Genomic DNA, 143245 nt, shown 5'->3' on the forward strand with positions numbered 1-143245 from the left:
CATTAATCGTCGATTTGCTCGAGTGGGTGCCAATAATGTCTCCATTTGTCCCTGCCGTGTGCTAATGTAGCCCAATGGAGTCTGTTCATTCTAGGAACACAAAGAGCCTCAAATCGGATCATTCAGGATCTGACCATCTGGTAGGTGGGCGGCCACATGGTCTTTTGACGTCCCTTGGAATCCAGTCAGTAATGGCTCTAGTCCAGCGGTCGTCTCCAAATCTCATTACATGTCCAGCATATCTGATTTTTGATGTCTTGGCAAACGAGACAGTACCCCTGATTCTTGACTGTCGACGGAGGTCGGAACTCCCGATTCTTTCTCTCATTTGAGTGAAACGTGATACTCCAAGCATAGCTCTTTCAATTCCTCTTTGGGAGACCCGAATAGCATTCTCATCCTCTTTGCGTAGGGCCCAGGTCTCTGAGGCGTATGTTAATGCAGGAAGAACAGTGGAATCAAAGAGATGTGCCTGGAGCCTGAGGTTCTTTGTCCTCTTAACTATTTCTTCAATGCTCTTGAAGGTGATCCAAGCCGCTCTCTTCCTCCTGTGCAACTCAGGTGCTAGGTCATTCATCATGTTGACTTCTCGACCTAGGTACACATAACTGTTGCATTCGGAGATGGTCCTTCCATTGATAGCGAATGGAGGGTCAGGAACAAGGCTGTTTCTCATAAACATTGTCTTCGTAAGATTCAGCTATAGTCCAACTTTTCCACACTCACGGCCGAAGTTGGCCAGCATTTGTGCCACTTGGCTAATGTTTGGTGCTATTAGAACAATGCCATCAGCAAAACGGAGGTGGTGTAGTTGCCAGCCTTCTAACTTAACTCCCATTCCTTCCCATTCCAGTCGTCGCATGATGTTCTCGAGGGTGGCACTAAAGAGTTTCGGTGAAATGGTATCACCCTGCCGAACCCCTCTCTTGACATCAATGATTGCTTCTTTGTAGAATGGTGAGATCCTGGTAGTGAATCTGTAATACAGCTCACAGAGGATCTTGATGTATTGAGTTTGAATGCCCTGATTGGCTAGGGCTTCGATGACTGCTTCCATCTCAACAGTATCAAAAGCCTTCTTTAAATCAATGAACGTTAGACAGAGCGGCATCTTGAACTCCCGAGAAACCTCAAAGAGCTTGGTTATCATGTAGATATGGTCAATGGTGCTGAATCCTTTGAGGAACCTGGCTTGCTTGCATGGTTGTCCTTCATCTAGTGTTCTGCCAATCCTATTCAGAATGACTCGAGTGAACAGCTTGTAGATGACAGACAACAGGCAGATTGGGCGATAGTTGCCAATGTCATGAATGTCTCCCTTCTTGTACAGTAGTACAGTCCTGCTGGTTTTCCATTGGGACGGAACCTTGCATTCAGACAGGTACCGTGTGAAGAGCAGAGCCAGTGTATTGATGAGTACTGACAACAGGTTCTTCAGGTGTTCAGGTCTGACCTTGTCTGGGCCGGGTGCTGTTTGTTTCTTTTTTTTTTCTGTAGGAGTACTGCTATTTATTCAGCCACTGATTAGCTGATTGAATTGTGCATGAACTCCACCTTACTTTTTTTTTCCATTTTTTATAATTTTATTTATTGAATCACCGTGAGAGCAGTTACAAAGCTTTTGGGTCTAAGTCTCAGTCATACAAAGAAACACCTGTACCTTCACCAGTGCCCGTTCTCCACCACCAAAAATCCCAGTATACCCCCATCCCACACCCTCACCCTGCCTGTGGGGCAGATGATTTCCACATTACTGTCTCTCTACTTTGATCACATTCACTATTTCGACACCAGGCCCACCATTATTTGAGATTTTACCCCAACACTCAGATCTGCTGAAAAGGCAACAATAGACAATTTGTGTTCTATTGCTGGTTATGAATAACATATGATGTCGTGTGGCTGCAGTAGGGCCATGTGGTTTTGAAATTCCGAAATTTTAACACTTAAATCTGGAGGGATTTCTGCCAAAAGCCACTGGGTTTAGAGATCTGCTCCTGAGTCTCTGGGATCATGGCCGTTGAGCAGCTTGATGAGGAGCCAGAGAGGCCATTCGTGGGCGATGACTTGGGGTCTCGTTGGGGTGGGGAGGACAGGCCCGGCTCCCCCGCCACCCCCATCCCGTGAGGCCCAACAAGTTTCGTCACTGCGGGCCCAAGCCTGACTGTCTAGTGGCCTCTGGAGGATGACAGCCACCAAGTGGCCAAGAGGGAGCAGGCAGAGGGACAGCACCCATTCCCCCCTGGGGTGGCCCGGCGACAGTAACCTACTGTGGGGTCCGGACACATTTCTACCAAAAGCCGCTGGGTTTCGAGATTTGTTTCTGAGTCTCTGGGATCAAGGCCATTAAGCAGCTTGATCAGGAGCCAGAGAGGCCGTTCGTGGGCGATGACTTGGGGTCTCGTTGGGGTGGGGAGGACAGGCCAGGCTCCCCCGCCCCCCCATCCCGTGAGGCCCAACAAGTTTCGTCACTGTGGGCCCAAGCCTGACTGTCCAATGGCCTCTGGAGGATGACAGCCACCAAGTCACCAAGAGGGAGCAGGCAGAGGGACAACACCCTTTCCTCCCTGGGGTGGCCCGGCGACAGTAACCTACTGTGGAGTCCGGATGCATTTATGACAAAAGCCACTGGGTTTTGAGATATTTTTCTGAGTCTCTGGGATCATGGCCATTAAGCAGCTTGATCAGGAGCCAGAGAGGCCATTCGTGGGCGATGACTTGGGGTCTCGTTGGGGTGGGGAGGACAAGCCTGGCTCCACCCCCATCATGTGAGGCCCTGTGTGTCTCATCACTGGGGGCCCAAATGTGACTATCCAGTGGCCTCAGACAGATGGCGGTCACTGGGATGCCAGGGGGAACAGGCCAAGGCACGAAATCTATTCCCACCTGGGTTGGCCCAGCACCGGTAGCCTACTGCAGCAACCAGATGCATTTCTACCTAAAGCCACTGGGTTCTGAGATTGGTTTCTGAGTCTCTGGGATCATGTCCATTAAGCAGTTCAATCAGGAACCAAAAAGGCCTTGCCTCCAATTATATAGCTGAGCCGGAGGTGGTTTGTGGGTGTGTTTCCCACATACCTAACTTTTGGCCGTTTACTTTCTTGGTAAACTTTGCCCCAAGTTTTTGGGGTCTGGCCAAAGGCACAGCAGCAATTTTGGGGTATCTGGAAGTCTGCAGGCGCCATGAGGCTGCTGATGCACTTGCCTCACAGGTACAGATTGACCTGCTGGCAGCACCATATCTCCACTGCTGTTTGTTTCTTTACTGACGAAATGGCGTGTTGGATTTCAGAAGGGAGAACATTGGAACGACATATCCATCCTGTGGAATTTGGTATGTGGGCAGGTAGACATGGCTATCGAAGAGATCTGAGTAGAAGTCCTGGATAATCTTCTCCATTGCCATTCTGGAAGATGTGATAGATCCATCAGGACATTGGAGGGCAGTCATCTTGGTCTTGTAGTTGGCGAAGGACAGGCAGGTGTTACAATGCTTTTCCTGGCTTCTGACGCATCTACCGGCATTTCTGCTCTTTTCTCTTTGAGGTCTTCCTTGATTGCATCTCTGCACTGCTTTGCGAGCTTGGACATTTGGTTGTGGTTGCCTGAGGCATACGCCAAACCACATTGGCAAATAAGCTCAAAAGTTTTCAAAGACAGGCATTTTTTTGTGACTTTCTCTCTCTTGGCATTCCTCACACAATCATGGAGGTGCTGAACCAGTTGATCGTGTTCCTCTTTAATGTTGTCAACAATGGAATCTTCACATGTTGCAGCAATGGTGCCAAAGAGCTCCCAGTTGGTGGTAGTTCTGGGAGTTCTCTTCTTAAACTTTGCAGCCCTTTCTCCCTGCTCTGTGAAGTAGAATTTTGCATGAAGGAGATGGTGGTCTGATCCCATTTGGAATTTTGAGACAACAGTGACATCGGTCAGGCAAAATTGTCGATTGAATATGATGTGTTCTATTTCGTTGTGGAACCATCCACCGGGAGACTTCCATGTCCAACGTCTAGATTCGACCTTCTGGAACTGTGAGTTACCATGGATGGTCTCGGTCGACATGATGAACCCAGACAGTCTCTCACCCTGTTCATTCCATTCTAGGCCATGGGTCCTGATATGGAGTTCTTCAGCTGATCTTCTGGGTCCTATCTTGGCATTAAAATCACCAACAATGGTCTTTTAGAAGGTGTGGTCTTTATAGAACTTCTCCAGTTCCATGTAGAACTTCTCAATTTCTCCATCATAATTGGATGTTGGTGTGTAGACAACGAAGATAGAAACTGCCAGCAGTGAGCCACATCTATTCAAGTGTAATCGTCCGATTCGGGTTGTTAGGCATTCAAATGAATCAATACAAAAGGCCAAGTTCGTGTTGACAAGGACACCAATGCCTCTGACGCCCCTTTTATCGCATGTTCTGAGGAACAATTCTCCAGTGTCAAAAACGGCGTGATGTGATTGATGCCTTCTTTTGTCAGTCAGACCAATAATGTTGTACTTGATCTATCGCGCTTGTACCATCAGGTCCTCAATGGATTCATCCGATGCTAGCGTACGTGCATTGAAAGTACAGACAATCATTTTTGTCTTTCTTCGGTTTGGCAGCCTATTTCGGCTTGAGATTTTATCAGCCTCTCCTTCCTCATCCTTCTCAATGCTGCCATATTGGTGACGCCTTCAGGGTCAGGGGAATGAGACCCATTGTAATTACTGGTTTTGGCATATCGAATACACAACGTATAGCTTGCCAGGCTCTGCCGTGTGGGCAGAATACTCTCGGTAGCTTGTCAGGCTCTCCGAGATGAATAGAGGCTTTTGGGGCAGCCTCTAATCACCCTTGTAGGTGTTCCCATGGTTCACACCATATTTGAACCCTATCAAATATGGTAGGGCAGTTCTGGAAGATGGATATTAAGTGTCTTATAATGTGTCACGCGGCCGCCAATCGGCCACGCGGTCTGGAAAGTGTCCTGGAGCATGGCGGTGGCTGGGTAGTGGAGGTAGTGGAGGTAGTGAAGGTCTGCCGGTGAGGTATTTATCTGGTACTGGTAGGGGTAGGGTGGATCTTCTGTGTGCAATCTGGCCGTTGGTGGAAGCAGATAGGGCAGGGTAGGGTGAGGCTCCTGATTTTAATCCCTTCGTCACCTGTGGTTGGTGGGAGCAAGCAGAGAATCTCTGTCCCTGGGTCTGTTGAGCCTGGAGTCTAAGGTCTCAGAGTTCTGCTTATCTTGTCTGTGGGACTTCAGTCATGCGTGAGTCTCGGCCTGAGCGCCCAGAAAGCGTCCTCTTCTCCAGAATCCTCTCAAATTGTCTGTCCCACTGCAAACTTCCCAATCTAGCCACATGACCACAAGCTTCCCAAACTCACCTCCTGCTCTACTTATCTGTTAATTCCATATTGTGTTATTTGAATGGTGGCCTTGTATACTGACTCTTTTCATGCCCCTGTATTATCCCTAGACTTAAATTATAAGTGCCTGAATATAAGCATGACAGTGTTTATATCTGCTATAAAACACAGCAGGGATTCTTTGTGCCTTTCTTAGACATACGAATGTTTCTATGTTTTTAACAGACATATTTACTGATAACATCTTGAAAGAATAGAATGGGATCATATTTTTCATTCCTATCCACAGCAATCATTTTCTAAATCCCATTCTGAGGACTATAAAAACCCACCCCAACCCTGTCTTCTCAAGAAACCACAAGGATCCAGGAGCAATGTTTGTAAACTCCGTAAATATGTCTGGGTTCTTGCCCCTTCTCCAACAATATAAACTTTGAATGAATCACTGGAAACTGTCTGGAAACTCAGGTCACAATGTGGAGTCCCGTGGCTCTCGTTTGTACAGGCTATTTGTCTTGATTAACATCAATCTACTCTAGGTATAGTGTCAGATCTTTCATCCTATTAAATCAGGAGTGATGCTCAATGGAATTTTCCTAACACTGGGAGAAAGACTTTCAAAGGACTGTTTATCCTGCTATTCTTCTTGGCTATTCTGGAGCTCACATCCTGAGGATCTCTGCCTAACTCTTTCCATAGGGAAGCCCAGGCCTTCTTCATCCCAGAATTAAACCCTCTGGATTCCTTATCCAAGAGTAGATGAAGCATTCTCCACTTTAGTTCTAAAGATTCCACTGGCAAAAGAGGTCCTTGTTTCCTGCATAATAGTAAATATTTCTTTCACTCCAAGGTGAGGGCCTCCCTTCTTGGACAAAAATCAAAGTTATCACAGCAGGTGACAATAGAAAGATTGAGTGGCAAAAAGAAATGGGGAGAGAGACCTGCATCAGAAATTATCATTTCCATGACAGTTCATGCCTTCTGTCTCTAAGTGCTTTCCTTGGGTAACTTCATTTATTCTAATGACTTAAAAGTAAACTCATTCCTAGCTAATAAACTGCAAATACTGATGTCTCCAACTGACTATTTTTAGTGGGGGTGGGGAGAGGGGGGTGAGGGCCACACCCAACCCAAAGTGCTCAGAACTTTCTCCTGGCTCTGTGCGCAGGAGTCACTTTTGGCAGGGCTCAATGGACCATATAAGGTACCAGAAATGGAACCCAGGTGGGTCGCATGCAGAGCAAGCACCCTAGCCATTATACTATCACTCCAGCCTTTCCATCTACCTATTCCACCCCTGAATTTCAAAAAGATAATGTCTGTAAGGGATTGGAAAGATAATTCAGTGGGTAGGGCACTTGACTCGCATGCAGCCAACCTGGGTTCAATTTCTGACACCCCACAGGGTCCCCTGAGCCTCACCAGGAGTAATCTTGAGCACAGAGTCAGGAGTAAGCCCTGAGTGCCACCGGTGTGCCCCCCAAACAAATCAACAAGAAGTTCTATACCAGAGCTGGAATGATAGCACAACGGGTAGGGCATTTGCCTTGCACGCGGCTGACGTGGGTTTGATTCCCAGCATCCCATATGGTTCCATGAGCACCTCCAGGAGTGATTACTGAGTGCAGAGCCAGAAGTAACCCCTGAGCATCACCGGATGTGACCCAAAAAGCAAAAAAAAAAAAAAAGTTCTATACCTATTTCCTATTTTCCCTAAATCTGTCTTTTCCCAGGCTTTCAGTCACTATCAATTCTTATTAGTTCCCTTGGATGAATCTGCACTGGAAGCCACCCTTCCAACTCTAAGCCCATTCAACCAATTACCATCATCACATCCTGGTGATTTCTTCCCTGCAAATAAAGTTCAAGCCAGAGTTTCTCTCCATCCTCACAAGTCAGTGCTTGTGTCCCAACCAAATCCAGAGGCTGAACTTCCACCATAATTTCCAGTGTGATAGTATAATCAGTACAGCCTGGGGGTAGGGGTGGGGCGGTGGGCAATTAGGTTAGGAGGGAGGAATGTTATGAATGGAATTAATATCCTTATAAAAGAGACCACAGAGAACTCTCAGGCTGCTTTGGTTACTGGAGGACACAGCACAGAAGCACAAAAGGCAGCTTTTTTTGTGAATAAAGCAGCAGGCTTTCATCAGATACCAAGAGTTCTGGTATCTCAATCTTGGACTCCAGGCTCCCAAACATGAGAAATAAGTGTGTTTTTATGAATGTGTGTTTATACAGTTTGTGTTGTTTTTGTTGTTGTAGTCTGACTAAATTAAGTCAAGTTGCTACCACTTTTTTGCTCTATTCCCTAATCTTTCTCCAGGATCCCGTCTCGCTTTTCAACCTTTTACCCATAAATCTCATGGGGTGAGGGGGGAGTTGTGTGCTCAGGGATCAGCTGTGCTCAGAGCTTACTCCTGGTTTTGTGCTCAGAGATCCCTCCTGTTAGGACATAAATATATCATGTTAGGGGCTACTAGATGACTGACCCAGGTTTCTTATCTCACTGTTCTGTTTACCCAGTAAGTCTTGTTTTTGTTAAGTATAAATTGAGTTACATAACTTCCCTGCTATCATAATATGGACCTTCCATCCAAAATCAGACCAAAACCAAAATTGCTAATAAAAGTACTTTATCTAGAAGACAGTCTCAGAAAAGACTAGAATAAAGATTGAAAAGTATAAGGCAGGGAAGAAATCTAATCAAGAGTACATTACCAAGAAAATGAGCACATTGCCAACAGAAAGCTTATCTCTTAACTGAGAAAACGATTAAAATAGAGCTAGAGAGCTAGTACAGAGGCTTGGATACTTAACTGCATATAGCTGCTACTGAAACAATGGTGTGAATCCCATCACGACACCTCACTGGGTGTCACACCTCTCAGCACAGCCAGTTGTGAGTGAAATAAATGATACATATATATATATATACATATACACACATATATATTGCACATATATGTACATAGATACATATGTATATGAATAAGAGACTGGCAAAGAAAACAGAAAGTAGGGGTATTAATTTATCAATCAATTGTCATTAGTCTTTTGCTCTAAATTTTCTGGCATGTGAGGGTAGATGAAATCCCTGTCACTTCGCTCTTGTCCCACAAGGGAGCAAAACCGATTCTGAATGCCAGAGAGTTACACATGCTGGTACTTGAAAGATAAGATGACAAGTAAAGAGAGAGTACTTGTGAGGGAAGATGGCAGGATGCCAAGAGCATCTATACCTACTCCAGTATTCTCTAGCAGCTTCCCATTGGGTTTTGAGTGGAATATAACCTCCCACTCAACTTCCTGGGCTCTGTCTGACCTGGTTTTCACTCACCTGCTCTCATCAAGCAGACCCTCTTCCCAGCTTGGTCTCCCAGGCAGGGTTAACTTTGGTCTGTTGTTTTGCCTGACGGAATAAAATGCTTGAATCTATGAATCAACTATTGCTTGGAGCTGGAGCTGTCAACCTCCTCCAAATATATTACCTTGTCCTCTCTCTCTTTTTTTCATATTCTTTTGTTGGGGTCCACCAAGAAAAACTTGATCCCATATGTTTCTTATTGCTTCCAACATGACTCGTGCAGATGCTACATAGAATCTGGTTGCCATGGAGTTTTTCACAGGCCAGGCCTGGGATTAGTAAATATGAAGGAAAATGTGAAGTGGGCAGTGAAATAACTGTGATTCCAGCCGCACCCCCCCCCCCCCCACCTCCAATCGAAACAAGGTCAGCAAGTCACGGAAAATGCAACTGTGTGCCTGCTGTCTCACACAGAAATGTTGCTAGCATTTTATTTCAGCTCTCCTGATCCTGGGGGTGTTGTCTTTCCCGTATAGAGAAACGTTTTTGATATTTCAATTTGTTTCAGTCAACAAGCAAAGATACTGCTTGAACCACATCCGTGATCTAATACACAGAACCAAGAACCTCTATCTAGTGGACTCATATCAACAAATGTGGCCAGATCCACATTACGTTCATTTCACCCTGGTTCAGCACTCTTAGCATGCATTTGTTTTAATTATTCCGTTTCCATCAATCACTGTAACACTGTCATCACTGTCATCCCTTTGTTCTTCGATTTACTCGAGTGGTTGCCAGTAAGGTCTCTATTCCTCCCAGTCCTGAGATTTTAGCAGCCTCTCCTTTCTCGTCCTTCCCAATGATTAGAGGCTCTTCCAGGGTCAGGGGAATGAGACCTGTTATCATTACTATTTTTGGCATATCGAATACACCATGGGGAGCTTGTCAGACTCTGCCCATTCGGGCGGGATACTCTCAGCAGCTTGCTGGGCTCTCCGAAATATATATATATATATATATATATATATATATATATTTCTCTCTATGACTTGTTGCCTACTGTCTGAATCCTATCAAATATGGTGTGGTAATTATGGAAAATGGGAAGGAAGTGTCTTATGATGTGTTGCATGGCCGCAAAGTGGCCACACATTCTGGAAAAGCAGCCTGGATTGTGGCAGCGGCTGGGTAGTGGAGGTCAGCTGCAGGAGCTGGGTTCCTTGGGGCAGGGAGGGCTCTCACCCTCCCCCCTCTGGGGCACCCCGAGTGAAAACAGCCTGGCGCGGAGTCCCGTGGCATGATTATGGGAGCCTCATTTTATGCTCCCTTCAGGGAGAAGCAGCCTCACACATGAATGAAGTCCCATGGAACCCAGATAATGCAGAACTTTGTGACCTTAGACTCTGGGCTCAATGGGACCCAGGAGCAGAGATCCTCTGCCTGCTTCCCCCAGTATCCAGCAACCCAGGGGTCATACCCATAAGCCACTCTCTGCTGGCCAGATAATCTTCTCATCAGCCACCCTCCAGATTCCATCAATAAAACTGGCAAACTTTTGCAGTGCTTTGGGTAGGCTCTGCACCTCATGGCAGGTCACATTGGAACCCATCAAGGTAGATTGTTTGGAGAACAACAGTCTCTGTGGGGACATGTTAGGGGGACATAGCAGTTTCTCGAGAAGGGGAGCTAACTTCAGATCAAGAAGAAACTGATGTTTCCCAAAAATACTAAGAAGAACTTTTTATAATTCAAAGAAACCTTAAAGGGTAATTACAACAAACAAACAAGGATGACTGTTACCAATGGAGTGTAAGAAATGTTGCACAAGAAAAAAATAACCATATGTTTCTGCCTCAACTTTTAATATTTTTATAGTCATTGCAATGAAAATACTGGGAATGGACTGTCCAAAAGTAAAATTTTGCTAAATGGAGAGATGTTAAAATATTAAACAGAGAAGGAAATATGTGAGAAAAAGGTTAAACATTAAAAAAAAGGTCAAACATTCACCTTCCACAGTAAGAAGTAAAAAACAATGATGCCTAAAGGAAAAAATAAAGTAGTAATACAAGCTTATCAAACAGAAATATGAAACATATAGCAAGAGAATCAGTTTGAATGTTTGAATGAGCAAATAAATATAAAGAATCCATCAGTCTGGAAGCTACCTTTGAAAAACAATAATAAACTCAGGGCTGGAAAGATAGTACAGCAGGTATGGCACTTTCCTTATATGCAGCTGCTCCGAGTTCAATCCCTGGCTCCTGGGACTGAATATTTGCACTCAGCGATCACTCATGGTGGGTTCAGGGGATATGTGAGAAAATAGTTAACCATTCACCTTGCACCATAGGAAGTGAAAAATAACTTCTGCTGGAAAAGCTAAACCTTTAGCTTTTTTGTTGTTTTGTTTTGTTTTGTTTTGGGGACATATCTGGCACTGCTAAGGCTCTGTGTTCAGGAATCACCTTGTCAGGCCTTGAGGGACCAGTGCTGAGTCAAGGTCAGCAGTGCTCAAGGCAAGCACCTCACCCACTGTCCTATCTTTCCAGCACACTTTAGCTTTGTTGGAAAATACCTGAGATATCACAACTCTTCTCCTTTCATAGTTTGTCTCTCTTCTAACATGAGTTCAGGACCACTAGCAACAGAGTAACACTAGGGTGGGGTCAGGACACTGAGTGACCTGGAATCCCCCTGAGCACAGTTAGCAATAGTAGTGGTGTCCAGATGTCACCAAGCTGGAGAGACAATTCATGAGCTGAGTATAGTATACTGCAAGGCATGCAAAGTATGCAGATTAGGCATTCAATACCTACCATATATGGTCCCCTGATCACAGAGCCAGGAACAACCCCTGAGAACTTCTGCATGTGGCCTAAAAAACAAAAACAGCCAACAACCAACCAACCAAAGAGAAACCACCAAACCAAATTGCAAATCCACTGCAGATGGGTATGGTAGTAGCCAATGCACCAAATTTCCTCCATTTTTCCTTCTAATCAGACAAGGTCAGGATATCAGGCTTAATGGATGGGCCAGAACCTTTTAGATTTTCTAAGAATATACATTCATCTGTGAACCGGAGTAACATTTAGACAGAATTCATTGAATTTTATTAGAGCTCTGTAATAACTTAACTGGACAGCATTTGGAGATCAGGCTTTCTAATGAAAAGGATGAATCTCACCAGTGCTTGGGCAGGTATCCAAGCAGTATAAGAAAGTAAAGCATGCATTTTTCCAGTTCCCACCCAAAGAAAAGCCCCTAAATGCTTTCCTAAACGAGGAAATAAATATATATATTTAAATAAACAATAAATAAGTAAATATTTTTGCCTTTTTGGGTCATACGCTGTGATGCACAGGGGTTACTCTTGGCTCTGCACTGAGGAATTACTCCTGGTGGTGTTCAGGGGACTATATGGGATGCTGGGGATTGAAACTCATGCAACATCCAACCTGCTGCACTATTACTCTGGTCCCAGATCTACTTTATTATATTTTAATAAATAGATCTATTTATTTCCTTGCCTAGGAAAACATTCAAGACTCTATGTATCAATAGATGACTGGATACAAAAAGATGTATATAGTCACAACAGAATACTACTCAGATGAATTTTTTTAAATTAAAAAAGATGAAATTTCACCATCTGCAACAACATTGATGGACCCAGAGGGCATTAAGCTTAAATAAGTCAAAGAAAAACATTGCATCATTTCACTCATATGTAGCATATAGGCCCACCCAACAAAGGAGTGACCTGAAGTTCTCAAATTATAAAAAGTGAACTTGAAAAAATAAAACTGAGCTGTCATTTTCCAGCGTAAGTGCCAGGATCCTAAGTGTAAGTGCTCTTCTAGCAAACAGCAGAGACTGGGGGAGCCGGATCCAAATCTAGGGCTGCCATGTACAGGTGGAGAGCAGCAGGTGAGTACAGCCATGCCTCTCTGCCTCAATTTCCTCATCTACAGTAAAGGAGTCCAGTATCAGCGTTCCCTCCAAAGATTACAGATCAGCAGAACACCCAGAACACAGTAATGCAGTAATAGAGAAGAGCAGCAAGCACTGCACACAGAACAACAGAGTATTGGGGAACTGGAGTATTCTCCAGTTCAGAACTGTTCAGAAGTGAGAGTTGGTTTTGTTTCGTTTTACTAAAGCCCTGGCGCCCTCTAGTGGGTAGGCTGAGCAGTCAACTCTGAGTCGCTTACCGCCTGTATTCTCACTTGGGAAATCAGACTGATTGCTTCCCTTCCTATGTTTTGGATACCATGTGTCTTCTTTCTTCATCTTTAATAGAACAAGTTTTTCCCTATCTCCTCTCATGTAAAGTCACATCCTCTTTATCACTGTAAGCAAAATTGCAAGTTCCACATTACCCCAGAAAGAAGAACAAATATATTCTTGACACTGCAATTTAGTCTCAGTGAGAAGAATATTTCCAATTTCTGAAGTGGTATAAATCACATCTTAAAAGGTATGATTTATACCAGAGATACTGATAAGCATTTTGGACACTGAAATTTAAGAAACAATTCAAATGGTTAACACTGTTTACTCTTGTCTAAAGGAACCTAGAAGAATCCTTAACATTTACTTCCATTGACCTTTTTAAAACACGCTGGGAAAGAACTCGAACTAGAGTAGTATGATAAGCATGTGGAGAGGCTGGTGGTGGAAAACCAGAGTTATGGGGTCCCCTGCTCTAATTGGAGCAAGGTAAGACAGTGCAAGGGCATATGAGTAAAGAACTGGGGAGAAGAACTATGGGCCAGGTTTCAAATGGTGATATCTAATGTCTGTAGAATCAGCTTACCAAGTGTGTTTTTATGTAACTTCTCAGATTATACCAAGGCCAAAGACAGTGCCTGAATTCAGGATTCTGCAATATGACCCCTCCCCCTCCCACCAAAACTCTTAACCATCACCATTTTAAGTGGACAATTAATTATATGAAGAAGTGAAGCTTTGAAATAAGCCATAGAAAGAAGGACAAATACCAGATGATCTCATTCATTCGTGGTATAGAAAGAGAAAAAAATAGGAAATAGCATCAAGTGATGATAAATCCTCGGCCTTGAATAACAAATCTGAGACCAAACAGCCTGGAAGTGGTTTGGGAGAGCAAGAGGCGGACCACAAGTGACACAAAAACCAGGATGGAGGGTCTTGAGCAAAGGTAGTAGTGAAGGTGTGGTGATTTTTTTTCATCAAAACCACCATAACCATGATACCTAAACTATAAGAAAATTTCAATGTGTATTTAAAAGTGGTGATTGGGGCTAGAGCGATAGTACAGCAGTAAGGCTCTTTCCTTGCACGGGGCAAACCCGGGTTCCCTTCCCCGCATACCACATACAGCCTCCTGGGCCCTCCTAGGAGTGATTCCCGAGCGCTGCAGAGCCAAGGAGCAAGCCCTGAGCACCAGTGGGGATGGCTCCAAAACTAATTAAAAAGTGTATAAACCGGAGGGTAGGGGGTGGTGGTGAGGGGATACAATTGTGTGTGCGTGAACGTCCATATATGATTCAGCGTGTGGGCATGAGAAAAAGGCCATGGTCTTTGCTTTGAAGAAAAAGAGAAGTGGGCGGGATATTGAACCATTTTAGAACCCCAGGAAGGGAGAATTTCAAAGAGAACGAGAGCATGGGGTTAGAATTTTGTGACTAAGAAGAGACAAGAGATCGCAGACCCCAAGCATCTGCAGCCATATCGGTACCCATACAAGGGTGACCGCACTGTTCCCTGCGGAAAGTTTCGAGAGGCCCAGGGGGGTGGGGGAGTGGGGGGGGGAGGGGGACTCTGCGCTCCCATGCCTCTTCCCTCCTTCCACCACCCCAAGCCCAGCGGGCACGCCAAGTTCAGCACCTCGGAAAGCGCCCCCATCTCCTCCCGCACGCTTGTACGCATGCTCCCTGGGCGCCCCCCGCCGCCGCGGGCGGCTCTGCGGGTTCGAGTGTGAGTCGGTGAGCTGGGCGAGCTGGGAGACGGCTCGGGAGGCAGTGGCCGCAGCAACGCCCCGAGCCTCGAGACAATCGGCGGGGTGGACAGAAACCTCATCCCGCCGCCGCCGAGGAGTCCGCCAAGAGGTATTTGAAAGAGAAGGAGTTGGGGGGCCAGGGGGGGAGACTGGAAGGCAGGGGACGGGGGACTCCCCCTGCGTTCCGGGGCGGCAGAGTGGGTCGCGCGCCGGTGCCAAAGTGACAGTGGGAAGCCGCATTGGAGAGACGGGCAGCTCCAATGAGTCATTAGAGTGGGAACCCCACGGGGCGGGGGGGGGGGGGGGACTCCGCGCAGGGTGGGACCACCTTTGAGAGCCCACTCACCTCTCGTCCCTCTCGTTTCTCTCCAACTCCCCTTGCAGAGCAGACGCGGAGCTTGGCCCCCGCGAGAAGCGCGCTTGCCACCTTGTCCCCAGGCTCCGTCCTGGGCAGCCACCTCGACACCTGTCTCGCAGCGCCCCGCGTCCTGGCCTCCTTCGGGCGAGCTGGACCCCTCGCAGTTGTGTCCCCGGGACCATGACCTAGAGGAGCCCGTGCGTGCGGGTGGCCGCTGCTTACACGAAACGCCACCATGAATACTAGGGCGGCGGATGGGGACGAACTCGCGGAAGTCTGGAGTCTGATCCCGGAGTTTCTGGACCAGGCGGCCAACGCCAGCGGCAACGCGTCGCTGGCGCTCCGGGACGTCTGGTGGCAGCTGGGGTTGGAGCTGCCGGACGGCGCGGCGCCGGGGCATCCCCCCGGAGTGGGGCACGCGGTGAGCGCGGACACCGAGGCCCGGGTGCGCGTGCTCATCAGCGTGGTGTACTGGGTGGTGTGCGCCTTGGGCCTGGCCGGCAACCTGCTGGTGCTCTACCTGATGAAGAGCAAGCAGGGCTGGCGCAAATCCGCCATCAACCTCTTCGTCACCAACCTGGCGCTGACCGACTTCCAGTTCGTGCTCACCTTGCCCTTCTGGGCCGTGGAGAACGCCCTGGACTTCAAATGGCCCTTCGGCAAGGCCATGTGTAAGATCGTCTCGGTCGTGACGTCCATGAACATGTACGCCAGCGTCTTCTTCCTCACCTCCATGAGCGTGGCGCGCTACCACTCGGTGGCCTCGGCCGTGAAGAGCCACCGGACCCGGGGGTCCCGCCTGGGCGGCTGCTGCGGCCGGTGGCGCCTGGGGAGCGGGCGCCGCTGCTCGGCCAAGGCGCTGTGCGCGCTCATCTGGGCCTCGGCCGCGCTCGCCTCGCTGCCCAACGCCGTCTTCTCCAGCACCGTCAGAGTGATGGGTGAGGAGCTGTGCCTGGTGCGCTTCCCGGACCAGTGGCTGGGCGGCGACCGGCAGTTCTGGCTGGGCCTTTACCACCTGCAGAAGGTGGTGCTGGGCTTCGTGCTGCCGCTGCTCGTCATCAGCCTGTGCTACTTGCTGCTCCTGCGCTTCCTCTCCGACCGCCGGGTGGTGGGGACCGAGGGCGGGGCGGCCGCGGCGGCTGCGGCGGCGGGGGGCGGCCCGGCCGGAGCCAACGCCCGGCGGCGATCCAAGGTCACCAAATCCGTGACCATCGTGGTCCTGTCCTTCTTCCTGTGCTGGCTGCCCAACCAGGCGCTCACCACCTGGAGCATCCTCATCAAGTTCAACGCGGTGCCCTTCAGCCGCGAGTACTTCGTGTGCCAGGTCTACGCCTTCCCGGTGAGCGTGTGCCTGGCGCACTCCAACAGCTGCCTCAACCCGGTCCTCTACTGCCTCGTGCGCCGCGAGTTCCGCAAAGCGCTCAAGAACTTGCTGTGGCGCCTGGCGTCGCCTTCGCTCACCAGCATGCGCCCCTTCACCGCCACCACCAAGCCCGAGCCCGAGGACCCGGGGCTGCAGGCCCTGGCGCCACTGCACGCCGCCCCCGAACCCGAACTGCTCTACTACCCGCCGGGGGTGGTGGTCTACAGCGGCGGCCGCTACGACCTGTTGCCTAGTAGCTCCGCGGACTGACTGGCTCCGTCCCGGGGCCCGGGGGACAGGGAGTGAGTGAGGGGAGGCTGGGGGTCAGGGGGAAGCCGGATGGAGAGGTAGGTGGAACGGGGGGCGGGGGGGGGGGAGTGCTGAGAGACAGGGAAGAGCAGCCTGGGGACCGTCTCCCCAGAGAGGCTGCGAAACCCAGGAAACTGGCAAAGGGTCTGAACTCCTGCCTGCTCTGCCCCCGCGTGCTCCCAGCCCGTCCCTTCGCCCCGTTCACCTGTTTTCCTTTCAACGCATCTAGGAGCCGCCCCTAGTAACGGAAAAAGGCATTGAGGATGCCCAGGAAGTTGGGGTCGAGCCTTTCAGCGTTCAGATGATCGCATTGATCCTAGAGACTTTTAAGCGGCTTCCAGGTGCCTCCAGCCAGGAGAGTGTCCAAACTTTCCCTCTGAGCCCTGGTGGGCCAGCTTGCCCGCACCAAGGTCTGTCTGGCTTCCCGCGTGAGTTCTCCGGAAAGGAGAGTCAGGCGCAAGGAACGCTTTTTGGTGGTGGTGGTGGTTGGGGGGTGCGATGTCGAGGATAAGGAAACAGATTCGGTCTGTCCCTAGGAGAAATGCCCCGTGAGAGGGGCGGGTCCCCTTGGGCCCTCGTGCTCAGGACTGTCCGTCCCTCGCTGGTGGGTAGGCGGCAAGCGCAAAGCAAGACCGGGAAACCGCCTCCTAGTTCAGATGTCACCGGGGTCCACCCTGATCTCTGTGCCTGAGAGCTAATGGCTGGGGAGTGGCTTCTCATCTCAGCGTGTGTTTTTCAGGGTAGACAGACCACCTCAGGCTGCTCTCCTAAAGGAAAAGGGGGTGATGATTCCTTGGTATCCAAGCAGACAGGGGAAGTGAGAAAGCCCCGCTCCTCAACTCCCCGCCCCCAATCCCACCCCCCCACTCCTAGTAGGAAGTAATGACACCAGGGGCAGCGACCAGGGAAGCAACATGAAAGGGTTTGAGTGCACTTGCTACCTCGAGCCGGGACTTCCCTGCAGATTCTGCCCAGCCTGGACCCTGGGAACCAGGGTGCTGATTTGAGTGGGATCTTGACTGGGATTCTGAAACACGAGGAGCAGGGCGGACGTTTTGTGGGCTTCCAGAGAAGACACAGAAATGCTGTGGGAACATGCAGAAGGTTCCTGGAACCCAGATTCTTGCTAGCTGGTGTCTGGTCTTTTCAAAGGGAGTGTGGAGGGAGACTTGAATTAAAGTTAAAGCTTCCTAAAGGCTCTGTTTGGGGGTGGGAGTAGAAAAATTTCAGGTGTGGTGGTCTCGATTGCACAAGGAGGTTTAGGGAGAGCAGGTAGGAATTAAGAGATGAATTGTTCCTGGATGCCTAAATGCCCATAGAATTGTCTCTGGAGGGCAATACATTTCTCAGGACAACTCTGTCCTGATCTCATGGTTTGGTTCTTTTGTTGTTGTTGTTGGGGTGGGGGGTGGGCAATGGGGGGGGGGTGGAGTTCAGAGAACTGTGATTAAACATTCATCTGGTAGCTTTGACAGAGATGCTGCCAATGTCTTTGGCAACATAGTTTGAAGTCAAGAAATAGTAACTGGGAGCCAGAGTGGTTTGGTGCTTGCCATGCATGCCTCCCATTCGGGTTTGATCTCTGGTACCCCATATGGTCCCCCAAGTCCCACCAGGAATGATAACAAAGTACAGAACCAGTAGTAAACCCTGAGCACCGTTGGGTATGGCCCCAAAATGGGGGAAAAAACAGCACAGTAAATGGTGTGGTAATTTTATTTATTTGTTTGTTTGCCTGTGAGCTACACTCAGATGTACTCAAGGTTGACTCCTTACTCTGTGCCCAGAGATCACCTGGCAGACTGAGTTACTGTGTGGGGTGCCAGGGATCGAGCCCAGGTTGATCATGTGCAAGGCAAGTGCCCTGTCCTCTATCCTATTGCTCAGACTCCTGGTGTGATAATTTTAATAAAATAAATGGTCATTCCAAAAGACATGTCTGCTTAAATAGCTCCTTAAACTGTATGTCAGTATGTTATAGTTGTGTTGGAAACATCCCTTAGTGTATGAGACTTAAAGCCCAAAGAGTGAGTGTATGAGATTTAAGGTTCAAAACATGACAGTGCAGTTGCTAAACTCTAATACCTTGCTGCAGATACAAAGCCTGCGTGACTCTACACTACACAGTCTTCAGAAGTGAGCTATTTTTAGAAAACAGGATAATGCTTTTTTTTTAAAAAAAAAAAAAGGACTGAATTAAGTATTTCTTTGTCCTCTAAGGAGAAAATATTAATATATCAATCAAATAGCAATTGGGCTTATGAAGACTGAAACTGAGCCCTTCTGAGTTCCAAAATAGAGAAGAAATGAAAAGGTAAATGCCCAGAAAGAGCAAATTCTAGCATGTCAGGGATCCATACATAATGCTTTTCATTAGACTCTTGGTGAGGAATTCTCTTTATTACAGCAACTTGCCATTTCAATTTTGACAATAAAATTATGTGTGGGTAATTCATGATTCTTAGAAAAGTATATTGAAGGGTGTATTTCTGTAGTGCATGCAAGAAAAACAGAAGGGGCTGGGGCAGGATTCATGGAAAATCTGCCAAGAGAATCACCTTGGCCCTATCCAATTCTGAGGACTTCTCAGTCATGGTGTGACAAAAGTCTACCACAAAGAGAAAATAGTCAATTTCGAAGCCAACATAATTGAAATCAGATATAGCACTGTAGCACTGTCCTCCCATTGTTCATCGATTTGCTCGAGCAGGCCCAGTAACATCTCCATCATGAGACTCGTTACTGTGTTTGGCATATTGAATATGTCATGGGTAGCTTGCCAGGCTTTGCCATGCAGGCGAGATAATCTCAGTAGCTTGCCGGGATCTCCAAAAGGGGTGGAAGAATCGAACCCGGCTCAGTCAGGCCGGCTGCACCCAAGGCAAATGCCCTACCACTGTGCTATCACTCCAGCCTATATATATATATATATATATACATATACATATATATGTATATATATTTATCTTTTGAGTGCCTGTTTTTGTAACAAGTAACAAGTCTTGTGGTGATACTGAGACTTCATACACAAATTATTTTCCTGACTTCCAAGCACCCAATATAAAAAACCATGGAACTATAAACTGCATATCACAGAAGGGTTAAAAGGAAATGCTATGGAAAGAGAGGGGTTAGAAAACTTGGTTCTGCTAGGGGTTCAGAGTCTCCCGGCCAGAACATTTGAGGTATAATCTAGAAATACAAGTACAACTTTGGCAAAAAAGACTATTAAGACAAGGAATGGGGATTTCAGATAGCTGAGCTGAGAAATGCAGGAATCAAAGACTCAGAAGTTGCAATGTTAGGTGTCTGGTGGGGAAGCAGGAAGCAAAGAAATGCAGCATCCCTTTTTCCTACAAGATTTCCCAAGATTGGTATTAATATGCAAAGATCCAAGTACATGGCTTATTCATTCATTTGGGACTGGGACATTTTCATCCGAGAGAAAATATAGCATTGATATACCATGAATGAGTAGCTGCATGTTCAAAAGTGGTTAAAGACTTTTAAATTGAATTCTGTCAATTCACCCCAACCTCAGTTAAGTTGGTCTGAGTCTTTAAATATTTGAGAAGGTGAAAGGAAGAAGGAAAGAGAAAGAGAATGTCTGATCTTGTCTCTTACTCATCCTTGTTTCCTATCCAGTGTTCCCGTGGAAGGAGTGTCATTCACAGTAAAGACTATGCCCCCTGCTTGGCCATAGATGACAACTCCTGAATTTGAGGGGGGAGGTCCACGTAAGAGGGCGCTCAGCTGCAGGTCACTGTCCCAGGACTCCCACACATTCTTTACAAAATCTTCACTAACCAAACCCACCCTCAGAAAAATAATCTGAAAATGAACACTGAACTCAGGCAATAATTTCACTTCCATTTATTTAGGTTTTATGGGACAGCCCTGGCAGAGCTCCAGGGCTGCTACTGACTCTGTGCTCAGGGGACCATGTGATGCTGGGGGTTGAATGTAGGCTTCCTACACACATTAAGCTTCTCTCCAAGTCCTAATTGCACTCCTTAATCTTGCCAAGGTTGAGGATAGGTAGGCAAAGCCAGAGAGCTCTTTCCTCCCCTTATTAAGGCCCCCCTGAGTCAGTCATGACTCTGCCTCTTAAACATGAATGGTGTGAGCATGAAGAGAGAGGAAGACTGAGGGGAGATGAAGGCGTGTCAAATGTGACTCTCCCTAAGAACGAGATCACTTCATTTGAATGTGAAGATACCAATACAATAAAAGGAAGGGAAGCAGAAAATGTGAAGCGCCCATGTGCAAAGGAAGAAAGCAACCCTCAGAGGATGACAACAGAAACAATGGTACCCACAGAGATCACAGCAGAAGGCCCCACAGGGTGTGGGAAGACCCCAGGAAGTGGTAGGAAGCACAAGAGTCTGTGGCCTGGAGCTGAGGAATAAAGCTGTATGGTCAGCGGTTGATAGGCATGAGGAGTGGGCAGAAAGGAGTGAGCACTTTGGTTTAGGTCTTATGCCTCCCCCCCCCCCCGCCCCGCCCTCACCCAACACACATAGATCCAGCCAGGGGTGTTGCTCACAGCCTTGTCAGTATGAAACTGGGAACAGCAAAGAGATGCTTCTTAGAATCAGAGAGGCTGCCCAGCGAATTGCAGCAGAGAGCTGGTTGTCAGAGCAGTAACTAGCGGGAAAAGCATGGGTGTAAGTAATGCAGGGCAAAGGAGAAGGATGGTGGGAGGAGAAGGAGAAGGAGAGGGAAGGAGAAGGAAGGAGAAAGGGAGGATGTGGGCAGGAGAGGGGAGCCGAGGAAGCTCTTAGGCTGTGCTCCTAGCCAGCTTCTCTTAGTCCTTCCTTGACGTGGTGGCCAGTGCCTTGGCCCAGATTGATCTTTAGGAGTCTTTGTTTTATCTCCCCACTCTCAGCTGTATCTCTCTCCACCAGGTCCAGCCGTCATAAGGCTACCCACACCTTCTAGATTTTGTACCAGTACCCAACTGCAGAAGAAAATGGCCCCAGGTCTATTTCTAAGGGCTTTGGGCATCCTTTCTTGAGTCTGGATTCCAGAGGAGGGGACCACACTGCTGATCCTCCCCTCCAGCTAGCTGGGGGTGGGGGTGGAGAGGAAAGGGAGAAGGTGATGATGACAGATATGGTGGACAGAGGTCGGATGGGCAGGAGAAGCTCTGGAGGGGCCAAGAGTGGAAAGGGAACTGGAGCAGGAATAGGCTGTGGACTAGGGGTTTCCATTCATGGTTTGGCTCTGCAAATGTTGCGTATTAGTCTGCACCCCTCATACCCCCACAGGTGTGTGAAGGGGACCCAAATACTGCAGAAAACCCTACCTGAACAGGTTTCCTCTTCCCAGCAGTGCTACCCCAAGATGCTGATACTCAGGGACTTGTCCACACTACCCTCCAGAAGGTGAAGACACCAAAAGTCACTCTGTCACAGCAGGGCGCATAGCTGTACACCAAGGAAGAACTGAGGCAGGATCTCGGTATGAGGAGTGGGAGCTGAGCATGTGGAAGGTACTATAAGAAATGTCATTTTGAAGCGTAAGTGCCAGGCTCCTTGCTAAGTGCCCTTCTAGCAAACAGCAGAGACTGGGGGAGCAGAATCCAAATCTAGAGCTGCCATATACAGGCAGGGAGCATCAGGTGAGTACTACCATGCCTCTCTGTCTGAATTTCCTCATCTACAGTGAAGGAGTCAGTATCAGCATTCCCTCCCAAGATTTCAGATCAGCAGAGCAGCCCAGAACATAGTAATACAGTAACAGAGAAGAGCAGCAAGCATTGCACATGCACCGGGTATTATTAATGGAGCAATCCCAAGTAAGTCATGAATAAGAATGGCATGGGAGAGTTGAGTGGTTTCAGAATGAATGACAAAACAAAGGTTAAAGAGTAGCACAGGGGCTGGAGCGATAGCATAGTGGGGAGTGGCCTTGCATGCGACCAACCCAGGTTCGATTCCCAGCATCCCATATGGTACCCCCAAGCACTGTCAGGAGTAATTCCTGAGTGCAGAACCAGGAGTAACCTCTGAGCATCGCTGGGCATGACCCAAAAAACTGTCACTGTCACTGTCACCCCAGTGTTCATCGATTTGCTCAAGCAGGCCCAGTAACATTGTGAGACTTGTTACTGTGTTTGGCATATGGAATATGTCACAGGTAGCTTTCCAGACTTTGCCGTGTGGGTGAGATACACTCGGTAACTTGCCAGGCTCTCTGAGAGGAGCAGAGAAATTGAACTTGGGTCGGCCATGTTGGCTGCGTGCAAGGCAAGCGCCCTACCCGCTGTGCTATTGCTCCAGCCATACCCCACCCCCCAAAAAAGCAGCCCAGTTCCCAAGCTGGCTGTCCATTAAACCTTAAAACAGTGCCTTCCCTGCCCAGCCTGATGAAAACCTGGACATGAGTAGCAGTGGAAGAGGCATGACCAGAAAAAACGTTTCTTATTGTGGAGGAGATGAGAGAAGAAATGGGAAGCCAGTTTTTTGAAAGATTTTCACATGGAACAAAGATGCATAAGAGAGCAACCATTTTACTGTGTTCAAGAAATTAGCTAGCTTATTTATTTTGTTTTTGGTTTTGATTTTAGACCACACCCAATGCTGCTCAGGGGTTACTCATGGTTCTGCACTCAGGAATTACTCCTGCTAATACTCAGAGGACCATATGGGATGCCAGGGATCAAACCTACCAACTGTACTATTTGTCCAGTCAAAATGAGCTGATTTAAAGGGATAAATTCTCTAATATGAGATGTTCAAGCAGACTTGTCAGGAATATCTAAATTTATACGAGTTAAATACGAGTAAGTTAAGTATGAAGTAAATACGGGAAGTTAATATCACAAAGGAAACTCTAACTTCTTAGTGTTGGTATAGTTCATGAGAAATATAACTCCTGCTAGCTCAACTCGAGATGGACAGTGATCGGAAAAGTGAATAGGAATGGAAGATCTGAAGACAGTACAGGAGGTAAGACACTGGTCTTTTATACAACTCCAGTTCACTCTCTGGTACGGCATCTGGTCTCCCAAGCATTACCAGAGGTCACTTTTGGGCAACAGCCAGAAATAGCCTCTGCGCACCATCACTACTCATCCTCCTAATACTTCCCGCCAGCCCCAAAGAAAAGCAAAGACTAGGGCCTGGATAGAGCTCAAAGGGCTGGAATTTGGGGCTGGAGCAATAGCCAGCGGGTAGGGCGTTTCCCCTGTGCATCACTAGGTATAACCCTCTCTCAAAAAAGGGGGGCTGTCTGGGTCTATTCTTGGATACCAATGGTCCCCTGAGAACTATCTGGGGTGACCCCCACCAACACTGAGCCAGAAGCAGTCCCTGAGCATCCTCATATATAGCCAAAACTGTACCTTCCACTCTCCAACGCCCCCACCCCTCCCCGATAAGTGCAAGCATCTTGTGTAGCTGTAGTATGCTTCTCGAGATTTTGGGAGTTTTTATTGGTTGTTTGGTTGGTTGGTTTGGAGACTAAAACCAGTAATTCTTAGGGGCTACTCCTGGCTCTGCACTCAGAATTACTCCTGGTGACGCTCAGGGGACCATATAGGATGCCAGGGATTGAACTTGGATCAGATGCATGCAAGGCAAGCGCCCTACCTGATGTACTACCACTCCAGTCCTACTTCTGAAGTTTCACCATTGCTTGAATTACCCCCTGAAGAATAGTCCTGTCTTCTTGTGGCCCTGCACTGAGATAGGCGAGTCCTGTCACCTGCAGCTATGAATGGGAGCAGTGCCCACCTCCTAAAACAGGTGAATCCTGATACATGGTGGTTGTTGTGCAGGAGGCCCGCTGAAAGCTAGAGCTTAGTAAGAAGATTATCGCTGAAGACACAGAATGGGTCCCCCGGCCAGCCATCCAAACAGGGCAGAGCTAAAGAGGAAACAGACTTCTAGCCACGGGCTCCCCTGTGGCTGAGTTTTGGAGCAAAGTCTTTTTATTGATTCAATCCACATATCTAACAAAGAACACGACAAAGCAGCAGCCGATCAGCGCCACGGCAGAAGCTGTGATCACCACAACGCTGACGCTCCCGGCTATGTTGACCAGAAAGCCCAGGCCACCTCCAACCAGGATCTGGGCCAGCTGCACCATGCAGGTAAGGGCAGCGCAGTCCAGACCCTGCCCTCTGCCACTGTTAGTGTCCGAGTCAGCTCCTTGGGCCTGCCGCTTCTGCAAAGGAAATAGAGGAACCGTGTTTGCTTTGCACCCAACTTCCCTTCAGGGACGAGGTGAAACAACTTTTCCTGAAAAGAGTCTTGGTTGCAGTTAGTCAACTCTGCTTTTTGGGTGACAAAGCAGTGATAGTATCTAAATGAACTGATGTTCTGCTATGACTTTGTGGACAGTAGTATTTGAATTTTATGTAATTTTCACTTGTCACAAGATATTATCCTTCTATTGATTTTTTCTTAATCATTAAAAAAATTAGAAGAAATTTTTAATTCACAGGCTGCACATGTCCTATTTGGCTAGTAGGATCTAGTTTGCCAGACCCTGATATAAGGTCACCAAGAAATTCCACCTTCTTGCTTGTGGCGGTCATTCCTTCCTTCTCCAAAATCTGAAATTCCACCACTGATATCCCCATGGGTTCAAAGATTAGTATACAAAAAATAATTATCCTTAAGAAGTCACTGAATACAATGTAGAATAAATTTTATACATAGGACTACAGAAATAGTACAGTAGGAAGAGTGCTTGCCTTGTACACAGCCTACCCAGATTTGATCCCTGCTATCCCACCTGGTCCCGAGAGCCTACCGGGAGTGATCCCTGAGTACAGAGCCAAGAGTAAACCTGAACACTGCTGCATATGACTCAAAACACAAAAAAGCAAAAGGAACTCAATAAATATTCCTCTACTTTCTTAACATTAAGTTAAAATTTCAAACATTTTTAGAAAAAAAAATTTAAAGCATCCCATATGCACAAATGCCACATAACAGAGGAATTCAACCTTTCAAAATATGTATGTTTTTTGTTTCTTTGTTTGTTTTTTGCTTTTTGGGTCACACCCAGTGATGCACAGGGGTTACTCCTGGCTCATGCACTCAGGAATTACTCCTAGAGGTGCTCGGGGAATCATATAGAATGCTGGGAATCGACACTGGGTCAGCTGCATGAAAGGCAAACACCCTACCTGTTGTGCTATCACTCCAGCTTGGTTGTTATTTTTAATGTATTAAAAAGCCATATTTGGTTTGAATTGCTTGCTCTTTTAAAAAAATTTGGAGGGAGGGACACACCAACAGTGCTAGGGTACTCTTGACTCTGTGCCCAGGAATCACTCCTGACAGTGCTCAGGAGCCATATGTGATGCTGGGGATTGAACAAGATCGGATACATGCAAGATAAGTGCCCTACTCACTATACTATCTCTTCAGCCCCTTGGCATTCATGAAATGTCTTTTATATCAATGTTTCTCAAACTTCTTTTGACTACAGATTCCTTCTGATACTGTTTCCAGTCTCTCCACCATCCTACAAGTTGGCCACAGTCTTGTGCTAAGGTCACCCATCTACAAAAGTTTTACTGTGTCCTGTTTGGAATATCCTGGTGCCCACAGAGGTGTATAGGGCCCTGTTTGAGAACAGCTCCTTTATGGTACAGGATTTGTACAGGCTCCTTTCACACATTATTTCATTCTCCCACCTCTCTTAGGTTTAATAAGATTATCATTACCCCCATCTTGGCCTTAACAGTACAGGAAACCATCTTAAAAAAATTTGGTTGAGTCTTTGCCAAGCGGTGGGTAGGCACTGTGCTAAGCACATTACTTGCATTACCTCATTTCACTTCTCAGCAACTCATCAGGTGGGTATAATATTCCCACTTCACTGATTAGAAAACTAGAACTGAGAGTTTTAATAGTTCCATAAAAAGAGCTTCACTGGAAAGCGCACATTTTTGTTTTGCATAGAAACCAAAAACAAGCAAACTGGTCCGGGGAGTTGGAGAAACAATATAGGGGTAAGGTGCATGTCTTGCACGCAGCCATCCTGGTTCCATTCCTTGGCATCACAGAATCTCCCAGTATAACTGGTTGCAGTCCCGGAGTCCCACCACACTATCTCAGTATGCTGAGAAATCCCCAGCACTACAGGACCTGCAGAACATCACATCCTTGGGCTCTTGCATTAAACTACAGGGAAGACCCTACAACCTCCTGAGCACCGCTTGGGAAGTCCAAGAAACAGAACAACAACAACAACAAAAGACTTGATATAGTGGTTATATTAAGTGGCCCAGAGAGATGGTACAACACGTAAACTGCTTGCCTTGTACATGCCCATCCCAGGTTCCATCTCCAATATCCCAAATGGTCCCCCAAACACTACCATGAGTGATTCCTGAGTGCGGAACCAGGATAACTCCTGAGCAATCGTTGGGTGTAATCTCCAAACAGAAAAAACACAGAGTGGTTATATATAGGAGACTAGGGAAGAAAAGAAAAGTGTGGAGAGTGAGCTCGGTGGGGAGTCCCCTTCAATACACACTCTGTGAAGCATTGGGACTACTGAACCAATGAGTTGATTACATCTGTAAACTGGTTTATGTGATAGATTGGTAACATCCTCAACACCATGCTGCTGTAAAGTGGAGGAGGCGGGATTAGCATTAAGGTTGCTCTGAGTCCCAAACTGATGAGCTTTTGCCTAGAACCACCTAAATCTCTCCAGAGACAGTTCTCTGATAGCTTTCTCTTCAACTGCAAGCCCCATCATAAATGGAAACATTTGTGATAATATTGCTAAGGAACGCAGAGAGCTGCAGGTCTGGATGGATAGGTAATGACAACTGCGCCCTGCTGCGTGTGCCAGATTAAATGACATGCATGAAGGCCAGTTCATGGACATGTGTGCAGTATTTTTAACAATTTTGTGTTGGGACGGAATAGGCTGTAAACTATCTCCTCAGTATTTACACCATGTTCCATTTAAAGAGATGTAAGCCTCTTTCCACTGGGCAAATGTGCAAATTCTGAAAAGAAGAGGTGACCATTTTATTTTATTTTTGTTTGGGGGCCATATATGACAGTGCTCAGGTTTTACTCCTGAATCTGTGCTCAGGGATCACTCTTGGAAGACTTGGGGGGACCAGATGGGTGCTGGCCAGTAGCATGCAAAGCAAGTGTTCTACCTGCTGCACTATAACTCTGGGCCCCAGTGCTACCATTTTAGAGCAGAAATTCCTAGACTGGTACTCTTCGTTAGCTCAGGGCCTGTTTCTATATGTAGCCTGAGCTCCACAGCAGAAAGCTGGTAAGAATGATACCCTGTGACAAGATTCCTTCCTACACAGACCAAATTACTGAAACCTGGACTTCTCAAGCCACTGTTGTTTAGGAGTTTCCTATTCTTGGTCAATAATTCCCCCCCAATTCCCCCAGGCACCTCTGCAGCAGTTGGAGGGTGGGTGTTGCAGGTGTGTTTCAGGCAGATATCTGAAGCCCTGGGTTCCCCCTTTTTTTTTCTTTTATTCTTGGTGCGTCTGTGTTGGGGGCAGGGATGACACCCTGAAGTGCTCAGGGATTACCCACCATATGCTGTGCTGGGGATTGAACCAGAGCTGCCCGTGCAAGAGTCCTAACCTCTGTACGACACCTCCAGCCCTAAATTCCCTTTTCCTTGTCTCTTTCTCTTTTTTTTTTTTGAGGGGGGGAGGGAAGGGGAAGCAGACCCTGTTGTGCCCAGGGCTAATTTTGGATCTGCACTCAGGGGTCACTCCTGGAGAGCTCAGGTGCAGGGAATTAAATACAAGGCAAGTGTCCTCCCTGCTCTCCTGTTGCTTCCGCCCCAGGTTCCCTTTTCTTTGACTCAGCACAGTGGGCTGATATCTCACAGATCTGTGTCTCCTTCTCTAAGCTAAACCATGGGAGCAAACAGAACTGTCCCCCGGCTCTCCTCTCCAGTCTGAGAACCGGGCTTCAGTGAGGAGGAAGAAGGGCTGGGAAGGGCCCATCACTGGCCAGACTGTGGTTCCATATGGCTGAGCATCTTAGCATCGATTTTTAAGAATCCTTCCCTTTTTTTTTTTTTTTTGCTTTTTTGGTTTGGGTCACACCCAGCAATGCACAAGGTTCACTCCTGGCTCTGCACTCAGGAATTACTCCTGGTGGTGCTCAGGGGACCACATGGGATGCTGGGAATTGAACCCGGGTCAGCCACATGCAAGGAAAACTCCCTACCTGCTGTGTTATCACTACAGCCCCAAGAATCCTTCACTTTCATCTCTGCCTTCTACTTTTCCCAGTCTTCCAGTGAGTTGACCCCTCACCCAGGGCAGAAGTTCAAAACACACCTGTTCCTCCTTCTCCTCCCGGTGGTACTCAGCGATGAGGTTGTAGGGCACGGTGTACAGTGTGCTGGACATCACTCCAAACGAGGCACACAGAGCCAGAGTGGGGTAGACACTGGGGAACAGCCCGATGAATCCTGTCCCCAGGCCAAAGAGTAAATACCCCATGAAGTAAAGACCCTTTAATCCCACGTAGGAGACCAGAGCTTTCTGGAAGTCTAAGGGGGAAAAGAAAAGGAGCGATTATAGCTGCCAGTGCCATACAGGGTTTAATAATTCCAGACCATCCTTTCTTGTGTGGATTCTCTTCTTTTAGGAGCCTTTTGATACTACAGCAGGAACAAAAGAGGCTCCTTATCTGGGCTTGAAAAGAGCTGGCATTTGGGAAACAGTTTGAAATCCTTTGCACAAAGGAGAGCTGTAAATTGCCTGGCTAAGTTAATTTTCTTCTCCTGGGGGAGAGACCAGGCATACACTAGTAGGATGCCAAAAAAAAGTGGTAGCAAAGTGCAGCAAGGCTGTGGGATCTGGAATCTTGTGGCCCCAAGACAGAGGGGAAAAATGGTTTTTCTGAATCCCAGGGTCAGCCAGAAGTAGCCTGTCTCTGTTTCTGTCTGTCAAATGGGAAGACAACCCTGAGTCTGCTGATTTATATTGACCCCAGGGTTCAAAGTCAAATGGAAGGAAGAAAAAACAACCAGATTCTATAGGATGACCTAAGTCATTCCCTTTCTCTCCATCCCACCCCCACACCCCTGACCTAGTGCTGCCTGCACAGCTGAGAAGCTGGCAAAGGGCACAGTGCAAGGATGGGTGACATTGCCCCAGACTTTTCATCCTGTCCCTGGCTGGGAAGGGGATCACACTGCCTTCAGCACCTCTCATTGCTGACTCCTTCCTGCACTCACCACAGACAAATTCCTTACTTTCCTCCACTGACATAAGCCAAGAAGCCCCTTCTTTGGGGTTGCTGACAGAATGGAATAAAATCAAATGTGATATGTGTGTGGTTCTTTATAGGAGGATAGGTTTTCCTGACCTCCTTCTTGTCACCAGGAATTTGGTATGTCAAAGTCTGAGTTTGAACTGACCCGTTAAAAGAAACCCTGGGTGTTGGGAGGATCCTCCCAGGATGGGAGAAGCATGCTAAAAGTAGACTATAGACCAAACATGATTGCCACTCAATGCCTCTTTTGCAAACCACAACACCCAAAAAGAGAGAGAGTACAAAGGGGAATGCCCTGCCACAGAGGCAGGGTGGGATGGGGAGTTGGGGGGGTGGGAGGGATACTGGGATCCGTGGTGGTGGGAAATGGGCACTGGTGGAGGGATGGGTATTTGATAATTGTATAATTGAAACCCAAGCACAAAATTTGTAAGTCTACAACTATACCTCATGGCGCCTCACTAATAAAAATAGAAAGAAAGAAAGAAAGAAAGAAAGAAAGAAAGAAAGAAAGAAAGAAAGAAAGGAAGGAAGGAAGGAAGGAAGAAAGAAAGAAAGAAAGAAAGAAAGAAAGAAAGAAAGAAAGAAAGAAAGAAACCCTGGGAAGGGTGAGACTTACATGAGTAAAGGGAAGACGATACGGAGTTGATGCACAAACCCCAGCACCCCACCTCGACCCCTCTTTGGTAGATGAGAAACTCTGTGGAGTTGTGCGCACTATAGGGATTTCCATGGTACACGATCTGAAAGAAAGATTTGGGGGTGTTAATGCAGTATGGCAGGAACCCCTTTTTTTCTTTTTGGGTTACAACCAGCGATGCACAGGGGTTACTGCTGGCTCATGCACTCAGGTATTACTCCTGGTAATTACTCAGGGGCCCATATGGGATGCTGGGAATCGAACCCGGGTCCGCCGCATGCAAGACAAACGTCCTACCCGCTTTGCTATTGCTCCAGCCCCAGAACCCCTTCTTATGGCCTTTGCTTCTCCATCCCAGGGGAAGTAGCCTGTCTCTGTCTTTGTCTCTCCAATGGGAAGTAGCCTGTCTCTGCCCAAGGGACTCATGCTAGGTACAGAGCTTCTTCTCCCATGTCCAAATGATCTTGACTCAGTGACTTCTTGCCAACTGCATCAAGTCTAACCAACATCTCCCTGGGTTAGTAACATTCCTCCTTCAACTTCCTGTTCTACCCACCTGACTTAGGCAACCCTGTCACCTGTTTTCAGGCACAGCCTAGAAGGGTTTCACTCATCTCCACATATGCCATTCCAATTTCTGCTCAGAATGTTTTCTCCCTCTTCTCTCTCTCCAACTCCTATTCACCTTTCAAAGCCAAAATCACCCTGTACTTCCAATACGAAGCTTGCCGCAAACACTACAGCTCACATCGGTATTTTTCCTTTAGTTGTTGGATTTGATCAAGTACTGCTCCCATAGTTGTCAAGGGTATAGTAAGTTACCTTGGGAACCAGTGTGTAATAGCTAATTTGAAGGTACTCTTTCCACAGTGTCCATTCGACCCCCACAGGGTTGACCAGGGGACTGATATGTAAATCAATAAGCCTATGTGTGGACACGTTTGTTACCTGGCCCATGAAATCTGTGAAGAAGAGCATGTTGGACAGGAAGGCAGTCCATCCAATGAGGTGGCTGATGCAAAGATAGCGGTAGTGGGGAGGCATGCTCATCAGTGCCCTCAGCAGGGACTTCATGGTCATTGTCCTTGAAGTCTGGAATCAAACATGAAGCAGGTATCACCTTTGGTCCAGACAGCTAACTTTAAAAGCCAGGGCATGCAACTCATGTAGATCTGCCTGTTGACCCTCACAGTGGGTCACCCTCATGATTTTGTTAATTATACGTCTATACTTAACTGTTTATTTATTCATTGAATCATTGTGATACAGTTACAAAGCTTTCATATTTGAGTTTCAGTCATACAATGATCAAACACCCATCCCTCCACCAGTGCACATTCTCCACCACCAATGTCCTCAGTATATCCCCCCTCTTTCAATCCTCCCCCTGCCTCCATGGCAGACAATTTCCCCCATTCTGTCTCTCTCTCTCCCCCCCCCCCGCCCTTTTGGGCATTATGGTTTGCAATATAGGCGTATACTTAACTGTTTCTGGCCTAGAATGATACTATGATACCGGAAGGGGAAAAACCAAAAAAACAGTGTATACTTTGGGTCAAAAGTAAAGCACAACCCATGTTTGCTTTTGGATTTTTTTTGCGAGTGGGTGGGGGGGAGTGCGGGAGGTGGGAGACTCCCAAGTGGTGCCAAGGGAAACTATGATTCACTCCCAGCATACATTGGCCACCCTGCTCAGTGTTAGGGCCTGAAGGTAAGGTACCACTAGAGCCCTGTGGTACTGGGGCCACCATTCCTGTGATATGGGAGACCTCCACAGCCACATCCCAGGACTAAAACCAGGATATTCCTGTACTATTTCATCAGCCCCAAGATAACCTATCTTGAAATAAAAATACCAACTCATAAATAAAGCTCACAGTTCTAAGCCAGCCCATGAGTGATTACAATTCTTAGATTTGGGGGACTTGCTTTTATTTTCAAGCTACTGGGACACTGCTGGGGATTACTCCTGGCTGAAAGAGTAGCTCTTAGTAGTGCTCCAATGACCATGGCATGCCAGGAATCAAACACAATTCCCACATGCACAGCACATATGATGCTGCCATGCAACTCAAACACAACTCATGCATGCACAAACACAATTCATACATGCATAGTGTGTATGGTGGCCCTTTGAACCATCTCCTTGGCCCAAAGTTTATATCTTTAACTCTGAAAGTGCAGGTGGTTGAATTCCAAGCTTACTCTTAGATCTTCATCCTTGGTGTTAGCCCTATGGTTATGTTATATTGCATGGCAAAGAGATTTCTTTTTCTTTTTGGGTCACACCTGGCAATGCACAAGGGTTACTCCTGCCTCTGCACTCAGGAATTACTCCTGGTGGTGCTCAGGGGACCATATGGGATGCTGGGAATTGAACCCGGGTCGGCTGCGTGCAAGGCAAACACTCTACCCACTGTACTATCACTCCAGCCCCAGACAAAGAGATTTTGAAGATATATAAAAGGTGACTAATCAATCTATTTTTAGTTAATCAAAAGAGAAATTTCATAGATGATCCTAACCAAATGGTACAAACTTTTAAGAAATGAGAGTTTCTACTAGCAGGGAGCAGAGAGGAAGACAAAATGCTTCAAATTGTAGGGTTTCTAGCTTTGAAAGTGGGGTGAGGAGAGGGGTACATGTGGAAATGAATGGAGAATAGCCCCCAGGACACGAAAGAGATTCCTGGTCAACAGCCAGCAGGAAATTTAAGTTCTCTATTCCAGAAACTACCAGAATAGATTTAGAAGCCAATTCTTCTCCAGTTGATTCTCAGACAAGACTCCAGTTATTCATTCATCTTGATTTTAACATATGAGAGCCTTAGCAGAGCCCACACAGACTTCCAATGTATTGGACTGTGAGATAATAAGTAGCGATACATTTGTGGGTAATATATTGGGTTGCAATAGAAAACTGCTACATACGGTCAATCATCTCTCTCCTCTTGGGCAGATGCCTCCTCTCAATTTATTTCTCTGTGTCTGCCATTAATGAATACATATAAATGAGCCCATGTCCAATTAGACATTTTTGTGGCAGGAAATTGTATTTATTCATTGTTTATTTGTCATATAAATTGATAATTTTCATTCATCAATATTGTAGTATTTAACCTATTGACCATGAGTGATCTTATTTTCTATACTAACTTTCTAATATTAACCAGTATTATAGACATTTCCTTGGAATATATATATATACACACACACACATACACACATACATATATATGTATATGTATGTATTTAGGTATGTATGTGTATGTGTGTGTTGATATATATATATATATATCCAAACTTTTTAACTCTTTAGTTTAGACTTAAATTATGTTAAAACTAGAAACAATTTTTAAAACTTTGATACAACTGTTTTGAGAATAATTTTTAAATAAAACAGTATTTCACATCATGTCATATAAGAGAAGAAAGAATTCTTGGAATAATAAGCAGTAGGTTGCACTTACTATAAATATGAACCTATGAAACTATGATCTTCAATGTGGAGGGGTAATATAGTGGTATTTAACCTACTGACCATGACTGAACTTGTTTTCTATACTTAATTAGTCTTACAAATACAGACATTTTCTTGGAATTAATAAAAAACATTCTTTTGTGTGAAAACAGCCACTATCAAAGTAGTGACCATAATGGAAACTTAATGCAAACTAATGACTTTTTCCTGGATCACAGAAAGAAGCAATTAAAGGTTAACTGTTAAAACACTTGCTCATAAAACAATGTGCCTTTCATGCCTAAGACTATGTGATTTTTCTTCACTTTACTTCTCTTCTTTTCCAAAGCAAAATTTTAAAATATAGATCTGGTCAGTGAATATTTAGCCTCATTCCAAATATTGATCTATGCATTAGCCTCCTATATCATTTTCTTCCAACTTTCATTAATCTAAATTTCCCTTCATGTTCCAAATAAACGTGAGGTTTCAAATTGTGTTTAGTATTTCTGTAAAAGTTGGAGTTACTGCTATTATTCAAACTTGTTATGGGTATTTTAACTCAGAATAAAAAATCAACCAGTATCTTCTTCCTGACTCATCAGAATCCTTGATAAGGCCTTTTCAGTGGTGCTGAGTACCTGACAGTTGTTTTATTGAATGGGATGTGCACCTTGGTCAACTGGAGTTTAGATGTCCAAGGATTTATAAACAAACAAACAAATAAAGGCTACAAACCATAGGTTGAAAGAGAAATCTTATTAGAGCACCCCGGAGCCTCTGTGTGAAAGGGATCAATGGAGGCAGAGAGGGAGTGGAGGTAGATTTTATGGAATCTGGTTGAACCTTGATAATTCAGGTGTATTGTCATGCAAACAACCCCATTTATCTAGCTGCACAGTCTGGAGAGTAAGGACTGAAACAAACAGCAAACACCAGGGCCCTCACTCAGAATAGAGGATCCCAGGGCATAAAAGGAAGCTTTCTGAATTCACAATTGGAAGCTAATAAGAATTAGGTTCTTGCTTCTGCGCCTCCGAAGAAATAGTGACCAAAATACAAAGACAGTCTACAGAATGGGAAAGGATATTCGCCGAATACACATCTGACAAGGGGTTGATATCCAGGATATACAAAATACTGGTTAAACTCCACAAGAAGAAAACATCCAAACCCATCCAAAAATGGGGCAATGAAATGAACAGAAACTTTCTCAAAGAAGAAATCCGAATGGCAAAAAAGCACATGAGAAAATGCTCTACATCATTAATCATCAGGGAGATGCAGATCAAAACCACAATGAGATACCATCTCACACCTCAGAGACTGGCCCACATTCAAAAGAACAAAAGCAACCGATGCTGGCGTGGATGTGGCGAGAAAGGGACACTCAGATAGGAAAGGGCAGCTCAGATAGAGAAGGGAACACCAAATAAAGGGTGTTTGGAGGATCCTCCCAGGAGGGGAGATGCATGTTGAAAGTAGACCATGGACTGAACATGATTGCCATTCAATGCCTCTTTTGCAGACCACAACACCCAAAAGGAGGGAGAGAACACAGGGGATTGTCCTGACACAGAGGCAGGGGGGGATGGGGGGATGGGGTTGGGGGGGATATTATCCATGGTGGTGGAAAATGGGCACTGGTGGAGGGATGGGTATCTGATCATTGTATAATCAAACCCAAGCACAAAAAAATTGTGGATCTACAATTGTACCTCATGGTGTTTCACTAATAAAAAAAGAAAAATAAAAAAAAAAGAAAAAAAATTATCTAAAAATACTACTGGCAAATAATTATTTGAAAGGGTACTTTAATAACCAAATATGAAAATAATCCAGATATACTTTAAAAGAAAATGTATGTGTCATACATAATCAGATAAATAAAACTCTTAGTTCTATGCAAAAAAAAAAAAAGAATTAGGTTCTTATTCTTATATAAGTACCAGGAGGTTCACTCCATGGCTTGGAAGCCAGCCGCACATGCTAGGGGAAAAGGCAGCTCATATAGAGTAGGGAACATCAAGTAAAGGGTGTTGGGAGGATCCTCCCAGGATGGGAGATGCATGCTGAAAGTAGACTATAGACTGAACATGATTGCCACTCAGTGCCTCTTTTGCAAACCACAGCACTCAAAAGGAGAGAGAGAACAAAAGGGAACACCCTGCCACAGAGGCAGGGTGGGATGGAGGGGATGGAGGGGTGGGAGGGATACTGGGATCAGTGGTGGTAGAGAATGGGCACTGGTGGAGGGATGGGTACTCGATCATTGTATAACTGAACCCCAAGCACAAAAACTTGTAAGTCCACAACTGTACCTCATGGTGTTTAAAATTAAAAATAAATTTTAAAAAAATTATATGTAGTCACATTACAAATAAATCTTTGTAATTATACAAAACATTATTTTCAAATAAAAAAAGAATTAGGTTCTTGATTTTGATCTAAGATATGCTACTTAGTTTTTGTTCTTACATCATTTTTTTTCCTAAGCCAAATAACAAAAATCAACTAGAGCCAGGGGCTTTTAAAAATTCATTAGCAGTTAAGAGAACGTATCTACAGTGGTGTTGACATTTATGGTCTTGGTATATGAAGTTGTCTCACCTTACCACTACTTATATTTATGTAAAGGTCTTAAAAGTATTGTTAATATGGTCTATCTTCATTGACCATCCAATAACACTGGAAAACAGACAATCCAAGCCAACAAGAGAGGTCATTCTTGCGGGAGATAGGAGATGAGATTCTTGAGAGAGGTTGAAAGTTCTATTAGACCAGAGGTTAAGTCTCTATCCAATTTGTTCTTAGAGCACTCAAAATTCTGATGGGCTAATCATAACAGCAGCTAAACCTACTGGGTGAAAGGAAAATACTCCACCTAACTTTGCCTGGGTGATCTTCTATAACCTGCACAAAGACCTCATTGGTAAGTAAAATTACTTCCTCATCGTACAGAAACATCAATATAAAAAGCCATACATTCCAAAGGTGGTGACAGTAGGATTAGAACATCCTTGTTCTTAATTTTTAGATCATCTACAAATTCCTGAGAGATGTTCATTAAATGAACTGCATAGGTTAACCAGCTAGGCTGGGGTGGAAATGTCTAGACCAAAGGTCATCTAATGCCCAGGGTCTGGCCCTGGCATGTGATGGAACAGACAGTATACTTGCTGGCTATCTGTGATTCATCTACCTGTATTATATGGCCTATGCATGATGTAATAAATATCCAAATACTCCTTGGGAGAAAAATAAAAAAGCCTCTACCCCTGTTAGAAGAATGCCAAGGTCTTCCACAACTTTTTTTGCAGTGAAGAATTCCTTTGTACTCTCTTTTTGAAGTGTTGCATTCAAACTCAACTTGAGGAAGATAGATCTATCAGAGTTTTCCAAAAGAAAACTCTGTTGAGGATTCAGTCAGACTTAACAAAATTCTTCTTATCAAATAAGCAAACAAAACAAAGAATGATGTAAAGAAGAAAGTCAAGAACATTTTCAGGGGAAAAAAATTGCATCTTTACCTGGTCATCAGGATTTTTATTTTTCCCTTCTTGTGTCACCAGCTCTGAATTTGCGTAACCATTTTTAGCCTTTTCAATTGACCCATACTCAAACACTCTTTCTGAAGACAATGGAGGATCCTGGGCAGCTTGCTCTTCAGGAACATCCTTTGCCACATCTGTAAGTGGGGCCTCAGGGATACTGCACAGATGAATAAGTAAACACAGAGTGAGCATCAAGGCGGAGAAGAAGAACATGACTTGGAACTCTGTGCCCAACACTCTTCCCAGTTCCAGATGGGACCAGTCAATGGCACCCAAAAGGTAACCCAGGGCACCTCCAAAGCCTGGAAAGGAAGAAAGAACTGTATTAGCATATGAAGCAAACCATTTTCCCTTTCTCACAGAACCACCCTCCCACCCCTCAGTCAGCAACCTGAGGATAGCAGAGGCAAACTGGTTTGGTTGGGGAGGAAATATAGCCAGGGTCAATCTACTGGAAGCAGCAATGCAGGTTCAGATTTAATGGGATGGATCATGTGCTGTGATTTGGATTTCCTCACTCATAATATGATAGCAATCTGCTAGTAGAGTTGCAAATGGAAAATAAAATAGTACTAGACACTCAGTTAAGTGCTTGGTAAATACTGCCACTCTCAGGAGTAGTGTGCAAAGAAACCTTTGGAAACTAAATCGTCTATACCAGTATTCCTCAACATTTTCATACCTGTGGACGGACTAGCATACTGGTTCTGCATACTGATCCATTAACCCGCAGTCACAAACAAGGTGGTAGACCAGTGATTTTCAACCTCCAAACTTACATAATGGCAGCCATCCATGGTCTATGGATGAACTGGGGTCCAAAGCACACCACTCTACACTGTTTAAGATGAAAAATTCATGACCTTAAAAGCTCTCAAAGAGAAACAATTTCTGATTCAAATACAATATCATTATTTCTATTATCACTTACCTAGTAATAAGTTTCTTAGGGCAAAGCAAGTGAAATTTGTCTTTTTTCCATTAGGAAATGATCAAGAGACTTATTACAATTGATAACCAAAGGAAAAATAAGAGCAAAAGCTCACACATGAATTTTTCAAAATTTAACTATCGTTTTACAGGACCCTGACCTGGAATCTTTCTGGTGACTATTGGTTGTGTGTGTGTGTGTGTGTGTGTGTGTGTGTGTGTGCATGCGTCCAGACACAGCAGTGCTCAGAGGTTACTCTTGGCTCTGCACTCAGGAATTCCTCCTGGTGCTGTTTGGGGAACCATATGAAATGCCAGGAAACCAAGTTGGACTTGTACAAGGCAAGTACCCTACATGCTGTGCTATTGCTCCAGCCTGTGGTGTTTATTTATTGTTTCTGCTTAAAGACGTGGTGGCTTGAGGAACACTAATAAAAGTTTTCTCTCTGTTAATCCACCCTAGTGGTCCAATATTTGAAATCTTGCTATTGGTGACTTATTCTTGTGGATTATAGTCTTAACATAGTGCACCTGGTAGGGGCAAGTCTTTCTGCTTCTCACCAACAGGTGAGTTCTCCTTGGATGTTCCTCTGGGTGGCAGAATCCAGTGTTCTTCTGAGAATGGCAGCTGAAAGGACTTGGGGTCTTATATGTCCCAAAGGAACAGTTGGATGTAGCTGAATGCCATATCTAAACATGACTTGAATGAAGTATGTGTCACTGGGGAAATGATTCTAACAGACACCAACTTAAAACTGGATGGAAATGTTTCAGCTTCATCTCTCCACACTTTCAGACACAAGGGCCAGCAAAGGGCTGTCAGAATTCACTAAAGTCTCTTCTTTTGGCTTTTTCCGTAGAAGTCAAGGATTTTTCATCAAAGGTCTTCTCCTACACATGGCCTGGTGATCTTCCATGCTAAGAAAGCTAATACCAATTCTCACACTTACATCTAGGCCTCCTTTCTCTGCATCAGCAGCATAAGCCTCACTGTGGCTCCAATCCCCAGACTGTGCGACAAACCACATTAGATAAGGAGTCTTTGCAAGGAAAGGCCATCCAGGGGTCCAGCTGACCCTTCCCAGAGTCAAGCTTGCACTCAACCTCAGCCAGAGCCAGAGTAGGAGGAACAAATAGCTGTGCAGACAGATGTTATATTTCACAGCTAATGATACTATTTGAATAATGGTTCACTCTGGAAGAAGCCCAAGTATATAGAAATATGTACTTTTTCCCCTTTAGGTCATTACTGGGGCAGTTTCAGGACAAAGGAATGTAAAGTGGCTCCATCTGAATCAGACTCTACACCCGTCACATGCTTGTATTTGCCTCTGTGCTGGCCAGTCTCCACTCAGAGTCATGCACTCAAATGGAGAGATCATCATGAACTGCTAGTTGCTACCTCAGAGTAAAGATCCCCCATATTCCTTTGGGGGACTCCTGTGACAGAGTCATGTTGGATCTTTTCTATTTTATGAAAAAGTAACCCCCAAACAACTAACGTGCACAGAGAGAGAGTTAACTTAAATATCAACTACTAGATAAATACGTATGTATGTGTGTGTGGTGAGGGGGTGGTGTGTAAAAATTAGAAATCAATTACAGTGATTTCTATAGTAATCAATAGAAATTCATTGATTGCTTGACTGCCACTCCAAATTAATAGAAATTCATAGATCACTTACTCTTACCAAAAATTCTGCTCGGTGCAGTAATGAATAAGACAGATATAAACTGCCTTCTCAGAGGTTAACCAATAAAGGGCCATTAATAAAAATGACACAGATGATTTGGTTGTGGGAATGACTTTTTTCTTTAGATTTACAAGGCACCTGTTCTCTTAAATGATGGTGTGATCACATATGTAAAATTGTCTATAGTGTAGCTTGACACCACCACTCCACCTTAACTTCTACCCAGCCCCCTTTCCATTTCAAATGAGTCATGATGCTACCTTGCTTTCAGAGAGAGCTTGACATTTCTTGATCACTCTGGACATCACTGAGTGCAGAAAGGAGTTTAAGTGATATACATGATACCCTTTCAAGTAACAGTGCTGCAAACCACAGTGCCTAAAAATGGGGAAAGAGAGAGAGAGAGAGAGAGAGAGAGAAAGAGAGAGAGATTTTGCTATAGAGACAGGCTAGGGGGCTGGAGGTGGGTAGATTTAGGGGAAACTGGGGACATTGGTGGCAGGAAATACACACTGGTGAAGGGACAGGTGTTGGAACGCTTGTATGACTGAAACTCAATCATGGTAACTTTATAACTGTAATTCAGTTGAAAAAAAGCGAAAAAATAAAACATACTGCATAAAATCCTACTACTGAAGTTGCTAAGTTAAATACATATATTATATATACATAATATATATGTATATTTAACTTTGGCAGAGATTGCTGTTATCTTTCTAAGAAATTATACCAATTCAAAACTTCATAGTTAATAAAATACTTGTTTTTATTCCTCTTCCATGACCCCCCAAAAATGCATTTCCATGATTCTGATTTTCAAAAGCCCTTCAGCTCCAAAACCATAGAACTAGGTGGAACAGAAAATGTGATTCTCGAGCAGGCCAGACTAGACAGAGCTTTACACATATTTTGCAAATCCCTCAGGCACCAGAGACTCTGTTTCTTGCTACTTGGGCCTAACTGGCCTTGGAGGGTGGACGGTTGGGAGCAGGACCTCCTTTAAATGGGTTGAGGGATGAACCCCAAAGGCAGAAGAACCAATGCCTTATTTCCTGGTTAGATCCTGAAGGAGAGAAGCAAGGCCTTGAGGAAAGGGATCTAGAGAGATAAGGGGCTCTGTTGGGTGATAGGCATGGATGGACTCATCCAATCCTCACAACACCCTTTAAAAAAGACATTGTAACTGAATCACATGATTAGTAGTGATTATAGTCTAGAGAGTTACCTTAAACACTGAATTAGTAGAGATGATAACTACTGACAGGAAGAAGACAGGCTTAAGTTCCTGTCAGCTCCAGTCACAACATCTTCATCAATGTATCAACACATAATCTTACTTTCTGTGAACTTATGTCTAAAGATGTCTTATTTAATGTAAATTATTAATCCATGACCATTGAACCTACGTCCAGCAGCATTACTACTTATGTCTGAACAAAGCTCATTGAACATGCATATTCTCTCCACAAGGCACATGACTATGTTCTTGAACTTATGAACCCAAGACAGCACTTCATAACACTACATTTGAGGCCATTTACACAGTGGTGCTGCCAGAACAAAAAAAAAATTGGCACCAAATATATCACAACATTCTCATTCTCATGTTTATAGCATGAGATTCAAAACAAGAAAGCAGAGTTTCATCTTGATGAGTTTCAGCTGGGAAGGAGAGCACAGAGCTGCTCCCTTATGCTCTGCCCTGGTCTGCAAATGATCACAAATGAGCTGCCAGGACTGACTTTGCTGTTGTATATAAATTTGAGTGAGTGGCTGAATCTGCAAGAACAGAATCTCTACGTAATGGGGACCCAATGTATTTCTTTATCAAGTAAAGTAACAAGGAAACTAAAACAGGGTTTGCAGCTCACACACTTCCCCATGCCCTGCTATGGCAGAAGGAAGAACAGACTGGTCTGGGAAGAGCTGAGGAGACTCAAGGTGCTCAAGGACTAGTGTTTAGAATAAGAGAGAATTCAACTATGAGTGGTGAGAAAATGGACATCCTGGAAAGTATGAATGTGAATAGATGACACTAAAACCCTCCCTGCCCCTCAAACTCTGACCCTCTAAGCCTCTAGAATTTAGATATGATTGTTGGGGAACGAAGTGAAAGAATATTCCCAACTAAGACCAAATTTCCACCAATCTGCAGCAATAGGGCACAGGCCAGAAGGAATTAATTTAAGTTTGAGGTTTGGGATTCCCACATAAACAGTTTAGACATACAGATGCATGCAATGCTCTCCATTTCTGAGCACTTATGTTGCAAGTTAGGCAATTTACCGTAAAGTCAAATTCCTCTCCATTATTGAACAAATAAAATTCAGGAAACTAGGAGAGTATGCTGGCCAGAGAAGGCAAATGCAGAGGCAGCAGTTTGTGTTCGTGGCTGATAGCTGTTGATGTCCGCTAATATGCCTATGACAATAATGTTTTCTAGAAAAGCACTCACCTTAATTATTGTGTCATTTTCCCCAAAGCCAGTTTTTTGGCTTCAGCACTTGACTGGCTAATGGTATCCAATAGCTGATGAGACTCTGGAAGCATCATATTTTCTGATCTGACAATTATCTGACTCTTGTTTCTGTTCTTGCTTATAGATTTGAAATTATATGAAAGTCACATCATTTATTATTTGGTCTGATTTGGGGGCCATATTTGACTTTCTGCAGTTGTTGGAGTCAACAATATTTTTGCACCAAATTGGGACAGGTAAACTTGTGAGAATTTAGCAAAATGCCCTAACTCTTCCTAAGAGTGCTCCAGAAGCATGGAGCACCAAAAGAAGATGGAAGAAATCTGGGGTTAGAAGTCTTGAACCATGTGGGGCAACTAAGACTCCCAGAGATGCTACAGGACCAGTACTGAGCCAGACTCGGTCATTTCTGCTCAGGAGCCATGGATGGCATCTTGCCTGAAGGAACTCACCCTCAGATGGACCACCCATGGGACCACCCTTGGTCAAAGAAAAAAGAGCCAGTCTGGCCCAATGCACCTCCTCTACATCCCAGATGAACAGTTTTGAGAGGTGCTTTGTTAGGCTCTGTAAGGCACCAAGATGTTCCTAGAATAGAGACTCCCTTTCTGTGATGCTGCTGGTCTTGCTCCATTCTATTCCCCCATTTCCTCACTCTCACCCTCTGGAAGTTTCAATAAACTGTCTACAGATACACTCTGCTCTGGGAAATAGCTCCTTCTGTTTCTTTTGGGAGGTCCACCCAGTGATACTCAGAAGTTACTCCTGGATCTGCAGTCAGAAGTTACTTTAGGTAGTGCTTGGGAGATCATATAGGAAGCTGGGAAATCAAATCCAGATTCGCTGTGTGCAAGGCAAACATCTTACCCACTGTACTGTCACTTCAGTCCCTGAGAAATAGTTCTAAGAAGAACCAGACAAAAACACAAACTATGTCTTCAGTTATCTGGTTAACTGATTGGTCTGTTGGCTGAGAGATTGCTTGGGTTTTGTCTCTAGTCTACCACAGCTCAGCAGTGTGACTTTGGGTCAGTCACATGACCATCAGCAACTCAGCTTCCTCAATAGTAAAATGAGAGTCTTTGAATACAACATTTGTCCCACCAGTATTTCTTGAACAACTCCAGAAATTGTTCATGATATGAAAGAACAATGAACAGCAAATATAATGTTCCCACCTTCAAATATTTCATATGCTTATTACAAAGGAAAATAATAAATAATAAACAAGTGAATAAATAAGACATAGCCAGGTAATGAAAATAACGTCACTGAGGCGGGACCAGGTGAGTAGAGATTATAACAAAGCAAGGAAGAAAACCAAGCTGATGGGTATGAAGGGAGAGGACGGAGCCAAGAAAAATCTCTTCCACTGCCTCTTTCTCAAACGTGTCTCTGAGATCCTCTGTGAGGTATATGAATCACACTTGAATGGAAAACATGGCATTTTAAAGGCATTCTCTAATTTGCTCTAAGTCATTCAGGGCACTCTCGAAAATGAAACCCTGTCTCCTCAGTTTCTGCTCTGGCCACATCCTTTCCAAGCTGCCTGGATGAAGGGATGTGAAAGGTCACCCCAAGAATAAAATTTAATGGGACCAACCAGAGGAGAGAAAACCACTCATATAACCACATGCAGGAAGAAGATTTTAACTCTACTTTAAAAGGTTAACCAGTTAGGGCCAGAGAGATAGTAGTATAGTACTACCTTGCTCGTGGCCTACTTGGGTTTCCCCACATCCCATATGGTCCCCCAAGCACCAAGAGTAGTGATTCTGAGTGTAGAGTCAGCAATCAACCCTGAGCATTACAGGGTGTGGCCCAAAAACCAAAAAAAAAAATTTATTTAATTAAAAAAATTTAAAAATAAAGGATTAAGCAGACTCAAACAAGAAATGTGGCTACTTTCAGTTTTTGTTTTTTTTAAAGGTTTGGTCAAAGAACCCATGTCTAAACTTCAGTTTAAGACTCTGTTCTTGGGGCTGGAGCAATAGGACAGCGGGTAGGGTGTTTGTCTTGCATGTGGCCAACCCGGGTTCGATTCCCAGAATCCCATATGGTCCCCAGAGCACCGCCGGGAGTGATTCCTGAGTGCAAAGCCAGGAGTAACCTCTGAGCATCGCCGGGGGTGACCCAAAAAAATAAAAATAAAAAAAGACTCTGTTCTTGTTCTTAATTATTTCAAATCAGAGTTTGGCTATGTTTTTATTTTTATGCATACTTTGAAGTATTAAGAAAATAATTAGAAGAAAGGTTAAAAGAAGATGAGTTTAACAAGATACCCATTGTTTCCAAGAAGCACAAGGGTCAAATTCCTGCCGGACTCACCACAAATGAAACTTTTGCAAGCTTGGTGAGGGGAGAGGAAGTCACATAAATGTGAAGGTTTGTTGTTTCGTTCTTTGAAATGGCTTTTTGCCCTGGGCCTGTGACCATTTGACAAGACACTAGCAAGTAGCCATGGAATAAAAATTCAAAATCCTGTGAGAAAACAAAAGTCCAGTCCTAGAGAAGGGCCTCAGCAGTTAAGAGGAAGAAAGATTGGAACTGGGGTCCTTTTCATGTCTCTCTCAGGTCTTCTAGAGCAGGTCAGAGCCTATAACTAAGGAGAACAGGACCCGATTCACTGAAACAAAAACATACTCAACTAGAAGCATTTTGACAGATAGGAGAAACTCTCTATGTACCTCCATATGCACAAGACGAGAGGACAGGTATGGGGCCAGCGAAGCTATCCTGGTCACACATACATCGATGATGGACCACAGAAGGTTCCCTTTAAAAATGAGACGGGGCTGGGGAGATATACCGAAGCATTAGAGCACATCCCTGGCATGTGGGAAGCCCAGGACTGATCCCTGGCATCACTGGTAGCAACTCCCAGCAATAAGTCAGGAGGAGCATCTGAGTATCTCTGGGCTTAGTCTCCAAACTAAAATAAATCACTATAAGAGGCAGAAGCTGGAGGGCTGTAATGTTCCTCTGAATCTGGCAAAATCTTTCCTCTAGAAAAAAAATGTTAAAAATATAACTGGAAAATATTTGGGCAATAAACAGCTTGGCATTTATTGGCAAAGCATTTGAGATTGTGTAGCGCTGACCTACGGCTCTAAATAAATAAAAAGGATTTCAATTTACTCAGATGATTGAATTCCTTAGTTGAATGTTATCTTGTCATTGGTGAAAATAAAAAGGGGCCCTGGCACTCAACCTGTCTTTATCATAAAAATGCTTGCTTTGGGCAGAATGCTGCCATCATCTCTTTGTCAAGACTGTGTGAATTTGGGAGACCCCATCTGGGTACAAAAACAGGCAGAGTTGAACCAGAGAAGATAGCACAGTCGGTAGGATGGTTGCCTTAAACTCAGTCAACTCAGGTTCTCTATGGTCCCCCGAGCCCATCAGAAGTGATCCCTGAATGCAGAACTAGGAGGAAGCCCTGAGCACTGATAGGTGTGGCTGTGAAAGTGAACAAGAATACCAAGAGCAGAGTGATAGTGCACCACTTGGTATTTTTCATTCTGTCCTTCAATATGCTCTTCAATGCACAGGGGAGAATGCTATGGCGGGGTCAAGTAGTCACTTTTTTCTCAGCAGAATTCAACTAGTCACAACCTTGAGAGGAGGAAGGGAGAGAGTATAAGAAAGATAAGAATAACTTTTAGAATAGCACTGGTGATCCTCACAGTTATTTGACATGTTAAATCCATGTCCATGTGTATACATGAAAGGCACATGCATTTATCTCTATGCAGGTCTGCTAACATCTGCAAAGCAATATAGACTGTACTTTACATATGCTCTGAAAAATGTTTACAAATAATGTAGCCCATCTGCCACTAGGCAGGGACTTTAATTGAAGACTTAAATAAAGTGAGATTTCACTGTACTTTTTCTTAAAAGAAAGACACTTTACAATACTTTTTTTCTGATCAGGGAAAGAACTAATGGGGTCATCTGCATGTCCCCAGTTGGCCCTCAGTGAGGGCCACAGACAGTTGAGGTTCAGTATTAAACGCTGGTCATGAGACAAAGTAAGGTAAATCTGTCAACATATTTATCTGAGTGATGCAATTTCCCATGGTTTATTCAGTAAAATTGCGTGACACACTAGCAGGGTTATGAAATCAAACATCTATTTACACAGCTAATATTTTGTTATCAGCAAAGCAGTGAGTTAGAAAGCATTGAGAATTTTCAGGTCAATTTTCAAAGCAGGTGGGTTACAAATCTTGTGAAATAGATTATAATACAGTGAATTTAATGCAGAGGAAGAGTGTGAATGGTGCTATTTTCAGAACAGGTAAAATTGTGTATGGGAGTATGACTCTATAAATACAATCACCACTAAATTATTAATAACAGTTGGGCTTTGGAAGTTTATAAAAATACTATCATGTGTTGACCTTAGAAAAGTTTCTAAAATGTATAGTTCAAGCTTCTCATAATCAAGGCAAGTAAAACAGAAATTGTTTGCCCAAGACTAATACCATCATAACCTGAAAATGGATGGTCTTATTGCCCAAAGTACATTAGAACAATAAGTGTTTTTGGTGTATTGAGTTCCAAAGTCAAAAGTCTCCCCTCACTTTTTTATAATAAATTTCATAAATTATTATGATAAAGCAGAAGGCTTTATGAAATGCAAGTTATGAGAAGGCAGTTTGAATCTCTGTTCTGGGACCTTTAGCTAGAGAAAGAGTGATCATGGCTGGAGCAATAGCACAGCGGGTAGGGCGTTTGCCTTGCATGTGGCTGACCTGGGTTCAATTCCCAGAATCCCTGATGGTCCCCCAAGCACCGCCAAGAATAATTCCACAGTGCAGAGCCAGGAATAAACCCTGTGCATCGCTGGGTGTAATCCAAAAAGCAAAAAAAAAAAAAAAAGTTTTTTAAAAGAAAGAAAGAATGAAAGAGTGATCAGAGGTCAGACACCGGGGTTCCTAAAAGAAGAAGCCATGTTCTCATCAGGGTATCCACATTTCCCCAGCGTTCACCATTCAAATATTTGCTTAAACGACAAATACTGGCACATGGCTTTCCTAAATACAGTTGGTTCTGAAGATACAAAGAACTAGAAATCTTTATTCTCATGAGAACTACTTGACTCTGGATGAGACAAAGTGTCAAAATATAAGTACATTGGGCCATGAAGACAGTCACAGAAGACAGACTCCACAGAATTCTTCCCAACGGAGATGAAAATTTTTGAGGACTGCAATTTATCTTCCATATGATCTAGTAATCTCTACTCCTTGGAATAAGCCCCCAGATTCCAAAAGCACAAGCTGCTCATTGCAGCACTATTCACAATAGCCAAGATCTGGAAACAACTGAAGTGCCCAAGAACAAACAACTGGATAAAGCAATTATGATACATATACACAATGGAGTAATAAGTCATGAAATTTGCTGCTATTGGATGAATCTGGAAAGTATCATGCTGGGTGAATTTAGCCAGAGGGAGAGGGATAGACACAGAATGATCTCTCTCATATGTGCGATATAGAGAGACTTCATAAGGGAATAACAAAGTCCTAGAGGTAAATAAAAGAAAGAGCAAAACTGTTTTTCAATCGGAAGCTTGCCTTTGGATTGGAGGTGGGGGCGGATGGATAATTAGGGAAGGGAACACTGGGACAATCAGGGAGGAGAAAGTGCCTTCTCTAGAGGCTGACTGGGGAACAGGAGGGACACTGGGGATATTGGTGGAGGGAAGTGGACACTGGCAAAGGGATTGGTGTTGAAACATTGTATGGCTGAAAATTAATAGTGAATACTGAATGATGCAGACTTCAAAATCTCTTAAAAGAATATATGTTGTGCTCCATATTCTTAATATAAATAAATGCAGCAACAAGAGGACATTCTCAGAGGTGTTTGCTATGTCAATTATCTTGACTTTGTTGATGGTATAATGGGTGATTGCATATGTCCCAAATAATTAAGTTTTCTTAATGAATCTATAAAAAGTAAGTTAAATCAAAATTACCTATCATTCAAATTCATTTTGCCCAAGTTTAATTTATTAGTTTACATATAAACTACTAGTGATAAAACAATAAGCCGTTTGTCAGTGTTCAAAATAAAAATGACTTCTAAAATCTTTATAAATTTTATATTTTTTACAAAATTATGCTTTATTTGCAATTGATATGCCTTAGATATAATTATATATGTCAAAAATAATCAAATTTCAATGGAAAAGCTAATGAGAACACCATCAAATTTATAATATTTTTAATTATGAAACAATACAAAATTGCATGCTTTTATAATGTGCAAAAATTAATTGCCCTTGGTTATATTGATGTTTATAGAAATATATAATCTATATAAATTGAGACTATTTTCTTTCTCCTAAAAATGTTTAACTTTTCACTTACCTTTAGGATGAAGTCTGCAGATTAATGATTGATTAATGGAGATTAATGACTGCTATTCAATACATTGTTTTCTTATAGGCTAATGAGTAAAAGGCTGTATTTCAGGATAGGCAAGTTAGTAATTTTAAAAAAATTTTCTCACCAAGAAAACTCTTGGTGAGAATGGAAGGTAGAAAATTATTTCTTTTGCCTTTCTTGTTAGAGAAAATTCCATTTCTACTGCTTTCACTTGTAGAGTAAAAGCCAATCTGTGTGTAGGATATTTTTCATTCAGTTTACCTAACTTTGCTCCTCAGGGTTAATAGTTGTGGAACAAGCGACACTACATATTTTTTTTTGTGGATATAATGTTCTTAACCCTGATAATAATTACTAATTCTTATGTATACTGTACTAATAGGGTGATATCTCAAACCTTGAGCTATTACCAACCATTCTTATTTAAGCATTGTTTTCAATATTTAGTTTAACTGGACTCATTTGTAAATAGTGCAGACACATATATGAAAATGGTGTTTTGATTATATTTTTATTATCTTGAAAGTTTGATTTCCACACACACAAAAAAATTAATAGTGAATAATTTTGTACCTCTGTAATTCATCATAGCACTGTAGCATTGTCCTCCCATTGTTCGTCACCGAGAGGGGTAGAGGAATCAAACCTGGGCTTACCAGGTCAGCCTCGTGCAAGGCAAATGCCCTACCTGTCGTGCTATCACTCCATAGTAATTAAAAATATATAAAGAGAAATGATTTAGGACCAGAATCATGCTGTAGTCTTAGGACAGTTCTAACTCTCTATAAATGCATGCTGAACATTGGCCTCATTGCTCAAAATGAAAGACAGGGCAACAGCCCAAGAAATGAAGAGAACCCCCCATTGTCTTTCTGGCAGCGTCTTTTCAAAGCATGAGGCTGAGGAAATGCCAACTCTTTATATAACTAAGAAAGCTCTAATCTGTGTGTATGTGTGTGTGTGTTCCTTTTCTTGATTTATTTTAATATTATTTTAAAACGCCGTGATTAGATATCTGTCTTAAATTAGGCTAATTTAGGCTGCTGATTAAAAATGCAAATGTCTTGACCAACTCAAATTTATTGAATCAGAGTAATTGGATAAGAGTCCCAGGAAGTTGCATTTTAAACAAACTTCTCAGAAATGCATTATTACTAATTTAAAATAAAAAGTAATAGAAACAGTAAAGCACACAAGGCCTCTTTTCTTTTCCCTGAAAATGTCTTCCCAAATGATTCTTTTGAATGTTCTTATATAAACTTCCTTTTGCAAGTTTGCCACACTCCAGTCACAAGCTAACTTTAGAGAAACACACTGGGAGACAGCATCCGCGTGACGGGGGCATTCCATCAACTGGCCCATTCATTCAAAATCCTCGACAGGCAGAGACACCACATATGTTCAACAGAAGCATCGCCTTGTCTGAGGAGCAGAATGCGGCTTCCAGAATAATTCATACCTGTGAAGAGGGCATGGTAGTGGAGGCCTCTCTCCTTATCGTGATGGGAGCAGACATCAAACAAGTAGGCTTTGATTGGCCCGTCAATGAAGTCAGCAGCAAAATCAAAGAGAACCACGCCTATCATGGTGATGCTTATGGCCCCAATCAGCTTCTTCTGTGGGTCAGCAATCAAAGCTAAAAGAGAAAGAAATCTCGGTCTCTAGTAGAGAGATGGTTCAGGGCATAAGGTCTTGCATGCCAATGATTCTGCTTCCATCCCAGGAAACACATCACGCTACCCTGAGCACAAGGGCATAGCCCTCAAGCACTGCCAGGTATGGCCCCAAAGCTCCCCAAATAAAAATAAACATCTAAAGTCTCCTAAAGCTTGGACTCAAATGATCCACATTTCAGTTTCCAACAAAATTTCCTATCATCAAATTCTCTCCCTTTGTATCCATTTGGTGTTGCTCTTTCAATTAAAAAATGACATCATTGTTTCTGCAGGTTTTAAAAATTATGCAAGTAAATGTCCTGAAGAAGCAGAGCTATGAAGGCAGAAAGTAGATTGAGCAAGTGCGTAGGACTGACTAGATGGAGGGAAGGGGAAGTAATTGCTAATGGTTACCAGATTGCTCTGGGGGAGGGGGGAGATAAAAATTTGTAAAATTAGTGATGCTAGTTGCACAGCCTTTTAGATATACTAAAAAGCATTAGGTTGGACACTTTTAAGTGATGACTTTTCTGGCATGAGAATCATAGCTCTTTAAATCGAGCATTTAAAAAAATTCTGCATCCTCATTATAGCCATTCCAAAGAGAGAGTAATGCTGGGAAACCAACGATGAGACCTGTGAGGGTCCCCCGAACTCACCCTTTTGGCACTTTGACAGAGAAAGGTCCTGTGCCCTGACACATGCCCCCAATCTTCAGCTGAAATGAATTTCAGATGCTGAAGCCTCTTCTGGGAGACTTGTCAAAATATTGTTGGAATCTAATGTGTAGTGAGTGATTCTGAATCTGCAGGTCTGTGGGTCTAGACAGGCTTGGGAATTGGCATCTCTCATAGTTCTTTCTCTCATTGCTGCATGTCCGATGCCCAGATTTTGAGCAGCACTGATTTATGGGAGGGGGCATGTTGTGCGTGCTCAGCTACCCCCTGTTCAATGAATGAAGAGCAACTTCACAGTTTTAACAGCAAAGTAAGGAGCAGTCTATGACTAAGCCACAATTTACCCAATTAATCACAATAATTTTTCCTTGCTTTCTTTTTTTGGAAACAAAAATCTTCTGTAATGTGTGCATGTTTTAAAATTTACAGTATAAAAAAAAGTGAAAGATGTGGCCAGAGAGATAATACAGGATTAAGGTGCTTGACTTACATGCTGTCAAACCCAATTTGATCCCTGGTATCACATATGGTCCCCCAAGGACTGCCAGGTGTGATTCCTTAGTGGAGAGTCAGGGTAAGGCCTGCAGAGCATTGTCCAAAGCCCTCCCCAAAATAATAAGTGAAAGATAGGCATACAGCCCTATCCAGCCTCCATTCCATTCGATAGCACATCTCCGCTACAATAGTTCAAGGCAAGTATTTTTGACAGGTTTCTTGTAAATACTTCCAGAAGCGCCCTACATTTATATTATGCATGTGCTATTTTGAATATATATAAATAATAACTGATAACTCTCTGGACTCATTTTCCACTCTGCCCACTTGGAATGTAATGTTTTTAAATGCGATTTTTTAAAAAGGATTTTTAAAAATATCCTTTTGCAAATGCAACTTTTTTTTTTGGTTACTAATTACCAATTTCATTGATGACTCAGTAAGGGCTAGAAAAAGGTTTTTTGGTTGTTACCACTAATTACCAATTCATTGATGACTCATTAAGAGCCAGAAAAAGTGCTCGGCACAGATTTATGCCCCAAATTTGCACCATTAAAAACTTTCCCTTGTGCTAACAGGCTGATTCCCACACCCCACTCAAAGACTGTAGGTAAAGCGATGAGCAGAATTAACTCTTGTTTTGACTCAAAGAAAAGTTATTGAAAATACCTAAGAAGTCATTTAACAGTCTGTTAATAAGACAAAGTACTAAATAGGATATAAGGGGCTCTAAAAAGACCTACCATTACTGACAAATATGTAAAAATGTCGTTGGTACAAGATAAAACTTAAGTCCTATTTGTATATGCTCACAAAAACAGACAAAACAACACATTCTGATGTTTCTAAAAAGTAGACTCCCAACCACAAAACTGGGGTCGTTCAAATGTGGAAATTCGCTGGAATCAAGAAGAGATGGTGAGTTGCTCACCAATTCTGAGCAAGAGGTCCCCAGGGGAATTCTCCCTCTTCTCCTTACTGGGTGGCAGAAGTGGTCCCCTTGGGTGCCCACGGGTGCAGTCCACTGACCTGATACCACCGCATCCCCGTTGAGGTACAAAGCCATTCCCAAGAGCATCAGGACGCCCAGTGTGAGGATGTAGGGTCTCCGCCGGCCCCACTTGGCTCTGCAGTGGTCGCTGGCGGATCCCACCACGGGCTGCAGCAAGAATCCCAGGACAGGGCTAAGGAGCCACACCACGCTGTACAGGCCCCGGGGCAGGCCCACGCTGAGCAGCACTGGGGTCACGTAGGCCGCCTCCACCGCATAGCAAAACTCCCGGCCAAACATGGCCAGACTGTGCATGACCAGTCTGCCCGTGGACCTCTTGGGAGGCTCCAAGGAGCCCAAGGCACCATCCTCGGCCAGGGATTGATAGGTGTGCACGCCAGGTTGCCCACTGCTGTCGCTGCCCATGGCCACTTGCGGGTAGGGAGCCTGCCCGCGAGTCCTCCACCGCCGTGGTCCTGTGGTCTGGGCTCCACGCACGATGAGGCATGGAGCCTGGCCCAGCAGCCCACTGAGCGGGCCGGTGGGAGGAGGGGCTCAAATTCTTTCATGCCTCTAAGATCACAAGTTTCGTGGAGAGGGAGGGGGCGGGGCGCGGCCGCGTGACGGGAATTAGCTGCGGAGGTCTTGCAGGCTCCTCAGAAACGTCTCCTAACCTTGCTTTGTGCTATTTTTCACTTTCACGCTTTCTCCCGGGCTCTGTCTCTCTCTCTCACACACACAGCACACGTGCAATGAAGCTTTGAAACAGCCCTTTCTGAGTTATGAAGTTCAAAGATGAGTCAGTATCATTTTATAAATAATGACTTGGGATATAAATATACTGTGCTTTTCTGAACACAAGTTATCTTCACACACGCTCCTCTAGTATCAATAATTAAAGTCAATCATTTAAGTAGGCGTAAAACAGTGGGGGGGGGGGGTTGCACACTTCTCCCTAAATCATTAGCAATCGTAAAGTACTGCAATATTCTCCTTGATTGCACTTAACTCTTATTAAAATTCCATTTTGGGGGGCTGGAGTGATAGTACAGCGGGTAGGGCATTTGCCTTGCACACAGCCGAGCCGGGTTCGATTCCCAACACCCCATATAGTCGTCTGAGCACCGCCAGGAGTAATTTCTGAGTGCAGAGCCAGGAGTAATCCCTGTGCATCGCCAGGTGTGACCCCAAAAAAGAAAAAAAATTCCATTTTATGCCATTTCTCCTACATTAGTTTGATCCCTTTAAGAGCGCCTAACATGATATCTGGCACCTGGCGGGTGTCCAAGAATCACTGAATGAATCAAGAATGAACGCACAGGGGGCTTGAGCCATAGCACGTGGCCTACCTGGGTTCGATTCTCAGCATCCCATATGGTCCTCTGAGCACCGCCAGAAATAATTTCTGAGTGCATGAGACAGGAGTAACCCCTGTGCATCGCGGGTGTGACCCATAAAGAAAAAAAAAAAAGAATGAACATACAGTTTGCACTTCCAATTGTACTCTTTCCAATTTCTAGGATACCACTGGAAACTACATTTCCCATATTCCTCTGCTTTCCAGTGGCTGGCTGGGTAAAATTGTCCAATGAGAGACATTGACGGGAAGACTGATGGTAGGAGAAAGGAAGAAATCCAGGTATTTTCCTCTCTGAAACACTTTCCTTACTAAGAGATGTATCACTTCTGTAGGTCCAACTTCTATCAGCAACCTTAGCTCCTGGTCCAGGTCGCACTACATTTCCCCTGGTCCCTTAAAACAGAGGAGTGGATCTGGTTTCCTTTGACAATATCTGGGGTGTCTTGCTATTTCACTGGGTTTTATGCTCTTTTATAGCCAGGAGATTTCTCTATTTTAAATTTCTCTGCTTTAAACACTTTGAGAAGTTCATATTTTCCTTGCTGGATCCTGAGTTCGCGTATGAAGTTTGTGTGGCAAGGAATATATGATCTTAGAGGTAGAATCCTAAGAGCATGACTTATAGTCAGATTATTGTTTCAACTCTGGTTCAGTCTTTTTTTTTTTTTTTGGTGGTGGTGGTATGGGGTGGGGGTTAGGAGGAAGCACATCTAGTGCTGCCTAGGGGTTACTCCTGGCTCTGCACTCAGGAATTATTCCTAGTGGTGCTCAGGATACTGAGGATCAGTCTCAAATTGGCCATGTGCAAGGCAAGTGACCTATCCACAGGACTACGTGTCTGACCCCTGCTTCTACATCTTTTTTTTTTTTTTTGCTTCTACATCTTTTAAGCTGTGTTTCCTGGATGACTGGATGAATTGTTTAAACCAGTATTTCCACAATTATGCATCATTTTGCCAATTGTTTCCCCGGGACACAACAGTAAACTCAAAGGGGTTGAATTTTTTAAACATTGAAGAGGATATTTAAAATATTGAAGAGAGTAAATAGAATGATAGTCCACATCAGACTTTCATGCACTACTCGGAGATAGTTTACTCTTTGAACACAGGATCATTCTACTTTCAAAGATTTCACCTTTTTGTAATGCTGAGACTTCCAGTCATGGTAAAAATATTAATCACTGTCACTGTCCTCCCATTGTTCATCAAATTGCTTGAGCGGGTCCAGTAACTTCTTCATTGTGAGACTTGTTGTTACTGTGTTTGACATATCGAATACGTCACAGGGAACTTGCCAGGCTTTGCCATGAGGGTGAGATACTCTCAGTAGCTTGCCAGGCTCTCCAAGACGGGCGGAAGAATAGAATCCAGGTCGACTGGGTTGGCATATGAAAATCATTTGGGTAATAGAGTCCAATATGATGGCAAGGTAGAACAAGTTCTGACTGACAGGCACATTTGGCCCATTAGTAACAGTGAAGAAGAACCAAACCAAACTAACAGTGCTTTCTCTCCTTTGATGTACTTATATCATCAAACCGCTGTTAATAATAATAATGATATGATGATGATGATGATGATAAGTACTTAAGTTGTTAGGGCTTAATTTTTTATAAATGAAATGGTTGAGTATTCCTTCAGCAATGACACCATGAAGAAATTACAAAGAGGAAAGGCAATGGGAACTAATAAGATTTAGGGCCATCTGAACCTCTGTTCTCATCTGTGAAATTGAGGACTCTGCCCTACCTTTCTCCCTGTGCGGTAGTTGAAGAGCAGGTTGAATTTATCTAAGAATAATCCTCCCTTATTCTTAGACTTGAATAGACTTGACTTGATTTGAGGAGACATGAGTTTGCTAAGGCTTCCTGAGAGTCTCACTTTCAGATGTTGCTGGAGATGAGATGCAGGACTCACTACCATACCAAGGATAAAGAGAACACATAGAGGGGCTGGAGCAATAGTATAGTGGGTAGGGCGTTTGCCTTGCACATGGCTGACCTGGGTTCGATCCCCAGCATCCCATATGGTCCCCCGAGCACCACAAGGAATAATTCCTGAGTGCAGAGCCAGTAGTAACTCCTGAGCATTGCTGGGTGTGACCAAAAAAGCAGAGAGAGAGAGAGAGAGAGAGAGAGAGAGAGAGAGAGAGAGAGAGAGAGAGCTAACACATAGAGAAAGGAAGCAGGAAAATGTAATTTAAAGGATGTTCTTAATATGGTTTTGTTTTGTTTTTGGGAGGCCACACCTGCTGGTGGCCCAGGGCTCACTCCTGGCTCTGCACTCGGGGATTACTCTTGGCAGGGTTCAGAGCCATAGGGTGTTGTGGCTCAAACTCACATTAGCTGTGTGTGAGGAAAATGCCCTAACCACTGCACTATAACTTGGGGCCTCTTAAAATGAGAGAGAGAGAGAGAGAGAGAGAGAGAGAGAGAGAGAGAGAGATGGCGATGGCATGGCAGCAGATGCAAAACCTGGCAGAGTGGCAGCAGCTCTCAGCACTCTGAACAGCGAGACCAATGGCATCATAAAATTTCTACATGAATGATTGGAAGTGCCCTTTAAGTGTTTTCTCTCAAAAAACAGTGGATATACAAGTCACTAGTACAATTGTACAAGAAAAAATTTTCCAACCCCATCAAAAAATAGGGAGAAGAAATGAACAGAAGCCTTCTCCAAAAAATAAATACAAATGGCCAAAAGGCACATGAAAAAATTCTCTACATTGCTAATCATCAGGGAGATGCAAACAACAACAACAACAACAGTAACAACAACGAGACTGGCACACATCAAAAAGAACAAAAACAACCAGTGCTGACGCAGATGTGGGGAGAAAGAAACTCTCTTTCATTGTTGGGGGAATGCCGACTGGTTCAGTCTTTTTGGAAAACAATATGGGCAGTCCGTCAAAAATTAGAAATCGATGGGGGTATGGTGCCACCAGCAGGTCAATCTGTACTTGTGAGGCGAGTGCATCAGCAGCCTGGTGGCGCCTTCAGACTTCCAGATACCTCAAAATTGCCACTGTGCCTTTGGCCAGACCCCCAAAACTTGGGGCAAACTTTACCAAGAAAGTAAACGGTCAAAAGTTAGGTATGTGGGAGACACACCCACAGACTACCTCTGGTTCAGCTATATAATTGGAGGCAAGGCCTCTCTGGTTCCTGATCGAACTGCTTAATGGCCATGATCCCAGAGACTCAGAAACAAATCTCGAAACCCAACGGCTTTTGGCAGAACTGCGTCTGGTCCCTGCAGTAGGTTACCGGTGCTGGGCCACCCCAGGTGGAAATAGGTTTTGTGGCTTGACCTGTTCCCCCTGGCGGCCTGGTGGCCGCCATCCTCTAGAGGCCACTGGACAGTCAGGTTTGGGCCTGCAGTGACAAGACATGTGGGGCCTCATGGGCTGGGGGTAGAGCCGGCCCTTTCCTCCCCACCCGAGTTGCCACCCATGAATGGCCTGACCCCTGATCAAGCTGCTTAACGGCCATGATTCCAGAGACTCAGAAACAAATCTCGAAACCCAGTGGCTTTTGGCAGAAATGTGTCCGATCCCTGCAGTAGGTTACTGGTGCTGGACCACCCCAGGTGGGAATAGGTTTCGTGCCTTGGCCTGTTCCCCTAGCGGCCCAGTGGCTGCCATCCTCCAGAGGTCACTGGACAGTCAGGCTTGGGCCCTCAGTGACGAGTCACATGGGGCCTCACAGGATGGGGTGAAGCCGGCCCTTTCCCCCCCGTCCCAACGAGACCCCAAGTCGCTGCCCATGAACAACCTCTCTGGTTCCTGATCAAGCTGCTTAACGGCCATGATCCCAGAGACTCAGAAACAAATCTCAAAACCCAGTGCTTTTGGCAGAAATGCATCTGGACCATACAATAGGTTATTGTCGCCAGGCCATCCCAGGGAAGAAAGGGTACTGTCCCTCCACCTGCTCCCCTCTGGCAGTCTGGTGGCCGCCATCCTCCAGAGACCACTGGACAGTCAGGTTTGGGCCCGCAGTGATGAGACACGTGGGGCCTCACGGGATGGGGATGGAGCTGACCCTTCTCTCCCCATTTCAACGAGACCCTGAGTCGCCGCCCACAAACAGCCTCTCTGGCTCCTGATCAAGCTGCTTAACAGCCATGATCCCAGAGACTCAGGAACAAATCTCGGAACCCAGCAGGTCTTGGCAGAAATCCCTCCAGATTTAATTGTTAAAATTTCGGAATTTCAAAATTGACATCATATGTTATTCATAACCAACAATAGAAAACAAAATTGTCTACTGTCGCCTTTTTGGCAGATCCGAGTATTGGGGTAAAATCCCAAATAATAATGGTGGGTCTGGTGTCAAAATATTGAATGTAGAGAGAGAGTAATGTGGAGGTCATCTGCCCCAAAGGTAGGGGGAGTGTGTGGGATGGGGGTATACTGGGGTTTTTGTGGTGGAGAATGGGCACTGGTGAAGGTACGGGTGTTTCATTGTAGAATGAAATGTACATTGTAGAAGTCTTTCAAGACAAACCTGAAAGCTTTGTAACTGCTCTCACAGTGATTCAATAAATAAAATTATAAAATATGAAAAAAAAGTAAGGTGGAGTTCATGCCCAATTCAATCAGCCCAATCAGTGGCTGAATAAATAGCAGTACTCCTACATTAAAAAAAATTAGAAATTGAGCTTCCATATGACCCCATAATACCACTTCTGTGAATATGTAACAAGGTTGAAAAAAGGAACAGTAGAAATGACTTCTGAACCTGTATGTTCATTGCAGTACTGTTCACAACAGCCAGAATCTGGAAACAACCCGAATTCCCAAGAACAGACAACTTTTAAAGAAACTTTGGTACATCTGTAGCACTGTAGCACTGACCTCCTATTGTTTATCGATTTGCTCCAGCGTGCACCAGTAACGTCTCCTTTGTGAAACTTGTTACTGTTTTTGGCATATTGAATACATCATGAACAGCTTTTCAGGCTTTGCCGTGTGGGCAGAATGCTCTTGGTAGCTTGCCGGGCTCTCTGAGAAGGGCGGAGGAATCAAACCTGGGTCTGCCACATGCAAGGCAAATGCCCTACCCACTATGCTATCACTCCAGCCCTCTGTACATCTACATGATGGAAATACTATGCAGTTGTTAGGAAAGATGAAGTCATGAAATTTTCTTATAAGTGAATGGTCATGGAGAGTATCATGCTAAGTAAAATGAGTCAGAGAGGGACAGACATAAAATGACTGCACTCTTTTGTGGAATATAAAATAACATGAGACTGACACCCAAGGACAGTAGAAACAGGGCCAGGAATGTTGCCCCATAGTTGGAAGCCTGCCTCATGAGCTGAGGGAGATCATACATGACACCTTTGTAACTGCATCTCATGGTGATTCAATTAAAAAAAAGTGAAGTGAAGTGAAACCAAACTGGTGGAGTGCCAGCCAGAGTGGGACTCACAAAGACAGTGGCAGTGACTGTGTGAGCTCTGAAGCTGATGGAACTACTGCAACCACCACAACTTTCAGAGCTATGGGCATTCAGCCGCCATGGCGGCAGAAGCTTAGCATGAAGGAATACAGCTCTTCAGGTCCCAGTCCTTGCCAGGGCTACAGCTGCTGGTGCCACAGGGGCCCAAAGGACGCAGGGAAACCAGCAGGTCAACCTGAATATAAGGGCGAGGACATCAGCAGCCTGATGGTGCCCTCGGTTTCCTAACACCCCAAAATTGCTGCAATACCTCTGGCAGGACTCCAACAACTCAGGACAAATGTTTTGAGGAATGAAACCACCACAAGTTAGGTATGTGGGGGTCATACCCAAAAACCACTTCCCGCTCAGCCATATGAGCTCATTTATTGGCCTTGCTCCAGGGACCCATAAAAAAATCTTGAAAGAGGTAGAAAGTCACAGTTAATCTTGGACCTGCGCAAAGCTGGACTGAAGTAGATCTTAGGGAGGCAGGTTTGCCTGGTGCCTGCCCAAACAGAGCCCTCAGCAGCCGTAATCCAAATTGCCACCATGCCCCTGGCTGGCCTCCACTCTCTTGGAACGGGCCTCACCGAGATATTAATCTGCTGAAAATTCAGGTATGTGGGTCTTGTGACTGAAATCAGGCTTTCTCGGGGGCAGGCTGGGCTACATTTCCCAACCTCCTAACCTGTGAAGCCCTGACAGTCACATCCACACTAAAGAGGCCACCCAGTTTAAAAAAAAAAAAAAAACGCTACTCCAACTGTACCTTTCTGATAAAAGTACTGTAAGCCCTGAACAAACACAATGACCTCTTAGTACCTGTATTACAAATCATAATGCATAAAAGGTGAGAGAGAGAGAGAGAGAGAGAGAGAACACAGACAAAGGAGAGTGAGAAAAAGACAGAGAGACAGAGAGAGAGAGAGAGAGAAGAAAAGTGCCTGCCATAGAGGCAGGCTGGGGTGGCGATGTTGGTAGGGTAGTGGAAGGGAAACTGGAGACTCGGGTGGTGGGAAATGTACACTGGTAGAGGGATGGGTGTTGGAATATTGTATGACTGAAACCCCATCTTGAACAGCTTTGTAGTGGTCTATCTCATGGTGATTCAATAAAAAGAATTGATTTTCAAAAAGTAAAAGCACACGTTTAGAGAAGAAAATCTTTAATACAAATCATATTACATTAAAGTATATTATATGCAGTGATCTAATATTATCAAATATTATCTTTCAAGTAAAATGAGAGGTAGAAAGATGGTTAGCATTTAACATAAGCAAATTAAAAAATCCCTCTTAAAAACTACACTGTTAACCATTTTCAGAATTCAATCATTAGTGATAGGGTCTTGTTGGATCATGGTGATATTCTTTATTCATCTTCACACAAGTGATCTTATGTATTACTCAATAGTGTAATGCAATACTCAAATTCATTTGGACAGTAAGGCTTGGAACTTAGAGATTAGCTTGTATTTTGTGACTTTCAATAATTTTTTCTGCTTTCAGCTGATTGATTTCTTCCTGGCTGAACCCAAACTCTTTAAGTATCTCTTCAGAATGTTCTCCCACCAGAGGGTCCCTTTTGGAAGAAGGCGTAGCTGGGGTGTTGGACAGCACAGGTGCAGGACGGGGACTTGTGCCCCTCTCCCCATCTGTGATAAATGAGCCCCGGTCTTTGTTATGGCCGTGATGGGCAACCTCTTCAAAAGTCAGAACTGGAGTCACGCATGCATCTGTGCCATCAAAAATCTGACACCACTCTGCCTTTGTCTTCTTTGCAAAAACATCTGCAAATGTCTTCTTCATTTCTGGCCAATGGGCTGTGCTCATCTGATTGGGAAGTTCTTCTGACTTCAACCCAAGTCCTGAGAGAGAACCAAGAATTTCTTAAATGATTATGTTTTGGGTATACTGATCATAATCAATGAAAATTCGTTTCAAGCTCACCATACTGGCCCAAATAAGATGTCCCATTATACGGGCTGGAGTGATAGCACAGCAGGTAGGGCATTTGCCTTGCACGCGGCTAACCCAGGTTCGATTCCCAACATCCCATATGGTCCCCTGAGCACCACCAGGAGTAATTCCTGAGTGCAGAGCCAGGAGTAACCCCTGTGCATCACCGGGTATGACCCAAAAAGAAAAAAAATGCTCTAATATAGTCCCTAACAGTGGTCGCAAAGAAATCCAAACTCAGCTTAGAGTCATAGCCAAAGCTAGAGAGGAGAGATAGTTAGGGTTACAGGACTCAAAACAAACTGACTTTCCCATGGCCAAGACTTTGCTATTTACATTTTATAACAAGGGGCCCAGCTTCCCCAAATCAATTTCTTCCCTCTGAGTTCTCTCTCAAAAACAAACCTCTTCCTGAGGTTACCATTCCAGCACACTAAAGTGAAATGTACAGTACAGAACACTGTACAGAATTTTACATAAATATTGTACATAATGCTCCCAAGCCCTACAAAATATGGAAGTTTATACAATGTTACACTTGACTCAGTTTTTAAGGAAGAAGCCTAAGGATAAAATTGGGTATCTGGGGCTGGAGTGATAGCACAGAGGGTAGGGCGTTTGCCTTGCACACGGCCGACCCAGGTTCAAGTCCCAGCATCACATAAGGTCCTTTGAGCACCACCAGGAGTAATTCCTGAGTTCATGAGCCAGAAGTAACCCCTAAGCATCACCGGGTATGTCCCAAAAAGCAAATAATAATAATAATAATAATAATAATAATAATAATAATAATAATAATCGGGTATCTTTTACTTAAAGATCAAATTCAACAGTGAAATTTTATGAATAATATTCATTTCCCTTTACTGTGGTAAAAAAAAAGAGCTTAAGGAGGAAATGGTAGACACTGTTGCAAAGTAGGAACAAAGGACTTGAAAGTAATAATCAGACTTATGCAAGTTACTCCTGAAGCCAATTCATCATCCACCAGCCAGGTAACAGTGGAACAGGCTCTGCACTCAGGGATCACTCCTTGCAGTGCCCTGGGGACCATATGGGGTGCACCAAACTTCCAGCTGAAGATTAATACACTGTGAGCAGTTTGTCACACCACTTCAGAGCCTGTTCCATAGCTCCTCAATCACTAATTATCCCTAATCTTTAAATTCAAATCTCTCACTGGAACTAATCAATATCACTTAGTTCAACTGCTTAATTAGGAAGTAAGAGATCCCTCATTTTCCTGCACACTTGTGACAACATGCCAGTTAGATAAGAAAGCTGCAAGCAAGGTCACCTGCTGAAGCACATGTAGTCATGAAATATCCCAACAAACACCCATTCTCCAAAGTCTCTCTGTTCCTGGTTACTCCTGACACTAAGCCCCAGGAGAGATACCCAGCCAGCCACAGGACTAACCACATGAAGAGCAGATTATTTCTAGGGAAGGATACAATGTGGCCACAAAAATATCCAAACTATTTTGGCTAGAGTAAGAGGACAGCATAAAGAGGTTGCCTTGCAAATGGTCCACCCAGATTCAATCCCTGATACTCCATACGGTCCTCAGAGCCCCGCCAGGAGTGATCCCTGGGTATAGCACCAGGAGTAAGCCTGCAGCACAGTTGGGAGTGGCCGAACCTCCACCCTTCTGCCCCCACCAACCCTGACTATATATATATATATATATATATATATATATATATTAAATATATACATCCAAACTACTGAATAGGAGACATAAATATATAAAGATGGAACTCCCACAAAAGGGATGAGTATTTTTCAAATACCTGAGCCATTTTTATAGACTTCCTCAGTTTAAAACTCAGGGAAAGGTCTCCCAATATAATCATAGCTATAACCATTAGTTAGAGAAACTGGCAACATAACGAGTGGCATCATGAATACCAAAAATAGAGTATCAAGAATATCTACAGAAAAAGGGGTGTTTTGGAGGTAGAAATTCCTTACCTTTGATCAGCAGCTTATAAAATTGGGGTTCTATTGCCCCAACAGCCATGAACCCCCCATCGGCTGTCCTGTATGTTGTGTAGAAAGGAGCTCCACCATCTAGCAGGTTCTCCCCTCGTGGCATATCCCACAGCCCAGTATTCTGAGTTTTCCACAGAAAAGAACTTAAATACGCAGCTCCTTCCACCTTGAAAAAACAGAGACAGAGTATGATACAAACAGGAGTCAATTTAAAAGCAGGACTTTTTCTTACCTGGGTGTTTCCTAAGTATCTGCATTAAAATGTTTATCATTGAGAAAGAAAGGTAATATTTAATTACAGAACTTCTTTGGTATTTGAAGAAAGTCCGGAGCAGGCAGATGGGAGGCAGTTTTCACACAATTATGTTCAGAAAAGACTAAAACAAGGGGCTGGAGTGATAGCCTAGTGGGTAGAGTATCTGCCAACCTGGGTTCGATCCCCTGTATCCCTATGATTACCTGAGCACTAACAAGAATGATCTCTGTGTGCAAAGCCAGGAATAAGTCCTAAGTATAGCCAGGTGTGACCCCAAAACAAAACAAAACAAAACAAATAAAAGTCTTAAACAGAACTACTTTTTTTTCTTCCTTTCAGGTAAGACTGGCAAAATGTGATCATTTTTGAGGTGAAGGTATACGAATGTTCACTACATATTCTCTCTATATATGTTTAAAAATATTGAAATGAAGCAAAGGATTTCTTTAAATCCTTCTAATCCTTCGAATCTCAAAACATGTCAACACATACAGATGCATACCACATTTTAAAAGGGAATCACAATTAGCTGACTAGTTCAATTTAGCTGACTTAGGTGACTCCAAGCCTAAGAAAACTATCATTGAATATTTAATGTGCATCACTTACTAGCACTGTAGCACTGTCCTCCCATTGTTCATCAATTTGCTCTAGCAGGCACCAACAACATCTCGATTGTGAGACTTGTTGTTACTATTTTTGGCCTATCGAATACGCCACTGGGAGCTTGCCAGGCTCTGCCATGTGGGCAGGATACTCTCGGTAGCTTGCTGGACTCTCTGAGAGGGCAGAGGAATCAAACCCGGGTCGGCCGCATGCAAGGAAAATGCCCTACCCACTGTGCTATCATTCCAGCATAGAAGATTACAAATAAACATAACACTATGGATGGCATGCATGGGATAGGGGAGTTGGTTTTTTTTTAAGTTCAGACAAACTAGGCTGGGAATGTCCACTCTGCACCTAATGCTGAAGTACTTAGAATGGGTTCATTCTCTTGGCGCAATTATCGCTGGCTGGATACACTGGGCCACGTGCTACCTGTGCCCTAATCAACTTTGACCACTATTTGTACAAAGGATCCTAGAAATGAGGAAGTAACACAGATAAAATTTTATTGTTTTGCTTGCAGTATTTAACCAACATGCTCTCTATCCTAAATCTGACTAGACATGGGTCTGATTAAAGATAACCTTTAATGTACTTCTGAAACAAAGTATGCAATTACATGGCATCAATAAATTATTCAAATAGGACTCATTAAAATATTCAGCCTTAAGGGACTGGAGCAATAGCTTAGCGGGTAGGGCATTTGCCTTGCATGCGGCTGAAACAGGTTCAATTCCCAGCATCCTATATGGTCCCCCGAGCACTACCAGGAGTAATTCCTGAGTGCGGAGGCAGGAGTAACCCCTGAGCATCACTGGGTGTAACCCAAAAAGAAAATAACAAAATATATTCAGCCTTAAATTATTCATAATACCCCCAAGTTCCTTCCTTCCTGACGAGAGAGGCTGTGTCCACTGAGGACAGGGGACAACACCAGGACACAGGCTTTGGGTCCAGCTGACTTTCCGGCTCTTGGAGATGGCCGTCAGACTCCAAGCCTGAGTCTCAAGTCACAAATCTATAGTTGCACTGTGCATAGAAACAGTATTGGTTTGAGACAAAAAAGTGAATTAAAATAGTTTTAAAAAAGAGAATCACAAGGTTCCCAAGTCTTAAGGACTGGGTCTGATTAGCCCGAGGGCAGGCGGAAGTGCAGCCCTGACCCCTAGAGGAGCGACTGTGGCAAGACATAGCTTTCACAAAGGTCACCAGTGACAAATATTACAAGGCTTAGTTTTAAATACCTCAACTCTCCAACGACTGACCCCTGACCCTTCCTTTTCACCTCCCTGCTTTGTTTCCATGACAACACTCCCTTTTGATTCTCCACTTAGTTCTCCTTAGGCCTTACTTCTCTCCTTCTGTCCACACCCTCCTCAAAGGCTGAGGATCTGTCCCTCCCACAGTGGGACTGTCCTTCCAGTCCCACATAGCTCCCTGGTGACTCTGCTGCCAGTCTCCATCTGGGGAGTCCCTTCTCTGTAACAGGATCAATGGATCTCTCTCACACACGAGCACCTCCACCTCTCCACCAGGTCTGTGCACACAATGAACAGCGGAAGAACTCACATCCCTAATAGTGCTATCTCTCTCTAACCATTATCACCTCTGCATTTCGAAGAAAGAAACTGAGGCATGGGGAGATAGCTCCAAAGGCTGGGAAGCATGGCTTGCACGTGTAAGGCCCTGAGTTCAACCCTTGCCACTACATACCCTTCATCAACAACCCCTCCCCAATACCCTGCCCTGGTGGTCCCCTCTCCTTGCTAACGATGGATCACCAAATCCTAGCAATTTTACACCTCAAATATCCCCTAAATGGATCCACTCCACTATTAACTCTTTCATGCTTGTACGTACCACTCAATACTTATCCTTTACATCATTTCTTTGACTCCAGTCTATCTCCCTCACATCTATTCTCCATCCTACCTCCAAACATCTGCCCAGATGCCCAGGCACAGGCCTGGGTTCTGACCAACTAGCCAGGAGCTCTTGGGCAGACTTCCTTGCTTTCATTTTCCTATCTTTAAACAAAAGTGATTCCTTGAGTAGCACTGTCCTCCCGTTGTTCATCAAATTGCTCGAGCGGGCCCAGTCACGTCTCCATTTTGAGACTTGTTGTTACTGTGTTTGGCATATTGAATACGTCACGGGTAGCTTGCCAGGCTTTGCCATGTGGGCGAGATAATCTCGGTAGCTTGCTGAGCTCTCTGAGAGGGTCAGTGAAATCTAACCTGGCTCAGCCGGGCTGGCTGCACGCAAGGTAAATGCCCTACCGCTGTGCTATCGCTCCAGCCCTTGAGTAAAGTGTGTTTTTTGTTTTGGGTGTTTTTTTTTGGGGGGTGGGGGAAGCCCTCCCAAGCAGGTTTCAGGAACCTCAGAGGACCCTCTCGCCATTCTCAGCCAACAGGACAAGCGGTTCATTGCCAAGGTCAGAGGATGTGGTGCTGCTCGGACCCTTGTGATGCCAGGGATTATTTGGGCCACGCCTGGTTGTACCCAGGGGCCTCTGGGGCTGCATCTGGCAATATACAAGAACTATCTGATGCCTGGAATAGAACCAGCCATAGGCAAGGCTTGCACCTTGACCCCTATTCTCTCCAGCTTCCAAATTCTTGCTTTGAGAATTGAAAGAAATCACATGGAGAAAGAGCTCACACACCAGCATGACATGAGGCACAGACTCAGCGGGTGGCAGCTAGGAAGGCAAAGTTCTGAGGCCCAGGGAGTTCCTGCAGGACAGCAAGAAGAGAGGATGGGTCCATTTCATATCAGCACCCTTAATAATATTCTCTCTCCCAGGAAAAAGTCGTGCAAGCAGCCCACAGCCCAGCTTCAGACACTGGTCCGAGCTGTGCAAGTCTTCCCAGGCTGTCCGGAAGTCCGATGTCTCTGACTTCTGACTCTGGGGAGGTGACAGGCACGGGGGAGACTCGGACCTCTGAGCCACAGCGTGGCCTAGGGTGTGTGTGACTAGTAAACATCAACTAATCACACACACACACACACACACACACACACACACACACACACACACGAATATTCTCTGCTTGGGGAGACGTCCGGAACCTAGTTTTTAATGTGGAACGCTTGAAGGCTACATCCCAAGCTTACGAAAAAACTCAGGAGGCATTGTTGAACTATAACACAGGATTCAAGAGAATCATGGAGTACCAAAATGTGGGAATCCAGGTTTAGGGACAAGGCAAGTAGTTGAGTTCCTGCTCCGCATGCAGAAGCTCTAAGTCAGACCCTCAGCAATTCCCAGCCTTGGCTGCGCACTACAACCCTGAAACTGACAGTGTGATGCTGGCCATGACAACTACGTGCTCAAGCCCAGCACTCTGGCACCAAGGATGAGAGCACCAGGGCCAAGTGTGTGACCTCCAGTGAACTATGACCAGAATAAATAAAGGGCGGCGAGGGGGGGGAGGGGGCAGGATGAAGAAATAGATAAATTATCAAGTTAAAAGATGACATTTTGATATATGCAAAAGATACAAGGTCCTTCCTTCCTTCCTTCCTTCCTTCCTTCCTTCCTTCCTTCCTTCCTTCTTTCCTCCCTTGCTCCCTTCCTCCCTCCCTCCTTCCCTCTCTACCCTCCTTCTTTCTTCTTTCTTCGCAGAACAGGGAATAAGACCACATCTTCAGAAAGCAAGGCATCTACTCTATCCCTGAGCCATATCTCCAGCATGAAATGAGACTACTTAAAAAAAAAAAGCACATGTTCTGTGTAACTTGGCCGCAATGTTCCAATCCCATACTCTTTAATCTTGCTCAGAAAAGGATTGGAAGCAGCCATGGGGTTTAGTGGGTAACAAGTGGTAGGTTTAGCATCTCCCCCAGTTAACACTTACCATGTTGGCATCAATGACCTGACCTCTGCCAGAGCGTGTTCGTTCAAAAAGAGCCAGCACGATGCCAAGGGCACACATGAGGCCCCCACCGCCAAAGTCAGCTACGAGATTCAGGGGGGCATATGGATTCTCACCGCTTCTGCCAAGTCGAGACAGTACACCTACAGCGTTAAAGACATGGAGAGCACTCACTGCCACCCGTACGTCTCTCCCAGATAACCAGACCCTTTTTGGCTGACATTAAGTGAAAACTGGCACACACCACTTCCCCAATTATAAAGCCACTTTGCACATTTATAAGCAAGTTTCCTCCTCCAGCAAGGATCTCTGTTCTGTGCATGGTGGTCTCCCAAGCACTGCTCTCAAGGTCTGGGGTCCCTCCTGGTGACTCCCTCCATGGCTAACTGTGGGGTTCATCTGAGGATACACTGCATTGCTGTGAGTCCCATGGAGCACCTGGAACAGCCCAGCCTTGTTTGGGGCCCTCTAGGGCCACACCTGGCAATACTCAGATGGACCCTGTGGTGTCAGGGTTATCTCCAGGCAGGGAAGTACCTTAACCCCTGTACTATCCCTTTATTCTTCTATGTTTGTTTCAATGGACATTTTAATGTTATTACCAAAATAAGAACACAGACAATAGTGAATAATGAAAAATTCTTGACGATGGAATATAGAACAAGTGGAGGGAGATGGGGATGAAAGAATCCAAGAGTTAAGGAGACATAGGACAGAGGTGGGCACTGGTGGGGGGGAAGGGTGAAGTAATATGGTATAGCAATATCCTAAATTTTAACAGTACCATAAGTATATAGACTATAAATTTTATAAAGTAAAACTGTCACATTTTTACTCTCTGAGACTCTGAATGCAGTGGGAAGGGTATGATCAACTGAGATTATACTTTAAAATTGAGATTATACTTTAACGTTCATTCTTATTTTAAAGTATTAGTATTCAAAAAATACAAACAAGGTAAATTTAAAATTGAGTTTTAAACCAGATTATAAAAAATATTGCACCAATTCTTTCTTTGCCACAATAGTTAACTGTTTATTCCCTTTATTTATTCAATAGCATGCAATTCTATTAGAATTAACCCATTTTTAATTTTTTTTAACTGAATCATAGTGAGATCCACAGTTACAAAGCTGTTCATGATTGGGTTTCACTCATATAATGTTCCAACACCTGTCTCATCACCCATTTGAAGACTTATTTATAAGCAAAAATTTCAATGAAGTGGTGTTACACCTAAAAACTATGGACTTTTTCTGAAATGAGAGTTCAGGTAATGATTCCCAGTGAAGGTGGGGAGAGAGTAGAGTCAGCATCAAACTACAACAGGATTTTCCAAGTACAGAGTGAACATTCTAGTATTTTTGGGGAACAGTTTTTTCCCCAATGTGCCCAGACACATTGCACACCGAGTCTGGGCAGATGCAGGGTGAAAGATGATGGGTGCATGAAAAACCACTCCGGGAGACAGCTGACCACTCATTTTATTGCAAAATACACACATATTTTATAGGGAGTCTCGGCTTAAAAGGATGGTCCAATCACACAAAGTTTAGCATTACTGACCTATCACCTTTTCAACTCTGCTTTGCCCGGGCCCAATCCCATTTTGGGCTAGATGCTGCAGTTAGGTGACAATTCTAGGAAGGCTTGTGTGAGAATCAAGGCCACATACATGGTGTGTGTAAAATGCACCCAGACACTCCTTACCGGGTCACTATGCAGGGAAAGGTCTTAACTGCTATGCAGAAACAGATCTCATCTGCTCTGTGCCTGTTGCCATGTTCTACATAGTGCTGAGAAGTCTCTAACTTCTCTGTAAGGGCTGGACTGAGAATTGAGTTCACACAGGGATAAAATAAATGTCACTACAGAGAGGATTATTATTCCTCAAGTGTGTTAAGATGGGAAGAGGTTGAAAAATGACAGTTCCAAGGCAAACCAACAATTTATAAGCAACTACACTTTTGTTAACTCTTAAAAACACCTAAGTCCTTATATTAAACATCCTACTTAATAACTTGATTGGAAACAAATAAAATACACAAGAGCAGTTATTCTTTCAACATACCCGACAAGGCCAAATAGTTGATATCATGGCCAGCGACCTGGGAGAATCTTCCAGATTGTCCAAATCCACTCAGCCTGGCATAGATGAGCCTTGGGTTCTCCCTTTGCAGAGTTTCGGGGCCCAGCTGGAGTTTTTCCATGACACCTTAGGAGAAAAGTAATTTTTCAGAAGCACAGAGGATGTGTAAGATCCCTTCTCTGTGACAACCATAATACTTCCGGGAGTCATACTATTAACACTCACTGCAAGCCTGTGTAGGGTGTTTGCAAAAAGGGCATCACTTCTGAAATGTGTGGCTCCCGAATGCCATTGCCTCCCACATCTTACCTAGTTCCCTCCAGACACATCTAAGCTGCTTCTATCACCAGATGGCAGTTCATTCCTTTAGACCAGTCCCACGAGAGTTTCCCCCATCCTCTCTTTAGTCATTTAATAGAAATGTCTGCTTTTCCTTAGCAAGTTACAGTGAGTCTTTATTGGGTTAAAAATCTAAATAGGGGCTAATGAGACAGTACAAGGCAAGGCGTTTGCTCCCTCCATGTGGGCAGCCTCTACTAGCGCCCCATTCCTGATGCCTCCCTATCAGCGACCACAATCGCATCCACACCAGTTCTGAGTGGCAGGATTCCCAGGAAGTTCGGCTACTACTTCCTGACTTCTCCTCCTTCCACCCAGTCTGCCCCTTCATGAGGTTGCAATAGGGGACCAAGGCACTATCCCGGTTCATGCCACTGTGTGGGCATCTGAGAAAGATAGGGAGGTCTCACCCAACATAGGCTGGAAAGGTCTCGTGCTGAGGCACCCGCCATGACCAATCTCCTCTCTAATTAACCATGACCTTCCTCCTGTCTGGAGGTCTAGTTGGTAAATTCTTTTAATATCCCACCCCTGCTGCCCTCACTCCTGATTTGAGGGGAAATGACAGCTTAGGGGGAGGGGATGAAGAGAGAACTCAAAGGGCTGGGCACAGACTCTGCTTGCTGGAAGTCCAAGTTCAATTCCTGCCTGCACATAGTCCCCACAGTACTACCAGGAAGGACCCATGGGCAGAGAGCTGGAAAGAGCCCCTTTGTCCCCAGCACTGGTGGGGGTAGCCCCCAAACAAACAATTCAGCTTCAGCAAGCCTGTCTTCTTTCTAGGGCCTTTTCTGCTTCAACATTTATTTCCATGTCTCCCAAATGTATCTGTCCTATCATCCCTGTTTCAGGAAAAAAAAAAAATCACATAGAGCCCTCTCTGGAAATCTACATTTTTTTCAGTGACAAAACACAAACCCTCCACAACTGCACCTGAGGTTACGATCATGCTATCACCCCATTCTCTCAACCAGCCCCAATGTTCCTGCATACCCAGCCACCTGGGGTTACAGACCACTCCGGGAAACACGGTTCTACCTTCAGCTAGTCTATCCATTTTCCCCATCCACCCCGGAAATTACTCCCAGCAGAACTCTGCCTAATGTTTCTACAGGCCCGCACTGCACCTAATATCAGTACTTCACCAAAAACCACATTGCATCTGCGATCTGTCAAGTAACTAGTACAACATTTATTGTACAATAGCCAGAGGGGCATTTAAAGCCTCGAGGGATTAAAAACAAGAAAGATTATAGAACCACTTTGCCTTCCTACATCTGCAATAGTTTATAAAAGAACTTCAGCTACCAACCTAAATGCCCGCACAAACTTTTGCCTGGCAGCCGCGTCTGCTTTCCTCCCAAGAGAACAAATTGCTTAACCGCTTGAGCAACCTTCACCTTCAAATGGAACTCCACTAAAGTATGATGTAATCTTAATGGTTAAATTATTGTTCTAACTTAAACTATGACTGCAAGAATTAAGACAGTTAAATATGCCACATTTAAGTGATATGTAATTTATTCACCTATATTTAGTGACCTGTAGCTTTATGGCAGGCAAAGCTTGGGATATGTGCTTGGACAACGAGAACTGCTTTAAGAGTAATCCTGAGTAAGGGCTGGAGTAATGCTAGCCCCAAATATCAGTTTTAAAAACAACAACAACTTTTCCTTATAGGATCTAGGAGGTTGGAGGTATAGAGGGAACCCCGAACCACTAAATGGAAGAAAAACGATGGGGCAGTGATCATTGAAAACAGGACAGATTGGACTTAAGTTTCTGATTTGGGAAATAGTGGGGATTCTCGTTTCATTCACTGACATTATTAAGCCAGGAAGAGAGATGCCTTTTTTTTAAAAAGGAGGGGCGATGTTTCTCGGCTTAAACCTGGCTTTGTGTACAGTGATCTAGTCCTGGACGTGCTCCGGGCACTGTAAGTGGTACTGCGGATGGAACTAGGGTGGGCCTCACGAAAGGCACGTGACCTACTCACCCGCTTGACTTTCTCTGGCCGCCAGGGATGCCCACTTGGAAGGAAGAGGGTGGGGTCAGTTTAGGATTTCTGTAAATTGCAGGGGATGGGGGGAGCCAGATAAGAATGGGCAGGACCTGAGTTTTGGGGAGATCTGCAGCTCAGTGATACTCAGAGGGGAACACAGAGATTTGCACATTGGCTTTCGAGATAAAATAGACAAGGATTCTATAGGAAGTAGTGTGCAAAGGAAGCAGTGTGCAAAGTAAGGAAGCAGTGTGTCAAGTAAGGAAGCAAGTGTGTCAAGTAAGGTAGCAGTGTGCAAAATAAGGAAGCAGTCTGTCAAGTAAGGAAGCAGTGTGCAACGGACGGAAGCGGTGTGAAAAGTAGTGTGTAAAGAAACGAAATGGACGTAAGTCGCAACTTGGAAACGCTAGCACTTAACCCTGGGTGACTTAGATCGATCAGCGAGCGACCCACAATAGCAATAAGCCTGCGCTGCTGTGCAATATTGCGGGGAGCGAACAGTAGCTTTCGCCAGAATTGTCACAGTATCCGTGACTCAAAGAATCAGGAAACGCAGGTCGACGTGGGCTACTGGCGAAAAAAAAAAAACGGGCCGGGGTCCAGCGAGCAGCAGCACCTGGAGACACCAGCCCAAGTGTCTGAATCTAAGCTTGGAATCCGTCTCCCGAGGCGCGGGATAAAAGCGCGGGCAAGGAGAAGGTCCGGCCAGCCGGGGGCGGCGGGGGTCCCCCGATCCAAGGGCAAGCGCGAAGCGAGCAGAGGCGCGGCCGGCGGCCCAGCTCCCCCCTCGCGCCCGGGCCTTCGGCGGGGGCTCACCGTGGCGGAAAGGCTCCAGCACCACGTCGGCCCGCGCGCACAGGCGCCGCAGCACGGCAGCTCCCCGCGGCCGCTTCAGGTCCAGCGCCAGCGAGCGCTTGCCCCGGGACAAGAGGCTCACGTCGCCGCCGACGCCGGGCCGGTCCACACGCACCACCTGCGCGCCGAAGTCCGCCAGGACCATGCCGCAGAAAGGGCCCGGGGCCAGGCCGGCCAGCTCCACCACCGAGACGCCCCGCAGAGCCATGGCATCCCTGGAGCCCCGCAGGAGCAGCCGGGAGGGCGCGCGCCGACGCTTCCTGCAACCTGCAGCGCTCGCGCGCCGGGTCCGGGGTCCCCGCCGTGTCGTGCGCCTGCGCGCTGAGTCTGCGCACTGGGGCGTTTCCCAGCCCCGCCTCCCGAGACCCTTTGGAGAGCGGCCAGTCGCGTTTGACCTTGGGTGTGCCTGCTCGATACTGTCCTTTGAGGACGCCACTGCTCCTACCTTAGCCACGACGCACTCTTGCGCTATTTGAGTACACAGAGTAGCAAGAAGAATAACTGCAAGAAACACTGATACTTGCAAAGATGCCAAGACGTTTCTCGTTCTTTTGTCCCTTTCGACCTCCTGACTGATGATTTCACGCAGAAACGAGTTCAGAGCCCTTTCAAAGGCGCTGGATATTGAGTAACAGACTTTGTGGAGGAGTTTTTGGGGTTTTTTTTTTGTTGTTGTTGTTGTTGTTTTTGTTTGTTTTTGCTTTTGGGGTCACAGCCATCGATGCTCAGGGCCCACTCCTTGGCTCTGCATTCAAGAAGTACTCCTGGCAGTGCTCAGGGGACCATATGGGACGCTGGGATTCGAACCCGGGTCAGCGGCATGCAAGGCAAACGCCCTACCCGCTATGCTATTGCCCCAGCACCCCCTTCCTTTTTTTTTTCTTTTTTAAAGTTGACTCACGAAACAGCAAAATTATCAGAAACAATCGGAGGGAGCAGATCAGGTTGATCCAAATGAAAGAGCTTTGAATATATTTTTCATTTGTCAAGGCTTTGGTTTTTAAAATTTAATCTACACTTTTTCTTAAAAACAGCAAAATTTTAAAATCACAAATAGTTCTGCTACTTTCACAAAGTTTTCCTCTCTCTTAGAGATGTGTGCAGGTAATGTGATGGGTTATTTGGCTCTTGTTGGGTTTTGGGTAGAGTGCCCATAAGTGGGCGCCCCAATCTCCTTTAATTCTTTGAAAAGTGTGTGTTTATGAATTTTGAGGCAGGTGATAGAAGGCAAAACATAACAGACTTGTATTGGAGATCTTTTAAGACAAGTTGAAATAGTCTTGATCAGTTTCAGAACTACCTCAAGTTTCCTGGTGACTCCCTATGTCTGGTTGCCTCCCTCTTAACGTCTATCTGCCCTCATCTCTGAATATCTTATCTAAAGAATAACAGGTGCATAAATCTTAAGAATTCAAGCCAAAAATCTGCTCCAATGTAGAACTGATCCGAAATGCTCTCCCTCAGAAGGTAGAGGAGAGTCTTTCTACATAAAAGACAAAAGCAATGGAAGGAAATTGTCTGTTGGCTGGAGCTAAAGCCCAGGTGATTTTTTTGTGGCTGGTTGTCCTTAGTTTCAGTTTCAAAATGAGGCATTTGCAAGGTTTTACCCATGTGTTTGCTGCCAAGTTGTTGAGACTGCCCAGGTATTAGAGTTACCTCACTGTCACTGTCACTGTCCTCCTGTTGTTCATCGATTTGCTCAAGCGGGCCCAGTAACATTGTGAGACTTGTTACTGTGTTTGGCATATCAAATGCATCATAGGTAGCTTGCCAGGCTTTGCCACGCGGGTGAGATACTCTCGGTAGCTTGCCGGGCTCTTCAAGAGGGGCGGAGGAATCGAACTCGGGTCAGTCATGTTGGCTGCGTGCAAGGCAACCGCCCTAACCCGCTGTGCTATCGCTCCAGCCGAGGGTTACCTCAATCTAATGTAAACACAAAGGGCAAGATGTAAGGCAAGGCTTAATGTTTTCTTAGAGGTAAGTAGTATTTAGTAATATAGTGAGTAGTTTCCCACTGAGTATATGTATTTGTATTTGGGCTGGAGCGATAGCACAGCAGTAGGGCATTTGCCTTGCACGCAGCCAACATGGCCGACCCGAGTTCGATTCCTCCGCCCCTCTCGGAGAGCCCTGCAAGCTAACGAGAGTATCTCGCCCGCACCGCAGAGCCTGGCAAGCTCCCCGTGACGTATTCGATATGCCAAACACAGTAACAACAAAGTCTCCAATGGAGACGTTACTGGGCCCGCTCGAGCAAATCGAAGATCAACGGGAGGGCCTTTACTTACTTACTTACTTGTGTGTGTATTGTGAATATATATATACACATATATCACAATACACATATCTTTGTGAGTTAATATTAATTTGTGAATATATATATATATATATGCATTAGCACTGCACTGTAGCACTGTCCTCCCGTTGTTCATCAATTTGTTCAAGCGGGCCCGGTAACGGCTCCATTTTGAGACTTGTTGTTACTGTGTTTGGCATATTGAATACCTCACGGTTAGCTTGCCAGGCTTTGCCGTGCGGACGAGATATTCTCGGTAGCTTGCTGGGCTCTCCAAGATGGGCAGAGGAATCGGACCCAGCTCGGCCAGGCCGACCGAGTGCTAGGCAAACGCCCTACCTGCTGTGCTATCGCTCCAGCCCATAGTATATATGCATTAGTAAATATAAATATACACATACTATATTTTGTTTGTCCAGTTGTCAATTGATGGACACTTGAGCTATTTCCATATCTTGGCGGTTATATACAGCACTGCAATATAGGTCTACATATTTCTTGTAAAATGAGGTGTTTTTTTGTTGTTGTTCTTCTTGTTGGGTTTTGGGTCACAACAGAAAGTGCTTAGGGCTTACTCCTGGCTCTGCACTGAGGAATTACTCCTGGTGGGCTCAGGAGAACATATGGGTGCCAGGGATCAAACTTGTGGCGGACTCATGGAAGGCAAATGCCTACTTGTTATACTCTTGCTCCTCTCTTGTAATAAATGTTTTTGTGTTTTTTGAATAGATGCATAGGAGAGGAATTGCTGGATTGTGTGATAGATATATATTCACATATCTTTGGATAGACTCTTCACTATAAAAGTACAATGAAAATATTTGTGAGTTAATATTAATTTGTGAATTAAAATTAACATTTGCTAGAAATAGCAGAAATACCCCCCCAATAGAAAAAGTTAATTATTAATGGAATTGGGCTGGAGCGAGAGCACAGCAGATAGGGCGTTTGCCTTGCACACAGCCGACCTGGGTTCGATTCCTCCGTCCCTGTCGGAGAGCCTGGCAAACTATCCAGAGTATCCAGCCCACATGGCAAAACCTGGCAAGCTACCCATGACATATTCGATATGCCAAAAACAGTAACAAGAAGTCTCACAATGGAAACATTACTGGTGCCTACTCAAGCAAATCGATGAACAATGGGAGGACAGTGCTACCGTGCTATTAATGGAATTGTTAAACTTTGTTTTCAAGGAAACCTCAGTAGCACTTGGTAGTGTTTTTAATATGTTATTGCAAACCAAAGCAAGTTTACAAAGCACATAATGGTTAATTAAATGGTTGTTTTCATGACTATGCTTTTAGGAAATGGACACTACAAACATAGAGAAAATGGGAATAAATGCACAAAATGCTGATATTATTTATTGTCTGCTGGACTAATTTTATTTAATATATGTAGGGTATTTTATGTCTTTTATAAATTGTTTGCCATCAATATTTGAAGGGAAGGGGTCGGGTCTCCAGGGCTTCATCCAACAATGCTTGCAGAACCATATGGTACTGGAATCATATGTGAGTTGGCCACATGTAAGGCATGAATTCTTTTTTTTTTATTAGTGAAACACTATGAGGTACAGTTGTAGACTTCCAAATTTTTGTGCTTGGGTTTCAATTATACAATGTTTGAGTACCCATCCCTTCACCAGAGCCCATTTTCCACCACCACTGATCCCAGTATCCCTCCCACCCCTCATCCCCCCCCCATCCCACCCTGCCTCCGTGGCAGGACATTCCCTTTTGTTCTCTCTCTCCTTTTGGGTGCTGTGGTTTGCAAAAGAGGCATTGAGTGGCAATCATGTTCAGTCTATAGTCTACTTTCAGCATGCATCTCCCATCCTGGGAGGATCTTCCCAATACCCTTTATTTGGTGCTCCCTTCTCTATCTGAGCTGCGAGACATGAAACTTAATCCTCGTACTGTCTCTCTGGCTCCCACAGTTCATTCATTCATTCATCATTCATCATCCTGTTATTCGTCGATTGCCTCGAGCAGGCCCCAGTAACGTCTCTTTCATCCTAGCCCTGAGATTATATTGAAGGCTCTTTAGGAGAATGAGACCCATCATTGTTACTGTTATTTGGCATATTTGGTACACCACGGGGAGTTTCCCAGACTCTGCCCTGTGGGCAGGCTATATTCGATAGCCTGCAAGTTTGTCCAGAGTAGGAATGAGATAATAAGATATCATAAAAAGATGTCCTGATAAGATGTCGCGTGGCCGCAAATGCGGCCGCGCGGTTCCAGGAGCTGGATTTTATAGTCTCTGAGTCTTGGCCGTTGATGAGATTACACGGCGCCAGGGGGCCAGGTGGTGGGTATGACCCCCGCCTACTGGAATTTGGAGGATCTGGGTGGAGGATGCTCGACTCCAATTTGAGTAGGCTTGGAGATCTTGGCCCTGGAACCCGTGTGGCTTTGTCCCTCTGCCAGTACCTTCATGTGTGCGGAGAGTGGTCCGCTCCCACAGTTAAGGAAAAATATTTGAAAAACAACGCCAAGTACCAAAAATCAAGATGTCATCTCTATATCCAGCTGTTTTCCACATCTTTTCTCTGAGCTGAGGGTTATTTATCACCCCAGTGACTCCCTTGTCACTTGCCTTCTGTGCCTATTTAAAGACTCAACATCCTGTTTTCTTTCCTACGCACATGCCTTTTTTTTTTACTTATTTTTCTCAGTTAGGTTGAACACTCACGAAGAGGCATGTGATGATGGGTATGAAACCAGATAGGGTACATGCCAGGTATGTGTGCCTTAACGTCTGTAATATCTCATGGCCCTAGATGATACACTTTACTTTCTTGTGACTCCTTTTTAGCTGTCAGTTTTAGGAGAACTTGTAAAATCAACCTTCTGGTTATAACTTGGGCTGTTTGTAAAACTGTGAATTACTGATAATTATCTTGGCTTCTCCCTCTCCGTTTCCCCATTACAGTTCCTCCTGGGCAATTAACTGCAAACATGTGGTGCGTGCCACCTGCCTGGGAAACCAGAACTGTGTGTCTCTTCAAAAAGGTGAAAAAATTACTATTGAAGAACTTCTGGTGTGTGACGATGTTCCCTTCCTTTAAGGGACAGTCATTTTTATTAGGTGAACCTCAGAGCATCAGTGTCTCAGGGACTGAAGGTTGAACTAAAAACTTCAAATCGACTGCAAAGTTTTCTGTAGATGAGGAACCTTGCTTTCTGCTACATGTGGATCTATTCACATAATCAGAATGAGGATTTTTTTAATTTAACAAACTTGTGTAAATCCTAATTGCATGACAATTCAGCTTCATAAAGAACATTGTTAAATTGCACATGTAAGGGGTCCAGGAAGCTGACTCAAAGTACTGATGCTCACGATATGAATGCAAGAGCCCTAGGTTAGATCCCAACAATTGCATGGTCCTCCAGCTTCACTGGGAACTATCACAGGCACCATGCCAGAAGGTAATTCTTGAGCACCACCCAGTATTGCTCCCAAACAAAATCAAGCAAAACGGATATTTAACAAAATTCTGTTTATTTCCATATCATATTGACTACATCTTTGACTCAGTTTTCTCTAAAGTCATGCCTATATTCTTCTCTAAGGCACTTTGCTTAGTAGTGTATTCTTGTTATAAAATCCTTCTTGGGCAACATGCATCATTGATCTATCAGCAATACATATCTATAAAACATTTATCCCATGTTGTGATAGTAAACCTCAATCCCTTAGCCCACAAATGGGGAGGAAAAAGAGTCACAAATACAAAATTATAGAAGCAGTAACAGTCAAGCACATTGTGGCTAACATCTATTCACTTTAAAATAGCATAGTATTTGATCTGAGAAGAGCTTTAAAATATTTCTGATCAGAAGAAAAGGGTAAAAGGGGGAACTAAGTATGGAACATAATAAAGGCAGCAAACAGGGCAGCCCTGAAGAATTGTCTCTGCTTCTAGCTGTACGAGGTAAGTAAAACTATCACTCCATAGTTAAGAGTCCTCTGTTTCCTGTTCAAATTGCAATTGAAAATAAATTAAGGGCTCAATAGCTCTGAGGAATTAATTACAGAATAATTTCCAGATAGGCATCTCCTAAGTACATCTTAAATATGATACGAATCGGGTAAATACATATCGTAATTCTTTCTTGAATTAAAATATGCCAACGTGAGACACTGTCCACGGGTACTATTTTCAGAACTTAGCCCAATTTTGTACATATCATTTGGTGGTAATTTAACCATTTCAAAATAATGTGGGGGAAGGAATAAGCCAAAGTCAAGTGGTTTAGCTGTTTTGTAAATATTGATCACCCCATAGTAACCAAAAAAAGTCTTTTTACGTCAGAAATGAAGAGATTTTCTTGTATGACATGTTAGTACATGTAAAATTTATTAGGGTAATTTCTAAGTTGAAAGTTAGGTGTCATTAGGTGATTACATCTATACCATATGAACCTGAGCTCACCTCAGCTGATTATTCCGTAGGCTCAAATCAACAAAGATTGCCTGCAATCTCAGCAACACAATGGAAATGAGTCAATCCAATGATGTCAGATCTCATCAATTCATGTCTGGACTTCGAGAAAATTCTATTTCAAAAATTAAAAGTTATTAGAGTAAGGATTTAATTTCAGAAGTATTCTTACTTAAAAGTAGAGGAGTAAGAGTCATTCATTTGTGGGAACTGAAGAAAATGCCTATCTTTTATGCATGAATATTGATCCACTGAATCAAATTATCTTTCCTAGTCTAGGCTTTACAAATGCTTTTGCTACCTAGCTACTGGTAAGGGCTCCTATTTTTCCATGGCCTCATCATAATCACTGCATCCTATTCTCTGAAATGTTAAAGATAACAATGGAGTTCAAACCCCAGGGACACCTGATGGCTGCTATTAAGTTAGAGATAGAACAGCCAAAGTGCTTTTGCAAATGATTTCTCTGATGGGAACTATTATTTCCAATCTGCACTGAAAAGTAAATTCTCTTTTAAGTACCCAGGGAAGAATGATAAAGGTGCTAAACATATTTCTCAAAATCTTCCCAAAAACTGTTTGGTAATTTATTCTTTGGAGCCCCTGAGCCGTCATGGTAGCATGGTTAGCAATGCAAAAATAACATTAAAATAAAATATATTTAATTCAGTATGCAGAACCCTCGACTCCAATTTCTCTTAGATCATAGCAACACCAATACAGCTATAAGTCTTCTCAAAGTGGAGTTGGTTTATTTCTCAGTTCATTTGGTTTCAAAGAGCAGGAAACCAGCAAAGGTGGAGAAACGCTGGTGGTCCCCATGAAGAGCGCCATTGCCCATTCTTAGCCAAACTTCATCCCCTTTGGCCAGCTTCAGGACTGCGTGGTTGCTGGATGTGTCTGATTTCCCCTTTGTTTCATAGCTGTAAAATGAAAAAACAAAAGTATCGATTACTTAGTGTTCCTGTGGACAGTCAATTACTTACCAAATTTCTCCTCCCCTTCTCCCAAAATTTCATGCATTTAAGCATAGACTCATGAAAGCTCTCAAAAAGGCTTATCAGGACAAAAGGCATGCCCACTTCTAGGGTTGAGAGTATAACTTGTTCGATCCTTAATGCTCCTTTCTTATTAAGACTGTCTGGAGTGACAGTAGCAGTGACCAGAATGGGAACTATGTGAAACAAAGTCTGAAAAGACACATACAAGAGAATTCTCACTCTCTGACATCAACCCGAGTTCTGCAAAGTTCTATGAGAAGAAATGGAATTTCTACTGTGCTCAAGCTACTACATTGAGTCAGTGGTAGAGCAGTTTTTTCTTCTCTAATTCAGAATTGGGAATTGAAAGAGAGTACTGCCATGGCCAATTAAAATATGTTGCCTTGACAGGAGGAGAAGCAGAGAGTAGTGAAGAAGAAAGGATTGTGGTTTTGAAAGCTGGAGAGGAAATGCCTGTTCTGCTGTGAAAAGACATTTTAGGAAAAGTGATCAACCTTGAAAGACCCAATACAGTAAGACCCAAGCCTACCTGTACAGTAAGAAAGGAAGAAACCAGAATAGGACTTTTAGAAACATACCTATTGAAAAGATGAGCTCAGAAATCATTTTTATTGATGGTTATGCTGCCTTCATCAACCTGTATCCTCAAAAACCAGAAAGAGTAACCCCTTCTAACTTGCACATAATACCCATCACTTTCTGCTGACCTTTGTTCTCCACTATCTAGGGAAAATGTGCCAGGCTGTTTTCACTGGGGGCGCCTCAGAGGGGGGTGGGTGAGAGCCCACCCCGCCCCAAGGGACCCAGCCCTGGCAGCTGACCTCCACTACTCAACCTCCGCCATGTTCCAGGTCACTTCCCGGATGCTCAGGCCAAGCCTCACACAGGAGTGAAGCCCCACGGAACCCAGGTAATGCGGAACTCTGTGACCTTAGACTCTGGGCTTAATGGAACCCAGAGCAGAGATCCTCTGCCTGCTCCCCCCAGTCTCCGGGCGACCCAGGGATCACATTCATAAGCCATCTCCTGCCGGCACCAGATAATCTCCTCATCAGCCACCCTCCAGAACTCATGGCTGCTTCTCCCTGAAGGGAGCATAAAAGGAGGCCCCCTTAACCATGCCACCAGACTCCACCCCAGGCTATTTACACTTGGGATGCCCCAGAGGGGGGGCAGGTGAGAGCCCTCCCTGCCCCAAGGGACCAGCCCTGGCAGGCGACCTCCACTACCCAACTGCCGCCATGCTCCAGGCCACTTTCCACATGCTCAGGCCGAGCCTCACGTATGAGTGAACATATTCCTGGACATATCATAAGACACTCCCTACCCATTTTCCGTAACTACCACACCATATCTGATGGGGTTCAGACAGTAGGCAACAAATTGTAGAGGGATATATATATATATATATGTATATATATATATATATATATATATATATCTGGCACTAGCAGGCCATCATTAACTGAAGAAGTCTATAATGAGTTCTTACTGCATGTTGTTTTGTATACATTCGGCATGCTCAAAGGAACAAAGTCAAATGACATTCGGCCAAGAACTAAATCATCAGCTACATAAACCTGTTGGACTCTTCAAGTTCCTGTTCTTTCTGATACATATATATCTGGGAGCCCGGCAAGCTATCGAGAGTATCCCGCCTGCATGCCAGAACCTGGCAAGCTACCTGTGGCGTATTCGATATGCCAAAAACAATAACAATAATGTGTATCATTCCCCTGACCCCGGAAGAGCCTCCAATATGGCAGTGTTGGGAAAGACAAGTAAGGAGAAGCTGCTAAAATCTCAGGGCTTGGACGAATGGAGATGTTACTGGCACCGCTCGAGTAAATCAATGAACAGTGGGATGACAGTGACAGTGACAGTAATCTAGGAACTGACCAGGAAACAGTTCAGATGTGTCCAGCCACTATGTTCTGGATCTCTTTATTTCAATAGCTCTATCAGCCAGTTTTGTTTTTTGTTTTGTTTTGTTTTGATTTTTTTTGCCTTACAAGTTCATTCTTCTCTTGGAGATCTAGCTTAATAATTCTCATGCCACCAAACATAACAAGGAAAAAAACATCAACCTCTTAACCCCTGAAGATTATTTACTTCCCTTTTAATTAGGGGGAAGGTGTTGGTTTATTTATTTATTAATTAGTCTCACTTTCTCTTCCAAGCTTATATCAGAGCATATGAGATAATTCTTTTTAGAAATTTTCCTGCCCTGTCCACACCCTGCCCCCTCCGCACTCCCCAAGGTCTAGGATCAGGTTTCTAGGATAACTGAAAGCAGCACAACCAGTCTGGGGGAGATCCACTTTGGATTAACCTGTAACCTGTAACCTACAGGTACAGTGAAGAAGGTCATCAATAGGATTGACTAATCACTACGGAATTGACAGAAGAAAAGGCAGGGGAAGGACAGTTAAGAAACGTACATAAATGACAAGTAACTGAATGTGTAGCTTAAGGTTCATCAATCTGCTAATGCTCAGGTTTATCTGATTCTCTTATTCCCTGATAGCTACTATATTCTGGCCACCCACAGCTGCTGTAGGAGCTCGCTCAGTGAGAATGCAGTCCATGGCTGATTCTGTTGATTTCGATACCAGTTCCTGGCCCTGGCCACCCTTTGATAAGAAAGAAGGTCACTCACCTGTACATGCTGAAGACAGTATTGCCATTGTGCATGAGGTACACATATACTTCCTCAACATCCTCATGCTTCATCATGCTGAAGGTGAAGAAATATACACCTGAAGGAGGCAAACATTTATACACATTTGCACATATGTTGAGAACTGGAGATTTCATTCTGGAGTGGGGCTTCCTGATCAGTGCTCAGGAGGCCTGGGAGCACTTTCCCAGGGTTCCTAACCAATCAGGTCAGAGGTTCAACATAAAGGCCCCAGGCATCAAACCCCAGTAGTTTCAAGAAAAGTATTTACTACTGGACCCTCTCCCTGCCCCTCCTCTTGTCCTTCATTTACATAACAGTACCCTTATAGCACAGCGGGTAGGGCGGCTGCCTTGCACGCAGCCAACATGGCCGACCCGAGTTCGATTCCTCCGCCCCTCTCGGAGAGCCCGGCAAGCTACCGAGAGTATTCGATATGCCAGACACAGTAACAACAAAGTCTCCAATGGAGACGTTACTGGGCCCGCTCGAGCAAATCGATGATCAACGGGAGGGCCTTTACTTTACTTTACTTTACCCTTATGGGCACTCACCTTCAGACTGCTTTTAATTTTAGCAAATATCTCCACTAAGTGGTCAGAAAAATCCAAAATTAGAGAGATGACAAAAAAAAAACCTCCCCAACTCCAAATGATCTTGAGTTTGATCATTTGGTAAAAATAAATAAATCAGAGTCACCTAATTCTTAATGAAATTCTCTAGAGTAATACTTTTCTTTTCTTTTTAATTTTTATTAGTGAAACACCATGAGGTACAGTTGTAGACTTACAAATTTTTGTGCTTGGGTTTCAGTTATACAATGATCCAGTACCGATCCCTCCACCAGTGCCCATTCTCCATCATTTACATTTTTTTAAAATTTTTGTTAGTGAAACACCATGAGGCACAGTAGTAGATTTACAAAATTTTTGTGCTCCCAGAGAATGCTCCAGGCCCCAGACAGAGCCGATATCTAGAGTAATACTTTTCAACAGGGGCTGTACAGCCCCTCAGGATATACAAGTGGTCCACAGGTGAAAATTGCATACATGGGGCCACACCAAGAAACAAGGAGGCTGCAGGAAGAAATGATAAGTGAAAAAAAGTGAAAAACAGAAGTGACACCCTCCCCCCACAAAAAAAAATCACTGAGGAAAGTGTTGAGGAATACTACTCTAGAACATACACCTTCTGATTTCTCAACACAAGGCCAGGAGGATTGCTCCATAGCTGGAAGCCTGCCTCATGAGCAAAGGGGAGAAGGCAGCTGGAATAGAGAAGGGGTCACTAAGAAAAAGATGGCTGGAGGAATCAGGCAGGATGGGAGATGTGTGTCAAAAGTAGATGATGGACCAAACATGATGACCTCTCAGTGACTGTATTGTAAACCATAATGCCCCAAAGTAGAAAGTATGGAGAATATTGTCTGCCATGGAGGCAGGGGGAGGGTGGTGAAGGGGAGTATATGGGGAGATTGGTGGTGGGGAATGTGCACTGGTGGAGGGATGGGTGTTTGATCATTGTGTGATTGTAACCCAAACATGAAAACTTGTAACTTACTCATGGTGATTCAATAAAATTTAAAAAAAAATTGTCTCCAGCCCACCTTAGTACAGCAACAAGGGGAAAAAAACCACACACACACACACACACACACACACACACACACACACACATATATATATATATATAAACTTTTCTGGGCAAAAGAAGTCTTACTCCACATAGTAAAAGGACATGATGCGTACTAAGAAAATATGACCCTAAGTGATCACTACTTAACTAGAAAGTGTTGTATTTTGAAACAAAAGAAACAATGCTTTGGAAAGGCAAGCAAATAAGTAGAGTTCATTTATAAGAGAAAATACTCAAACATATTTTAGTGTTTTCCAAGCCACGTGCCAGAAGATGGAGCAATGAAAACAAAACTCAAGCCAAGGTTACTACAGAGTTTATAACATAGAGAGTCTTGCAATCCACAGCAGTGCTCAGGACTTCTGCCAGGCTCTGCACTCAGGGATAGCTCTGCACTCGGTGCTCAGCCCTCTATGGGGTACTGGGGAGCCAACCCAGTCATTTGCACACAAGGCCAGTGTCTCTCTGGCTACACTGTTAGTTTACACACAAACAAGAAAGGCAGAGTTAGGATATTGGATAAGTTAGGTTTGTGTCAAAAAGGAGGAAAGGAAAGCATATTTGTATATATACACTGACTGACTTTAACCTACATAAATATACTACCTACACAGTTTTTAAATAAAAAAATAGACTCAGACACTCCTTGGCTTGGTAGTAAAAAGAAGGCAATTATAAGATACAAATTGTAAGGGCTATAATTTAAGGTCTTTTAAATTAAGGATTATGACATAAAGTTTGTAGAGGTAACTATGCCCTTTGGAGACGTATTTCATTCAATTAGAATCAGAGTTGATAACTACAAGAATTTTTTCCTTGTTTTTATTTTTACTTCTTTTTAGAGTTAATAATTTTAGTCGTCATGGAAATCATCTTAAAAAACATTTGTGTCGTTATAGTCCAGTCCAGGGTCACCTGCATCCCATCTCTATGTGCGTGATTCCTTTCTTCTACTTGGCAAGTTTTTCTCCCAGATTTTCTCCTGGGTCCCTGCATGTAAAGCCCTTTGAACCATCACTCACCACAAGCCCCTCATATTTTCTAACTAAATGGTTTCACTACACACACACACACACACACACACACACACACACACACCCTTATGCTTTTCAGATTCTAATTCATTGTCTTTGAAATCTAACTGTAATCTATAAAGAAGTTGATCGTTTTAACCAGAATGCAAGAGTTCTTAAATCCCTTCCTGTCTTTATTATCTCCTTTTTTTTATCTTCTTCCTCCCTTCCTTCCTCAGTCCCTCCCTCCCTCCCTTCTTTGCTGCCTGCTACATTGACTGTTCCAGTGACTTCTTTATCTTTACAACTCACCTGATACTGGGGCCCCAAATCTACCAGTCATGACATCAAAGAAATTCCCGATGTTGGTCTCAACACTGCTGAAGATAATCCCACTGTTCTGATTGCTGAAATGCGTTGCCAGAGAAGCCATGAATGCAATCTAAGAAAAGAGGTAACTAATAAGCAATTTATCTTTAGGAAATAAGGTTTTTATATAAGTCTGTCTCGATAGCACAGTGGTAGGGCGTTCGCCTTACAAGCGGCCAACATGGCCGACCCGAGTTCGATTCCTCCGCCCCTCTCGGAGAGCCCGGCAAGCTACCGAGAGTATTCGATATGCCAGACACAGTAACAACAAAGTCTCCAAAGGAGACGTTACTGGGCCCGCTCGAGCAAATCCACGATCAACGGGAGGGCCTTTACCTTTTACCTTATATAAGTCTGTCAAATTATTTATAATAACAAGATTAGAACTCAAATATTAATCTATGGCCATTCATTGTGATTTCTAACAATTTAATGCGATACAGTCATTAAAATTATAATAAACAGCAATGGTGATAAACCTGTGTTTCAGGAAACATTAGAATTTAAAATGATTTGGGGAGTTATTTGGGAGGGGATAGAGAGGAAGAAGAGACACCAAGACAGTGGTGGAGGGTCTTTGGAATTTTGATAGAGAGGGACTGTAGCCGTGTTTACCATAAGCATAAATGAAAATACTATTGTAGTTATATTACCTCAATTACAATTTTAATAAATTAAATAATAGAGAAAATGCTTCTTTGAAATATTAAATTTCTATAGCCAAGTAAAACTGGAAAAAATTGACCGAAAGCTTCCATGAATAGCTGTTTAATGCACACTGACATATTAAAAGAAGTGAGAAATCTTACAGCCAAATAAGCTTCGAATTTTGTTAAAACTGTGCTTTTTCGCCTCCACCACACTGCTGCCCCAAGACACCTGTGATGTTGTTTCAGGTTCTGGTTCAAAGCTCCTCACATTTCCTCAGTACTTAGAACCAGCAAGGTGGGGGTTGTTAAGTAAGAGAGGTGAATTTTGGCAAGTCCTTAAATTTGGAAACTGGTTTTCCAAGGACTCAGGAACCTTTAGTGGGCAGGAACTTTCAGTGACCCTCCTCTGACTTCTGTGGTCTGGGTGCTGAGTACAAGCATCTTTGGACAATGATTTAATCAATCACTGCAATCACTGCTATGTTACTTCCATAGCATAATGAAGCTTCCATTGTGTTAGCATTGGCAGCAAGAGAAGCAAGTCACCCTCCTTCATGATCTTAAGACCAATCCTTTAAACATGTGAAAAAATTCTCCCTGGGGATTGCATTGTGATTTTAAGATGAAATAGTGAATGTTGCAAGTTTAGGGTATTTTCCAGTAAGCCAGCCATCCTATGACTACCCTGCCTTGGCATGTGTTCGCCATTACCTTTGGAGTTAGCATTGCAGGTGTCAAAGATGTTAAACTGTCAAGATGTGTTTTACCTGGCCAACAGCATGTTTTTCTCTTTCATAACATTTTATACTGGCACATGAATCCTGGATTGCTAAAATTACTTAATAGGATTTAATGAATAGTTACAAAACGTCTGAGAGTAATATCCAGAAACTAAGAGTTTACATTTTAAAAACTTAAGGCCCAGCAAAATTACAGAATTTATTCCTACTTGAACATTTGCTCCAGTTGATTTATATTCTAGATTTTATGTTCTTATATTATAGTATGCTCTCTATTTCATTTTGATTACTATTTTATTATCATTTAAACTTACATTTTCATAATTTAGATAATTTTTATAATCTACATAAATTTTTATAATTTACATAAATTTTACAGTTACTGAGAGCATGAATTTTGAAATTGATTTAAAAAGAGAAAGACTATATAAGTGGCACTTAAGATTGTACTAAAATATCTCACTTGTAGCCTCAAGATTTAAAAACTTGAGGGGCTGGAACGATAGCACAGTGGGTAGGGCATTTGCCTTGCACACCGCCGACCCAGGTTCAATTCCCAGTATCCCATATTGTCCCCCGAGCACTGCCAGGAGTAATTCCTGAGTGCAGAGCCAGGAGTAACCCCCGAGCATCGCTGGGTGTGACCCAAAAAAGAAGAAAAAGAAGGTTTAAAAAAAGATTAAAAAACTTGAAGCTAAAATGAATATGGTCTTCTCTAACTATATTTGAGTGGATGAGTAAAAACAATATTTCTATTGATCAAGAATATATTGTTTAAAAAACATATCCACTACGTCTCTTTTTAGAAAACAGTTTTTTTTTTGGGGGGGGTCACACCTGAAAGTACTCAGGTCACTACTGGCTCTGCACTTAGGGATTAATCACTCCTGGCGGTGCTCGGGCGACCATATGAGATGCTAGGGCTCAAACCCTGGTAAGCCGCGTGCAAGGCAAACACCCTACCCGCTGTACTATGGCTCTGGTCCAGCATTTTTTTGTTTACACATTTTAACAAGTAATAACAAAAATGGGTAAAATATTTTAAGGTCCTTAGATATTCTGTTCCTATATCCAAAAGTTGGGCTGGAGCGATAGCACAGTGGTAGGGCGTTTGCCTTGCACGCGGCTGGCTCAGTCGAGCTGGTTTCGATTCCTCCGTGATTCCTCCGCTCCTCTCAGACAGCCCGGCAAGCTTACCGAAAGTATCTCACCCGCACAGCAAAGCCTGGCAAGCTACCTGTAAAGTATTTGATATGCCAAACACAATGACAACGAGTCTCACAATGGAGACGTTACTGGGCCCGCTCGAGCAAATTGATGAACAACGGGAGGACAGTGCTACATCCAAAAGTTAATGCCTTCAGGTTGCCAAGACCGTTTCCATTTTGCACATCTTCTCTTTGGGAATGAGGGATTAGATTATATTTGGGGTTACCTTGTATTTGGTCCTACGAGGGTTATTGAATTCCACCCTTCATACATTTCTCTTCTCCCTAAGAATGGTTTCAAAGCACTCTAAACAGCACAGTCCTTGGGGAAGTGCGTAAATTCATTTCAGCCTACAGCAGTGAGAGTCTGAAGTGGTTATCAGGCCTCTTGACTCCTGCTCTGCTGGTCAGACCCATTTGAAGGCACTTGGAGAGGTAGAGGGTGAGTTACCTGCAGTTCCGGCGGAACCCCTGGGTAGCCCTTCTCTCCTTTGGGGCCGTGCTGCCCCCGTTCCCCTCGTGGGCCCAGGTCACCTTTGTCTCCTTTCTCACCTTTGGCCCCTTCATGGCCAGTGGCTCCATTATTTCCGTTGTTTCCATGATTTCCTTAAACAAGCAGAGATCATCAAATGAGAGGTCCTTATCACTCATACTTATTTTTAAAAAATACAAATATGGTCCCTTTCTTCAAAATATATCTTAACTCAATTGTAAAAGACCATTTGAAACAACTCCGAATGCCCTAGAACCATCTGAAACAAATCTAAATTCTCAAGATGGGGCACTTTAAATGGATCCTTCTCAAAAGGGACATTGAAAACTGTTCAAGGGGCCAGAGGGATAGCACAGCGGGTAGGGTGTCTGCCTTGCATGAGGCCAACCCAGATTTGATTCCCAGCATCCCATATGGTCCCCTGAGCACTGCCAGGAGTAATTCCTGAGTGCAGAGTCAGGAGTAACCCCTGAACATTGCCAGGTGTGACCCAAAAAGAAAAAGTAAAAAAAAAACAAAAAACTATTTGATAGTCTTATACTCTTTTTTTTTCTCTCTCTCCCCTTCTCATCTTCTCATTTCTCACCTCTGCCTTAGATGATATTAAGGTTCCAAAGCCTAGTTTTCTGACAAAGCAAGATTTGATGACTATCAATGTATAATTTAAAATAGCAAAAAATCAGAAACCATGTAAATATCTACCAATACAGAAAGTGATAAATTTTTAAAAGGGCCTACCTATCCTCATAAGTGATGTATTAATCACACAAAAAGAAATGCTGATGAAAAAACCTAATTTTTGTTTTTCTGCCACACGCAGTGGTGTTCAGGACCTACTCCTGGCTCTGTGCTGGAAAATCACTCTGGGTGGGCTTAGAGGTGGGATGCCAGAAATTAAACTCAGATCTGCCACATTCAAGGCAAGGACCCTACCCATCGTTTTATTGCTCTGGCCCTCATATTTTTATATTTAAAAAGGTGGTGAATCAATAGGGAAGCATTTTATTGGGAGATACAATAATACGTAAATATCCAAAATTTAGAGCAAATTACATTAAAAATAATTATGATTTTTTGGGACTGATAAGACTGATTTTTATATCATTCTATAAATTAATACTTTTCCATCTTGAAAGTTTTTACAAAATACATGCATCATTTTTTAAATTAATTTTTATTAGTGAAACACCATGAGGTACAGTTGTAGATTTACAAATTTTTGTGCTTGGGTTTCGATTGATCAAGTACCCATCCCTCCACCAGTGTCCATTTTCCACCACCATGGATCCCAGTATCCCTCCCACCCCCACCCCACCCCCATCCCACCCCCATCCCACCCTGCCTCTGTGGCAGGGCATTCCCTTTTGTTCTCTCTCTCTTTTTGGGTGTTGTGGTCTGCAAAAGAGGCATTGAGTGGCAATCATGTTCGGTCCATAGTCTACTTTCAACATGCATCTCCCATGCATCATTTTTTTAACTGAGAAAAAAGTAAAATCACTGGTAAAAATATAACAATTTTGAAAGCACACTTAGATAATAATTCAGCTCCTCTCTGCCACTAAAACAATTTTTAAACCTCTTCTCTTAGTTCTGTATTTGTGAGATTTAAAAGCCTTTGATGCATTTTGTATCCTAGCTTTGGTCAGATATCAGAACATATCTACTGTCCTTCTCGGTGAATAAACTTTGACTGTGTTTACAGGTTTAGTGCTAACAGCTAACTTGTTTCTAATGGGAAACACTTAACATCACAGCCTACCCTGTCTCATCAAAGTTTAGGCTTCCAAGGATTGTAGAGCCAGCCTGTCTGTAGAACCAGCCCTATCCCTAATCAATACCTGTTGTCCACTACCCTTATCGTCGAGGATATTTTCCAAGTGAGTAAGCAGAGTTTTAAATCTAATAATGTGTTTTCTCATTTTTGATTAGTGTTTATGTGAGAAGCCAATCAAAAGAGTCAAATAAATTTTACCTCTTTTGACACATGCTCACATCAGTGGATGTAAGTCAGAAACAACAACCTTTACAGGACTCTGAATAAAGGTCTGAATTAATTGGGATTAATTAGGATTAATCTGGAAAGGAAAGAGTCGCATACCCTAGATAAATTTAGAAGCCCTAAGAGAGGAGAAACGTGAGCTGTCCTTTCCTTGGCTGATACTGGGTACCATCAGGTTCCCAGAAGTCCGTATCTGGGGCATACTCACAGTACAGATGGCGGAATAGTGGTGATCTGCAGGGGCAGTGGAAGCCAACAGTACTCCCCTTGCCAGCACTTGGTGCTGTGGTCCAAAAATATTCCCATGAGTTCAAGAGCATTAATAAAGTCAACAAAAGCGACTGGGCACCAAGGGGCACTGAGGTGAGGGGAAGAACAGCTTAGCCTGACCTAGAATCAGGGAGAAGCAAGAGTAAAGAGTGGCGCCCTGGAGACAGCGTTCATCTAGACTGGTAAGTGTGATACTCCAACCCGTCATCCCTTTAGGAGCTCCCTGGAAACTGGGAATAATGTGTTATAAAGATCAGGCTTAGCAGAAATGCTGAAATAGAAGCATGTCCTGACTGCCCTTGGCACTAACTCTGCCACCAGCAGAATTCTGTAAGCAGTCTAGATTACTAATACTCTCAGAGCTTAGACTGTTCTCCCTAACTTGGTAAACCCAGTCACCTACCCAGTTTTCTTGAATTTTCCATGTATTTCCTTGAAGTTGTATACCAGAGAGCCCCAGTTATTTAGGTATAGCTTGATTCCTATACTGGCACTGTCTTCAGTGATGTTGGCAACAGCCCTTCTCTCTCATCCTTACCTGGAATGCCAGGGGGTCCAGGAGGTCCAGGGGGCCCTTGGTATCCTCGGAAGCTATAGTCTCCATGGCAACACTTGCTGCAGTCTGGGGGCATCCCCCCAGTTTGTGGAGACTGTAGGAAAATATAAAGAGAAACTTCAGAGAAAGGTACCTGCAAGTGAAATGGATTTGTGAGCTTCCTCTGGTCCTGAGCCTAAGGTATTATTTAATACTGCACAACTCAGAACAACATTTTAAAAGATGGGGGGGTGTCAATGGCATAGAAATCAGAGATGAACTGATGAGCTAAAGGAAGAAGAAGCAAGAGTGACTAGACGACACACGATTTGGAAAGAAGGGTGAGCAGGGGTGGGAGATTGGGGAGATAGTTCTGGAATGCACTTTCTGCTGTTATTTCAACAGAAAAGGATGACATTTCCTTTGAAACAGACATGAGGGTTTTCCTAACCAATTTCAATGGTTTCAAATTTTTTACTGTTTGCTTAGTTTGGTGTCTATTCAGCTTAAATTGACAGGGGGGAAAAGGTGCCAGAAGCATTAAAAATCAGAAATTAAAGTATATATAGAAATCACTTTTACATTATGTGGCCCAATTCTGTATTTATTTCTGCCTATTTTTTTGGAAAGTGTCAAAAGTAGTTCAGGACAGCTGTTTTTCGGTTGAACTATTTAGTAGAAATTTTGTCTTTTTGTCTGTATGTGAATACTGTAAATTTTTCAGTCATATAGCAAGAAGTTCCAGCTTCAATTATAGTTATTAAGCATTTCTATATTTGCACTATTGAGTTGAGTATTTAGAAATCCTAGATTTAATGCCAGAGATTTAGGTCAGTGAGTGAGCACATACTTTGACTGCAGGAGATCTGGTTTCAATCCCAGATTCCCACCACTGTATGTTTCCCCAAGCTCTGTCCAAGTGACTCCTGATCACCCGGCCAGGAGTGGCCCCTGAGCAATGCCAGTGGTCAAAATAGAAAAGAAAAAAAAAGGATTTCTTAGATTGCAATGCTAGCTTGTCAAATACTCAGAATACACCTAAGTAACCCTGTAAAATTAAGATGATATTCATTTATCTCATAGTTTTATCATTGTCTACAACTTGAAACAATTTATTATTATTATTATTATTATTTACTTTTCTCTAACATGACTTTATTCTCCTCCATTGCCAATACGAGTTTGAAGTGGAACTTTTGAATCGACCAGAGACAAAAGCTCATATTGTCAAGGGAAAAAAAAAATACATCTGTGTTTTTATTTTTATTTTTTTTAGTTTGATCTCATTTGCTTTATTTTATTTTTTTAATTTTTACTAGTGAAACACCAGGAGGTACAGTTGTAGACTTACAAATTTTTGTGCTTGGGTTTCAGTTATACAATGATTGAGTACCCATCCCTCCACCAATGCCCATTCCCCACCTCCAGTGCTCCCGGAATCCCTCCCACCCTCTCACCCTCCCATCCCACCCCACCCCTGTGGCAGGGCATTCCCTTTTGTTCTCTCTCTCCTTTTGGGTTTTGTGGTTTTCAAAAGAGGCATTGAGTGGCAATCATGTTCGGTCAATAGTCTACTTACATCTTAAAACAATTTAAACTCCCTCTTAGTAAGTTTTCAACGTGATGTTCTGTGTGATAGTCCACTTCAAAATTTAAGGTTGGCTCATTATTTGAATCAAAATTTTATGAATATTTAATATATTCAAAGATGACACTGATCTGAATATTTATTTATTCAGAAGTAAATTTCTAAACTTTATTCTCACTGGCAAGGAGCTAGATCTTTGTGCCAGTTGGTTGGAAGAGGAGTTAGAGTTAACCTTGCTGGACCGGAGATGTAGCTCCCTGGCCTTGGATATGTGAGGCCCCGAGTTCAATCTCTGGCACTACATGGCATCCAAAGAACTACTGACTATGAACCTGATGCCCTCAAGCACTGCTGCACAAATTTTACCCCTGCACATCGCCAAGTGTGACCCCCCCCAAAAAAAAAAACCCTATACAGTCACTAGCATTAAATGGAGTCATACCGTTTACAGAAATTTGGGCAGAATTGGAGGGTACCAAACTAAGCAAAATAAGCCAGAGATAGGATAGCTACTGAATAATCTCATTTCTCTGTGGCATATAGAGAAATAAATTAAAGATATGAAAAATATTAATTAATAATAAGGCTTTAACACTGAAATAAAGACCTGAGAGTACCAGGTTGAGAAAGAGGTAATGATAATATGATGAGGTGTATCAGAAAAAACACAGGGACCTAGAGGTGAAGGATCTGGAGCACAGTGGTGGTGGTAAAACCCTAAATCAAATTCTAGTATGCACCAAAACCCTAATTTGTCAATCATTAAGTTGGGGATGAGGAAGACTGGACCAGAGGCAACTTCAGGACAGTGGGGAGGGTCATGGGTTTGACTGGCAATGGTGAGCACTAATTTTGTACGTGAATACTATAAACTTAAACACTAGTGTAACCTAAATTACCTTTCCATTTTAAATAATATTTTTTATTATTATTATTATTATTCCAGCCCAATGGAGACGTTACTGGGCCCGCTCGAGCAAATCGACGATCAACGGGAGGGCCTTTACCTTATTATTATTATTATTGGGCTGGAGCAATAGCATAGCGGGTAAGGCGTTTGCCTTGCATGCAGCCAACCCAGGTTCGATTCCTCCGCCCCTCTTGGAGAACCTGGCAAGCTACTGAGAGTATCCCACCCACACAGCAAAGCCTGGCAAGCTACCCGTGATGTATTCGATATGCCAAAAACCATAACAAGAAGTCTCACAATGGAGATGTAACTGGTGCCCACTTGAGCAAATCAATGAACAACGGGAGGTCAGTGACAGTGATTATTATTATTATTGTTATTATTATTATTGCCTGTTGGGCCATACACAGTGATGCTCAGACTAACTCCTGGCTCTGCACTCAGGAATTGTTCGGAGCACCACACAGGATACATGGGATGCTGAGGATAGAACCTGGGTAGGTTGCATGCAAGACAAGCACCCTATCTGCAATACTATCTCTTCAACCCCAATATGCCTTATTATGTTATAATGATAACAAAGTGGCAAGTAGAAAACTACTTGTGGAAACTCTGACAAATTATAATAAATTAATGATATTTTTGTTTGGGGATCACACTTGATGGCGTTCAGGATTTACTCCCAGCTCTGAGCTCAGAGGTTGCTCTTGGAGATGCTGGGAGACCATGAGATGCCAGGACTAAGCGTGGCCTCCTAAGAGCAAAACATAGGTTCAGCTTACTGACCATCTCTCCAGGCCCCTTCAGTGGGAGTAATTTTTGAAAACAGCAGAAAAGGCAAGTGTGGTGTAGAGAGAGAGAGGGAAAGAGGATTTAGAAGGGGAGACAGAATTCAACTTTTCCTCAATATTCAAATGTTATCCAATATTAAATATTCAATATTCAAATGTTATCTAATATTCAAATGTTATCCAATATTAAAATTGTTATCCAATATTTTGGCTGGAGCAATAGCACAGCGGGTAGGGCGTTTGCCTTGCATGCAGCCAACATGGCCAACCCAAGTTCAATTTCTCCGCCCCTCTCGAGAGCCTGGCAAGCTACAGAGAGTATCTTGCTCACACAGCAAAGCCTGGCAAGCTACCTGTGACGTATTCGATATGCCAAACACAGTAACAAGTCTCACAATGTTACTGGGCCCGCTCAAGCAAATCGATGAACAACAGGAGGACAGTGACAGTGACAGTGATCCAATATTCAAATGTTATCCAATATTAAAATCAATGAGATAAAGTTAAATAAAGAATTTAACTTTATCTTTTTAAAAAAGAATTCAAGTTTTGTCTATCACTAGAAATTCAAAACTTTTAGAATTAGACTTTTCTTTTTTTCATAATAATGGGTGTGAACTTTTCCCTCACTCTCTCATTCCTTTTCCTGCAGGTTTCTACATTGCTATTTAGGGAAAATACAGAACAGAAACTGTTGTCCAAGAACCTCCTGCAATAGTGCAGAGTCCAAATCTTGAGTGGGCAGGAGCTAGGATTGGGAGCTAACTCCTAGCCCAGGCTTCAGGCCCTGGGACCTAATGCAGAAAAGGGCTGGAAGTCTATGAAAAGATTTTGTCAAACTGGTCATGGGACAAAAAATAATCAAATCAACCAAAGCAATTGGTCTGAGACACTTGAAAAATGGAAGGTACCACTGCACGACTCCACATTCTGATGTTAAGACGCAATCTGAGAAATATTCCTTAATTTCCTGGTATGATTTTGCTGATGGAAAATGCAGCTTCTTAAACCCCAAGATGTCTTAGAGCTTTGCCAATAATGGATTTTAGAGACACATGGAAAATCCTGAAGTAGGATGGATGGAAAATCCTGAAGCAAGAATAGATTTGAAACACCAGAATGCTGCAGATGTGGGGAAGACAAATGTATTGGAATCAGAGCTCCATCCCAGCTCAGAAGTCCCTTCCCACAGACATCATTTTTCTTGTCTATTACATTAGGGCTGGAGCGATAGCACAGCGGTAGGGCGTTTGCCTTGCACGCAGCCAACATGGCCGACCCGAGTTCGATTCCTCCGCCCCTCTCGGAAAGCCCGGCAAGCTACCGAGAGTATCTCGCCCGCACAGCAGAGCCTGGCAAGCTCCCCGTGATGTATTCGATATGCCAAACACAGTAACAACAAAGTCTCCAATGGAGACGTTACTGGGCCCGCTCAAGCAAATCGATGATCAACGGGAGGGCCTTTTACATTAGTGAATTGGCAGAATGGTCGTGAGTCTTTGTTCTCTTCTCAGATACAATGGGAGATGCTAAACAATTCCCACAGCCTCATTAAACAATGATTGAGAACATTTTGTTTTTAAAGACTGGTACCTGGACATAAGAAATCAGCTTCAGAAGATGGGGTTGCTTGGTTCCAGAGCTAACTAGGTCCAGGGTGCAGGTCTTTGGCACTAAGAGAGCATGAGGATGGCACTTCTTCCAGTGCAGGAGAGTTTTTAGTCACTAGTAGGCAGCCCCCTCCTAAAACTCCTCCTGAGAATGTTCCATCCTCTGGTCTCATCTATGTGAAGTTCAGTCGATGGACTATGCCTCACGAAGCATGTGTTGGACACGTCATGCTCATTGGTGTTTTCCTACCTAAGGAGTGGTTATGGACTTGGCAGTTACTCTGTAGCACCTTCTAGAGCTTATCAACCTCACTCTGAAGTTCATCAACCTATGGTGTCAAATTTGTACCCTATAGAGTGCAGATGGGCAGCCCAGGATGAGAACGTTCAGTCCACTTCATAGTAGGAAGCTGAGAGGCAGCTCCTCAGAATTGAGCTCACCTATTACTGGCAAGGGACTCTAGAAAAGACCATGCAGAGTGCAGGCTTTAACTTAAGGAAAAAGGAGACAGGGTAGAAGAAATGGACCCAGGAGGAGATGGTGGGGTTGGGAGAAAAGAATGGTGATGCCCTGCAGAGAAGAAAGAGCCAGTAATGGAGAACAAGGGTCAGCTAGCTCGGCCTGAAGCCCACAGACTCCAGTGTCAGCCTTGTGCCAGACTCAGCCTTCAAGAATACACATCCAATGACCTTGAGGCTGTGCTAGTAACAGGTACAAGCAAACAAACAAACCAATTGTGTTCTGGCAAAGTAAGGTCTAGGCTTCCTCACTGGTCAGTGGCCAGCTACAGTCTGATCACTTTATGCTCAGGGACTTCCAGGGCTTCCCTCAAGTCTCTTTTGATTTTAAAATTCTACTCCTTCCATGGCAGAGGAAGAAGTAATTTTTATCTCATCTTTCCAAGGTCTAATATGATGGTTACCACCACTCACTCCCCCCACCTCCACCCAGTCGGTGGTCTCCTGTGCAATGATGTGGCTTATCATATGGTGGTCAAACACTTCTCCATTCACTCATTTATTCTGCTACAAAGCTGTTCAGAGGATAAAGTATGTGCCTATTTATCCTAATCCTAAAGCATAGCACAGTGAAAGCAAGGGAAGTGATCAAGTGAGGAAAAGGAAAAATTTGAAAAAGAGAGATGGAGTAAGTGGAGAAGTAGGCCATCCTGAATTCAACTGATGTTCTGGAGGTTTTCCATACAAGTCTTCTGGGGGTGTAAAAGTTGTACTGAAAATCTGCTGAATATTATTATTAAATATCCTCATTTAGTTTTAAAACTGCTGTTGGGAATTTGCTTGAAAACTCCTTTGTTTGAAAGGAGTTTTTTTTTGGTCTTCCTTTTTTCCCTTTCTTTCTGGTCATCTGATTCGGTCATCTGTTTTGATCATGCTAGATGCCTAGAGAAGGTGACATGTAAAAAGAAATGCAATTGGATTTCAAAGACCTGATGGGTATTTGCTGCCATGAAATAATCAGTGACAGGTTACACTTGCCATCTGTTCCTGTCTCAGGGGGTTCCTGCAGCCAAAGCCCAGAAGAATTTAACAAAGACCCCTTAGAATGAAATGGGAAGCTCAGCTCAAAGCTTGGACAGAAGTGAAAACATTTTCACTGCAAAGGAAGGCACAGATTAGCAGCCATCATCCAGCAGCTTAATGATTATCAGATGAAAGGAAAAAACTCCAAAAATTCCTTTTAGATAATAGAAGAGCTAGAGTGATAGCACAGTGGTAGGGCGTTTGCCTTGCACGCAGCCAGCCCAGCAGAGCCGGGTTTGATTCCTCCGCCCTCTCGGAGACCCTGGCAAGCTACTGAGAGTATCTCGCCTGCACGGCAAAGCCTGGCAAGCTCCCCGTGACGTATTCGATATGCCAAACACAGTAACAACAAGTCTCACAGTGGAGATGTTACTGGTGCCCGCTCAAGCAAATCGATGAACAATGGGAGGACCATGACCGTGAGAAAATAGAAGGGGGTCTTTAGAAGTTATCACTTCTACAGCTCCTTAAAGGAGCAAGTTTTCCTAATACAGGAAAATTGGGCAAAAGCATTGTGTGACTGAGTTAGAAGTAACATGTAAAGTCCAAGGACACTGCTGATTCTGTGGTCAAAGGTAGATAGAGCAAGTCTCAATCTGAAAATGGGCAATTTCTATTTCAGCTATTTGACTTTTGCAGGATCAATTTAGTACATAGATGCAGTCAGTTCATACTGTAAGACCCATTTGTTCGGACTCTATGAACAAATGTGCGGTAGGAATAGCTCAGTGGGCTGAAAAAAGCTCATGCTTTGCAAGCAAGAGGTCCAGATTCCATCCCCAGTACCAAGTTGGGAATTGCGCCCCCTGCCGGCCCTGAGTACCATCAAGCGTGATCCCAAAGCAAAACAAAACAAGATAATGATCTTAGAATTAAAAGCAGCTTCACAACTCATTTCAGCATGCTCAGTATTTGGAAAATAAGTACAAATCTGCCTTCCTGCTCCTAAAAGTTATTTTTCAATTAAACTAAGTTTCATCAATTTCCATTTCACCCCCCTGAAAACTTAACCCACTGCCAGGCTTCCATCTGAGTTTAAGGTGTGCCCTTATTCACTGTGCTTATATCCTAACATATAAACCATGTCTTTCCCATGACTGTCAGTTCTGGAATCACACAAGGAGGTTTGCATTTTAAATATGATTTGGGATGGGGGGGCAGGGGGTGCAGGGAGTAGTTTTCATTCTGATTCTTGTTATAAGACAGGCTTCACAACCTAACATGCTATATAAAATAGATCCACAAGACTGGCATGAGAGGTCAGAGGAAACTCACAAATCAAAGTGAAAAGTTCAGAGGGCGGCTTTTCCTCTGAGAGGAATTCACAAAGTCCAAGTGCTTTTACAGACAACTTGCAGATGATTATCTAGAATGGTTTCATCTTTCCACAGAGGTCAGCATGGGCCGAGCAGGAGGAAGCCAAGTTTCAAAATAGCCCTTGTAGACTGCCCCAGTCCCCCTCCCATGGGGTGACACGACAGTCTGCTTTATCCCAATACATCCATGCCCTCCCTGCTAACTTTCTAGCACAGGCCTGGCACCCCTGGTGCATCAGAGCAACCCAGAAAGAGAACCCACAAACAATTCAACACACTTCTCAAAAGCATCGATTCTAAGACCCTTAGCTGGAAAAGAAAGAAAGAAAGAAAGAAAGAAAGAAAGAAAGAAAGGAAGGAAGGAAGGAAGGAAGGAAGGAAGGAAGGAAGGAAGAAAGAAAGAAAGAGGAGAGAAAGAAAAAGAAGAGAAAGAGGGAGGGAAGGAGGGAGGGAAAGGAGGGAAGGAGGAAAGGAAGGAAGGAAGCAAGGAAGGAAGAAGGGAAGGAGGGAGGGAGGGAGGGACGGAGGGAGGGTAAGGAAAGAAAGAAAGAAAGAAAGAAAGAAAGAAAGAAAGAAAGAAAGAAAGAAAGAAAGAGGAGAGAAAGAGGGAGGGAAGGAGGGAGGGAAAGGTGGAAAGAGAAAAGGAAGGAAGGGAGGAAAGAAAGAAAGAAAGAAAGAAAGAAAGAAAGAAAGAAAGAGGAGAGAAAGAGGGAGGGAAGGAGGGAGGGAAAGGTGGAAAGAGAAAAGGAAGGAAGGAAGGAAGGAAGGAAGGAAGGAAAGAAAGAAAGAAAGAAAGAAAGAAAGAAAGAAAGAAAAGAAGGGAAAAAAGCAAACAAGAAAGGTAAAACACAACTCATGAAGCTTTACAGTAATCCTTAGAAGAGAAGGCGGAGTACCTGGCCCCAGAATGGGGTGATCTGGGCTAGGTCATCTACCTCGGGGTGCGGTAGCTCATCTGGTCTCAGGGATTTTAGGTCTGTAGAAGTGTTATTATCCACAGTCCCACTTTTAGGAGGGCTCCGCTCTCTCACTTTCTCCCTCCTGGTGCCGCTACGGCCAGTCTGGTGGTGACTTTGCACTATCCTGGCCACCACGTTATTAGCTCTTCCGCTCACCTCCATGTATTCATCTTGACACAGGCAAAATGGGAGGAAAAGCAAAGCCAGCAGGTGCCAACAGCCGAGCTGCGTCCCCAGCATGATTCTCCACAGAGCCACCCCAAGGGTCCAGCTGAAGCGGGCCGGGGCCGCAGGCGCCGTGGTCTCCTCGGGCAAGTGCCAGGGCGGGAGGTGCGAGCTGCCAGCGGCCAGGCGGTTTTATACTTAGGGGGTGTGTAATAAATAAGGCTGCGGCACGCCAGAGGGAACGAGGTCCTCCTCCCGGGAAGATCCGCCCCCATTCATCCCTTTCCCACACCGCGGGCAAATCCCAGCCCGGGTGCGCCTCTTCCAGTTGGTGGGGTTCATAAATGTCACACCTTGGCACGCTTGGGGGCTTCAAGGGTGAAGAAAACACACACAAGCCGCTGGAAACAAGAAAGCATGTGTCCGGGGGTGGGCTTTTGTGATTAGACACGGAACGGCTGTTCATTCGCGGGCTCAGATGCCTTTTGGAAAAACCTCTCCTGGGGCTTGCCAGGAAATTCGGGCTTCACTGCCTCTATTTCAGCCGTCCTGGCAGCCGCGGCCTGGCCCGGCCCTCTGCAGAGCGCATGCATGCTCCCAAGACCAAACACACACACACACACACACATACACACACACACACACACACACACACACAAACCCACACACATACACACACACACACCACCTTGGCTGCCACTCTTTCCCCTCTGAACTCCAGAGGCATAAGACTGTTGTGGGGGGGGGGGGACCCTCCCCGTTCAGCAAATATATTGTCCCATCCCACGTTTTATTTCCTTTTCCTTTGGGTTTTCCAGAAGCCAAAGTTATATCCAAGTTAGCAAACTCATTTAGAGCCAAAATAAAAAAAGGAGACAACCCCCATGCTTTGTGTTAAGACGGTCATCTGTCTCTGGTGGCTTATCCTTCTGACAGATTCCTGATAAAATGGAAGGAAGGGGGGAAACGCCAAGGCAAACATGCAGCACAGTGCAGACCCAGACGGAATGACTGCTTCCTTCATTTTTACTTGTACAACCTCATGAATTGGGCCAAAGAGCAGGCAGATGTTACTTGGGGATAATAAATTCAGAGAATTTATAGAGCTTTGCTGTTAAAAATGGTTTCTATCTATGTATTTTTCATGAATCGTTACTCATTCAGGGCTGATAAAAAAAAAAGTCACTGGCCGTTCCCCCCAGAAGACTGGTGAATCTGGAGACTAGAAGGGGATGTGGAATGGGTCATGCTTAGGTGACAGGGGCAGCGTGGTTATAAGAAAATTCAAACTGGAAGGACCCAGGCCCTATGATGAAACCACAGAGCAGCTGGAGAAAGGACAGAAACACCAGAGGTGCTCGCAGCTGACCAACTCTCAGCTACGGCTCCTGTGAACCAAAAAGCATCTCCTGACCTAGCCACTGCTGCAACGCATCCAGGTCTCAGAACGTCTGCCTCTAGCACCGACATTTAAGCACAGAAGGGATTTGGTGCTGGGGATAGAGAGAGAGAGAGAGAGAGATGCTGCAATATGAAAACTGTCCAGTTCACAAAGGTAGGGAGAGACCTTGATCTAAGGAGTTAGCCAAGGCGGGCAGTTCCCACTTAGTGGAACATGGAAGTCCGGCTATGTGCTGGAGAGCTAAGACAGGAGGTAACATGCTGGCCTTGCTTGCGGCTGATCCGACACTGCATGTGGGCCAGGAGCCCTGCCAGGATCATGCCTGTGCACAGAGCCAGAACAGCTCCTGAGCACTTGCCGGTGTGGCCCCATTTCCCACTCCCAAATTAGAAGTTCTGCCCTGTCCTTTCCACAGGTCTTCCCTATTGTGCTCAGGATCCCCTGACCGGAGGAGCCAGACAAAATTCCCTGACTCTGAGTTCCAATGTGAGCACTCTTGGGCAACTATTCTGGATCTTGGTGCCTTGGGCTCATAACCTGATGGTCATCTTTCCTGAGGGGTTCTTGCACCTCAGAACTAGAATTGGAACTGGAGGCAAGTAAATGGATCAGATCTTGATCTGGGGAAAAAGGTCCAAGGAGTATTTTTTCAAGAGGGAGCTCCCTCATCATGGAGGCCTGGAGGAAGGTAGACAAGAGGACTAGAAAGCCAGGAATGAAGTGGAAGCAAGGTCACCTGGTTCATCATTTGCTAACAGCAGTGTTTGGATTTGCAGTCTGGCATCTCCCACAATCTAGACCATCTAGCTAAGGAACTCAAGTCAGCATCTACTGACTTGCAACTGCAGTGAGTCTTTCCACAGCCATTTGAATCCTGCCATCTATTCTGGTGCGCCTCCATCCTCCCTGCATCTTAAAGTAAACTAGGGAAGCTTCTACAGAGATCAGCGCCTGGACCCCATCCCAGACCCACTGAGTCAGAACCTGTAGTGAGTCCTTGGCACTTGTAGTTTTTTTTTGAAAAGTTCTCCCAGATGATTCCAGCACACAGCCAGGGCTAGTAATTACTAATCCATCTTTTCTGCAATGTGAAAGGAATTAATGATGATGGTGGTTATGTCTATAATTTGCTGAATACTTATGTGCCAGCCAGCCCTTCTGTGTGAGCTCACTGACTTTTCTTAGCACACTGTTCTTCTTGCTGAGGAAACAGAGACTCAGAAAAGAAATGTAAGTGACTTATCCAGTGGAACTCACTTGTAACCCATTGGGCTTTTCCTCCTGTCTACCTGCCTGCCTTTAGAGAAGCTGAATGACTAATAAAAGAGTGACTGCAGAGAGAAGCTGGTTTCTTAGCTGCCAGGAGATCTACCTACAAGAACCAGGTTGAAAGCAGTGAATTGAATTGTTATCAGTCTCCAAAGGTGCTGATGTCCTAATCCCTACCTCTGTGACTATTGCCTTACTTGGAAATAGTGTCTTGGTAAATAATCAAATTAAGATGAGATTATTGGGAAGGGCCTAAAGCAGGACTATATTCTTACAAAGAGAAGAAATTTGGCACAGAGACAGACATGCACACAGAGAAACACCTCATGAAGATGAAGGCGGGGATTAGGGCAATATATTTAGTAGCCAAGAGATGTCAGAGATTACCAGAAAACCACTAAGTAGGAGGAGAACAACCTGGAGGAGACTGTCCATTAACCCCACAGAAGCTTTAAGAAACTCCAGACCTGATGAGATAGCAGAGGAGGTGATGGATAAGGGTGTTCAGCTAATTACTAATATCATGGGTGGAGAGTAGAAAAACAAACCCAATATGGGTTGAATTCATGGCAACACATAGTTCCCCAAGTAGCACCTGGCATTACCATGGAGGTCGCCAGGCACGGGGGGGGGGGGGGGGTGGCTTGGGTCATTGGGTCATTTTAGCACCACAAGACTCATGTAGCATCACATCCTCAGTTCCTAGTATTGAATCACCAGCTTGCTCTGTTGGCCAAGTATTGCCAGTGGGGCTCCCACGCCTTTTCAGCACTGCATAGGAGCAATGCCCTGAATGCATTTTAAGCCTTGACTTATTGCTAAATCTAACTTAGGGTTATCATTTATACATACTCTGGTGATGTCCTTGCATTCTGTTTATGTACTTGAACTAAAGTAAATACGTCATTTCTTGCCTATGGATTGATTATTGAAAACTTGCTTTAGTTAACTAACTTCAGTCATTTTGTTAACTAAAGAACCTGTATTACATTTATTAAACTCTACTTTGTTTCCATTTATTTAAGGGACATAGAAAATACATATGTATTTTCTAATACAAAAGGGAAGCAGGAAGGAAGGCAGATAGGGAAGGGGGTCCATGGCAGTGAATTCTTGGAAAGTTAAAAAACCAACAGCCCAAAGGCTGCAAAAACCCACCTGTGGACACAGAAACTAAGGCCTATAAGACCTTTACCTGGTGCCAGCACAGACGACCCAAAGAAAACTGTACTCTCACTTGCCCCAGCCTTCTCTTGCTTTGTTCCTGCTATAGAACAAAGGCCAGGAAAAGAATTTCAAACATGACCATCAACTACTCCAGACTTTACCCCCTTGACAACTACCCTAGTGATGAACTCTTAGCTAGATAGAAACTCCACACGTGGCAGCTTAGAAGAAAACCCTGTAACAGCCACCTTCAACAAAGGAAGCGTGTGCATATGCTGCCTGAGCCCATGTGTTGCCTGTGCCCATGTCTTGCTGCTGAGCACATGTGGTACCCGAGAACCTGTATTGCCCACATCTTCCCTCTTAAGATGTGTACCTTTATGCTCTCATCTCTACTGGGCTCCCTCTCCTCTCTAGAGAATCCTACATTCTCTCTCTCTCTCTCTCTCTCTCTCTCTCTCTCTCTCTCTCTCTCCCTCCTTCCCTCTCCTCCTTCCTCTCCCCCTCCCCCCCCTCTCTCTGCCCTCCTCCCCTTCCCTTCCTCAAAACTTCCAAATAAAATTTGTTTTTTTGCTTCACTCCTCATCCTGAAATTCTTTTCTGAGAGAAAGGCAAGAACCCACAAGGCTTGGGTAAAGCCAAGGACTAACTTTTTTGCAAGGAGCCAGGCCCACAGTCCTAGATTTCCCAGCCATTCCCCAAGAGCGCAGAGGTGGATAGAGAGAAGCTGGCAGATCCCCTTCTCTAGGCTCCAGCCTTTCCCATTCCACTTCACGTAAATCATTCGGGGACCCCACTGATATCAAAAAGTAATGTTAGAAAAGAATTGTTGGGATCAAAGCGGGGGAGGGGGAAAGAAGCAGAAATGTGAGATGCAACTAAAATACTCAGCACACCTTCCAGGAGAGCTTCAGAGGTGGACTGGTGACAGGCACTTGGCCTAGAGGTTCATTGTTCTTCCTGTCACTGCCTTTCTCTTTTAGAAAGCTTCAGTGCTTTGCTGTGTGGAAAGATTCGAGACACTAAAGTCTGTCTTTCTTTCTTTCTTTCTTTCTTTCTTTCTTTCTTTCTTTCTTTCTTTCTTTCTTTCTTTCTTTCTTCAAGACACTAGAGTCTTTCTTCCGAATAAGCCAGGCTTATTCTGATAACAACAGAATGAGTGCTCAAGCTTGATATCCATATAAAATGTGCCTTAATGTTGAACTAGAGATCTTACTCAGAGGTAGAGTGTGTGCCTGGCCTGTGTGAGTCCTTGAGTTTGATTGCAACTAATGAAAACATATACATACTATTGTGTTGTGAAGTATTTGTCACAGTTCGAACCTAATGTTTCAGCCTGTTCTAGTATCCGTGAGTCAGAAATCAGACAGAAAATCATAGGTGGTAGTTACAAAGTTGGCCTAGATGCTGAGAAAATCTTGGTCCTTAATTGTCTGTGAAGAGAAACATCACACTGGATGATGGGCCACTTTGTCAATGATTGAGCGGGAGTTAAAGAAATCTAGATGTTGGAGCTGAAGCGGTAACACAGCAGGTAGGGTGTTTACCTTGCACATGGCCGACCCGGCTTCAATTCCCAGCATCCCATAGAGCCAGGAGTAACCCCTATGCATCGCCAGGTGTGACCCAAAAAGAAAAAAAAAAGAAAAAAAAAAAGAAATCTAGACGTTTCCCTAGGGAAACTGGATGGAAGAGCAGAAATCTGAGTCCCACAGCTGTGAGTGTGTGTGAGCTCTCACCTGGACCCCTTGGGGATCCCCAGCTGCTATGATGTGCTGGGGCTGCCTTGGAAGCTTGTTTGCTCGGCTGCAAGGGTCCGGCCGGCAGTGGGCACAGCCACCCTGCTGCGCGAGCAGAGGTACAGCTGGACTTGAGGGCAGGCCATGAATCGGCCCTATATGCCAGAGGCAAATATTTGTTTAACTGTACAAAGGAGGCTATTGTGAGATGTGTAGGTTCCCTGTGGCAACCCCCACGGTGCTCCACTGTGTCCTGGGCCAAAAGGAGATCCGACTGGTCTGGCAAAAGACACAGTCAAGAACTGTGTTGGATTGAACGTGTCTTTATATCAACGCCAATTTAAAGAGTTGCTAAAGAAGGCTCCTGTTTGCCTGAGTTTTTGGGAGCAGTTGGAGTTGACTGCTTCTCTCCGACAACTTCCCACTAAAAAAATTCCCTCAACTCAGTGCAGTGAACTCTGTGGAGACTCTAAAATCAAGATTCAGTCCCTTTGATTTAAACCAACAAAAGGTTGATTGAAATACAAAAAAAAATAAAATCAGAGTTAATATGAGGTAGATTAGCTGTAGGTAAGGGTAGATATTAATATTGAAGGCTTTCCCAGATTTTTCCATCAGAATTTTTTATTTGGAGAAAAAAGAGCAGAAGAAAAGGGGAATACAGTATTTAGAAAAGGGTCATTGCCTCTGAATATTAGTTATTGACATCTATAAAGAAGCATGGTTGTATGTTACAGCAGTATGAAAGAACATGCTGAGAAGTTGATTGATTCATCAGAATAGCATCGACTTGGTGAAATAGGGGCTAACAAGCCTTCAACAAAGGTAGGAACCCTGTGGGAGGTGTCCTGGGAATGCATTCATTTTTATGGCAGGCACTCTGTCTCTGTCTCTGTCTCTCTCTGTCTCTGTCTTTCTCTCTTTCTCCCACCTCCCCTTTGGGCATTATGGTTTGCAATACAGATATTGAAACGTTATCATGCATATCCCTTTGCCTACTTTTAACACTCAATTCTTGTCCAGAGTGATCATTTCTAACTATTATTGTCATACTGGTCCCTTCTCTAACCTAACTGCCCTTTGCCTCCTACACGATTGTGGCAAGCTTCCAACCACTGACTAGTCCTCCTGGTCCCTGTTTTTCCTGGTCTTGGATAGTAGTCCCTTGCTATTTTATTTCTTTATATATCCCACAAATGAGTGCAGTCATTCTATAGCATTGATTGAGATTATCTCACTTTTCATCTCCTTTTACTCTGAGTTTGGAGACCCCCTGCTCCAGATGGGAACTAGAATGGCAGAGGCTCTGTCAGCCTGGATCTCTGCATGACTGGGTGGAGGAAAAATTTGATTAGTCTTGCTAAATATGATCTCTGAGTGATTAATGAGTTTTATTGCTAAGTCAATTTGCTTACAGAATTAACATGTTCCTACAGGTAATCTTTATCTTCCACTATCTCATATGTATCCTTAACTATATCTACTACCTTTGTTATGTGTTCTTTTGTTTTGTTTTGTTTTGTTTCTTGCTTTTTGGGTCATGCCCAGCTGCTCAGGGGTTACTCCTGGCTCTGCACTCAGCAATCACTCCTAGTGGTGCTTGGGGGATCATATGGCATGCTGGAAATCGAACCTGGGTTGGCTGCGCACAAGGCAAACGCCCTACCTGCTGTGCTATCATTCCAGCCCCTGTTATGTGTTCTTAGATCATTAAAATATCTTCCTGTAGTAATTACTGAGTTAAAATTATGTCATTTTACTATATTGTCTTTATTATGTTGTTTTCTATAAGACCTTTTCCCTTCAATATTACATTTCCAATAGTCAATATAGTATCAGAATGTCAAGTGCAAATATATAAATAGTTTCTGAAGGAAAGAGCAAACACCTTCTGCCAACAAGTTAAATCTATTTGAGCTCAAGTAAACCAACTGCAAAGGAGCTCAGGGATTAAGAGAAGTAAAATCTTTCCATTATTTGGGTATCTCCAAATACCTTATGAGGTACCTCTTTCACATTCAAGGCTCTCTCTCCCCAGGGAAGTCTCTCCTGATTGCTTCTACATCCTGTGTTCCATTTTATCTCTCCTTACCTCTATATTCCCCAATCTCCCGGAGAATTCATTTGAGACCAGGTAACTAAACTCTGATTAATAGATGTAGGTAGCCAAATCACGTGTGTGTGTGTGTGTGTGTGTGTGTGTGTGTGTGTGTGTGTGTAGGGAACAGATAAAGGAGTGGGTAATGGGAAGGTGAATGATGAATGAATGGATGGGTAGGAGGATGATGGAGAAAAAAATCAATACTGGATGTGTAAATGATGATGAATACATGGATGAGTGAATGAGTGGTTGGTGGATAGATGGGAGATGCCTGCAGTTAAGAACATAAATTATGGATGAAATGATGGACATATTAACCAATAAATATTGGTTTTTGGCTTCAGCCTGAGTTTGAGTCCCTACTGCCAATTTTCTAGCCGTAGTAACTGAACCATTCAAAGCCACTGTTTCCCTATGATAAAATGCAATTCATGTTACAAGGTGATTGTGAATATTAAAGAAATAATTCAGTATAAATCACTCTCTTTCCAGCACGAGCTGCCATTACAAAGTGGGGACAGAAAAAAGAGATGGAGGTGGAGGAAATTATTAGAAAGAAAAAATAGGTCAATATAAACTTTGTCACACTTCCTGATAGTAATTAAGCAATTGTAAAATAGCATTTGAATCTTATACCTACTCACATCAACAAAAATAAACCTTTTTTAAAGTAAATGCTTCAAGAATTTTTTCCTCCATTGAATTTAGCTACAGAATCTACAAAGCCTTGACAGTCAATAAATAATCTGAGATTCTCATGTAATTTTTTAAATGCATTAACTTCTTTTATTACTCTTGATGCATTTGAAAAATAAAGATATGTTTCTTAAAAAAAAGATTATGTTTCTTTTCTGTACAGGAAGAGACATATACCTCCTAACTGAATAACACCCCTTAGATTTATAAAGAATACATAAATAATTTTTAATCCACCTTGAAAATGAATCACTTGATTCAGCAAATAATAGGGCAGCCCTGTCTGGCCTGCTTTCATGGTTCGCCAGAGCCTGTTCCAGGATCTTCTGGAGGTATTAAAGAGCAAAGTGTTTCCACATGAGTAATGCTGATTCCAGACACTCCACCCCAACCACAGAGGGGGCAGATCTGAAGTTGGCTTCCCAGATACTTTGCTTTATTCCAAGCCTTAACCTCAGCCATAAAGGAAAGACATTCTAAGATTCTCCACTAGGGTCCTTCTAACTGTGTCCCTTACTGAAGTTGCTGGCCCCATTGGTTCTGTCTGCTGGAGTGAATGGTGATGGTCTCATGCTCTGTGTCCATTCACCTCCTTTGTCTGTTTTCTTCCCACAACTCCAGCTAGACACTCCTGCTTCCTATATCTGTGGCTGACCCACTTAGGATGCATTCAGGTATGAAACCACCCAAGTTTTTCTGTATTTTCTTGGGGTGTGAATCAGTGGAATGGCCTCTTGTTTTATGAGAACTTCAGCATTTTGAGAAAAAAGCTGAGACTGCTGCAACCCATTGGACTGAATTCACCGGCATTGTTGTGTTTAAGGAACTGACAGATAGACCTAACTAAGTAGCACTGTAGCATTGTTGTCCCATTGTTCGTTGATTTGCTTGAGCGGGCACCAGTAACATCTCCATTCATCCCTGTCATGTGCTAGTGTAGCCCAGTGATGTCTGCTCGCTCCAGGAATGTGAAGTGAGACTTGTTGTTACTGTTTTGGGCATATCAAATACACCACAGGGAGCTTACCAGGCTCTGCCGTGTGGGCAGGATATTCTCGGTAGCTTAGAGGGCTCTCTGAGAGGGATGGAGGAATCGAACCTGGGTCGGCTGTGTACTAGGAAAATGCCCTACCCACTGTGCTATTGCTCCAGCCCTACCTAAGTAAGTATCTAACCTAAAGTACCTAACTCAAGAGGTATAGTTAGCAGCAGTGCAAAAGCTAAAACATGGGCGGGTCAGTCTGCAAACTTCTGAACTAGAGATCTTCATACTTTGTGAAGGGCATAGACTATGTAGTAAGCAAAATAAAATTTACACTGCACGTCAGCACTGAGATACTGAAGGGGGAGAGACAAATGGCTTTGGCTGGACTGGCTCTCACTGAGCTTTAAAGCAAGACCCAAATGCTACCACCCCCATGAAGAGTTCCCTGACAATGAAGAGCCAGGCGGGAAGCGTCTAGTTCCCATCACTACCTCCAAAGGCAGTTCTTGGAGCGCCGCCCCCCCCATCCCCCCCCCCCCCCCCCCCAGGGAGGGAGGTCCACAGGAGGACAGAGATTTGGGCTGCTTTCATCTCCTCCCCTCTTTTGCTTCTGTCCTTTAAGAAAATGGGTCTCAGCCTTCTGAAACAGCAAAGAGCTCCATGAAATACCATCAGTGCGGAGAAACTGGCAGGAAACGAAGCTATGGAGGCAAGGAATGAAAAGCAACTGGAACATGCGTTTCTGAAGCTCAGTTCCCAGAGGTTCAGCCACCTTTTCTTTTCTCTGAAGTGTCTCTCTCATGCGCTCAGTTTGGCTCTTGCAGCTCAGAAGCTGACAAGACATGACACAACATGGAAGTGAATGTGTGTGGCTGCGATCTCATAAAACTTTATTTACAAGAACAGATGGCAGTTGCAATGTGGGTGTCAACCTAACCAGACTGACAATCCTCAGCGAGTAGCAACATTCTCAAGCCACAGCAGGGATCATAAGGTTACAAATGTAGCCTGTTGGTGCTGGGAGACCCACATCTGTTTTCTAATTTCACAGGGGCTTTACCAACAACTGGAAGCTCCGGAGACAGATGCAATGCTCTGACCCTGGTGCCCATGAAAACATGTTTTCCAACAGGCAGCAGGAAATCAGCATTCATCTGTTTTCAACTGAAATGCACAGCAGCTGAGGGACAGCTGCTCCGTCTCAGGATCACAAAGTTCATTGTCCCCAGACAGTTCCACCTATTATTATCTGAACATTCTATTCAAATGGTTACAGTTCTCTGTAAAGGACTACGCTAAGATGTGTCATCTAACCTGGTCACTGTCTCTAGAATTTAAGGGATCTCTTTTTCTCCAATTCAAGAGTACAACGCATCAATTTCATGCTGAAATGTACGATTTTACACTTCATCGAAATAATGTAATTAGTTTGCCAGAAAATGTTCTCTACTTTGATTGAAAATTAATCAAGATTTTGATGAGTTCCAAACCATTATTTTATGGTTTTGCAGCAGACCGCCCACTGGGACAGGGAAGGGCTTGAGAGCAGCATGAATATAGAATCAAATAAGAACAAGTTTAAGTTGCCATCATATTGTAACTTCTTTGCACTTTGTTTTACAGCTACTTGTGCATATTTATTATATGTGTGGTTTTACTTATGCCAGAATACGCAAATTAATATCTAGCACCTTCCTGGAAACTTAACTCACCTTTAAAATGTTTGACACTATTATGGGTTGCAGATGTTTACTTATTAATTTTTATAATAGCTTAAAATTCTAAAGAACTAGTCCAGGTAATTTAAGCTTTTCTGTCCATTGGTGATATTATGTAAATCTAAAGTTAATAATGGGGGGGAAATCTCAGACTGTGGAAAATAAGAGGTTGCCAGAAGCAAAGGGAGTGAGGTGGGAGGACAGAGTCAAAAGGGCTAATTTGATCAAGGAAATTGTGCTGAAACTTTGGGGGTGGAGTGGTGGTGAGGTATATGCAAATATTAAGGTATGAAACGGGAATCCTGAGGCTTAAATGCTATTACAAGTCAATGGCAAATCATTTCAGTTTTATTTTAAAAAATAAAACATACTGACACAAAAAAACATAGTAATAGAAATCACAGATTTAGTGGTCATTGTTTCCATGTCCTGACTATTGTACTAAATGCAATGAACATAAATTTGGATATACCACGTTGAATTAATATTTTTGTGTTTTAGTAACAGATACTAAGAAGTGGAATCATTGGGCCATATAGGAGCTCTACTTTTACGTTTTTGAGGAACGTCCATACTGCTTTCCATAGAGGTCAAAACCAGATAATATTCCCACCACAGGTAATAAGAGTTCCATTCCCATTTTATCCTTGCCAACACTGACTGTTTCCAATCTTTTAATGTATACGATTATCACTGGTGTTAAATATTTCATTATTGTTTTGATTTTATTCTCTAATATATAGTTCGATTCCTCCGCTCCTCTCGGAGAGCCTGACAAGCTACCGAGAGTATCTCGCCCGCACGGCAGAGCCTGGCAAGCTCCCCGTGACGTATTCGATATGCCAAACACAGTAACAACAAAGTCTCCAATGGATACGTTACTGGGCCCGCTCAAGCAAATCGATGAACAACGGGAGGGCCTTTACTCTTACCTTACCTTTACCTCTAATATATCATAAAGTTGTATATATACACACTCGCATACAACGAGTATGCGAATAGCTTGCTGCAACAAGGATGGAATTGGAAGTTATCATGTTAAGTAAAAGAAGACAAAGGGATAAAGACAAATGTCAGATGCACTCACTCATCTATTCACTATAGAGACTCAAAACAAAAATATAGACAGTACTGAACAATGACAAACCCCTGGCATTGGAATACAGGATTGGTTTCCAAGCAGTGGTTTGAGGGAGTGGGGATAGGAAGAGACATAGGAACAGAAGTGGAGGGTTGGGGGCATAATGCTTATGGTGGGGTATGGTAGCTTTATAAATATCAGAAATTTTAACATCATTTTACCTTTATAAACTAGAATAATTTTTAGAAATACAAACTCAGGGTCTCTAGAGATAGTATGGGGTTTAGGTACATGCCCTGTGTGTTCCCCGGTTTGATCACCAACGTAATTTGGTCCCTCAACTTTCACTGCATGCATCCCTGAAGGCCTCTGAGCACTACCTGATGTGATCTTGGAGCACCCCCTCCCAGCATTTCTGGGGTGGCCCCTGTAATCCCACACCTGTAGCACCTAAGCAGCACCACTTACTCGGGCCCTTGCATTGAACTGCAGTCCCAATTGACTTTGTATTTTCCAAGCACTGCTTTGGAGTACCCCCTACAAAAATTATAAATTTAATGTGCACCAGTAATAACCTACTAATGTACTAATGTCATTTAATCACATCCTAACAATATGAGCCAATGTGTCCAATATAATCTTGGGCTTCCTGAAAAGGTATCCTAACACTTATTAAGACTACCCTGGGATTTCTAGGTCGAGATAAAATCTTAAGTTTCAAAACATGTAAAGATTGCCATATCAACTTCTTTCCCTCTCACACTGTCACTGTTCCTGCTTTACATTGACTGACATGTGACTGAAATCCAAAGATCATACTTTGGAACAGACAGGGTCTTCATGTGAGGTGGTGGGTAGAGGAGATTGTACCTATAAGTCGAAACCCGAGACTCACTGACTTTGAAAGGAATTTTAGAAATAATCCTCAGTATAGTTGACGGTCCTTGTGAATGGCTGATTCTGTGACTGGACCACCTGACTGGACCACAGCCCCCAGACATTATAGGTAGGAATTGGTCCTCAAACCCACGGCTGGGTTCTGGTCCTTCTGCAAGAGAATTTTCTGAGAAGATGGCAATACTCAGCAAAACAAGAGGGCATTCGTTGAAGAGGGGATGCCGGAATGCAGAACACTAGGCAGAGGAGAGTGCAGGGAAGTAGAGCACAGATACTCTGTATGTGTTCCTCGACTACCAGTTATAGACGGGGTCGGCCTTACTGGGTGATTCAGGTCCAAATGGCTGGACCTGTCTCCATATGTGATCTCTTCCCTGCATAGGCAAACATCTCTCTGCGAGACGCACCGGATGTTGCCTCCTCATCTTCTGATTTCTTCCTGTTCCAGGGTCCTCACAGGCAGAAAGATCCGGTGCTGAGGATTCTGGGAGACTCCGGTGAGCGTATATTGGGCCTCCTAAGTGACCTTGTCGGATATGGCGAGTGCTGAGTTTGGTGTCAGAATATGTGAGATGGATGCAGCTGTGCGTCCCCGACTGCCTCATGTCCAGCATTCCTTGGAATGTACTTTGATTTGTGCAAGTCACTCCTCCCACGTGCCCAGGGTTGCCACCCACTGCTGCTGTCTCCACTCGTGCGGTGCCCCTTCTGCCCTTCTCAGCTTTCCCCCAGGATCCTGAAAGTGGACTTATGGCAAAACCGGGCACACCAGCTATGGGAGTGCATGTCCCCCAGAGCATACATTTTCTCAAACCTTATTTCAGAGGGCACCGTGTGATTTTTGGATCAGATTAACATCAAGGTCTGGGGAAATCTAACCGCAACTGTCCCTTACCGCTAACTCTTCCCAGCCTAATTTTGCTCCTCAGGATACCTTCCCTTTATTCAATAGACAGTTTTTCAGGTAGAAATAAATACCTATCAGTAATTCTAGAAAAGGCATGTATGTGCCTTCTGATTCTTTTTAGAAGCTATAATTTAGTAGGTGAAACTTTTTTTTGACAACATGCACAAGTTTCTCTGAATTCAGAAACTTCTCTTTATGTCAGCAAAAAAGATTGAGAGCCCAGGGCCAATTTTACTCAGAGATAACAAGGCATGCCTATCTGTAAAGTAACCAAGAGGTACTTCAAGTTTCTCATGTCCACATTTCCTCAAGTAAACCTAAGTAAACCCTTCCCTCCCTAGGCTAAACATGGGAGGGTTCGTGGATGCTTCCAGCCTTTGGGTAAGAGTCTTTTTTTGTCTCTCTGACCAAAGACCTTTCCCAGCACTTGGCTTCCAGAGCTCTCGCCTGGACCATCATCCTTGAGGAGGAAGTCAGAGGATTGCTCTGGCTTGTCTCTCAAGAGTGCTCAGTCTCCTCAAGAGCATAGCTCAGAGTTTCCAGACACTCCCAGACGAATCGTGCTGTCTGTGAAAAGAACATCCTCTGGGAAATTTCAGCAGGACTGGGTTTCTTATCATGTCCATTTCCTCTCTGTGGATATCACAGGAGAATCATTCCAGGCCTGCTTTTCACCCTCAGTCCCTTACCTCAGCACATCTCTGAAGAACTATAACGATCATTCTGTTTCTATAAACTTTTATGGGGTAGTGCGTGTGGGTAGAGCAAAGGAGAGATTGAGAGAGAAAAGAAAGAGCCAGACCCGCCTAATGCTTTCCTATCAGATTTCATACCGAAGTCTCTATACTTAGCCTCATCTCATTACCATGGTTTACTGGGGAACGCCTTGGTACACTTCCAGACACAGCAGGGCTCTCAGAGAACTGTCATTCTCATCAGAATACGATAGCCTGCAACCCAGACAAGAGCCTAAGTAAGACAAATGATGGACTGGCAAGAGAAGTTTGGCCAGCTCTCAGGCATACCAGAGCAAAGAAGGGATGGAAATGTCACCCGGGTTGGCCAGTTCAGTTTCCTCCTCGCTCTAGGAGCTAGTCCAGCTAATAGCCTGGATATGAGCAAAGTTGCGGAAAGTCAACCTTCAAATCTCAGTCCTAGAGTCACAAATGCGATTCTCAAGCTGCATGTCACACTTTCAGCTGTGCTGTGTAGCTCTAAGAAAATCTGAGGGAAACTGTTAAGGCATCCACAGGAGTCTTCTTTCACTCTCTTTCAGGGTGGAAATAGGTATAGTTTATTCTCTTTACCTTTGGGTCACAGCAGTTTGTTCTGTCCATGGTAGCATTATCATTTGCAATGCAGTAGGTATATTGACTCCTCTGAGTTCACCAGTTCATTTTGGTTGGGAACTCCAGGTAAATTTGTTTCTCTGAAGTCTAACCTGCTAGCGTAATCTAGGTATACAATAGTGACAGCATTAGTATTTAATTAAACAAATAATAATAAATACAAAATAAGTTTTCAGTAAGTATACTTGAATAAGTAAAAGTAAAGGCCTGGAGCGATAGCACAGCGGGTAGGGCGTCTGCCTTGCATGCAGCCAACATGGCCGACCCGAGTTCGATTCCTCCGCCCCTCTCAGAGAGCCCGGCAAGCTACTGAGAGTATTCGATATGCCAAACACAGTAACAACAAAGTCTCCAATGGAGACGTTACTGGGCCCGCTCGAGCAAATCTTTAGCAAGATGAATATAAATGCCTCCAGTAATACTTTCCCCAACCCCACACAATGGAATGTTGAAAATACAACTTGATCAAAAATAATTAATCTTTTCTGAGGACTTATAGTCAGGATAAAGTGATCAGGGAAGCAAATAATTACAGCCACGTGTAATGGTAAAGGTTTGAACTGGCATAAGAGAAGAGAGAGGAAGCAGAGACGCCATGCAGGTGCCTCTCAGAATAGCTGCATTCTTGACCACCGTAACAAAGGACTTCAGGATTCATGAATTCAAAATCAGAAATATGTTTTTCTCACAACACAAGAACCAGTCATCTAAATTAAAGGCATTGGTAGGGTTGGTTTCTTCTGAGGTCTCTTCCAAGGGATTTAGCTAAAACCTACAAAGAAACTCATTCAAAAGGATGTATCTGCCCCTATGTTAACGGTAGCTTTGGTCACAATATCTAAGACATGAGAACAAGCTTAGTGTCTATGTATCTCTGTATCCAAGAGGAATGGATTTGTAAAAAGTTGTTACTTATACTCAGCAGAGTATACAAGTTAGCTATTTGTGACAGCTTGGACAAAAGTGGAGTTTAACCAGTCAAAAATAATCAGAAAACAACAGGCAATTGCTGAATAATTTGTCTCACAGGGGAATATAAATAAACAGCCAAAGCAAACAAAACTTATACATCAAGGCCAAAATATTTCTTGGCCTCCTGTGTAAAATATAATGACTATCACCTCAGAAGGAGAAGGTAGTGACAAGAAAGGGTAAAGGAGGCCATTCTGATAATGGCAACGGTGCTAGAAATTGGGTAGTGGGTGTGATGAAATCTATAGCCTCAGAGAGTTGTGAAACTATATCCTGAAATGCAGATAGCATTTATAATCAATAGTATATCAGCAATATTCTAATTAAAACAAAACAAAAAAATGTCTTTTATAAGGGTAGAAGTCAGACTGGTTTAGGGATGACACAAAAAGCTTCATTTTACCATAACTACCTCTTTTGTGGTCTTTTATCTGAAAATAGTCACATTTTTTGGCGGGGGTGGGGGTGGGATCACACCCAGCGATGCACAGAGATTACTCCTGGTTTGCACTCAGAAATTACTCCTGGTGGTACTCGGGGGACTTTATAGGATGCTGGGAATCGAACCCAGGTCAGCTGCGTTCGAGGCAAACGCCCTACCTGCTGTACTATGGCTCCAGCCCCCAAACATGGTCACATTCTGAGGGGCTAGAGTTTTGTCCTTTAACAAATAAGTTCTGGAAAACTTAGTTTAGCGCAGGACAAGATCTGTATTCTGTGAAGAGCCCAAGCTGTACCTCACCTCAGCCCCAGAAGTTTGGCTCCAACATGAACCACAACCACAGGCCCAAGCTCTGGCTCTCCATCTCCCTGGTCTCTAAAGGGTTGTTATTAGCAGCCACTTTCCTCAGTGCCTGATTGGAAGATTAGTCACATCATTAATAATCCTTTTAGTCAAGTCAGATCAGTGTGCAGAAGGTAGCTATTTATAGTATCTTACCCGCAGACACTTCTCGTGCAAGCAATTTCTCATTGAAATGACATCACTGTCTGGTTCTACAGTGCATGGCTGAAGCTCCACATGCTTCTTCATGTCAGGCCTATGGAGATCCTTCTTCTTCTTTCTTCTTCCAAAGCCCCATGGGTGTCTCCATGCATCCCTCCTCTACCTGTGAGAGGAGGATCTCTGTTTCTTGATAACATGGCATGAAGGCATCAATATTTCCCTGTTGTTTACATTTTTAAAAGGAAAATACAGGATGGATTTTATTTTTTTGATTGTAGAGTCATACCCAGGGGTGCTCAGGACTCATTCCTGGCTCTGTGCTCAGGGATCACTGCTGGCGGGCTCAAGGGACCATATGGGATGATTGAACCTAGGTTTGGCTGTGTGCAAGGCAAGTGCCCTATCTGCTATACTATTGCTCTGGCCCTCGGACAGGATGGTTTCTTATATAGAGGACAAAGTAATACAGAGTTTCTGAGATGAAATTTTATTTATGAATATCTGGAAAATAGTAAATAGTTGCTGGGCTGAAAAGATGACTCAATGGGCTGGAACACATGCTTCTAAGAGGGAGCACCAGCATCAGTCTCCAGAACTACCTGGTCTGTCCATGACTGCTTGGAATAAGTCCCCAACATAAAACTGGGAGTACATCCCCCCAGAACTGCTGGACATGACCCGCAAACCAATAATAACTGCTGAGTTAAGGAGTGAGCGCCTTCCTGCTCCATGGCAATTGCTCTGACTGTGGTCTCTGCACTTCCCTCTCTGCCCACAGTCCACTCGGTCCAGTCCTGCTCATGGCTCTCAATCCCCACATGGTGACTGAGATCTACCCGTAATATCTAAGCTTGAGAAGGCTAACTCCCTGCTTAACTCCCTATAGAGTCTTCTCTTAAAAAGTAAAAATACAATCTTAAGTTGATGTAGCTGCATTTTTGTCTTGGTGTTCACTCCCTCTACCTCTCACCTTCCATTTTAATGAGGATGGTCCACCTGAAATTCCCACTTTGTCCAGTTCATTCCTTCCATTCAGTGAAGGAGTACGTATTGAGCACCTCCAAGACAGCAGAAATGCAGAGCTGGAGAGAGAGAGCTCAAAGGGCTGAGTTAACATGCTTTGTATGCAGGAATCCCAGTTCAATTCCTGGTGCTACATAATCCCCCAAGGACCACTTGGAGTAACTCCCAAGCTCCAAGCTCATAGTAGCCTCCAAGCACCATGAGATGTGGCCCAAAAGTCAAGAAAGGAAAGAAAGCCATCCTTTCCTATTCTAGGGGCTAGGGCCATCAGAGTCAATGCGTTCTAGGGACCAGGGCCTCCAGAGTCGGTGATTGATTTGAGCCTGTCTTCATGGAGAACCTCCATCTCTCATGAGTGCTGTACTCACAGGTTACCTGGAACATTCTACAATTCTGTGTTACCTTCTTCAGACTGAGCTGATAACTTTACATGTATCTTCTGTGGATCCTGACATGTCTCTGGATAGAGGAAGTACACATCTGTCCTCTCAAATCATGAAAGACCAGCCCACTTATTTTGGTTCTTGTTGTATGGCTGAATTTGTCATGTGCTTCTGGGTGGGAGCATCAGAATCAGTCTCCAGAACTACTTGGTCTGCCCATGACAACCGGGAATAAACCTCCAACACAAAGCTGAGAGTAGCTCCCCCCTGCACTGCTGGATATGACTCCAAACCAATAATAATTGCTGAGTTAAGGAGTGAGCGCCCTCTTGTTCCATGATGATTGTTCTGACTGCCCCCTCCCCCCCCGCCGACACACACACACTCTAGGTCTATCCATGCCCTGCCTAAAGGAAAGAGAATTCCCTTCTTCATCCCCCATACTAAGGGACACATGAATTATGAAAATTTCCCCTTTTTTGTGCCTTAAAAAGAGCAGTTAGGAGCAGGAGAGTTAGTGTAGTGGGTAAGACTCTTCCCTTGCGTATAACAGATCTGTGTACCATTCTTAGAATTCCATTTGATCCCTGAGCACAGAGAGGAGCAAGCCTAAGAACTTGAAGGTATAGCCCTCAAGCAAACTGAATGAACAAATGAAGGCACTGCCGAGATGGTACAGGGTTTAAGGCACATGCCTTGCATGCAGCTCAATCTCCAGCACCATACTGTCCTCTGAGCATTCCAAGCACCCAAGCTACACTGTGTCTTTGGTTGGCAAAGAATCACCAACAGGAGTCCCTAGAGCTCCTGAATGCAACTTTGGAATTCCTCCCCCATCCCCAACCCAAAATATTACAAATAAGTAAATGATTCAAAATATTCATTAGTCAGTTTTCCTACAAAGATATCACTTTAAATCCATTTGAAACAGGGCACAAACCTTGTGGCAGAAAGTGCAAAAAGATTCAAGATTTTATTTCAAGATACAGAAAGATAGTATAGGGTGGTTAAGATGCTTATTTTACACGTGGCAAACCCTAGTTCAATTCCAGGCACCACATTTGGTCTCCTGAGGACCACTGGTAGTGAGCCTTTCTTTCGCATAGAACTGGGAGTAAATTCTGAGCACTTCCAGTGTGGCCCCCAAACAAGAAAAGACAAAAGATTTTATCTTGAAAAATGTAATAGAAAAACTACAAAAGACTTATATTTAAAGTATAAAATTAAAACACCTGTTTATATCTAAGTTGTAATGTTGTTCATGAGTCACCATTTAAATGAATTAATAATTATTGTAGCTGGAGTTTAATTTCTGGTGTTTTTTTCCCCCTGATATACATCTTTCATTTCATGTTTTCACAAAATCTAAGGGGTGACTTTCACAAATTTCATATGGTACAGTTCCTAACCCTTTTATATATGTCAATATATTTTCAATTCTTATATACTCCTGAAGTGCCTTAATGTCTTTTTAAATGTTGGATTATTTATTCTCATCATAGGCATTCAGTGGTCACTGATTGTACTATGATAAAAGATCCTATAGTATTATTTCATGAACTTCGCGGAATTCTGGGCCTGTGGCACCGTGAACAATGTCACTACAATCAGCTTGCTTGCCACTTGCCTCCTAATGAATTGTTTAAAACTCTGGGAAAGATGGAAGGAAAGAGCTGTGAGGTTGTGGGCCACACAATGCTGACCTATGCCAGCATTAAGTGAAGAAGGAGAAGCTGGTGGAGATGAATTGTTCATGTGGTACTCTCATTCATGACCTTTTTCTCTGTTTAAAGACTTAATTAATCAATTTTCAGATAGCAATGCTTCTGTGGTTTGGTCCTTTCTTCTCAGATATACATTCAACTTACCACGGGTTACTCTGGCAGCCAGCATGCAGGATTTCAAGGGAACTAAAAAGTCCCTTACAGCAAGGGTAGCCTTATGACTAACATTTGGCCAATGGAATATAAGAAGTCGTAGAAGTGAGATCTTCATCTTTTCTCCCCTCTGCTGATGAACTGTGGATGGAATTGCTGGAGCTCAAGCAGCAATTTTGTATAACAAGGTCAAAACCACATGAAGAAAGAGAATCAATTAAATGAGGCTAGGTGCTAATATGCCAACTCGTGGGCATACAGTTCTGGATTTAATTGTGTGAGATAAACAGACTGTCAGGACTTTCGGAGAAAAAAAATTATAGATATAAGAAGAATGTGGAACTACAATGCCTTTGGTTGGTGTAAATTATTTGTTCATTTGGTAAAACAGTCATTGCATTTTGCAGGTTCCAAATGACATTGTTCCCACAAGGAAGGATTTTACACTTATTTGGAACACATATGCAATCATCAGAAAATATACATTTTCAAATACCTTTATAGAAGTTTGCATACACATTTTTAAGGCATTGGAGCACTGCATTCATTAGTCACTTTCGATATTATTTTATTTAATCCTTGGAATTGTAGTGGATTTTCATCACTACAATGAAGAATTCTGGCACCCGCAACCGAACATGCCTCTGTAGTTGTGGACATTATTTAAAACAAAGGCTTTTGAAAATAAAGTCAGCACAGGTGTCAGTTTTCTTGTGATGTCTGCCTATAAGACTCTGTGAGAACACTGAAGAGGATTTAAATATAGCTCTCCAAGGCCGTGCAGGTGTCTCAGTGGTAGAGCATTTGCCTTGCAAATGTGAGGCATGAAAACCTGTATTCCATCCCTAGGGTGCTAAAGGAAAATAAATAAGTAAATAAATAAATAAATATGATGCTCCGAATCTGCCCCTAAGGGTTATTTTGAGATGAAGCCAGTTGAAAAAGAGCAAACTGACAGAATCGCTCCTTGAATAAACTTGAGTGAGACACCTCTCAGCCCTCTGTTCCACAAAGCCTCAATGTTCGTTCTTCCTTGTTCATCTCTACATTGCCTACGTTGTGTTCCATTCAATAAAGATTGACTTTGACTTCCAATGGGTCAGGTGGGGACTTTGGGGCTTTACAACAGAGCAGAGATGCAATGAGAAGAAACCATGTAGGATATTCTCTTTGTGTTGTTTGAATAGCAGAGATCATTGCTCCCTGACAGTGTTCTCCAATTAGGATACTGACAACTCATGGTGACCTTATCAGGATTATGCTGTAACTTCATCAGAGGTCTAAGAAGATTCGGACTGAGGTCTCCTTTCCCCTATAGCAGTGGTCCTAAATATCTATTTTTACCACTTTAATGTCTCATTCAGGTTTTTTCATTAACAGACAGAAACGTTCTCGTTGTAAAGGCAGGGCAACATTTGCCTTTGGGAAGACATCTCCTCTTCCCTCTGTCATATCATAAAGAACGGAACAACACACAATCAAGTCATTGCTATCCAGTAGCCATGATTCTGGATTCTTATCTGCCCAGAGATAACCTGAAGAATCTGTATAAGAAGCCTTACCAAACCACATATATCCCCCATTAATGCCCTACAAATATTTGCCTTTTCACTCTCTACCTTTAGGAGCCCAAACTGCTTTCCTTTTGTGGGTCATAGTTCCATGGTATGTTGCTTTTTGATAAAAATAATGAAATGGCATATGGTCATGCCTCATGTTATGGCCTTTTAGTCAACAGCAAACCATGCAGAAGACCGTGGTTCCATTAGGCTACACCATGCGCTTAAGTATGCAGGAAACTATTCCATCTAGTTCTGTGTAATTACCTTCTACAATATAGGATGGTCACAATAGCAACTCCCTTTCTTGGCTATAAACACTAAAATCTAACCTCCTCTTTGCATCTTTGTTTCTTTCGTATGAAGACACATACACATATTAATATCAAGTAAAATTTATGTACCTTTGCCCCCTGTTAATCAACATTTTAGCTTAAATTCCAGTGTCCCAGGTGCAGAATCTGAGTCTTATTTTTTTCCTCCAGTGTACTAAACAAGGGTGAAAATCAGTAAAGATAAAAATAGTTGGCATCTCTCTGAAAACAAGCACCCCATAGCATCAGTGATGCTTGTAGGAATAAAGTTTTGTTCTGTAGAAACCTAATAGTCATTTGCTAATAAACTTGATTCTGTCTTGAAGCAATTCTGACTACTGAAAATAGGAATTGCCATTTTCAAATGCATGCACGTAGTGCTGGAAAATTTTTTGGCCTGTGTGTGAGCTGGAGCTTGGAATCAATCTGTCAAACCAATGTATAAACAGCACTTTAAAAAAAAATTCTTTTTTTTGCTTTTTGAGTCACACCTGGCGATGTACAGGAGTTACTCCTGGCTCTGTGCTCAGGAATTACCCCTGGCAGTGCTCAGGGGTATATGGGATGCTGGGAATCAAACCCAGGTCGGCCATGTGCAAGGCAAACGCCCCACCCGCTTTGCTATTGCTCCAGACCCAGAAACAGCTCTTTATAATTTGTTTTGAAAGTTTCCTTGACAATAGCTTGATAAACTAGATCTGTTGAAAATATACACATTGACCGTCTGTTTCTCTCAACATGTGACAGTACTGACCAATCTCAGAATCATCATGAACCACGACTATTATAGAGTAGTGCTATATGTACAGAAATTGTAATGATCCCAACGAATGAAACAGTTCTTTATATCGACATTGTAATGATAGCTGATAAAAAAGGTGGTGATTACTGAGAGCAGCACCCAGCTGATGAAATGGAAAAGGGCATTGGAATATGCAAGGGTGGGCACAACCGAGACACTTGCAATTATCAATGTAAGTTGACATGGAAAAGGCAAGGACAGATGTCTTGGATGTGCAAGAGCCACACCATTAAAATTAACAGGTGGCCTAGAAAACACACCTCTAAACTATAGTATAAATTTGAGCATTGAGTTGGGCCAAATTTGAGACACCTTCTAGATGCTATGTCCACAATCCTGAAGCCTTTTCTAGCCAGGCTTCTTCATCTCCTGAATAGATAAATGCAAATGAACTCTCTGGAACTTCACTGCTGCTCATCAACCATCCCATCGGCCATCCAAAAGTTTCAGCTCAAATGGCTCATTCCAGTCCCTCCATCCTTGATTACTGAGTCTTAGACTCCTATTGCTGTAAGGCAAAATTCCTTCCATAAAAGTCCATTGTACTTATATGAAGTTGACTTGAGTTGTAAAGCGAACCTGTCCACGTGTAGGAGGCAGTTAACACTGGAAATGGAACCTGATATTCCAAATGGTCTTTTCAGTTGTTGGGTTGCAATAGTTACTGGGAGGGACCCTGACTCCCGCAGAACCTCTCTCAGTGGTTTTTACAGAGTCTGGCCCAGTGATTATTGCCTATTGATGATGCCTAATCAATTACCTATGCCAAAATTAGAGGAAGCTGAGTTCCTTACATATTTAGTTGGACAAGGTCTTATCAAAACCCCTTTGCTCCAGGCCCTATGATCAGAGGGAAGCATTCACTGCAGTTTGAGACAAACCATGAAGTCAGTTCCCAAATGTGATTCCCAGCTGCTGCCTCTGGTTCGACCACAGGCCACATGGCAACTGGCTAACCAGCCGCAGAGCCAAGTCACTCTCAGCAGCCCATCTGTGAAAATTATTCTCCTGGTATTATACGAACATCTGCAAGGTCCATTTTACCCTGCAGAGTAAGGAAAAGAAAAAAAAATGCCACATACAGACTTGCTGGTTAGAAATGAAAGACTTTCCATTGAACTGGGCCATTTGCTTTTGAATAGCAATGTAAATGAAGTCATTCTGCAGCCGGAGCTCTTGCAGCCAGACGCCCGGGCTCACAGACCCACTGTCTGGGCCAGGTCCCATTTTGACAGATGGGAGGGTTTAAAGGCCAACACGCAGAGCAATTGTTGTCTGTTTTCAGACTTTCATACTCAAAGAGATGGGATTAAAGCAAGCAGGAGAGATATGGAATCAAATAAAAGCTTTCTAAACCCTGATATCAATAGCAAGATCATATCCCTTTGCACCTTCAAAAATAAAGGATCCATTCCATACTCTTGATTGAGAACTAACACTGGTTCACCTGAACCATTTATTTCTAAACCAGTCTTCTTTTTTAAAAAATTTTCTTTAAAAGATTAAAAGGAGGTTCTGGCTGTAGTTTGTGAATGTTACAATATATGCCATTTCCTCTAGAAAATTATAAAATCCACAATAAATCAGATTTGAAATGTCCAGAGCTAGAAATTAGTCTATGAGAAACTTACAGTCAATTAGATGGGTAAAACTGTAAGTGGAGTGCTTGATTCTCACTAATGAGCTACAGTGAAAGTTAGATATGTATGTGACCTTATTTGGAAATAGTCTTTGCAGCTAGGATTAAAACGTCAGTTAAGACTGCTATAGTTGACTTGACTGAAGTGGGAAGTGAGGTAGATAGTAGCTTCATGAGAGACAGCTTGCACGCCCTGCTCAACCCACCTCAGATCTCCCCAGAGAAGTGCCTGCAAAGGGACGAGGAGGCACTTGTCTCTCTCCAAGAACTGAGAAAGTCGGCCACAAGCCCCTGCACAGTGTGGACTCTCGGATCAAACCAGCCCCCCTGGGCAGCTATCAAGCAGCACCTGAGGTCCACTTGATCTTCACGGCCTAGGAACTTGCCTCAACAACCAAGTTCTTGGGCAGCCATGGCATGAGGCTGGAGTGAGACATTGGTCTTCAAAGTAATGGGAAGTCCCATTCGCCCTCTCTTCTCTGGAAAGAAGGATGGCGGCCACATGGGAGCCTTGTGGACAGCAGGTATGAGCTGGGGATGTGGGGGCGACTAAAACCTCATGGGAAGGGGGACGTTTCGGTCCGCCCTTCACGCCCTACCGAGGCCACCAGTTGCCCCCCACGTGCGGCTCTCCAGCACGGCCACGACTCCAGAGCACAGAAACCAATTTCTTAACTATCTGACTTTCAGTAGAAATACTTCCAGGGTCAATAAGTAAAATAGCAGAAATCCAAAACCAACATTTAATTCTTGAACTCAGCTGTAGAAAGCAAATCACTTCACAAAGCTTTTTCAGCATGTCTGATTTGGGGGAGGGTAAACTCTAAATAATAGTGGTGAATCTTTTATTGAAACAATGAATCTAATCAAAGCAGATAGAGTGTTAACTAGAATTCATCTGCCTCACAGGGACTGGGAGGGGTGGGGGGTGGGGTTTTATTGGGGTTCTTCATGGTAAAAAATAAGTATCGGTAAAGGGAAATGTGTTTGATATTTGCATGACTGAGACCTAAACCTGAAAGCTTTGTAACCTTTCCCATGGTAATTCAATAAATAAATAAAAATAAATAAATAAACAAACAAACTTTGGTCAGATATTTTAAAATTAAAAAAAAAACAAAAAACAAAGTAATGGGAAGTCAGTCCTGAATTCTACCTTGGTTCTCAGGTCCATTATCTATTCTTTTTTTGGGGGGGGTCACACCTGGCAATATACATGGGGTTACTCCTAGATCTGCACTCAGGAATTATTCCTGGCAGTGCTCAGGGGACCATATGAGATACTGGGAATTGAACCCGGGTTGGCCGCATGCAAGGCAAACGCCCTACCCGCTGTGCTATCGCTTCAGCACCCCCATTATCTATTCTTGTAGAAAATAATTTCAAGAAGGGACAAAGCATACTATAAAATATATTTATTCAGGAATTAAGAGAGAAAAGAGAGAGAGAGGTTTTCTGAGAGAACACGGGAGAGGTAGAAGTTTTTTGAGAGAACACAGGATTCTTTAGCAGGAGAAAGCTGAATGACTTTGGAAAGGCCTTCTATGTGGATATTCTCCAAACTGCCTTAGTCTGGAGTTCTCTGAATAAGTAAGAGTTAATCGGGATTTTCAAGGGAAGAACTTAAACTTTTGCTGATTTTTTTTTATGTTTTTTGGGGGTTTTTTTGTCTGCTAGAGCTGGTCCTTTCATGGCACAAGTCTGGGCTGATGCTGTCACCAGTTTCCACCTTTTTTTTTTGTTTCTGCATCTCAATGTTTCTAGCCTCCATGATTTTCAATTACTTTGGGCTGGAGAAAAAAAGTGACTGCTTTAATTCACATCTTAGCTTTCATTACTTCCTGAGAGAAAAACTCATTGCTGAGGACTCCTCCATAATCTGCCTGCCTGGTTCAAGATGATATCCTACTCACATACTTGCTCCTATTGGGGTAACTGTGAGGGACAGGCCCAAAATGGACTACCAGAATTAATTTAGATTAGCTTAACAGGAACCTGCATTGCAAAATAACTGTTTTTTCTTCCCTTGAGCAAGGAATTCAGAAACAGGTGCCCCGAGTTGCAAGTCACGAGAAGGGTGGGGGTCAGACCCGATAACCAGACGTCTCTCACAAGACCCAGGACTGCCCTAAAAACCAGGATGTTCCTAAGCACTGACGCAAATGCTGATCTTTAAACTATCTAAGGAGTGATGTGCTTTAAAATGGATTGGTCAGGAAAGTGTGGGTTGTTATAAATCTATTGGTAGCTATGAAATGCGCAGGCTCTGCTGTAACGGCGAGGCAGGCCTATATAAGATCTCCTTTGAAGAAGCTCGGGGGTCTTGTCCATCCCGCAAGACCTGCTTGTCTGCGTAGGCGGCTTGACCCTGGCTAGCCAGACTTGCAATAAAACCCTGCTTGCTGTTTGCAGTCTCTGGAGTCTCTTTGTCATTAAAGGGAGATCACGATCCGCGTCCTAACATAACACTGACCTGGACCCAATGGAAGAATTATAGGAAGAGAAACATGAACATAATGGACATTGAGAAATATGAACATGCCTCCAAAAAGTCAGAGACTAAGGCTGGAATGATGCAGCTGCTACCAAGGAAATCCAAGAGTCTCTAAGAAGCTAGAAAGGAAAGAATGATTCCTACTCAGAGTCTGAGGAGCACCGCCTGCTGACATCTCAACTTGGACACCTGAACCCACTGGCCAGGACAGTAACATTTCTTTTATTTTATTTCCTAGTTTTTGTTTTGTTTTAGGCCACACCCAGTGGTTCTCAGGGCTTACTCCTGGCTCGGTGCTCAGGGATCACTCCTGGCTGCCTTGGGATGCTGGGAAGCAAACCGAGGTAGGTCCCGTGCATGGTAAGTGCTTTATCTGCTGTGCTGTCACTTTGACCCCATTTCTGCTACTTTAATCCATTATATTTATAGTCTTTTTTTTCCCCACTTCAGTTCCAGGAAACCAGCACCTTTAAATTTCTTTGGGGTTTCTTTCTTTCTTTCTTTCTTTCTTTCTTTCTTTTGCTTTCTTTGTCTTTCTTTTTCTCTTTCTTTATTTCTTTATTTATTTCTTTCTTTCTCTCTTTTGGTGGGGAATGGGGGGCACAGGGGTGTTCAGGGTTACTCCTGGGTCTACACTCAGAAATCACTTCTGGTGGTGCTTGGGGGACCATATGGGATGCCAGGGATCGAACTTGGGTTGGCTACATGCAAGGCAAATGCTTTACCCAGAGTAATATTGCTCTGACCCAGCACCTTTTCATTTCTTTTTCTTTTTTATTTGTTTGGGTAGGAATTAATATGAAACAGAATATTAATATTAATGAAATTTCTTTTTGTAGCATATGGGCTTATAGCAGTATTAGAGTAATAAATAAATAGAATTATATATTCTAGTGAAGTGGTGGGTCCCCATGGTTGAGTTATGTGAGGTGGAGAAGAGAGAGACGACCACCACCACTTTATCCTGATCTGCCTCTGCCACCCTAGGACCGCTAGGAAGGCTAGGACCGGCAAAGTCTGCTATGAGTTCCTGCAAGGCATGAACCTCGAGTCCCACCTACTCCACTAGGTAGCAGTTAAGCCACACCTGATGCCCACTTGTTCTGCGTGGCACAGGAGTTAATTCCTATCACCCAGGAAGCCATGGACTCAAGCTGGAGAGAAGAATTGCTCTTTGCAGGAAAAGGAAAGCCAGTGCTAGGCCTTACCCAGGGATGCACAGTCCTTGTCCTTCTCACAGGGAGGAGTTTCAGGAATAGATGATCAGTGAAGTAAAAACAGATTTTATTTGGAGGTTTTTTGAGGAAAGGGAAAAAGGGAGAGAAAGGAAGAGAGAGTAAAGCACTCAGAGAGAACAGGGACTTCTCCAAAGGTGGAGAGAGTCCCAGTACACATCTCAAGAGGGGAGATGCGGGAGACATGTGCTTGGCCACCACATATGCTCGGTCATGTGGGCACAAGCATCACAAGGGCTTGGGCAGCATATGCATGTGCTTCCTTTGTTCAAGTTGACTTTTATAATTTCTCCCAAACAATTGCACATGGGAGTTTCTAGCTAGGTAAGTGTCTGTTGCTAGAGTTGTTGCCAATGGGATAGAATTGGCATTGGTTGGTGCTCTTCTTTGAAATTTCTTTCCTGGTCTTTGTTCCTGATGGAGCTTCTTTCAGAGGGGGGTGGGGGAGGAGCCTTCTCTGGGTCTGTTGGAGCCAGGTATGGGTCTTTTAGGCCTTATTCCTGTGTCCTCAGGTGGTCCTGATGGCCTTAGGGCTAGTGGTTTTATTACTTCCCAAGAAATTCCATTGCATGACAGCCCTTTCTCTCTACTTGCCTCCATCACTATCATCCCAATGTTTAATACGTACATTCAAATCAATCGTGATGGAAGAAAACCACTGAATTTCTTCCTATACTCCCAACAGAAAATGAAACGGCAAATTATTGCTATCAGGGAAGGCAAAGAGTATGCAGCCCAGTAGTACAGAAAAAAAGGTATTTAGAAGGGTGTTAGCTATTTAATAAAAATGTAATGTTGTTTTCCTACCATTGGTGACTTCTATGGCATTTGTTACATATAGTGAATTGTGTAAGGTAAGTCACCATGGGATCTCTGGAACCCACAAACGCTAAATGATTTGGTAAAAGGGTCTTTGTGGGTGGAATTACTTAAGGATCTTGATTTTATGTAATGGGATTATGTATAGACACAGTCTCAGCACGAAGACAAGTGTCCTTCTAAGAGATGCAGTGGTGAGAGAAATGGAGATTGAAGACCACTGAGGCCGACATCAGAGAGACACGGTCCCCTCCAGAACACAGAGGCATTTTCTGGGAGAGCCTCCAGAAGCTGAAGAAAGCCAGGCAAAGCCTGCAGTCCCTGGAAAGAGCTTGGCTCTATCGGCAGATTCACTCATATTTTTGACTTCCAGAACTGGACAACTGTTTTAACTCACTGGGTTTGTGGTAATTTGCTAGAGCTGTCACCAGAATCTAACCCAGACTGCTTTTAAAATTCTGCCAGTTGTCATGATTTCTTCTCTCATTCTAAATAATCACATCCATGCCTGAGAAGCTTTTCTCTCTTTCTTTCTTTCTTTCTTTCTTTCTTTCTTTCTTTCTTTCTTTCTTTCTTTCTTTCTTTCTTCCCTCCTTCCTTCCTTCTTTCCTCTTTCTTTCTTTCTTTCTTTCTTTCTTTTTTTTTCTTTTTTCTTTTTTTGTGGAGTGACAAAATCTCCCCAGATCACTCTTGAGGAGATGGGGAGTCTCCCCTAGTGAATCTCAACCACCCCTGGTTTACTATGTGAGCCTGCTGCTCAGGCCCTGCAGTTCTGGGGATCATCGGCCACTCCAGAAGCGGTTAAGGACCTACAGTGCAGTCCTTGCAGTGGGCTGCACTCAGCGGGGCTTAGGGAACCATGAGGTACCAGAACAAATGGGGTCAGCTGCCTGCACAATGGGCACATTAACCCCTCTACTTTCTTCTCTGGCCTCAACACTTCTTCTTAGAGGTTTCTCCAAGTTTCACTTGTTTCAGATTCCATAACCATGGCACTGTAGCACTGTAGCACTGTCCTCCCATTATTCATCGATTTGTTTGAAAGGGCACCAGTAACGTCTCCATTGTGAGACTTGTTGTTTCTGTTTTTGGCATATCAAATACGTCACAGGGAGCTTGACAGGTTCTGCCATGTGGGTGAGATACTCTCGGTAGCTTGCCTGGCTCTCCGAGAGGGGCGGAGGAATCGAACCCGGGTCATCCGCATGGAAGGCAAACGCCCTACCCCTTTGTGCTATCACTCCAGCTCATAACCATGACAAGTGTTCATGGCAAGAATTCATTATTCAGGTACCTAGTCCCTACTACACTAAGGACAAATTCAGTAACATGTTATTGTGTTGCTGATGAAAAATGCATGCCCTGCCATATTCAGGGCCTTCTTCCCTTTTTCTAGCTCTTCAGGCATCCAGGAGTGATGGACCCTGGATTTCTTTCTGGGCACCATTGAAGTGTGACTTTTTTGAAGTTCAAAGAATCTAGTGGCCCCATTTGTCCTGAGATAAGCCAAGAAATTAAGTCACAGATGTTTTTTCCTCAGGACAGTGTGCAGAGTCCTTGAATTTTTGTGGTGGTCAAAGTACAGTAACTTAGTAAACCAAAAGCATAAATATCAACACTATTATAACCATATCACTTGATCACTTGATCACTTGACTTCCCATTAATCATCGATTTGCTCAAGCGGGCGCCAGTAATTTCTCCATTTGTCCCTGTCGCGTGGTAGTGTAGCCCAATAGCGTCTGTTCCTTCTAGGAACACGAAGAGCCTCTAACCGATCGTTAAGGATCTTGATGAAGAAGTCTGACCATCTGGTTGGTGGGCGGCCACCCGGTCTTTTGACAACCTGTAGAATCCAGTCGGTAACAGCTCTAGTCCAGTGGTCGTCTTTAAATCTCATTACGTGACCAGCCCATCTGATTTTTGACACCTTGGCAAACGAGACAGCATCCCTGATTCTTGATCGTTGATGGATGTCGGAACTCTGGATTCTTTCTCTCATTTGAGTGAAATGTGATACTCCAAGCATAGCTCTTTCAATTCCTGTTTGGGAGACCCAAATAGCATTCTCATCCTGTTTGCCTAGGGCCCAGGTCTCTGAGGCATATGTTAATGTAGGGAGAACAGCGGAATCAAAGAGATGTGCCTGGAGCCGAGGTTCTTCGACCTCTTAACTATTTCTTTGATGCACTTGAAGGCGTTCCAAGCCACTCTCTTCCTCCTGCGCAACTCAGGTGCCAGGTCTTTTGTCATGTTGACTTCTTGACCTAGGTACACAGAACTGTTGCATTAGGAGATGGTGGTTCCATTGAGAGTGAATGGAGCGTCAGGAACAAGGCTGTTTCTCATAAACATTGTCTTCGTAAGATTCAGCTGTAGTCCAACCTTTCCACACTCACGGTTGAAGTCGGCTAGCATTTGTGCCACTTAGCTAATGTTTGGTGTTATTAGAACAATGTCATCAGCAAAGCGGAGGTGGTGTAGTTGGGTCTCATAACCATATCACCTTGATAAAAAGATGTATTTTTAAATAATAGTAAATAATCTAACATTCTCATTCTGTAATCTCTGTATTACAGAATGTTAAGTTATGAGTATTAAATGATAGAATTAAATAGTATTAAATGATATTAATAAATCAAAATCACTTACCATTGATAATCTGTTAAAATTACACCAGACCCCGGGGCTTATTATTACTAAGTCCCCTATTCACAGAATGACTTCACAGGAAGGCGGGAACCCTACGTGGAGGAGGATTTCCTTACTCAAAGAAGAAAAGTGTTCTCTGCACCTATGAAGAAGGACTTTGCAAGAATCTACCTCTGCCGCTTAAAAAAAAGAAGAAAATAAAAAAGAGGTATTCCTGTGGGCCTGGGAAGGTATTTATGAGAGCATATGAGAGCATTTGGGTCTGAAGTAGGCAGGCAGGCAGATAGGGAAGGCCCCTTCCCAAGGCAATGGCAAAAGCAGATCTGCAGAAAACAGGAAAATGCAGGAACTAAGGCCTAATAAGACCCTCACCTATCTACAGCAACAGACCCAGAGAAGCTCCTGCAGAAAAAAAGGCAGGAAAAAAATTTCAAAGACCATCACCAACCCAACCTTACCAGCCTTGGTAACCTCCTTAGTAATGGACTTTGACCTAGGTCGAAGCCTCATGTGGGGGCAGGTTGGAGAAACCCTATAAAAGCCGACTGGAACAAAGAAGGGCTCACATATGCTGGCAAGTCCATGTGCTGCTTGCGCCCACATGACCGAGCACACGTGGTGCCCGAGCACATATGTCACCTAAGCACATGTGTTCCTGCATCTCCCCTCTTGATGCAGGTACTTTCATGCTTTCATGGCTGATGCTGGGATGTGTGTAGGGGCTGTCTCTGCCCTTGGAGAAATCCGCATTCACTCTTGAGCACGTTACTCTCCATTCTTGTTAGGTCCCTAGGGACCCTGAGGGAGATTCCAGAGTTAAAACTCTATAAATTAGTAACTCTCCTTTTCCTGCCCCCTCCCTAGCAGAGCTTTAGAATGAAACTCTTCCCTGTTGGAACGTAAAGTCGGGAACCATTTGTTGGGCCCTCCTTATCTGTTACCTCCCTTAGGAACTCTTCCCTTATCCACCTCCGGAATGCAGGCCTGAGAATCAAAGGAAGCCAGGTGATAACCAAATGTCCCAGTTACCTGATGCCCACTAGTCACAATGCCTATGTACGTAAATGCTGATCTTTGAATCTATAGGCTAAGGAGTGATGTACTGTTAAATGGATTGGTTAAGAAAGCATATGTTGCTACAAATCTATTGGCTATGAAATGCGCAGGCTTTGCTGTAACGGCCAGTGAAGGCCTATATAAGATCCCCTTTGAAGAAGTTCGGGGTCTTGCCTCACCTAACTGACCTGCGTGTCTGTGTAGGCGGCTTGACCCTGGCTAGTCAGTCTTACAATAAACCTTGCTTGCTGTTTGCAGTCTCTGGAGTCTCTTTGTCATTAAAGGGAGATCACGATCTGCGCCCTAACATTTGGAGGCCCCAGTGAGATCTCCCGAGGGCAAACGGGCCCAGAGAGCGGGTTTTGAAAAGGCCTTAAAAAAATTTTTTTTTCTGGGGAATATTCCATCTGTTCTGTGGGGGGACGGTGTCCCCTTCTGGACTGCGGCAGGGAAGTAGCTAACCTTGACTGTGAGGACTTGGGGGGACATAGGGTTTCCTTGGGTCCTCATCTGTTCTGGAGGAGTCATCTGTTCTGGACCGCGGCAGGGAAGTGGCCAACCCTGACTGGGAGGACTTGGGGGGACATAGGGTTTCCTCGGGTCCTCGTCTGTCTGTTCTGAAGGCCTCATCTGTTCTGGAAAATCCGGCGCTGGGAAAAGACCTGGAAGAGCTAAACCCTCCAGAGGTGAAAATCACGTGCACGCCCTTTGGGAATATTCGGGAGTCCCAGGGTGACTGGTGAGTGTGGTGCGCACCCGTGTGAGAGAGTGGACCGGTCCGAGCGAGTGCAGGAGTGTGATCTGTGCGTGTGTCCTTAGTGTGTGTATTTGTCTTATTATCCTTCTCTTAGTTCTGTTTATTGAGATTGTTTAATATGGGTCAGAATCAATCGAACCCCAAAGCTTTCATTCTTGATCACTTCTCTGAGATCCACAGGAAAGCTCAGAATCTGGGCTTGATGATCAAGAAAGGTAAGTTTGACAATTATTGTTCTTCAGAATGGCCTTCCTTTGGTGTGGATTGGCCCCCAGGAGGCTCCTTCTCTCCAAACCTTGTGGCTCGGATAAAGGAGGCAATCTGTGGAAGATCTGCTGTGAAGGTATGCTCCCTTGGAAATCTCTAGGGGGACTGGGGGAGGAATGTGATAACCTCTGTGTGAATGTGTGTGTGTCTGAGCACCCTGATAGGTCCTCCTATCGGGCGTGATTTTGTAGCTCCACGACCTGGCACTCTTAAAGTCCCTCTAAAGTCACGGAGCTCGAGTGGGCTGCCTGGGATTGCATGGAGAACATACGGTCAATGGTGGCACTGGCATAGTTGCCAGTCGCAAGTCACAATGCTGAACCACTAAGGCTAAGTTCTCTTCTGGCCAGGCAAGCATCTGAATGGTCTCTGCAAAGAGGCACCCCTCCTTTGTCTCGCGTCACCGTCCACTATGGGAGGAATGGGAGGAGAGCCCACTAGTGAGAAGATCCTGGGAAACTAAGGCAGATCAATTTCTAGTTAGAAATCCCTTTCCCCAAGCATTCTAACCAGCAGAATCAGCTAGAGGTCAATTCAAATGCTAATGGAGGCAGTCAGCAGGTTTAGCCCTAGGCAAAGTGAAGCAGAGAAAAAAAAAGAGGTAAAAAGACAGGTAAGAAGTTTGTGGAAGAAAGCGTCAGCAGGGAACATTGGAATATGTGGCAAGCTAAGAAAGGCAGAACTTTTCTCTTCTCCCCTTAATAGGCTTCTTGGAAACCCATGGCACTCTAGGTATGGCTCCACACGTGCAAGCCATGGTTGTGTGGACGCTCGGGAGGCAGGACCCAGGGATTCCTAGGGAGACTCAGAAATCTCTAAAGGAGACATCCTTTAAAGAGAGATTTTCTGATGAGCTGGCATGCAGTTGTGGTCGTGTCCGTACTCTCTCTCTAACCACAACACTAGAAACTATTAGGAGGAGAGCTTGCTAAGGAATTATCCTACCCTAGATTTTTCTTTTCCCTCCCTTTCATAGGTTATTGCTGACAATTAGGAAATATGGGAAATTCTACATCAGTACCTAAATATTCTCCTTTGGGTTGCTCCTTAAAACACCGGAAGAGCTTCCAAGTAGGTAGTTTAGATAAGGAATACCTTGTTGACCTCTGTAACACCACGTGGCCTGAGTATAAGTTAGAATATTGGGAAGGATATACAGTGAATGGCAGTTTGCATTACCAGATCATTCTGCAGTCAGATCTTCGTAGGTAACAAAAGAAATAGGATTATCAAAGCAGAGGAGGCAGGAAAATGCAAGATCATGATACTAGCTCCCTGCCTCAGAACTAGCCTTGGCCAAAATATGGTAACATATTTGTCATAGTTTATTTTGCCGGCTTATATCAACAAAAGCGCTTTCTTGACCCATTTTTAACAAGCGGGAGACTGGCTGGTCAGGCTGGGAAATGGGGAGCAGAGTTCCCAATCAGCGATAAGGTTTCTTCACGCTGGGGACAGTCCCTTCCTTTCTCAGTCCATCAGTTTCTCCCTGCCATTTTTTTGAAGGGTCAGATTGATCGATCAACTACAGATATGTGCACATGTATGTGTGGTGTTTTAGTCAGTTCATTGTCTTGTTTGTCTCTCTGTCTGTCTGTGTCTGTCTATCTGTCTCTCTATGTGAAACACTAGAGTGTTGGGACCAGGCTGAAATCAGAAGTAGAAATTCTAGAGAAGTCAGTGATATGCAACTCAGTGATTTAAGGAATGCAGTTGTTTTTGGAACTTGCTAGACAAGGTTTAAACGAAGATTTCTTATCAGAAGGCTGAGCCTACAGAGAAAGCAGAATTCTCAATCTCGATTTCTTATTAGAAGAACGTTAATGATTATGTGATTAACAGTTGAAATCCTTTTGAACTTAAGAATCTTGTACTATCTAGAAGAGCTTTGGAACTAGAGCCTGAAACTTAAGTGAAATAAGAGTTCAGAGAAAGCAAGACCTTATCTTATAAGCCTCAGCTAACTTTAATGAAAAATTAGGCCGCTTTTACAAACTACAGAGGTACAGAAGCCATTAAAATGAAGTTTCCGAAGAGAAGGACAACATGGAGGGTGGGATCCACAGATACCGAAGGAAAAAAAAAAACAGGTTCCAAAAAGAGCCGAGATCATCGGAAGCCCCAGATGGGGTAGGTACCGCATCCCGCCTCCCCCAGATGGAACCCCAGTGACCAGAAGCCTCTACAACCACAGCTCGAGTATGCGGGAACTAGGACTTTTCCTCCAAACTGCGCGGCCGCTCACGCGGCCACGCGACATCTCTCTACATACAAAGTGATCCATGGGAAGTAAACCACCCAACGTTTCTCTCTGAAAATCATAGTTAAGTTTGGAGCACGGCCACAGCCCCAGAAACACAAGGACTTAATGCAGAACCCAGCAGCTTGGAGCAGAAAAGTGAACGGGCTATGCGTTAATCCAGGCCATCATGACTGTCCGGAGGGGAAAGGGTGTTGCCCCATTCGCTCTCTCCTCTCTGGAAAGAAAGATGGCGGCCACATGGGAGCCTTGTGGACAGCAGGTATGAGCCGGGGGTGTGGGGGCGACTAAAACCTCATGGGAAAGGGTGTGTTCCGGTCCATCCTTCATGCCCTAACGAGGTCACCAGTTGCCCCCCACTAGCGGCTCTCCAGCACGGCCACGGTCCCAGAAGCACAAGGACTTAATGCAGAACCCAGCAGCTTGGAGCAGAAAAGTGAACAGACTATGTGTTAATCCAGGCCAGCAGGTCTGTCCGGAGGGGAAAGGGTGTTGGTCCCTTCCACCCTCCTCCCTCTGGAAAGAAAGATGGCGGCCACATGGGAGCCTTGTGGACAGCAGGTATGAGCCGTGGGTGTGGGAGCAACTAAAACCTCATGGGAAGGGGGGCGTTCCGGTCCGTCCTTCACGCCCTACCAAGGTCACCAGTTGCCCCCCACGAGCGGCTCTCCAGCACGGCCACGGCCCCAGAAGCACAAGGACTTAATGCAGAACCCGGCAGCTTGGAGCAGAAAAGTGAATGGACCATACGTTAATCCAGGCCATCAAGTCTGCCAGAGGAGAAAGGGTGTTGCCCCATTCGCCCTCTCTTCTCTGGAAAGAAGGATGGCGGCTGCATGGGAGCCTTGTGGACAGCAGGTATGAGCCGGAGGAGTGGGGTCAACTAAAACCTCATGGGAAGGGGGGCGTTCCGGTCCGTCCTTCACGCCCTACCGAGGTCACCAGTTGCCCCCCACGAGCGGCTCTCCAGCACGGCCATGGCCCCAGAAGCACAAGGACTTAATGCAGAACCCTACAGCTTGGAGCAGAAAAGTGAACGGGCTATGCATTAATCCAGGCCATCAGGTCTGTCTGGAGGGGGAAGGGTGTTGCCCCAGTCGCCTTCTCCTCTCTGGAAAGAAAGATGGCGGCCGCATGGGAGCCTTGTGGACAGCAGGTATGAGCCGGGGGAGTGGGGGCGACTAAAACCTCATGGGAAGGGGGCGTTTCGGTCCGCCCTTCACACCCTACCGAGGTCACCAGTTGCCCCCCATGAGTGGCTCTCCAGCACGGCCACAGCCCCAGAAGCACAAGGACTTAATGCAGAACCCAGCAGCTTGGAGCAGAAAAGTGAAAGGACTATGTGTTAATCCTGGCCATCATGTCTGCCCGGAGGGGAAAGGGTGTTGGTCCCTTCCGCCCTCCTCCCTTTGGAAAGAAAGATGGCGGCCACATGGGAGCCTTGTGGACAGCAGGCATGAGCCGGGGGTGTGGGGGCGACTGAAACCTCATGGGAAGGGGGGCATTCCGGTCCGTCCTTCACGCCCTACCAAGGTCACCAGTTGCCCCCCACGAGCGGCTCTCCAGCACGGCCACGGCCCCAGAAGCACAAGGACTTAAGACAGAACCCGGCAACTTGGAGCAGAAAAGTGAAAGGACTATGCGTTAATCCAGGCCATCAGGTCTGTCTGGAGGGGAAAGGGTGTTGCCCCAGTCGCCTTCTCCTCTCTGGAAAGAAAGATGGCGGCCGCATGGGAGCCTTGTGGACAGCAGGTATGAGCCGGGGGTGTGGGGGCGACTAAAACCTCATGGGAAGGGGGGCATTCCGGTCCGTCCTTCACGCCCTACCGAGGTCACCAGTTGCCCCCCACTAGCGGCTCTCCAGCACGGCCACGACTCCAGAGCACAGAAACCAATTTCTTAACTATCTGACTTTCAGTAGAAATACTTCCAGGGTCAATAAGTAAAATAGCAGAAATCCAAAACCAACATATAATTCTTGAACCCAGCTGTAGAAAGCAAATCACTTCATAATGCTTTGTCAGCATGTCTGATTTGGGGGGGGGGGGTAAAGGTAAAGGAAAAGGCCCTCCCGTTGATCGTCGATTTGCTCGAGCGGGCCCAGTAACGTACTCTAAATAATAGTGGTGAATCTTTTATTGAAACAATGAATCTAATCAAAGCAGATAGAGTGTTAACTAGAATTCATCTGCCTCACAGGGACTGGGAGGGGTGGGGGGTGGGGTTTTATTGGGGTTCTTCATGGTAAAAAATAAGTTTTGGTAAAGGGAAATGTGCTTGATATTTGCATGACTGAGACCTAAACCTGAAAGCTTTGTAACCTTTCCCATGGTGATTCAATAAATAAATAAATAAATTTATAAAAAAAAATGAAGTTTCCTTATTTTCCTAAACAGTGGCAATTTATAGGATAACAATTGGATCTGTCCATTCTCCCTTGACACAAGGAGCTAAGGTTTATCATGTTACACCCATCACAGTGCTCCTGAGTCACTTCCATTCCTTTGTTTTTCTGTAACCACTTCTCTATGCTCTCCTCCCCAGCCAGTTAATCAGCTTTCTCCCTAGTCAGAATCTGTTAATTTGTGAGATCAGATCCTTCTAGGACACTGAACTTGTATTGTAAATTGTGAGTTGATCTGCTAAGTGAGAATCTGTCCTAGAAGAGTGTCCTGACTAGTTTGGATGAGGTTAAACAATTTTCCCTTTCAAACTGCCTTCAGTAAATAATTTCAGTATACTGCAAGAGGCAGCTTCCCTTATCTCACAGAGCAGATCTCAGGTGCTAGCCAGGCCTGATCTTTGGGACATAGATTCCCAGCTCTAGTCAGGCTAGTCTTTGGGATACAAAGCTCAGATACTTGTCTTTAGGAAAGGTTTCAGTTTGGTTTTATATCTTCTTTTCGGAGGCCAAAATTACTGGCCTGCAGATGTACGTTTTGCTGCCTCAATGTTCTTTCTTCTTTTGATGACATCACTGTATTGCCCCTTTAGAAGTACCATGAGACTTTGGGCCTCTCTACTAGGAGGTCTGAGAGAACAGGGGAAAACATGCTTGAGAGAACCTGAGTTTCTTTTATGGGATATAATGAGACTGTAAGAATGGGCTGGGACACGGCCACAGCCCCAGAAGCACAAGGGCTTAATGCAGAACCCAGCAGCTTGGAGCAGAAAAGTGAAAGGACTATGCGTTAATCCAGGCAATCATTTCTGCCCAGAGGGGAAAGGGTGTTGCTCCCTTCCGCCCTCCTCCCTCTGGAAAGAAAGATGGCGGCCACATGGGAGCCTTGTGGACAGCAGGTATGAGCCAGGGGTGTGGGGGCGACTAAAACCTCATGGGAAGGGGGGCGTTCCGGTCCGTCCTTTACGCCCTACCGAGGTCACCAGTTGCCCCCCACGAGCGGCTCTCCAGCACAGCCACGGCCCCAGAAGCACAAGGATTTAATGCAGAACCCAGCAGCTTGGAGCAGAAAAGTGAACGGACTATGCATTGATCCAGGCCATCAAGTCTGCCAGAGGGGAAAGGGTGTTGCCCCATTCGCCCTCTCCTCTCTGGAAAGAAAGATGGCGGCCACATGGGAGCCTTGTGGACAGCAGGTATGAGCCGGGGGAGTGGGGGCGACTAAAACCTCATGGGTCGGGGGGGGGCGTTCCGGTCCGTCCTTCACGCCCTACCGAGGTCACCAGTTGCCCCCCACGAGCGGCTCTCCAGCACGGCCATGGCCCCAGAAGCACAAGGACTTAATGCAGAACCCAGCAGCTTGGAGCAGAAAAGTGAACGGACTATGCATTGATCCAGCCCATCAAGTCTGCCGGAGGGGAAAGGGTGTTGCCCCATTCGCCCTCTCCTCTCTGGAAAGAAAGATGGCGGCCACATGGGAGCCTTGTGGACAGCAGGTATGAGCCGGGAGTGTGGGGGCGACTAAAACCTCATGGGAAGGGGGGGCGTTTCGCTCCGCCCTTCACGCCCTACCGAGGCCACCAGTTGCCCCCCGCGAGCGGCTCTCCAGCACGGCCACGACTCCAGAACACAGAAACCAATTTCTTAACTATCTGACTTTCAGTAGAAATACTTCCAGGGTCAATAGGTAAAATAGCAGAAATCCAAAACCAACATTTAATTCTTGAACCCAGCTGTAGAAAGGAAATCACTTCACAATGCTTTTTCAGCATGTCTGATTTGGGGGGGGGGGGTAAACTCTAAATAATAGTGGTGAATCTTTTATTGAAACAATCTAATCAAAGCAGATAGAGTGTTAACTAGAATTCATCTGCCTCACAGGGACGGGGAGGGGTGGGGGGTGGGGTTTTATTGGGGTTCTTCATGGGAAAAAATAAGTATTGGTAAAGGGAAATGTGTTTGATATTTGCATGACTGAGACATAAACCTGAAAGCTTTGTAACCTTTCCCACAGTGATTCAATAAATAAATAAAATAAAAAAAAAAAAAGAAAGAATGGGCTGGGAGAGGCAGAAGAGATACGAGAGTGAATGGAGAGAGGATTGGAATAAACTGCAACTAAGATCAAGCAGCCTGGCCATAAGATTTCCTTCCTTTTCCTGCCCATCTCCATCTACCTCCCTGGAGTGGGGGAAACTACAGAACGCTGGCGGTGGGAAAGATAGATTGTTGCCATCCTTTTTGTGCTCACACAACAATTCAAATATTTTCTTATGCAGATATCAAAGTTTGGTAAAAAAAAAAAAATCCAAAGGGCTTTTTCTGTGTCTGAAAGCATGTTTGTATTTTTGTGGAATTGTTAAAAATGTCTGGTATACAATTCAGATAGAAAGGGGAACACCAAGTGGAGGGTGTTTGGAGGATCCTCCCAGGAGGGGAGATGCAGGTTGAAAGTAGACTGGACTGAACATGTTCGCCACTCAATGCCTCTTTGGCTGATCACAGCGCCCAGGAGGAGAGAGAGAACAGGGGGGAATGCCCTGCCACAGTGG

General features: G+C 44.2%; 4 protein-coding genes across 6 annotated transcripts; 1 reads left to right on the forward strand and 3 right to left on the reverse strand.

Moving 5' to 3' along the window:
- Window positions 1–15157: 15157 nt before the first annotated feature.
- On the forward strand, window positions 15158–16655 carry RXFP3 (relaxin family peptide receptor 3). Its single transcript, XM_056112125.1, has one exon. It carries the CDS (start codon window positions 15243–15245, stop codon window positions 16638–16640), a length of 1398 nt encoding a protein of 465 aa, XP_055968100.1. The 5' UTR covers window positions 15158–15242; the 3' UTR covers window positions 16641–16655.
- A 7968-nt stretch (window positions 16656–24623) lies between these two features.
- On the reverse strand, window positions 24624–53330 carry SLC45A2 (solute carrier family 45 member 2). Of its 2 annotated transcripts, none has more exons than XM_056112212.1 (7): window positions 52943–53330; window positions 50546–50722; window positions 37556–37881; window positions 31515–31658; window positions 30546–30669; window positions 28984–29198; window positions 24624–24848 (listed from the first exon to the last, which is right to left on the reverse strand). In XM_056112212.1, exons 1-7 carry the CDS (start codon window positions 53328–53330, stop codon window positions 24624–24626), a joined length of 1599 nt encoding a protein of 532 aa, XP_055968187.1. The 2 variants fall into 2 exon arrangements, with proteins under 2 accessions (XP_055968187.1, XP_055968186.1); XM_056112211.1 differs by having other exon boundaries at window positions 24624–24851.
- A 7533-nt stretch (window positions 53331–60863) lies between these two features.
- Window positions 60864–73923, reverse strand: AMACR (alpha-methylacyl-CoA racemase). The gene is made up of 5 exons (XM_056112107.1): window positions 73662–73923; window positions 70487–70630; window positions 68398–68558; window positions 63652–63838; window positions 60864–61586 (listed from the first exon to the last, which is right to left on the reverse strand). Exons 1-5 carry the CDS (start codon window positions 73906–73908, stop codon window positions 61177–61179), a joined length of 1149 nt encoding a protein of 382 aa, XP_055968082.1. The 5' UTR covers window positions 73909–73923; the 3' UTR covers window positions 60864–61176.
- Window positions 73924–81110: 7187 nt separating this feature from the next.
- On the reverse strand, window positions 81111–102075 carry C1QTNF3 (C1q and TNF related 3). Of its 2 annotated transcripts, none has more exons than XM_056112208.1 (6): window positions 101918–102075; window positions 93049–93160; window positions 90200–90354; window positions 87094–87223; window positions 84113–84212; window positions 81111–81375 (listed from the first exon to the last, which is right to left on the reverse strand). In XM_056112208.1, the coding sequence occupies exons 1-6, from the start codon at window positions 101999–102001 to the stop codon at window positions 81216–81218; spliced, it is 741 nt and encodes a 246-aa protein (XP_055968183.1). In that variant the 5' UTR covers window positions 102002–102075; the 3' UTR covers window positions 81111–81215. The 2 variants fall into 2 exon arrangements, with proteins under 2 accessions (XP_055968183.1, XP_055968182.1); XM_056112207.1 differs by having other exon boundaries at window positions 101699–102075.
- Between the last annotated feature and the right edge of the window lie 41170 nt (window positions 102076–143245).

This window comes from Sorex fumeus, unplaced genomic scaffold (assembly GCF_029834395.1).
Source record: "Sorex fumeus unplaced genomic scaffold, SorFum_2.1 ptg000015l, whole genome shotgun sequence".
Lineage (NCBI taxonomy): Eukaryota > Metazoa > Chordata > Mammalia > Eulipotyphla > Soricidae > Sorex > Sorex fumeus.

Coding starts and splice junctions, on each gene's coding strand:
- SLC45A2 (XM_056112211.1), bottom strand. CDS start 53,330: ATGGGCAGCGACAGCAGTGGGCAACCTGGCGTGCACACCTATCAATCC. Junction 30,670..31,514: donor TCACAGATTTCATGGGCCAG/GTAACAAACGTG, acceptor TCTTTCTTTCAG/ATCGTGTACCATGGAAATCC. Junction 24,852..28,983: donor GGGAGGAGAAGGAGGAACAG/GTGTGTTTTGAA, acceptor TTTCCTTTGCAG/AAGCGGCAGGCCCAAGGAGC.
- AMACR (XM_056112107.1), bottom strand. CDS start 73,908: ATGGCTCTGCGGGGCGTCTCGGTGGTGGAGCTGGCCGGCCTGGCCCCG. Junction 70,631..73,661: donor GCTGGAGCCTTTCCGCCACG/GTGAGCCCCCGC, acceptor TTTTCTCCTAAG/GTGTCATGGAAAAACTCCAG. Junction 61,587..63,651: donor TTATAAGCTGCTGATCAAAG/GTAAGGAATTTC, acceptor GTTCTCTCTCAG/GACTTGGGTTGAAGTCAGAA.
- C1QTNF3 (XM_056112207.1), bottom strand. CDS start 102,001: ATGCTGGGGACGCAGCTCGGCTGTTGGCACCTGCTGGCTTTGCTTTTC. Junction 87,224..90,199: donor GGGTTCCGCCGGAACTGCAG/GTAACTCACCCT, acceptor CTCTTTTCTTAG/ATTGCATTCATGGCTTCTCT. Junction 81,376..84,112: donor ACTGTCTTCAGCATGTACAG/GTGAGTGACCTT, acceptor TTCATTTTACAG/CTATGAAACAAAGGGGAAAT.
- RXFP3 (XM_056112125.1), top strand. CDS start 15,243: ATGAATACTAGGGCGGCGGATGGGGACGAACTCGCGGAAGTCTGGAGT.